The sequence below is a fragment of the Rhipicephalus microplus genome, chromosome 1 (assembly GCF_043290135.1).
Source record: "Rhipicephalus microplus isolate Deutch F79 chromosome 1, USDA_Rmic, whole genome shotgun sequence".
Classification (NCBI taxonomy): domain Eukaryota; kingdom Metazoa; phylum Arthropoda; class Arachnida; order Ixodida; family Ixodidae; genus Rhipicephalus; species Rhipicephalus microplus.
In genome coordinates, this window is record NC_134700.1 from 74,672,955 (window position 1) to 74,817,133 (window position 144,179).

Sequence of the window (144,179 nt, forward strand, 5' to 3'; positions counted from 1 at the left end):
GAAAACTAACCTTACAGAAAAGCTGCCTTGCAGATTATTGCAAACTGTCTATTGTTTTCTCCTGCAGAGAATTTTAGGAAGATCACGGCTTAAAACGCGAGCACCGAGACGCTCTGAACCAGCTCTCAGAAGCTCTCATCAAGCTTCCATGATGCTACCTTTAGTGTGTAAATAGTGAACATAAACGTTGCTCTTATCAGCCCCGGCTACTCTGATTGACTTCTACCTGAGACTTGGCTTGCTTCTTCGAACACACCACGAGCAAGCAAAAGGGCGCGGAGTTGTAAAGATGAAAATGTGCAACATCACATCGCTTTTATTAGTGACATATTCGTTTTCCGCCGCATTCGCCCGATCGTGTCCACATATAACTTTCCCGTTTTATAGCGACGACACACCGTTGATTGCGGTCACGTCATTGAATGTCATTTAAACAGCGGTTGCATTATTTATTTGCAAATTACTTCTTCATAAAGTATGGTGAAGTAATTTATTATTTGGCCACCTGAGGAGCTTTCTAACTTGACTTGTCTTTTTATCAAGACTTGAATATAATGTTAAATTTTATTTGGTTGACTCTGAGCATTACCTTCGCAACAGAAGTACATCTGTCAGCGACAATCATTCTTAACCTCTCCCAGTGCCAGTAGGTCCGTTCAAGTTACGTGATTAAAACCAGTTTGCTGGACTGTCATATATGACATGTCGCTCAAATTTCGGTCTCTGCATTATTGATGAATCCAGCCGTCTTTTGTGAAGTCTCCACTGGCAAGTTTTTTTCAATTTTGTTTTGTTCTTTTTAAAACTGGTGGCCTCAAACAAGCTTATTACGCCGCTTCTCACCACTAGATAGCCGTTGTTACGCGCGGCGCTTGGGCCGACGAGGGAGGGCCGCGTTCTTTGTTCATCAAACAAGTCACCGAAGGGCTGCCAGCCTGCTGTCCACCGTGTATCGTCTATCTTAGCCGGGAAGTGAGGTGGCATTCCGACAACATAATACGTTCGACGAGACGATCATAATGGTTTCTTGGTGTCACAGGTGCAGTGTGGTGGCCACGCCCCAATCAAAGATCTTGACTTGAGCTAGTGTGAGCGGCACCATCAGAAATGGTGTGTGTCTCTCGTGATTCAACAGCGCATTCTTGACCCATTCCCTGATTTAGTCAAAACGCACACTTTATAGTGAGCCACCCAGCTCATTCGCAAGAGATCTCTCGCCCTGTCTGTACAGAATGTAATAAATCCTCTGTTAAGTTTGCCATCTTACTCCTGAGTGCACATGTGTTTTCCTTTCTGTCTCTCTGCACGCCCTATCTTGCCCCTATTTCTCCACCCCCAATGCTGGGCAGCAAACCGGATGCCAAGATATGGTTAATCTCCCAGCCTTCCTTTCTCTCTCTTGCCATCTTACTGCCTTAGCGTCTTCATCCCGGATATCCAATGTCTGAAATGGCCGGTACAAATAGATAAGTTAAAGAATAAAACAGATGGTGAATATTTTCTGCAGCATGTTCAGACGCTGAATATAAGTGGTCATCCTCGAAAATTATCAACTTTAACACCGCGGACAGGTGCTGATGTACCCTGAGTAGGTTCGAGCATGTATTATGCCTCGACACTTTTAATCTTCATTAAACTTCTCCCTTTCGATTTCATCCTTCGGGGTTTCGTGTAGTTCTTCATCTAACGCCTAACCTCCATGTCCTTCCTCATTTATTCCTCCTCCTCCCTTCATCTAACGCGCTGCATTCATGCTGCACTGCTACCACTTCATTTTTTCTTTATGTACGCCCTGTTTCGGGCACAATTATAGGCTGCCATCTTGGACTGATAATGATGCCGTTTTCCATCCGTATGAATATTCGAATTGTGCTATGGCGAACTCGCACGCATCAAAACGCTGGGCCATTACATTCAACGTCGTATCACCATAACCATAGCTAATTACGACACAAAAAACAGATAAATTGCTTCTAAGCCTAAGATAGCAGTGTCTGTGCTTTACTGTAACTGTTACATTTATTTTTTGTCAATTTGTCCAATATGTCAGTTCATGCAGCGGCCGCCGAACTCGTTCCGCTGTTCATAGTGGTACTCTCGGTCTCTGAAGCTGGATGAAGATAACTAAGAAGCCTGGTTTTTACCGGCTACATAAAATGTGAAACGAAGCTATAAATCACGATGAAAAAGAAGACATCAGCAGTACTAGAGACTTTTAAATCATTAATCCCAGCAAACATCCGTCTAGTGCGAATGATATGGGTGCCAGGCCATCGTAGTATATTTATAAACGAGATGGCTGACAAACTTGCGCGAACATCTCTTGATCTTCCGATTGTGCCAATCATGCCTCCTACAGCTTATGTAACAGCAGCGAGGTTTAGAAAACTTTCCCTTCTTGAAGACTCATCAAAAACCATGATACCGAATCCAGATTTCTCGCACCTGCACTTCACATGGAATAATAAATGGTGTCCCACGCGTAAATTGGAAGTCTTGGTAACAAAATTACGTTGCCGTGTACCACCTCTTAATTTCTACTTAAACAGGTCTGGTCTGGTGCCATCCCCTCTGTGCTCAAGCTGTAACGAACCTGAACATATCGACCATTTTCTTATCACATGTCACCGATTCAAAAATCAAAGAAAAAACTGCTTCGAAATTTTATTCAGAAAATTAGGAATATCACTTAATACTCCCAATATTTTGTCTTTTGGGGCCATTTCATTGGGACATAGCGACAGGAACATCTGCGGGGCTCTCTGCGATTTCATATATAACACAAGAAGATTACCTTGCTGAGTCAGCCATCAGCTCTCGAATTTTACTAGTCACACTACCACTTACTATTTAGCTGATACACTGCAATGATTCAACTTTCAGGAGAATTTCATATAACGATTTCACCACAGATATTTAACAAATTCTATTATTTCTTCCCCCCCCCCTTTTTTTTTCTTTTTTTTTAACATTGCGCCAAATTAATTTCACAGTCAAAACACAGTATTCGTATTCCCCTAATCTAGAAAATGTACAGGTATTTACTTGCATTAACCACCGGCTTCTTGGCCAATCCCCCTTAGTGGGTGAGAGCCACAAAAGAAAGGAACAAGCAAGCAATGGCGCGCCGATTGCGCCGATGAAAAACGTCGGCGGCGGCGGCGGCGGCGCGCCCATCAGTTCGCGTCGGCGACGCGGCGAAAACTATTGGCGGCGGCGCGCCGACCAGTCGGCGCACACCTCTAAGTCTGTGTGGTGGTACGGTGGCCACTGATTCACTTACATTGTTTTGCTGCCCTTATTATTTCACTTACCTTGTTTGGCTGCCGCTTATTGTGTAGCTTTCTGGGTCTGACCATGCTAGTTGATTGTGCGCGTAGCAAGTGCCGTAGTTGCTGCAGATAGCTTCGCTGAACTGTCAAGTTGTGCGTGCCCGTTCAACTTGCGAACGCAACGCGCTGTCATCGCGGGATATGCACTTGCATGTCTCGGACCGGCGACTCGTACAGCACCAGGTAAGGTCGAATCGATTTCTCCTACCCTCACATGCCCCGCGGAAACGGACACTGTTCTGCTTTACGCGCTCAGCAAAGACACAACCACACGAGACGCTAGCTAGCAAGGGACTGTTTATTGATGGCTGCCGCGCCGCGCGCGCGCCCTCTCTCAAGGTGGCCAGGTGAGGTGGGATCATCCCGATTTATTAAGCGGTGGCCCGCCTGGTACATCCTCCTTTTTCTTTAGGTGATGTAGTCGGCAAAGCGCGTCGGTGCTCTACGTGGCCTAGTTGATCTTCTGAGACTCGAGTCGGCTGCTTCTTGTGCCTGGCAAGTGACCTTATGCTGGGACGGGACCACGTCGGGGTCCCTTGATGGTTGACTTGCAATGGGTGGTGCACGTGCAGCTGACTGGTTCAGTAGAGCATCCGATGCAGGCGCCTGTTGTGACGGATGTCGTTCCTTTCGTGATGCGGATGCTGTTGTCAAATCGGGCGCTGTATCTGATGTTGAATGTTGTCTATGCTGTATAGGCGACGGGATTATCGGTGCGACATCCTTGTCATCCAGTGGGTCTAAGTGTTCGGGCGTCCTTTTTAGATGCTGACGATTCCTTCGATAACGCCGGCCTTCATCTGTACAGACTATGTAAGATCTAGGGCCAGCAAGTTTCTCTACTCGGGCTTTCGGAAACCACCCCTTGTCGTTTCTTATTCTGACGACGTCCCCTTCGGAGAGAGGTGTGAGAGGTATGCCTTTGCCGTGATCCTGTGGATGTTTCCGCACTGACGATGTCGAAGCCGATGAGAAGTCTGGAAGTCGTCCCCGAAGCATCCGTCCCATAAGGAGCTGACTTGGTGTGCGTCCGTCTATCAGGGGCGAGATTCGATAATTGAGCAGTGCAACCCAGAACTCCTCGCCAGCGTACTCACTTTTCTTCAAGAGGCGCTTTACGACCTGTACCCCTTTCTCAGCTAGACCATTGGCCCTGGGGAAGTGTGGACTGGATATGGTATGAGTAAAATCGTATTTTACTGCAAACTGTCTAAACTCTCGCGATGTGAACTGTGGTCCTCCATCGGTACAGACTTCAATGGGTATACCGTGGCGAGCAAACATGGTCCCTAGTGTGTCCACTACGACCTGACTTGTTGACTGAGGCAACTGTTCCACTTCTGGGTAGTTGGAGTAGGCACAGTACGCAACCAGGTAACGCTTGCCCCCATGGTCAAATAGGTCGACACCAATTCGCTGCCACGGCCGCGTTGGGATTTCCCTCGATAACAGTGGCTCTGAAGGTTGCCGGTAGGCAAAGTGCTGACATGTGGCACACTTGCTAATGAGTGACTTGATGTCAGCATTCATCCCAGGCCAGTACATCAGAAGGCGTGCTCTGGCTTTGCACTTGCTCATTCCCAAATGGCCTTCATGAAGACGTTGCAGCATGGATCGCCTCAGACTCTTTGGGATTACCACCCTGCTGCCCCGCAAAAGCACTCCATCAACATATGACAGTTCTGACAAACATGGAGCTAGTTCGCCTGAGACTGGTCGTCCTTCCTGGAGTGCCTCCACCACTTGCTTGAGGTATGGGTCCGCCAGGATTGCAGAGGTCAGTTCAGTCTTCGTGTTCTCACTTACGATGCTGGCTAGCACGCGAGTCGCATGGATGCATACGTCTCGTTCGCTTTCTCCGTCACTCGGTTGGGTTCCTGGAATTCGGGACAGTGTGTCCGCCACTAGCAGATGCTTCCCAGGAACATATTGCAATTTGATATCAAAAGGCATTAGCCTCAAGAAATAGCGCTGCAATCGTGGCGGCATTTCACTCAGGTTCTTTTGTGCAATAGCAAGCAAAGGTCGGTGGTCTGTTTCGACTGTCACTGATAACCCCAGTACGAACTCCCGGAAACGCTCACAAGCAAACGTCACGGCCAGCGCTTCCTTTTCAATTTGGGCATATTTTGTTTCAGCCTTTGAGAGCACCCTTGAAGCATAACCCACTGGGCGCCAATCTTGGTCATGGAGTTGAAGAAGAGCAGCACCTACTGCAAAGCTTGATGCATCAGCTGAGAGTTTCGTTTGCTTCAATGGGTCAAAAACTGCGATCACTGGAGCCGATGTCAAAGCCTTAATAAGATCTTTCCATTCTTTGTCATGGTGAACTTCCCATATGAATTCAACATCATTCTTTATCAATGACCTAAGGGCGTCAGTTCTTTTTGAGAGATTAGGTATGAATTTGCCAAAGTAATTCATAATACCTAAAAACCTTTGAACTTCCTGTTTACTCGACGGCTTTTGCATGTTGGCAACGCATTCAATGAGACTAGCATCGGGTTTTATTCCTTCTTTGCTGATACAATCTCCCAGGAATTTAACTTCGGCCTTCGCGAACAGACACTTTTCTTTGTTCAGTGTCAGGCCAGCCTTTCTCGCTGCCATCAGTGCTGCACGCAGGCGTTGATCATGCTGCTCTTTTGATGCACCCCAAATTAAAATATCATCGACATATACGCGTGTGCCCGGCAGGTTTTCAAACACTTCCGTCATTGCCTTCTGAAATACTTCGGGGGCGGACGCGATACCAAATGGCAGGCGCAAAAATCGGTATCTTCCGAACGGCGTGCTAAAGGTGCAGATCTTTGAAGTGTCTTCGTCTAAGGGGATCTGGTGAAACCCGCTATTGGCATCAAGCTTGGTGAACATCACCGCTCCTGCCAGCTCTGCTTCTATTTCTTCACGTGAGGGTAGCTGATAATGCTCGCGTTTAAGGCTTCGATTAATGTACCGCGGGTCTAGGCATATTCGCATGCGGCCATTCTTCTTCATAATAAGAACAAGTGGGCTCACCCAGTCTGACGGCTCTTCCATTTTGCATATGATGCCCTGCGAGACCATCCGGGCCAACTCCTGCTTAAGTGGCGCTCGCAGTGCGTGTGGCACTTTCCTCGGCGGCATGATCGTGGGGCGCGCATCATCCTTCATTGCCAGCGAATATGGTCTACGGATGCAGCCCAGACCGTGGAATAACTCCGGGAACTCGGTGACCCAGTCGGTGCTAACGTCACTTCTTGAAGATACATCGTGAACGCGGGAAATCAGCCCGAAACGTTCTGCTGCATTCAATCCGAGTAGGACTTGCTTGCCTCTCTTGACCACAAAAAAACTGATATTCTCTTGCTTCTCTCCTAGACGTAGTGGCAGACTGATAACGCCCAAATGATGTATTTTGCTTCCTTCGTAGTTAGTAAGTACTGTGGTCGATGGCCGCACCATGGTCGGCAAACGCATCCTGCGAAAGTACGAGTACGGCAATATGTTCGCTTGCGCTCCTGTATCCACTTTCAGTTCTGTCGGGTGCCCGGCAAGGTCCCCTGCCACCGTCCAATCCTGATTTTTGGACACGTTTCTGATTTGTACCGTGAGAACTTGAATGTCTTCATCGGTAGCGTCCGAGGACTCCTCCAGTGCATCTTCTGTTGCAGCGACGCCTAACTCATGAACGCCGCGTCTACTCCTGCAGCAAGCTGCAAAATGGTTTCTTTTGTTGCACAGCGTGCACGTTTTTCCAAACGCTGGGCAGCGTCTTGGTCCGTGAATCTTGCCACAGTAGCCACAGCGTCGACGTTGTCCGCTCGTACGAGACTGTCCGGCAGCGTTTGCAATTTTTTCGACTCTCTGCACTTTCGCTTCGCTTTCAAGAGCCCGGTTCTGCGTTGCTGCCAGTTCCGCGGCTTTGCAGATTTCTACAGCTGATTCTAGGGTTAAGTCCTTCTCCTGAAGCAGGCGTGCACGTAGCTTCTTGTCGACGATACCGCACACTATCTGGTCCCTCACCATCGAGTCCCTAAGTTCGCCAAAATTACAAGTCTGTGCTTTCAACTGAATGTCGCGCAAAAACTGTTCGAAAGGTTCACCATCCTGTTGTTGCCGACTGCGCAGAACGTACCTCTCGAATGTCTCGTTGCACCGAGGCGTGCAGTAGTCTTCGAAGGCTTTGACGATCGAGTCATAGTCCTCTCGTTGTTCTGCTGATAGAGGTAGGGTGTTAAACACTTCAATTGCCTCTGGGCCCGCGACGTGTAGAAAGATGGCAGCCTTCTGTGCTGGCGTCCGTTTCTTGTTGGTCTCAGTAGCTTTGAAGTAGAGTTCGATTCGTTGGCGGAACTTTTTCCAGTTGTCGGCCGGAGTATTTGTCAGTACAAGTGGCTCGGGTGGTGGTAGGCAGTCCATCTTCAGCGCAGGGTTCGACTGTTACACTTCTGACACCATGTTCTGCTTTACGCGCTCAGCAAAGACACAACCACACGAGACGCTAGCTAGCAAGGGACTGTTTATTGATGGCTGCCGCGCCGCGCGCGCGCCCTCTCTCAAGGTGGCCAGGTGAGGTGGGATCATCCCGATTTATTAAGCGGTGGCCCGCCTGGTACAGACACCACATTGGAGCATTGCAGTTCGATGAGAGGCACCGTGACAAGTGGTGTCGCAGTCGTGGCGCGACGCGACAGTTCAGCGTAGTTTTCGAAAAAGAGCCTAAAAAAATAGCGCCGAGACCACTGCGCATGCATGCGAGGCCGAAACAGAGTTCGGGTTTTTCTTTGGCGACGCTATTTCTCGAATTTAACGGGAGCTCCAAGCCCCGAAAGTTTTGTGTCAAACCATGACCCCATTGAAGCGATGGTTCTCGGCCGTGACTAGTGTCAAAAGCGCCGCAGTCCATATTCGAAAAGACTCCCTAATAGGGAGTTTTCTAGTGAGGGCCCCAAATCTCTTTGTGTGTGCATAGGGTCAAGCAGGAGCGAAGAGTTTTCGAATAGGGTCTGCGGCGCTTCGACACTCCCCCGATTCTATGTCACTCTAGTCTTGGCCGAGAGCCGTCACTTCAGTGCGTACAGTCACGTTTGTCCGACCCAAAACTTTTGGGCCAGGCTTTGGGGCTCGCGCTAAATTCCAGAAATAGAGTGCGCTAAATTCCAGAAATAGAGTCCCCGACCCAAACGCGGTTTGGGTTTGGCGCATGCGCAGTGGCCTTGACGCTATTTCTCACGGCTTCTATTCGAAAACTCCCTGTTGTGAAAACCACGTGGAAGAAACCGAAGAAAAAAAAAATTCCGCAAGCCTGTCAATGTCACGATGATTAAACGACAAAATGTCGGCTCAGGTGGAATGAATTATTCGTGAAAAAAGGCAAATCCGTCTGACACCGCTGTCTGTTTCTCGTTATCTGTGTGTTTCCGCACCTTAGTTTATGATGGCGAACATATCATCTTTATACTGTTACGCCCTGATATGTGAAGTCTTGTTTACACTAGAGCGACACACCGACACAGACATAAGGTCGGCCAATGATGACGCCTCGAAGGACGGCATAGATGTCGTCGTAGGGTAACATGATGGCTGACCGGCAAAACGTGTCGGGAACTTCGTGGCTGAGCGAAAATTTGCCTATGCCGTTGCTTCAAACGATGAAGGAGGAGACTCCGCACGACACCCCCGAAGCATTGAATATCTTGTGCACCCCACAGATGCCTTTTCTGTTGCCCCTTCCCCTCCCCCAGTTTCTCGACGCGATGGGAAATGGCGGGAGTTGCGCCGCGTAACCCAGGAGGGACAATGGCAGAGGAGGAAAGGGGGCTCAAAATCATGGTGAATTCCACTCGTCGAGCGGGAGCAAGTTTTCTTGCTCTAAAGCTGACAATCCGCGTTTCCCTGGTAGATTCAGAGCAACTTCGCATTTTCCACTGAAAGATTCGGAGCAATCAACTCCACAATAGAACGTTCCATGTGCTCCGTCTTGCAGAGATGGATTTCACCGGAACTCCAAAAATCCGTTGCCGCCATTTCCGGTTACAGTCGGGCAGCTAGGTTGCCATCAGCGTTTTTTGAGTCGGTGCTTTTGTTGACATTCCTAAAATTGGAAAGTGGTATCCCTGCTTTCCGCGATACTGCGTGGTCGAAATCCGTGCGTTGCAGTGGCGACACAGTTGTTACAGTGGCTAGAATACTATTCTAGCCACTGTACAGTTGTCATTGAAATGTCGAGAGCAGAAAAGAGCATAGTTTCTAGTACCGGTTCAGTGATGTATGCGTAAAAAACTTTCGGGGAGACCTCACGTGGAGCATTCACCTGTTCTACTCGCAGATCTCGTTTGGCACACTCGGAGTGCTCGCTCCAACGTTTCGGCGGCCACTCCGGATCTACCAGTGGTATTCGCCATCAGTGATATTCCGTGCAGGGAATTTTTCTTTTTCGGACAAATCTCGCCTGTCATTTTGAGCCAAAGGGAATCTTTGTGATATTGCAGGTAATTTCAGGAATAGAGAAGCTCTCCTAATATGACTGATAATTAGCGATCATAGTGCGCCTTCACCTGCTGTATCAGTTTTGGCACATGCACAACGCAAGCGTAGCTTTTGAAATTTTTCTGAAATTTACGTGGAGCGACTTCATGTTCACTACTTGAAGCCCACAATGTGGAGGGTGCTAACAAACAGTACATGAATTAATAAAGCCATGCTTTTGTTGTGTGGCAGGGAGGAACTAGTCATGATTTAAAAAGTAGCCAGTACGTGAGACACGTGTAATTATAGTATGTGTGTGTGTAGATAGGGGCGGAAATCAGTACTGTTGCGTAGGGAAATATGCTGGGAATTTTGTCAACATTTGCAGAGAAAAATACCCACAATAGCGAATTAGTACATTCACAACATCACTGCTGAAAATGAGGAAACAGCCCCACACTCCAGGCCTCCTCGGACTGCCCCGCCACGAGCCCCTGATCACATTCAGCTTTTTCTGCTATGGCCGTCACACGTGTCCCGAACCATCTCCTCGACTATTTTCTCCCCAACCCCCCTTGAGGCGTTTCGCAAGGGCTGCAGGAAATACCTAGTGCCTTTTTCTCTCCGTCAACCACACATTCATTCAAAGCAGGTGGCCCCTTGTTCAGAATGTGTCGCCGCACAAGCATGGGCTCAAGGGGATGACATGGCGATAGAGCCAATGGGGATGAAAATTCATGGAGGGTGTGAAAATTGGATGCGGTGATAATGCTAACAGCGGTTCTAAATTGATGGGGAAAATTATCATTTTGCTTCCTGCAAAATTATTTCCTGCAGCTCCGTGGTTCAATAATCAACTGCGTCGACTTAATATTAAAAAAAGGGACTGTTAAGAGTAGCGGACAAAAATAGATTATCAGATTCATGGTGTCGTTATAAAACATGTGACAAGTTATACCAACGCCTTTTAAAAACTACTCGTCGTCGTTTCTTCAACTATGATTTGTCATCAATGCTAAAAAGTAACCCTAGGCGCTTTTGGCGCATGATAAATCCTAGTAACCAACCTGATGTGACTCTCGCTAATACCTATGGAACCCCTGTTCCAGAATCCGAATGTGCTCAGTTATTAAATGATTCATTCTTATCAGTCTTTACTCTTGAGGATACTACTTCATGCCCTAACATAGATGTAGTTGTCAGTATTAATATGTCTGAAATAATAATTGACGAAGCTGGTATCATATCTTTACTCGGAAAGTTGAAAACTTCGTCTGCATCCGATCATAATGGCTTTGGTAGTACACGTTGAGCGTTGAGTTCGCGACGTGTTTATTAGAAAGACGAACACAGGTCAAGCGCTCAGCGATCCGAATCGGAGCTATCACGAGCACGAACCACAGTTTTCTTCCTCGTCTTTTGCAGGCACTGCTAATTGCACCCTATCTATTCTACAAATCACTCCCCCGCGAAAAAGGAGCCATCCTGGCGACCTAAGGCACAGGTACGACACAGGTACGACTGGTGGGTCATAGTGCAGCTTCAGTCGGTCGACGTGAACAGTCTCACGGCCGCGACGGCGGCGGTCAGATGACTGTACGGGCTCGACAATATAGTTTACCAGGGATGCTTGACGCAGGATTTGGTAGGGGCCATCATACTTAGGCAGCAGCTTTGAAGAAAGGCCTGGAGCTGAGGAGGCAATGCGAAGCCACACCAATGTTCCAGACGAATATGACTGGGGATGCAGGTTGGCGTCATGGTGGTCCTTTTGGTGTGCTTGGTCTTGTGTAGTTAACGAACGTGCTAGCTGCCTGCATTCTTCCGCATAGGTGGCGACTTCTGAGAGAGTTGCAGACTCTGAAGTATCCGGGCGATACAACAGAATGGTATCCATAAATGAGGAGGGTTCACGGCCATATAGAAGAAAGAAGGGAGAAAATCCAGTCGTGGACTGAGTGGCGCTGTTGTACGCACAGGTCACAAATGGTAGTATGCGGTCCCAGTTGGTATGGTCATCAGATACATACATGAACAGCATGTCACCTAATGTGCGATTGAAGCGTTCAGTCATGCCATTGGTTAGGGGATGGTACGCACTGTTCGTTCGATGAACAACATTGCATTCACGCAGGAGGTCTTGTACGGCTTCTGAGAGGAACGTGCATCTGCGGTCGCTGAGTAACTCGCGGGGATTGCCGTGGCGAAGAACAAGTTTGTGAAGAATAAATAAGCCGACTTCACGTGATGTAGCCTCTGGCCGCGCGGCAGTCTCAGCATACCGTGTCAAATGATCAATAGCGAAAACCACCCAGCGATTCCCGTCAGGTGTGTATGGAAGTGGGCCGTATAAGTCAATTCCGATGCGATCTAAAGGTCGGGATGGGCAGGGCAATGGCTGGAGCGTTCCAGTGACGGCATGCGGTGAACTCTTCCGGCGTTGACATTTTGAGCAAGAACACACGTATTGGCGGACAAATCGGTACATTCCACGCCAGTAGTACCGCAACCGGAGGCGTGCACACGTTTTTATTACACCAGCGTGGCCGTATTGGGGGTCCGCATGGAACGAGGCGCAAATGTCAGCACGTGGATGGCGAGGAATCACCAACAACCACTTGCGACCTTCACTGAGTTAATTGCGGCGGTAAAGTAACCCATCGCGCATGGTGAAAAAGTGAGCTAAGCACCGCAGCGAGCGACTGGCGGTACTCGGTGACGGCTTCGATAGGAACTCCACTAGAGACACTATCCAAGGATCTTGACGCTGCTCGGACGGCATGTCAGCATGTGTGAGGGAGGCACATGCTGACATGCCGTAGGTAGAAACAGGCGCATTTGCACAGTCATGGGAAAGCCGAGATCGAGAGAGAGCGTCGGCATCTGAATGTCTGCGCCCTGACCTGTAGACGACGCGGATGTCGTAGTGTTGGAGTCGTAATGCCCAATGGGCTAGGCGACCAGATGAGTTTTTTAGAGACGACAACCAGCAGAGGGCGTGATGGTCAGTCACGACATCAAATGTCCGACCATATATGTAAGGTCTAAATTAGGAATTGCCCAAACGATGGCTAGACATTCTTTCTCCGTGACCGAATAATTTTCTTCAGCTCTGGTCAGAGTGCGACTCGCGTAAGAAATGACGTACTCATCGAAGCCAGACTTTCGCCGCGCAAGGATAGTCCCAAGGCCGACTCCACTAGCGTCCGTGTGGATTTCGGTAGGGGCGTCTGCGTCGAAGTGACAGAGAATCGGCGGCGATGTCAGAAGATGACGTAATTTCTCAAATGCGCCGTCACAGGTGGACGACCATGCCGAGATACCTTGGCTGTCAGCAAGTAGACGTGTTAAAGGGATCATTATAGATGCGAAATTACGGATAAATCATTGAAAATATGAGCATAGCCCTATAAAGCTCCGGAGTTCTTTGAGTGTCGACGGCTTAGGAAACTCAGTGACGGTGCAGAGCTTGTCTTGGTCTGGTAGAACACCGTCCTTGCTGACAACGTGCCCTAAGATTGCGAGCTTCCGTGCGGCGAAGTGACATTTCTTCAAATTTAGTTGTAGCCCAGCCTGTGTGAGGCATGCCAGGACACTTGCGAGGCGCTGGAGATGGGTATCGAAGTCTTTCGAAAAAACCACGACGTCGTCCAGATAGCAAAGGCACGTATGCCACTTGAGACCTCGAAGTATGTGGTCCATAAGACGCTCAAATGTGGCCGGGGCATTGCAAAGGCCGAACGGCATCACGTTGAACTCGTACAAGCCGCCAGGAGTTACGAACGCAGTTTTGGGGCGGTCGGCTTCATTCATAGGTACTTGCCAATACCCCGACCGAAGATCCAGTGAAGAGAAGAACTCCGCTTCTTGCAAACAGTCGAGCGCGTCATCAATTCTGGGGAGCGGATAGACATCTTTGCACGTGATCTTGTTAAGGCGCCTATAAACAACACAGAAGCGAATGCTACCGTCCTTCTTTTTCACGAGCACCACCGGGGATGCCCAGGGACTGTGGGACGGCTGTGTGACTCCCCGACTAAGCATGTCAGTCACCTGGTCTTCAATAACTCGACGTTCAGCTTGAGAGACGCGGTATGGACGTTGGCGCGAGGGTGCATGGCTGCCGGTGGTCTATATGATGAGCGATCGAAGTTGTTCTGCCCAAACTGGGTTGCTTGTAATCGAAAGACATCCGAAAGCGGCCGAGAAGTTTCAAGAGTTGCGTCCGCTGAACGCTGGGAAGGTCCAAAGCAATGGATGGAAGGAAGGCATCTGGGGTAGATGTGTTGGCCGTGGTATCGAGATTGATGCTCGCAACATGTAGGCTTGCTGTGCGACCAGGTAGTGAGTTAGGGCAGACTGAATCAATGTCCTCAAGTTGCCCTATACATTCTCCGCGGAACATAGTGGTTGGGATCGAAAGCATGTTGTGACTGACATAAATGGTTGCGGAGGAGTTTTCGATCGTGATAAGAGCAAATGGGAGAAGAAAGTGCTTACGGAAAGTCAATTTCGCTGACGGCGTAGACAAGGTGGTAGAGAAAGCATAGTCGCAGGAGATTGGCACAATAGCAGACGACATAGGTGGGATGTCCGTGTCCTCGGCGTTGACGACGCGAGAAAAAGATGACTTGGCAGGAGCGATGTCCGAGATTGCTGATAATTCAAGCTCGGCACGGGCACAATCGACAACGGCATGATGTATGGAAAGAAAGTCCCAGCCCAATATAACGTCATGCAAGCAGTGCGGAAAGATGATGAATTCAACCACATACAAAACTTCCTTAATGATTAGACGAGCTGTGCACATGACGGAAGGTTGTATGTGATGTGCGGTCGCCGTACGGAGAGAAACACCAAAAAGCGGAGTCGTAATCTTTTTCAACTTGCGGCACATTGCTTCGCTCAATACGGACACAGCAGCTCCAGTATCGACTAAGGTGGACACGGCAACACCTTCAATGAAGATTGGGATTTCGTTTGCAGGTTGGGAACGAGGCCTTGTAGATTTCGACAGTGGCGCAGTTCTTGCCTCGGGAATTGCGGTGGTCAGTTTTCTCTGTGGACGGGCACGATGCGTCGAAGCATTGGCGATAGCGAGTGCCGGTGCGGGGAGGGTGATCGAGACGAGTTGGAGGTGCAGCGGTTCGACAATGAGGTGTTTGAAGGAGCGTGGGACGACATTGGCTGTGGCGGCTCTGTATGGTCGTAGATGTTATTGGCTTCAACGGCAGTTGGATGAGGAATGCGGCGGCGGTAGAAACGCTCGACATGCCCGGGTAGACCACAGTAATAGCATATTGGTCGATTGTCCAGTGTGTGCCAAGGATTATTGGGAAGGGGGGCAGGACGTCGATAAAGTGGAACTTGCGGGCTTGTCGGCGCTTGTGGTGCGTAGAAGACATGTGGGCGTTGAGGAGGGCCTGTGCTGTATGGCACTGCGTGTGAAGGCCTTCTTGCGACGTCGGCACAGGTCAACAGCGCTTATACAGGCGGTGGCTGGCGCGTAGGCGGAAGAGCTTCGGATACTTGCTTCTCAATGGTTTGGCACAGTGACAAGGGGAGTCCATGACTATTACTAGGGAGAAAGGGAGCAATAGACAATTGGCGGGCAACCTCCTCGCGGATGAACTGTTGTATTTGGTGCGTCAATACTACCGGATCTGGAGAGATCGCGCCAACGGTCAGTGCTGACGTGCTGGTCGTGTCGAAACTGTGACGTCGCGTGGAAATGCGCTGCTTTCGCAACTTGTTGTATCTCTGGCAGTGCTGTATGATGTCTGTGACGGTTTGAGGAGTTTTTGCCACAAGCATGTGGAACACATCGTCCTCGATGCCCCTCATGATATGCTTGACTTTGTCGGCTTCAAACATGGCCGGATCGAAGCCCTGGCAGAGGCCTACGACGTCCTCAAAGTAGGACGTGAAACTTTTTCCTGCCAACTGGGCACGATCACGCAAATGCTGCTCCGTGCGGAGCTTGCGCACTGCCGGTCGGCCGAATACATCTGCGAAGGTCGTTTTGAAAGAGGCCCAGGTGGTAATCTCAACCTCGTGGTTGTTCAACCAAAGCTCCGCGACACCCCTCAGGTAGAAGTGGACGCGACCGAGTTTGTCGTTATCTTCCCATCGTTTGTTGACACTCACTTTTTCAAACAAAGCGAGCCAGTCCTTGATGTCCTGTTCATCAGTGCCATTGAATAGAACTGGGTCGCGCTCCCTCGGAATACCGGGGCAGCGGAGAGCGGGGTGTGTGGCAGCATTCGGCTGTGCTGCAACGTCATCAGGCATGATGGACGGCGGAGGTAGAGTCCGGCTACGGAGTTCCAGGGTGAAAAAGAGAACCAGCACTCTCCACCACTTGGTAGTACGTGTTGAGCGTTGAGTCCGTGACGCGTTTATTAGAAAGACGAACACAGGTCAAGCGCTCAAGGATCCGAATCGGAGCTATCACGAGCACGAACCACGGTCCTCTTCCTCATCTTTTGCAGGCACTGCTAATCGCACCCTATCCATTCTACAGCTTCAATAATAAAATACTGAAAAAAATATTTACGGTTTCCAAGCCCGGACTGCCCCCTGTGTGGTGGTTATGCGGACTTCGAGCATGTACTGTGGGGCTGCGCCTCTGCCGGTCCCCCTTTCACCCAAGAGGAAATGAAGCGACTCATTAAGGCCCAGGACCAGACCTCTCAAATCCTGGCCGTCCAGAGGGCCCGCGCGAGGGCCGTCAGGTTTAACCTGATGGTCCCCGAGTGGGCCTAGCCAGGTGACGCTGAGTTTACTCGCGTCTATTGTGGACCGAATAAAGTTGTTTCACTCACTCACTCACTCAGGTATCTATCGCTTTTTGGCGGCAATCTTTTCTCTATCGTTATCATCAGGCACCAATCCTCACGACTGGCGAATAGCAAAAGTAGTGCTGCTATTTAAATCTGGTGATCGATCATACCCGCTTAATTACAGACCCATATCTTTCTAGTACCATATGTAAACTTTTGGAACACATTATACACTCACAGGTAATCTCCTAATTAAGGAACACAATATCATATTTAAATACCAGAATGGTTTTCACTAGGGCTATTCATGCGGAACTCAACTCGCGGGATTTACTCATGACTTGCACTCATCATTGGACGCCGGCATTTAAACTGACGCTATATTCCTTGATTTTTCAAAATCATTTGATCGTGTCCCTCACCATCGGCTCTTACTAAAACTTTGGTAGCTTAATATTCACCCACCTGTTCTCGCCTGGCTGCTAGCCTTTCTTTCCAGTAGAAAACAATTCACGTCTGTCAATAACTTTAACTCTCCTTTTGTTGAATTCTCATCTGGAGTTCCCCAAGGAAGTGTGATTGGTCCTTTGCTTTTCCTTATTTATATTAATGACTTACCCTCCTCAGTCAATTCTAAAGTTAGGCTATTCGCTGACGATTGTGTCATTTACCGTACCATTTCATCTGAAACTGATCGACAATCTCTACAATCTGATCTTGTCTCTTTAACTTCGCGGTGCACAGCAAGGCAAATGACACTAAGTCCTTAAAAGATTAGGCTAATGTGTTTTACTAAAGAAGTGTCCCGTATTCCCATGTCTTACTTGCTAAATTACTTCAGTGGAGCTTACGACCTCTTATATATACCTTGGGGTTAACATTCAGTCTGACCTGTCATGGCATCACCACAGTAACGTCACCCTTGTTTCAGCAAATTGCTCACTTGGGTTCCTTAAACGTAACTTGCAACACACCTCCTCGCACTTGCGTAAACTGGCCTATATCACCCTAATCAGTCCTAAAATAGAATGTGCGTTGGTCATTTGGGATCCCGATCAAAACTACATTATTAACAACATCGAAACCCTGCAGAACCGTGCTATACATTTTATTTTTTCTGATTACTCGCGTCACACCAGCGTCACTTCATTGAAACTTCATGCCGAACTGGAACTCTTATCACGCCGCTGTAAAATTGCTCGCTTATCACTACTTCATAACCTCTACCATCACACATCACTTCACGAGGACTTTTTTAGGCCACCCCCTGCTATCTTTCCATGCCGCGATCATCCCTTTAATATCGAACGCTTCCCTTGTCGCACATTTCATTATGCTAGATACTTCATACCGTGCACAATAACCGAGTGGAATGACTTACCATCAAACATTGCAACCGTCACCGATATCATTGTACTTCAGAACTTACTAAACATGAGTGCAAACGTGTAAACCTTATGCGGTATTCTCGCCCTCTTTCTTCTGCATACCGTGTTTTCTGTATAAACTGCGTATGTTCATGGTTCGTGTTATTTTTTTTTTGTGCTGTGTTTGCCTAATTCAGTATTTTACACGTGCTATTGATGATGTTGTCATTCCTTTATGCTTTAATGGCGCGTGTACTTGTAGTAAGCTAGATAGCGTTTTATTGTACTCTTGTGACTCTATTTCCTTCCTTGTTTAGGTTAATTTTGAAATATTTTTATAGTTTCATTATTGTTTGACTCATACTATATGTTGTGAATATTTAAGACTATGCGGCAAGAATATTGACCTTATATTTACTCTAATCTATTTAGCAGCTGTATAGTGTTTAGTTTACGTGTTTTCTGACCCTATTAATCATTTCATGTACCTGTATGTGTTATAGCCCCCCCCCCCCCCTATGTAATACCTTCCTGTGAAAGGGCCCTTAGGGGTATTCTGAATAAATAAATGAATAAATTAACTGCAAAGCTTTTATCTTTCACACTCGATTTACTCTTTAAAACTAACTAAAATATTGCTTGTATAAACCTTTTCACAGCATGTATAAAAAGACACTGCCATGGTGGAGTACAAAGGCTAATGGCATAGCCTCCACAGTGCATTTGGGGGGCGGGGTCATGCCGATTTGCGCAGCCCGACAAGGACTATGGCGGCATAAAATGTTTTACACACAACTTTTAGTTGTGTGAAATGAAATACGGTTTTTTAAGTACAAGGGTGCTTTTGTATGGCAGCTGCTGCTCTGCATAGCAGACGACTCTGTCATCGTCTGCTTCTGTGTCATGGCTGTCCCCCACTTGCTGAGGCAGCTCCCTCTCTCAATTTCTCTCGTTTCCATGATGTACATTACAGTAAATTACTCATTAGAAGTTCACAAGTATCTTGCGTACTTTATAAAGTTAGTGATGCCACATACAGGCCAAATGAAGTGACAATGCTGATCACACAAACTTGCTGCAATCAATCATTTCATTGAGACAGAGCCGTCCATCTTATGTTGTCCTTGTGCTGTCTATGGTAAGAGTTCACTGCCTGCCATCACACCAGCCTGCTGAACAACAGTTGTGTTTCTTTTTGACATTGTAGCAAGGCCCCAACATAGTGAACCCAGATGCACAACAGTTTTTTCTATGGAAACAATGGCCTCTGTAAAAGCAAAACCCAGTATTCTATGATTTTTCGTCTGTGCTGGTGGTGTCTAATCCCAAATTGAAGCCACGAAGAGACTTCATTGTCGCCTGTTCCAGTTAAAACCCTTGGTAAAGAATTGGTGGCAGTGGGTAGCCCTGGTGGAGCCTTTTGGAAACCTCCGTGAATTCCATCATGACTTCAGCGAATGGTGTTGTAACTGAGTTCCTGCTTTACAGCAGCCTAATTATGGACAGCGCCGCTTGTGGGCCACCCAGGTCGCTCGGTCATTTGAAAATACTAGCAAGTGCAACATCATCATGTGCTTTCTCCATATCCAGGAAGTAGCAAAGCAATTCGTGGTTTTCCTTCCTAGTAATTTTGGCACTCTGTGTTAGTGTGAAGATATTGTCTTCCAACTGCACGCTCTGGCAGAAGCTTTTCTGTAGGTTTGTGTGATGTCCTCTGGACTTTGCCCAACCGTATAGTCAATCGTTCAACTTGTGTGAAGGTCCTGTAGTGTGCAGGTGACTATCTGTGGCGTTCAGTGGCATTGGTGACACAGGTTGCCCATTTCTTGGGGCTCAGCTCTACAGGGACAAATCGCTATTCTTTGGGTGTCTGCAACATCAATAATGGTAATGACGAAGTCAGCAAGCTGATCCTTGGAACTGTTCTTTGACAAAGTGCATCTAGCAGTCGTGAACGTGTCGCTGGGGATGATGACAGCTTAGTGTGTGCTGACCAGAAGCAGTTGTTTGCGTCTTTGCTCACTTTTTGTTGAACGAACATGTGTCATAATCCTTCAATGGTAGCCCATTAGAGCAGTATGACTCTACTGCAATATTCACAGTAGTTAACCTGGAAGGAAGTTATACACTTCTTGATTACTCGCACATGGGGGTGCTGACACGAAAATGGGGGCCTTTCCGTTTTTTGCAGCAATGTGTTGCTGTAGGCTTGTTAGTCTTTACGTAGCACATCGTTTGCTGCAGTGTACTACAAATGATTAATTGCAGGCTCCTCATTACTGAGCAGTCTCAGTTTCTGTTTGAGAGACCTAAAAAACAAAGGACTCATTGCAACTATCCATATCTAGTGTGTGCAACTTTCGACCACGTCACCACACAGAACGGTGACTCACTTCTTCACGTTCTGCATCAAGAAATCTTTTTAAAAAACAGGACAAAAGTGCTGCCAAACACAAAACTTTCAATGCATGTGCCACAAACTCGTGAACAGCTGCCAAGTTATACCCCTATCTCGTGGCAAATTTATTGTCATTTACAGTGAATGTCATTTGTTTGTAATGCCATTTGCTTGCTGTCATCGGGGAAAATAATGCCATTCGATAAAAATGGAATTTTCGGGCGAATGAGTTCCTGAAACACATTCACATTCGATTTTGCACTGAAAGCGTAGCCTCTCGACGCCACGAACGTTTAGGGACATGGCTATTCACTTATGTATGTGTAACTTTTGTAATTTTTGAATATTTTTTTTCTTACTAGATTACATTTTTACTGGTTTTATGATGTAATAGGACACGCGAAAGGGTGAAAAGTATTAAAAGAAAGTTGCCTTCACTACAGCGGCTAGACGCCAGCCATGTTTCATTCGTGCTCTGATGTCCTTGCCCATATTGCGGGTGTTTGATTGATATGTGGGGTCTAACCTCCCAAAACCACGATATGATTACGAGAGACGCCGTAGTGGAGGACGCTGGAAATTTTGAGCACCTGGGGTTCTTTAATGTGCACCAAAATCTGAGCACACGGGCCTACAGCATTTCCGCCTCCATTGGAAATGCAGCCGCCGCAGCCGGGATTCGATCCCGCGACCTGCAGGTCAGCAGCCGGGTACCTGAGCCACTAGACCACCGTGGCGAGGCAATATTGCGGGTGTTGATCATCTGATATGTGTGTTGGTGATCGCGGTGGTGATCAAGGTGGTGACTACACGAAATCGCTGTCTATATTTAGTTTTTTTTTCCGCCATGGATGCCTCATATACTGAAGTGGTGAGGGTGCCAATGTCAGTCAGGAGCAAACCCTCTTGATTGAAGAGAGTCTGTCATGTATTTGGAATGTGGTAATATCATGGTTGTCTGGACTGGAATGTAACTGGTGGTATGCAGAAACTGTCTAACTCTGAGAATTGCTGTGCTCCAGCGAAGCTGTTCGCAAGTTGCTCAGTTTGTGACAGGGAAAAACTGTTCACCACTAAAGCTTTGTTTGGCTTCTGCCCTTGCAAATAAAGTTATCTTTTTCCCTGGTAATGACAGTAGTCGTGACCCACTTCAAAAGTCCAACGCGCGCAATGACACCCCAAGTTTCTCATTTCTAAACTTCTGCCGAGACTTGCTCGTGAATGAGAAGTGGTAGTCATCTGCCCCGCCACGGTGGTCTAGTGGCTAAGGTACTCGGCTGCTGACCCGCAGGTCGTGGTATCAAATCCCGGCTGTGGCGGCTGCATTTCCGATGGAGGCGGAAATGTTGTAGGCCCGCGTACTCAGATTTGGATGCACGTTAAAGAACCCCAGGTGGTCGAAATTTCCGGAGCCCTCGACTACGGCGTCTCTCATAATCATATAGTGGTTTTGGGACGTTAAACACCACAAATCAATCAATCAAGTGGTAGTCATCTCAACTTGCTTGCTTCTATAAAGTAAAAACAGCATGATATTCAGCACGGGGAGAATGCAAAAAACCGACTAGCCCAAAGCTTCACTTTATTAAGTTATATTGCTTTCCACCAATCAAACAGACGCACAAACTTTGACCCTTGTAAGTAAAGCACTTTCCAGTTCTCGGATCTTTCGCAAATAAGTGCTTAAGCGGCAAACATAATTCTAGAGCTAGCATAGAAGTTTCTTGCATCATAAGAATATACTTGAACGGTGACCATTGAAAATTCATATATAGTGCTGTGATGCTATCTAATCCAAAACTGGTTGTTCGTCCAGGTGCATTGTACATCAGAACATGGGTGAATAAGCCATGAAATGAGACCACAGCAATTAAACAAATTAAACATCCTTGTATAAGAATGGCAGACTTAGAATAATAGAGGACCTATCATGGTGGTCTGGTAGCTTAAGGTACTTCACTGCTGTTTCGGAAGTCACGGGATCAAATCGGAGCCACCGCAACCTCATTTGCAATGGAGGTGATAGTGCTCGAAGCCTGGTTAAATAGAGTTAGGTGCACGTTAAATAACCCCAGTAGGTTGAAATTTTTGGAGTCCTTCACTATGGTGTCTCTTATGATTGTATCGTGGTTTTGGGATGTTAAACCCCAACAACCATTATTATTCGAATAATAGAGGAGCTGGGTACGTCAGTGGATATAATTAATGTAAAAAATTGCAGCATATCTACGGAGTGAATGATGGTGAGTGGGCAAAGCTCCGAAGGTACATCGGAAAACAGTGAATCCTGTGTGAATTTTACCCAGTCGATACGCCATAGCCATGAAGGGAGCTTGCTCTGTCTGTCTATCCATCCATCATGTTACACTCGAGCACGTGTCTCCAACGCATCGAGCGTCATCTTGTGAACACTCCGAAAACTAGAGGAGGTGGCTACGACAATGCGGCACTAGCCTATGCCTTGAGGAGCTTCACCTTTAAAATGGCATTGGTAAAGTTTTTGGGCCAGGATTGTATTTGATGATCCCGTGATGATCATGGATAATGCATGCAGAAAATTTTTCAATTTTTAACACTGTAATTTACTTTCCTATGCCTCCAGATTTGACAAACACTTTAGGTGGTGATCTTTGTCAGCTGTATTGTTATCTTCTGTTACTGGCTAAACATTCTTCAACTTTCATCACGACTTGCATACCTTTTCTAAGTGGCCACATTTTCTGTACCTATGTGCCTTGGCCTTGCACTAAGGGTTATTTTCAAAGCGTGGTGTAAAACCATAAAGATAACATTTTTGCTTTTTCTAAGGTCTGTGATACTAACTTTGCATTTTGTAGCACGTTCATGTGCTACAATGCCTCTTTTTCTAATTTTAAGTATCAGCTTCTTTAACATAATGAACTTGTGATTCATTTGGTGCTGTTTCACAATAGAGACCTAGAAATCTGCAGAGAATTTTCCAGGAAAGGGCATTCATGTAAATACTCACTGGCAGCTTTCTCTATGAGCTGGTCGCATATCATGTCATCCACCAAGTCATCAAAGTTGCATCTGTCTAAGAGACTTTTTTTTGTTCGTATCTAATCAGCTGTAGTCTGAACTGGGGCGTGCATATGCTGACGGAAACTGGTGGCGTGCTGCTGTGATATATACCCTGCCCGTAATGTTACCTTCAAGTATCGTAATGGTGCAGTTGAACTCATGTGGGCTACAAGCCGCCAATGTCCCTCTTACAGCACTCGAAGCCATAAGGCATGGGTCGTCTGTTGTCATCATACTCTGGAAGATGCTTTGTTCTTCCCAGCCCAAGCAGTTGAGCAGAATCTCATTTCAGCGAGTGTTAGCTAGGTCAAAGACTCCCTAGGCAATCTTGGAGTTCTTGAATGCCTGGTCCCATTGCTCCCATGGGATGTCTGGTTGTCCAGATAGGGACAGGGACGGAGGTGGCGGTTTTATCACCAAAAAATTCATTGTAGAGAAGAGTAGACAATAAATGTGCTGGCCTCGTGGTGACTTTCGTCTAACAGAATTGGAAAAGGTGCTTTGCTAAAGGGCCAAACGTGTCGCGGGATCGAATCCCAGCTGCGGTGGCTGCATTTCCGATGGAAGCAGAAATGTTGTAGGCCCGTGTGCTCAGATTTGGGTGCACGTTAAAGTACCCCAGGTGGTCGAAATTTCCGAAGCCCTGCACTACGGCATGTCTCATAATCATAGGGTGGTTTTGGGACATTAAACCCTATTAAACCCATTTGTGGCACCCCGTAGCAATATCTATCAATCAAAGGGCCAAACGTGGTCGTCGTCTTTAGATTAAAACTTTTATTTAGGTGATTAGGTTATAAGGATACAAAATAATGGATAAACAAGTTGATAGGGCATTCAATACCGTAAAAAAGCAGTGTGAATTCTCGATCACATAAAGACTGACTGAGGTGTGAAGTTCTGGTCCTTTTTCCGCCCCTGCACTAGGAGGAGGAGGAGGAGGAAGCCCCGCCGTGGTGGTCTAGTGGCTAAGGTACTTGGGTGCTGACCCGCAGGTCGCGGGATCGAATCCTGGCTGTGGCGGCTGCATTTCCGGTGGAGGTGGTAATGTTGCAGGCCCGTGTGCTCAGGTTTGGGTGCACGTTAAAGAACTCCAGGTGGTCGAAATTTCCGGAGCCCTCCATTACGGCGTCTCTCATAATCATATGGTGGTTTTGGGACGTTAAACCCCACATATCAGTCTGTCAATTAGGAGGAGGAGGAATCGTGGCTTCGCATGCAGTGTCAGCACGCAAGTAGCAAAGGGTCTGAAAGTTCCCAGAACCATTAGTGACAGAAGGCACGCCCGTTTTTCAAGAACGTCACCGCACACGGCACTAAACACTGATGTAACCGGGGTTCTGCCCATAGGACCGGAGCCAGCCAGAGTCTCAGGTAGATGTCATGGAGAGGAGCCGGGAGCTGTTAACAGTAACTTTTTAGTACAATATTTACAGGCAGCGTGCTACATGATGGTGGTAGCATCATGGAAGCACGATGGGAGCTTGGGAGAGCTTGTCGGGAGCGCCGAGGCGCTCGCATTTTAAGTCCTGTCCTTTCCAAGATTCCCTGCAGGAAAACAATAGAGGCCAGAACAGTCCAATGAAAATTGCCATATTCACGCCCAGTTCAGCCCATGGCAAGGGAGAAAACATTGCACACTGCGCACGACACAGCGCAGCAAGGACGTTGAGTCTTACGTGGAAGTCAATTTTGCAGTCTGCTGCAGTGATGGCTATGTAGCGCCAGACAGACCACAAATTGTAAAAACAGCGCCATCAAGGCGCCATGGAGAGTATAGGAAATGCATCCGCAGACGGTTGTCAGACGCTGGGCCCTTTGCCCGGAGCACCTTGATGACAAAGCAAGCTGCCTTGACGGCCAACAACTCTTCATAATCCGTCAGTCAGTTAGGCGTGTCCAAAGGGTTTTATGAGAGGCACCGACGACCTGGGATAACTAGAAGAATGATTTCTCTGTTGTCCCTGCTCTTGGTGCATCTCTGGGAGCGCTGACTCTGAAAAAAACAGGGTAGGCTCAGCCACAATGTCTCATGCGACAAAGCGGCATCAAGCCAGGCAGGCTGATCATAACAACGCACATTCACACGCACACACACACTTGCACGCACATACAAAGCCCTGCCACTGTTCAACAGGCAAGGCAGTCAGCGCTTTGAACACTGTGCACTCTGCATGCAGAACAACAAACGAAGGCACAGATGAAGGTCAAGTCGATAGCACATGGGCTGGTGAGTAGTCACCAAATAACTTGACATGCATAATAATTGACAGCATTAATGGAGGCATCACTGTTTATTCTATTTTCTTCCTCCCTGAGGTGTCTGCTCAGTGTGCACCATGTATTTCAATGTAGTTGGTAGTGATGCCTCATTTAACACTTCTCTCATTGTCCACTGAGCAGTGACATGTAGTAACAAAATGTATTCAGGGGCTATTTGGATGTTAGAGTTCAGCTTGTTAGCCATTTATTTTTTATGTTTTTTTCATGATTGTTTCATAAATAAAGGTTTTCATTAGGTTTCATGAAAATCAATCACGAAAAATTGAAAAAAAATCAACAGTTCCACAGGAACAGCAAAACAATGAATGCAATAGCAGAATAATGTACAAAGTTAGACAAGCAATTTTAGAAGTGATGTGCTTCAGTTTTGTGCTTCTGAACTGTGGGGTTCTGTCAATATGCTTTGTGTTCAGCCACATCATGTCTCTCACCTCGCTTCACATTGTTTAAACTTGTGGACACATATGCGTGCATGCTTTTTCTGCAGCATAACTAGCATTTTGGTGAAGCTTTTAGATTGGAGTTGTGATGATACGTGAGGTGCATTTAATGAAACAAGTGATCATTGCACTGATACGCTGGAGTAACATCAGCGCGAACTCATCGGCAAAAACTTTGCACCATCTTTTGGGCAATCTGTAAACAATTTTCTGGAGCAGTGACACGGCTCAGTGACGTCGGCATGAGCTTGACCAGATCGAAGGTCACATTTATGGAACCAGATGTTTGCTGGATTTTTTACCTGAAGTAGTAGAGCTATTTCTTAAAGTTCTAAAATTAAGTGTTTCCTCCCATCTAATGATTCATCTCATGCGACCAAAAACCAGCTGGCACTCCGTCTGTTAGGCTCATAGTTGTAAGTTTACATTGACTGTCTTCCAGCTTGATACCTTTCTTGTGTCATGTCTTTAATGGTGGTTGGTGGTGACAGGTGAAGGCAGGAGTAGTGCCATGGTTGTTGTTTGAGAGCAGATGGCAGCAACATCAACAAAGCATAAGTCATCTTTGCCATTTCTACTCATAGCTGAAATTTTGTAATTGCTGCTCTTTGCAAAAGCACAATGAGCTGCTAAACCCCAAGCATATAAGCACAGGTACTTGTATTTCCTGAAAATGCAAAATTGTTTGTCCATAATGGGCATGGTCTAGTTGTCTCCCTTGCTGTAAAATAGAATTCTTTTTAAAGAATAAACATATGTGATGTTACTGGTGGGCTGTTTGCAATAGAGAACTGCCAGGGACTTTCTGACTAAACCAGCAGAAGCAGCAGCAGTGGCTTGTGGAACAACACTTGTCAACAATAGCAGTCATTCGATTTCGATGACACCCCGCAGGGGCGCCTGCGCAAGTAGGCGTTTGGTGTGTAGCGACACCACGGACCCGAGCTAACGGGGGAGTTTCTACTCCCTCCCACGCCTAGCCGTGCGTGGCTTTGCCGTGTCCGGGGAAAAGGGGATCCTGGGGGTTGAGCCGACGCTGGGTGATTGGACCTTTAAGGCCCCCCGGCAGAGGCAACACACCCCTTTGGCCCCGGCTTCACGTAGACGGCACCCCTGGGCTGACCCACCCAGGGGAAATCGGCAGTCGCCTTTTCCTATCTCTCTCTGCCTACATCTTCGTCTTTATTTCTCACTATCTATCTGTCCTGTCTTCTACTCTCTTCTGTTCACTTCCATTTTTCCTGGCGGCAAGGGTTAACCTTGTGCATATAGCCTACCTTGGTCTAGGTGCATTGGGTTATGGCAGTGTTGTACGGCTGACGACTGCAAGCTTTCAGCACCTGCAGACTTGCAGCGTCCCCTTGTTGGGCTCCGTGGTGGGTGGCCGCCAACGCTGCTGAACAAAAATAAGACCGGCATGCATGGAGCATTCCCTCTTCTGTCTGATCGTACCGGCCTAAAGCGGGTACGCACCGACGACATAAATTTCTTCAACCAGCCAACAGAAACTTTTCCCCATTTCCACGTCATTCACTGTGAAAAAACTGAAAAGCAAGCCAGGACCCTCTCTCCTTTCCTAGTTTCTAGATGTCTTACCAAAACTCTTGGCACAGGATACAAGGTAACCAAAATGGCTAGTGGAGACCTTTTCCTCGAAATCCGTGACAAAGAACAATTTAAAAAGCTAGACCGTCTTTCAGATTTTGGTGGCATACCAATGACCATAACACCACATAGATCAATGAACACTACTCGGGGAGTGGTATCTAACATGGACTTACTTGACTTGACTGAGACTGAACTTTTGGAGGGGTGGAAGAGCCAAAATGTCACTAATGTACAGAGAATCATCATCAGAAGAGATAATAAGGAAACACCGACAAAACACTTAATACTCACATTTGCATCCAGTAAACTACCAGATTCCATTCAAACAGGGTACACAAAGACATCTATCAGGCCGTATATACCAAACCCTCGTCGTTGCTTCCAATGCCAGAGGTATGGCCATGGCTCTAAAACCTGTCGTGGTCGCCAGACTTGTGCACAATGTGGAGTACTAGGCCACGTGTCTGAGAACTGCAAACAACCGCCAGACTGTGCAAACTGCGAAGGAAACCATGCCGCATACTCACGCTCCTGCACATACTGGAAAAAAGAAAAAGAAATAATTACATTGAAGGTGAAGGAGAACATTACGTTTAAGGAAGCACGGCAAAGAGTTGCTCCATTCTATGGACCTACATACGCTGATGCGGCGCGTCAGGGGGCACCGCCGCACCAGCCCTCGCCACTCCTTCGGCCCGCGCATACCGAGCCGGCGGTTGTGGCACCTGCCCCCAAGGCGGCTGTAGCCCAGGCTACACCGCCTACTCCCAAACAGAGACCGGAGATTCCAGAGTCTTCGGGTCTCAAGGCCTCCCCTCACCAGGCGAGGCCCAAAATCCGAACTAACACCCCGCACGTGCGGGCATCCAGTGCCTCCGAGGAGGCAATGGATACGTCGGCACCCTTGGTGCCGAAAGAGCGGCGTGGCTCCTTGGAGCGCGCCAAGAAAACAAAAAAGCAAATAACAGGGCCTGGTGACGGCCCTGTTAAGTGAACTCAAACTCCCCGTCTTAACAGCCACTCGCTTTTGGTACACACAGCATTATTTTACATTCACCATGAACACTCAAATTATACAATGGAACGTCAGGGGCCATCTCGGAAACCTTGACGACATCCAAGAACTCTTACACGAACACTCACCAAAAGTGCTGTGTGTACAAGAAACACACCTTAATTCAAAACACACAAATTTTCTTCGTAGATACGTTATTTTTCGAAAGGACCGTGATGATGCCATGACATCATCCGGAGGTGTTGCCATCATAGTGAATCAAGGAATTGCATGCACACACTTACAACTCCAAACATCCCTTGAGGCAGTGGCTGTTCGAGCGGTTCTTTTTGATAAACTGATCACAATCTGCACTATATACATTCCTCCTAGCTATCAGCTGCAAAAACGTGATTTACACTCTTTAATTGATGAACTTCGGGAACCTTATGTTCTCCTTGGAGACTTTAATGCGCATAGCAGGCTATGGGGTGACTCTCGGTATGACGCGCGAGGTCGACTGATCGAACAGTTCCTTCTCTCGTCGAGCGCGTGTCTCCTAAATCGAAAAGAACCAACCTATTATAACCTCGCCAATAACACCTACTCCTCCATAGACCTAAGCATAGTATCTCCATCTCTTGTGTCTCTACTCCAGTGGAAAGTCGTCAGTAATCTGTACGGAAGTGACCACTTCCCCGTGGTTTTGAGCACAAATACAATAACTGAGTGTCCACCACGTGTTCCCAAGTGGCTCATAAACAGAGCCGACTGGGAACAGTTATACCATCGCTCGTCTAGGTTGGAATGACATATGTACTTTGAACATTGATGTTGCTGTCAACTTCTTCACAGCGTTTTTGATTGATGCTGCAACAAAATGCATCCCACAAACAAATGGACACCCTGGAAAACGGCGTGTGCCATGGCGGAACTCTGAATGCCGAAACGCGCGCAAACAGCAAAACAGAGCTTGGAGGCTGCCTCGGAACTCACCGACAGCCGAAAATCTTGACACCTTCAAGAAAATAAAGTCTCAAGCTAGGAGAACGCGTCGGCATGCCAGAAGAGAAAGCTGGCAGAAGTTTTTGTCAGGGATCAATTCATCCACACAAGAGGCCAAAGTCTGGAACATGGTCGGTAGGATAGCAGGGAAACAAGTACACACACTTACACTCGTAAACACTCAAGGTGATACCTTGGAAGATCAGGCAAACTTCCTCGGGGCACATTTTGAACGGGTATCTAGGTCGTCCCACTATACTGACACTTTCCAATAATACCGAACAAGAATAGAAAAGCAGAAACTCGAACCAAATCCACTAGATACGAGGCATATAACCAAGCTTTCAGTCTAGCGGAGCTCCGAACATCTCTAAACTCCTGCAGTACTTCGGCCCCAGGTTCTGACCGTGTGGTGTATGAAATGTTAAAAAACCTACCAGCCGAAACACGAAAAACCCTACTTTGTTTGTACAATGCTAACTGGTTTTCTGGCACTATCCCTACCTCCTGGAAAGAGGCTATTATTATTCCCATTTTGAAAGAGGGCAATGACCCTTCTTTAGCTTCAAGTTATAGGCCTATTGCACTTACAAGCTGCTTGTGCAAAGTATTCGAAAAAATGATAAACTGCCGACTTGTACATATCCTTGAAACAAACAATTTGCTCGACCCATTTCAGTGTGGGTTTCGAGAAAGTAGATCCACCACAGACCACCTTGTTCGTATCGAGGCACAGATCAGAGACGCCTTCGTCCATAAACAATATTTTCTCTCTGTGTTCCTCGATATCGAAAAGGCGTATGATACAACATGGCATTTCGGAATTCTAAGAGACCTGTCCCACCTTGGTGTGCGCGGAAGAATGTTTCATATAATCGAAAGTTACCTGTCAAACCGGACATTCCGTGTCCGTCTGGGCAGTGTGCTCTCCCAAACATTTGTCCAGGAAACAGGCGTGCCACAAGGTGGCGTGCTTAGTTGCACACTTTTTATTATCAAAATGAATTCTTTGCACTTGTCCATTCCCCACAATATGTTCTATTGTACATATGTCGACGACATTCGGCTTGGCTTCAAGTCATGCAACTTGGTCATGTGTGAGCGGCAGGTTCAGCTGGGTTTAAATAAGGTCTCCAAAGGGGCAGATGAAAACGGATTTCGACTTAACCCACAAAAAAGCACGTGTGTCTTGTTCTCTCACTCGGAACCTGAAATTCGACTGAACGGGCAACGTCTGTCCGTCAAAGCCGAGCATAAATTCTTAGGCTTAATCTTGGACAACAAGTTGACTTTCTTACCGTACATCAAGTATTTAAAAACAAAATGTTTAAAAGCCATGAATGTTATAAAAGTGTTGTCACGTACTACGTGGGGTAGTGATAGGCAATGCCTCATGAACCTCTATAGAAGCCTCATTCGCACCCGCTTAGATTATGGGGCCGTTGTCTATCAGTCTGCTACTCAAAGTGCCTTGAAGATGCTGGACCCCGTGCACCATTTGGGCATCCGCCTTTCTACGGGTGCTTTTCGCACCAGCCCCGTAGAAAGCCTTTATGTTGAGTCAAATGAGTGGTCGCTTCATCTGCAGAGAACTTACATGTCTTTTGTTTATTTCCTTAAAGTGAAAGCAGACAAAAAGCACCCTTCATACTCTACAATTAATGATTTGTCGAGCTCAACTCTGTTTCAAAACAGGCCTTCGATGAGGCAGCCCTTCTCAGTTCGCCTGAAGTGTCTAGCTGAAGAAACTGCAGTGTCACTTGAACACAGTTTAATGTCTCCTGTAGCATACCCACCACCGTGGCAGTGGCAGACTATAGACTGCGATGTGTCTTTCCTAGAAGTTACAAAACATGCACCTATTGCCCATATCCGAACATACTTTTTGGAACTTCAACACAAATACACACGTCCTGAGTACTTCACAGATGCCTCCAAGACTAACTCCTCTGTGTCCTACGCTGCTGTCGGCCCATCCTTTTCGGATGCTGGCCCTCTACATCCACGCACAAGTATCTTCACAGCGGAAGCTTACGCGATACTTGTGGCAGCTAAACACATCAAACAATCACAAATACAAAAAGCAGTAATTTATACAGACTCCCTCAGTGTGGTAACGGCTCTGCACAGTCTTAAAAAACAAAAAAAACCCGGTCCTTGTCTCACTTTACTCCATTTTGTGCACACTCTACACACTCAAACAACATGTTGTAGTGTGCTGGGTGCCAGGGCACCGTGAGATCCAAGGCAACGTGAGGGCGGATCAGCTCGCTGCATCCGTCCATGAGAGCACCGCCATTACATCCATATCAATCCCGGCCCTCGACCTTAAGCCGTCTCTCAAACGAAACCTCAGGGACTACTGGCAGAGCAATTGGGATACACACACACAAAACAAACTATACGTTATCAAGCCACACCTTGGCCATTGGCCACCAGTATCAAAATCACGTCTAACAGAGGTAACACTAACAAGACTCAGGATAGGACACACATACACGACACACACACATCTTTTGTCCGGTGGTGATCCACCATTGTGTGATAAATGTGGTGAGGCATTAACAGTTCTTCACGTTTTAATTCAATGTAGACAGTTAGACACTCTATGAAGACAACACTTTCCATTATCCTACCGACAACATACACCTCTACACCCTGCAATGTTCGTTGGCAGGGTGTATTACCGCTTTTTAGTAATAAATCATTGTTAGCGTTTTTAAAAGAAATTCATAATTTTCATATCATATACCCGGGCATTCCGTAGCACAACCTCTCCAGAGAGGTTTTTGCTGCGGTGGCTACACAGGAAAGCACTTGCCTCACGGCCCTTGGACGCAAGGGTACTAACGTGTGAGGTACTTGTGCTAATGCCATACATGTCCACCATCGTTTTTCATTATCACCAACTTTTGTCACCTATTCACACCACACACACCTTTCACGGCATGGTCATGATTTTATTACTTGTTTGTTTTTACCCGACTTACTGCGTGGAATTTCATGGCCCTTATACAGCCGCTAATCACAATCATTGTCCACATTCCTTATCCCATGAACTGGCGCTCTTTGGCCATCAAATGGCCCTTGCGCCAAAAAACACCATATATCATCGATTTCGATGACAGCATTTTAGCTGGATGCATATGACGACACAGAGTTATTTTAGGGCACTGCTGACATGACGTATAAAGCAATGCACAAATGTAATGCCCAATTATAATTTATACTACTTTCTGAAGGTTTACCATGTTCTAGCCCTCTACAGTAGAAAATGAAAAAATACCATGGCTGCTAGCACGACAGCTCAATATAAGGACTGCTTAAAGTACATTTCGGACCTATTATTCTGCACTGAGAAACACTCTGTGTTTGTTGTTTGCTTGAAGTATTGCAAATTGAGAGTGTAAAGAAAGTACCGGAACCAGAAGCATGGCAAGAAAGCTTGGATTAGTCTTCAGAGATGAGGCATGGCTTCTGCTTTCGGAAAGGGTACGATGGCCCGCCTTAGTGTGCAAGAGAAATGGTGACTTTGTGCTTGAATGTAGTTTCAAGTTTGATGTTTTTTGTGTCAATGCTAGTTGAAATGCTACTAGACATGGTAAATCTGAAGAATGACTGCGTTTATTGCACTTGAAAGTTGGGGCCTGAAAAGTCTTGATAGCATGCTTTGAAAACAGTTGTAATGGTGTTTAGTGTAAGATATATTAGTAGGAACAGTTTCAGTAAATGTAATTGAGGCATCCTGTAGATGATTTCAAGTAAATCTTGTGGGCCCTCAGATGAACAGTGAGAGGAAATGTCAACTTAAATGAATGCAAGTATTAATAGATCGTCTTTTCTTTTGACCGTAGGGTGCTGTGGAAAGCAAAGAAGACACTTATGTACCTGTCGACAGAAAAGTGTCATTACCTTCCAGTCAGGTCTCATTCATGTGCTGGGGGACCCATTAGCTCTGTATCCTTCTTGGTGAAACTGTTTGAAAATTGGAATTCATATATTTAGTGAATATCGTCACGGGGTCGTGACGTGGCCGAAGACAGAAGACTTCGTGTTGGGATTTAACTGTTTATTTGGGCGAACCTGTGCCCGGTAAACTGAAAGTCCAATTACAGCAGTAGTCTTGCACAGATAGCAGTCTCGGACTGATAGCGGTGAACGGAGCGTCGGCCTTCGATCAACAACTGACAAGCGGCGAAGCGCGTCGGCATTTATACTCTTGCCGTCGAATGTTCTAGCGTTATCGCTGGTGGTGGCGTAGGTTCCAGAACAATCTGTACCGTTCGCACAGTGGGCGTGATCTTATCGAAATGATCTACTATAGTCCGGAACCTTCTCGAAAACTGCAGGCGCGGTTTGCACTGAGAATCGTGTGGTGTTTTGGGACGATAACAAAAACTTGGGAAATGGAACGTGGCAATATTCACCTATTGAACTATCGCATAAGGTGTCATTTTTGTAGTTTATAGTATAATTAATATAACATTCAGGAAGCAAACTTGTAAAGTTCCCGAGAATGTAGTTCTATGTGATCCAACTGTTCTTTCATTAATAAACTTTTTACAGGTGACAACTTTCTATAATACAACCAGCTGGTAGATTTGTGTGTGAGCATCTCTGCCGCATATGCTTCTAGCCATCTCCCAGATCACCTGTCTCCTGTCTGCCCGCATGCTCATCTGTTTACTTGTTATTTTTGTGTGTTCATGTGCTTACACTTCTGCTGATTTGCACATCCATATGCTCACTCATCCACCCACTTGATGATGATGATGTGTAGGGCTTAATGGCGCAAGGGCCAATTGGTGGCCAAAAAGCGCCATTTCAGTGACTGAATATGTGGACAATGATATGGTGTGTGGCTGTATAGGGGCCTTAAAATTCCTTGCGCTAACGCGGGTAAAAACATAAGTAATAAAATCATGGCAACGGCGTGATATGGATAGTAAAAATGGGTGACAAAAGGTTTCGATAATAAAAGCATGTGTAAAATTTTTTTTTTGGCACTAGCACAAATGCCTCATCAGCTCCCTTGTGTCCAAGAGCCAAGGGGCAAGTGCTTCTCAATGTAGCCACTTCAGCAGCAACCTCTCTTGAGAGGTCACGCTAGGCAATGCTTGGGTATATTACATGGTAAAAACCGACATCCCTTAAAAAAGCTAGCAGTGATTTATGGGTGAAAAGTGGTTACCTACCGAAAAACATTGCGGGGTGTAATGGTATATGTTGTCGATAGGGCAATGGAAAGTGTTGTCTTCTTAGAGTGTCTAATTGTTTAAACTGGATTAAAACGTGAAGAACTGTTAATACTTCACCACATCTGTCACACATTGGTGGATCACCACCGGACAAAAGATATGAGTGTGTCGTGTATGTGTGTCCTATCCTGAGCCTTGTTAGTGTTACCTCTGTAAGACGTGATTTTGATACTGGTGGCCAATGGCCAAGGTGTGGCTTGATAACGTGTAGCTTTTTTTGTGTGTGTCTATCCCACTTGCTCTGCCAGTAGTCCCTGAGCTTCCGTTTGAGAGACGGCTTTAGATCAAGGGGCGGGATCGATATGGGTGTAGTGGCACTGATTTTGTGGACGGATGCAGCAAGCTGATCCGCCATCACGTTGCCTTGGATCTAACGGTGCCCTGGCACCCAGCACACTACAACATGTTGTTTGAGTGTGTAGAGTGTGCATAAAATAGAGTAAAGTGAGACGAGGACAGGGTTTTTTTGTTTTTTAAGATTGTGCAGAGCCGAAACCACACTGAGGGAGTCCGTATAAATTACTGCTTTTTGTATTTGTGATTGCTTGATGTGTTTAGCCGCCACAAGTATCGCGTAAGCTTCCGCTGTGAAGATACTTGTGCCTGGATGTAGAGGGCCAGCATCCGAAAAGGATGGGCCGACAGCAGCGTAGGACACAGAGGAGTTAGACTTGGAGGCATCTGTAAAAAACTCAGGACGTGTGTATTTGTGTTGAAGTTCCAGGAAGTAGTTTCAGATTTGGGCAATAGGTGCATATTTTGTAACTTCTAAGAAAGACACATCGCAGTCTATAATCTGCCACTGCCACGGTGGCGGGTATACTACAGGAGCCATTAAACTGTGTTCAAGTGACACTCCAGTTTCCTCAGCTAGACCCTTCAGGCGAACTGAGAAGGGCTGCCTCATCGAAGGCCTGTTTTGAAACAGAATAGAGCTCGACAAATCATTAATAGTGGAGTATGAGGGGTGCTTCTTGCCTGCTTTCACCTTAAGAAAATATACTAAGGATATGTAAGTTTTTTGTAGATGAAGTGACCATTCATTTGACTCAACGTAAAGGCTTTCTACAGGGCTGGTGCGAAAAGCACCCGCAGAAAGGCGGATGCCTAAATGGTGCACGATATCCAGCATCTTCAAAGCACTTAGAGTCACAGACTGATAAACAACGGCCCCATAATCTAAGCGGGTGCGAATGAGGCTTCTATACAGGTTCATGAGACATTGCCTGTCACTACCCCACGTAGTACGTGACAACACTTTTATAACATTCATGGCTTTTAAAAATTTTGTTTTTAAATACTTGATGTGTGGTACGAAGGTCAACTTGTTGTCCAAGATTAAGCCTAAGAATTTATGGTCTGCATTGACAGACAGACTTTGACCGTTCAGTTCAATGTCAGGTTCTGAGTGCACGCCTCTCTTTCGGGAGAACAAGACACCTGTGCTTTTTTCTGGGTTCAGCCGGAATCCGTTTTCCTCTGCCCATTTGGAGACCTTGTTTAAACCTAACTGAACCTGCCGCTCACACATTGCTAGGTTGCATGACTTAAAGCGAAGCTGGACGTCATCGACATATGTGGAATAGAACATGTTGCGGGGGATGGACAGGTGCAAGGAATTCATTTTGATAATAAAAAGTGTACAACTAAGTACACCACCTTGCGGTACTCCCGTTTCTTGCGCAAATGTTTGGGAGAGAATACTGCCCACACGAACACGGAATTTCTGATTGGACAAGTAACTCTCGATTATGGAAAGCATTCTACCGCGCACACCCAGGTGAGACAAGTCTCTTAATATGCCAAAATGCCATGTTGTGTCATAAGCCTTTTCGATATCGAGAAACACCGAGAAGAAGTACTGTTTGTGGACGAAAGCGTCTCGGATCTGTGCCTCGATACGCACCAGATGGTCGGTGGTGGATCTACCCTCTCGAAACCCACACTGGAACTGGTCAAGCAGATTGTGTGTTTCAAGGAAATGTAAAAGTCGGCGGTTTATCATTTTTTTCAAAAAGTTTACAAAGGCAGCTGGTTAGTGCATTGGGCCTATAACTTGAAACTGAGGAAGGGTCCTTGCCCTGTTTCAAAATAGGGATAACAATAGCCTCTTTCCAGGAAGCGAGGATGGTGCCAGAAAGCTAGATAGCATTGTATAGAGAGAGTAAAGTTTTTCGCGTTTTGAACGGCAGGTTTTTCAACATTTCATACGTGACACGGTCGTAGCCTGGGGCAGAATTACTGCAAGAGTTTAGTGATGTTTGTAGCTCAGCTAAGTTGAAAAGTTGGTTGTATGCCTCGTGATTTGTGCACTTGTATTCTAGTTTCTGCTTTTCTATCCTTGCTTTATATCTTTGGAAAGCTTCAGTATAGTGTTACGAGCTAGACACTTGCTCGTATTGTGCACCGAGGAAGTTTGCCTGATCTTCCAGGCTGTCACCCTGTGTGTTTACGAGTGGGAGTGAGTGTACTTGTCTTCCTGCTACCCTACGAACCATGTTCCAGACTTTGGCCTCTTGTGTACATGAATTTATCCCTGATAAAAACTTGTGCCAGCTATCTCTTGTGGCCTGCCGACGCATTCTCCTGCCTTGAGATTTTATTTCCTAAAGCTCTCAAGGTTTTTCGCTGTCGGCAAGTTCCGCAGCAACCTCCATGCCCTGTTCTGTTCCTTTCGCGCATTCTTACACTCAGTGTTCCACCACGGGACGTGTCGTTTGCCAGGCAGTCCAGATGTTTGTGGAATGCACTTGGCTGCTGCGTCAGTAAGAAAAGCCGTGAAGTACTGCACAGCTTCATCTATGCCTAATCCGCATATTTCAGTCCAACTTAAGTGAGTAATCTTTTGAAATTGTTCCCAGTCGGCTTTGTTTACCAGCCATTTGGGAACATGTGGAAGACATTCATATAATATTAATGTACTCAAAAGTAAAGGAAAATGGTCACTTCCGTATAGATTATTTATGAATTTCCACTGAAGTAATGATACAAGTGAAGGAGATGCGATGCTGAGGTCTATGGAAAAGTAAGTTTTGTTGGCAAGGTTATAGTATGTCGCCTCTTTCCTATTCAACAGAAAAGCACCTGATGAAATGAGAGATTGTTTAATGAGACGACCTCGTGCATCACAGCGAGAGTCACCCCACAGACCATTATGTGTGTTCAGGTTCCCAAGGACCAGATAAGGTTCAGGTAGTTCGTCTATTAAAGACTGGAATTGAAGTTTTTCAAGGCGGTGGGGCGGAGGTATGTACAAAAAGCAGACAGTGATGAGTTTGTTTAGAATAACTGCTCGGACAGCCACCGCCTCAAGGGAAGTTTGAAGGGGTAATTGTGTACACGCTATACCTTGACTAACTATAACCGCTACACCACCGGATGGTGGCATGGTATCATCTCTATCCTTTCGGAAGATTACGTAGTTACGTAAAAAGTTTGTGTTTGTTCGTTTTAAGTGTGTCTCTTGTACACACAGCACACTAGAATTGTGTTCAAGGAGGAGTTCTTGTAAGTCATCGAGGTTTCGAAGAAGGCCTCGGATGTTCCACTGTAATATTTCTGTCTGCATATTCAAACAAGAGAGATGCTGCTGTGTATACAAAGAGTATCCTGTGTTGGAGTGAGCTCGTTAATTCAGGTGGCAGGACGGTCGTCAGGCCCTGTTATTGGTTTTTTATTTTTCTTGACGCGCTCCAAGGAGCCGCGCCGCACTTTTGGTACCAAGGGTATTGTTGTATCCATTGCCTCCTCACAGGCACTGGGTGCCCGCACATGCGAGCTGGTGGTTCGGATTTTAGGCCTCGCCTGGTGAGGGGAGGCCTTGAGACCAGAGGACCCTGGAGTCTCCGGCCTCAATTCGCTAGGAGGCAGAGTAGACTGAACTACTGCCACCTTGGGGGCAGGCGCCACAGCCGAAGGCTCGCTCTGCGCTGGCCGAAGGAGTGGCGAGGGCTGGGGCGGCGATGCCCCCTGACGCGCCGCATCAGCATATGTAGCGCCGTAAAATGGCGACACTCTTCGTATTGCTTCTTTGTGAGTGATATTTTCTTTAATCTTCAATGAGATGATTTCTTTTTCTTTTTTCCAAAATGAACAAGACCGTGAGTATGCGGCATGATTTCCGCCACAGTTCACACAGTGTGATGGTTCTTCGCAATTATCAGAATTGTGGCCTGAAACTCCACATTGTGCACAAGTTTGGTGACCTCGACAGCTTTGTGAGCCGTGGCCATACCTCTGGCATTTAAAACATTGACGTGGGTTAGGTATGTATAGTCTGATCGACGTCTTCGTGTACCCTGTTTGAATACTTTCTGGCAGATTACTGGAAGCGAATGTGAGTATTAGGTGTTTTGTTGGTGTTACCTTGTTGTCTCTTCTAATGATGATCCTTTGTACATTGGTCACATTCTGACTCTTCCACCCCTCCAGAAGTTTCTCTTCGGTCAAGCCGAGCAAATCAGCATCAGATACTACTCCACGGGTTGTGTTCATAGATCTGTGTGGCGTTACAGTGATCGGAGTGTCACCAAAAGTTAAAAGATTCTGTAGCTTCTCAGACTGTTCTTTTTCTCGAAGTTCAAGGAGGAGGTCTCCGCTGGCCATTTTGGTAACTTTGTACCCGGCTCCAAAATTTTCTGTGAGACATCTGGCTACTACAAAGGGGGATACAGTTCTGGCTTGCTTGCTGCTTATCTCACTATGTATAACATGAAAATGGGGGAAGTTTTCATTTGATCGGTTGAAAAAGCCTAAGTCTTCGGTGCGTACGCGCTTTAAGGCGGCACGATCACTTAATAAGGGAAACGCTCTATGCATGCCAGTTTAATTTTCTTCAGAAGCGTTGGCGGCCACCCACCACGGAGCCCAACGAGGGGACGCTACAAGTTTGCGGATGCTAAAACCTGTAGACGCCAGCCGTACAACACTACTATAACCCAATGCGCCTAGACCAAGGTAGGCTATTTGCACAGGGTTAAACCTAGCCGCCAGGAAGTTTGGAAGTAGATGGAAGAGAGTAGAAGACAGGACAGATAAATAGTGAGAGATAAAGACGAAGATGTAGGGAGAGAGAGATAGGAAAAGGCGACTGCCGATTTCCCTTGTGTGGGTCAGCCCAGGGGTGCCGTCTACGTGAAGCCGGGGCCAAAGAGGTGTGTTGCCTCTGCTGGGGGGCCTTAACGGTCCAATCACCCAGCGTCGGCTCAACCCCCAGGATCCCCTTTTCCCCGGACATGGCAAAGCCACGCGCGGCTAGGCGTGGGAGGGAGTAGAAACTCCCTCGTTAGCTCGGGTCCGTGGTGGCGCTACACACCAAACCATCCACCCGCTTGTCAGCCATTCATCTGTCCATCCATTGACGCGCCTCTCTCTCCAAGCCACCTAAGTACTTGTCTGTGCTTCATCAGCCATAAACTTGTCCATTCGCTGACTCTTGTATTTCTTGACTTGATCATTAGCCTGTCCACCTGATAGCCAGAGTTCATCAGTCGTACCATTCATGAAACTCCCATTTTTAAATGTGGATATGCCAGTGGATGAACCTGTGGAGTAAAACGAGTCAGTGCACCACGCATGAGTGATGCGAACAAACACACTGAATCGCTGTAGTTTTCGCTGTCCTTGCGCGAGATGCCATGGCAAGAAATAGTTGGAAGTACCTTCAGGAAAGGTTGAAATGTCCTGTGGCTGCAGTGTCATTTGCATAAAGTTGAGCTCTGAAGACAAACAAACTGCACACTTTATCAAACAAATGGTCTTCTGCAGTGGAAAAAAAAATGCTATTCATTAGTAGTTCTTCCCACCTGCACATAATACAACAATTTGTTGACTCCAGTGATTGTGCTAATTTCAATACATAGAGCTTAGAGAAGATTTACTAACTTTCACTACCCTCAACAATTCGACTAATTATTCACAACAAGAAAATTACAAGCTGCTAAGAATACTGCTAATAAGACGGCTCCTGCTAACAAAATTTTGTTGGTCTGAATCCATTTAACCTTTTGTTTGGCTTCACCAGAGTTGGCTAGGATACACTGTGTATCCATCCATCTTGTTGCCAGCCCATCTTGTAGCACTTCTGCCTGTCAGCACATTTGTCCATTTGTATGTTGAGCCGTCGTTCGCTTGCTTCATCTGTAAGTTGTTCGTCCTGCTGAGGATACCTCATACATTCAAATCTCATTATAACAAAGTTGTATCTTAAAAGGAAATAAGTTTGTCATATACAAAAATTTATTATAAAGTTATTCCTAACACTGTATCTATTGTAAGACTATCTTTCATTTACTTCGTTATAGCTGATATTTTGTTGCATCTATGTTCGTTATATCGAGGTTCGAGTGTGATTCTAAAGTTAAGTCCAGTGCTTGTTGAAGTGATGTAGAAAGACAAGTGATGTTCCATATACAGTAATCATTTCGTGTCGTCTCACTTTCAGCGTGAATGCTTCTCCTTACCTCTGTTCACCCCTTGTGTTGGTAAATTCCATACTAATCACTCGTAACTTTATTGCACTTTCTTATTTTAGTTTTCAGTTCTGTCTGTTGTATGGTGAAGCCTGTTGCTGTGCCGACTTCATCATATGTCAATAAAGTTTTCTCTTCTTTCTCTGATAAGCCAGGATCTCTCAGAAATATGCATTAGGCAACTTTGCCATCATTATGTCTTCTTTCTCTAATTGGAACCAGCACACCATTTGCACCCGTTTCCTGTGATATTTGACTCATTTGTCTTTTGTGGCTTTTCAAGTTGAGCCTTTAAGGAGACTTTCCATCATTGAGAGTGCTGCCCTTCACTTCTTATAGTTCTTGTTTTTTTTTAGCCCAATTGTTTTGATCCAGTAGATAGTTTTGCATGCTTACCAAAGTCAGCAGTAGCTGGCCATCTATGTTAATTAGATTAATTGAAGGTGATTGTATTCTTAAGAATTGTTTGAGCGTAAAAGTTCATGAACTAGAACAGACATCGGCAACCTGCTGCCTGTGTGGCAACGTTTTGCGGCCCCCAGCACTCCGTGCCCCGTTTTACTTGCCAGTTCCTATCTGAAGGCTGCCTTGACTATCTGAAGGCTTGACTATCTTAAGGCTATCTCAAGACTGCCTTGACTGACTGTTGGTGAAATATTATATGAAGGAAAACTTGGTGCCGCTGCTTAACTCTTTCATCACCACGCCTATTCAAATCGATCACCAATGGTGTGGTGACTCTTTGGATAGTCTATTTTGGCATGTTAAATTTTTTTCTCGTGCACTCAATGCTTTGTATTAGTTAGTCCTGCCAATGAACCTTCACAATCCATTTGAGTTTGCCCGTTTTGGCAATATAGAGATTTTCTAGGGACTTCTGCACGAACCAATGCGCATGTTTTTTTTTCTGGCGGGGGGGGGGGGGGGGAATGCACTTGGCTGGCGAATTTGACAAAAGTGTGTGCTCCCTCGTGGTTATGCTACAATACCGTCAAAGTTGTGTATTCAAAAAAAGTTTTGCAAGTGAAACATCAAATTAATAGGTAAGCTTTGCAATCTGACAGTGTTGAGCAGTAATAAATGCCAGAAATTCATGCCAGCCATCAATACAGAGCTGTTACTGGGAGATGGGGAAATTTTATACCACAAAAAAATTTCTATGGTCCGCTTCATGTATATTGTCACGTTACAACGTAACAGTAAGCTGCAGATAATGGCACACAAGGACGTCAAACAGATTCGAACAACGGCAGTATGACTATTGTTTTTCTCTGCACGCGCATCTTTGTCCTCTTCTGAACAGTGGCACATACAAGCATGCCAGCATCTGTGGAAATAATACTTTCAGCCCCGCAGGGGCGCCTGCGCAAGTAGGCGTTTGGTGTGTAGCGACACCACGGACCCGAGCTAACGGGGGAGTTTCTACTCCCTCCCACGCCTAGCCGTGCGTGGCTTTGCCGTGTCCGGGGAAAAGGGGATCCTGGGGGTTGAGCCGACGCTGGGTGATTGGACCGTTAAGGCCCCCCGGCAGAGGCAACACACCCCTTTGGCCCCGGCTTCACGTAGACGGCACGCCTGGGCTGACCCACCCAGGGGAAATCGGCAGTCGCCTTTTCCTATCTCCCTCTCCCTACATCTTCGTCTTTATCTCTCACTATTCATCTGTCCTGTCTTCTACTCTCTTCCGTTTACTTCCAAACTTCCTGGCGGCTAGGGTTAACCTTGTGTAGTTACCCAACCTTGGGTAGTTATATCTGGTTATAGCGGCGATGTATGACTGGCGCCTTCAAGTGTTCTACCTTGTAGCGTCCCCTTGTTGGGCTCGGTGGTGGGTGGTCACCATCGCCGCCGAACATGAAATGCACCACATGGCAAAATCTTTCCCCCCTCTCAATGATCGGTTCCTGAAAAGGAACCGCACCGATGAAATCTCCAAATGAACCGGAAGTGATTGTGACCACTTCCCACGATTTCTAGTCATACACTCTCTGGCAGATAACGTCTCTGTTGCAGGACTGTCGGTTTTCCTGATAGCTAAAACCCTTGCTAACCTAATAGGCAAAAAGTATGACGCAAAGAAACTGTCATCCGGTGATCTTCTTGTTGAAGTAAGCCAGAAACAGCATGCAAACACTCTTCTTAAACAGAAGCAGTTCGCCCACCTGGACGTGTCTATCACCCCCCACCGCAGTCTTAACACTGTTCAAGGCGTCATTTCACAACGTGATCTGATGCGAGAAACTGAAGCTGACCTCCTTGAAGGCTTTCGAGAGCAAGGCATAGTCGCCATCCGGCGGATAACCATCAGGCGAAACAATGAAGAAGTGGTGACGCCTCATATAGTACTAACATTTAACCGCTCCATCCTGCCAGAATCCGTGAAAGCTGCATTCCTTCACTGCAAAGTCCGCCCCTACATACCCAATCCTAGAAGGTGCTACAAATGCCAGAAATATGGACATGGGTCGAACACCTGTCGCGGAAAACAAACATGTGCAAAATGTGGTGATCATGAGCACCCTACCGAGAGCTGTACTTCCACGCAAACAGAGTGCCCTAACTGTCACGGGCCGCACGCAGCATACTCGCGGACATGTGAAATTTTCAAGAAGGAAAAGGAAATCATCCAGATAAAAGTAACGGAAAACATCACATTCTCTGAAGCCCGAAAGAAGGTGTCGCTCTTCTCTGGAAGAACGTACGCTGACGCAGCGCGCTGGGGGGCCGGGCGGCGTCTAGTAACCGTGGGCACGCAGTACAGCTTTGCTGATGCGTGCACATCTCGGCCCCCCATCAAGCAGCTGCAGGCTGCACCAACGTTCGAAGTCTCGCAGGTCCGCCTCCATCAGACCTCGCAGACAAAAGAGACAATCCAAACCCCGCAGGTCAACCTCCGTGAGACCTCGGGGACGACGCAGACAACTGAGAGGGCACCTGTCCCTCTTGAGAAACCTCCGTCAGCCTCCGAGTGTTCACAGGGGGCAATGGATGTGACACCGGCGTCGTCAGCGTCTCCGATGCTCACGGAATCCACCCTATTGAAGCAGAGCCCAACAGAACGCCTCAGAGGGAAGAAACACCCTCCAGTCCAGGCACCTGACAAACGCGGCAAAGTCTGAATAACCCTCCTACCTTTCTTCTTTCTCAAAAATGGCTGCTGAGAGTATCATCTACTGGAACTGCCGAGGTCTACTGAAGAACCTGGATGACATTTATGAAATACTTGCGCAACACCAACCTAACATACTTTGCCTGCAGGAGACACACTTAAACTCAACACACACTAACTTTCTAAGAAGATATGCGGTATACCGAAAGGACAGGCATGGCACTGCCCATTCATCCGGCGGTGTCGCTATCGTGGTGCAGAAAGCACTACCGTCCCAAAACCTCACTCTGGTCACTGACTTAGAGGCAGTGGCAATACGAACCCTTATCTTTGGACGAATGACAACTGTGTGCTCATTATATATCCCTCCAGATTACCGCCTGTCTACTAAAGAGTTTGAAACTCTAGTCGACCAGCTCCCACATCCATTCCTCTTGGTTGGAGATTTTAATGCGCACAACCCCCTATGGGGATGCAGAAGAACAGATTCTCGAGGCTCCTTAATCGAAAACTTCCTCTTGTACTCCGGCTCCTGTATATTTAACAAAAAAGAACCAACGTACTTTAACGCAGCGTGCAACTCATACACAGCCATAGATCTTGCTATCGGCTCTCCTTCACTCATGGCAACCATAGATTGGTCTGTTATTCATAACCTCTATGGAAGTGATCATTTTTCTGTCTGCCTAAAACACACAGGAAGTACAAGTAAGACGACTACAAATGTACTCAGGTTTAGAGAACAGGATGCTGACTGGACAAAATTCCGAGAACTTACAGAACTGTCGCGTTCTTCTATTGAAAACCTAGACATTGATGACTGTGAAGCATTGGTCGTACTTCATATCATACAGGCCGCAGAGCGATCGATCCCACAGACATCTGACAAGACGCGAAACAAACGACGGCCCTGGTGGAATGCGGAGTGCAAAAAAGCTCGCGAGAACCAACACAAAGCTTGGTCGAAATTTCGCAGGTACCCGACAGCTGACAACCTGATGAACTTCAAGCGTGCAAAAGCAAATGGTAGGCGTATCCGACGAGAATCAAAGAGGCAGAGCTGGCAGTCCTTCCTCTCGTCAGTTAACTCCTATACTGATACGCATAGGGTGTACAACAGAGTAAGAGCACTTCAAGGGCACAACACTCATCCGGTCCCCCTCGTCAGTACTGCTGGTGATACGCTGGAACACCAGGCAGATGCCATAGGCCAACACTTTGAGTATATCTTCAGCTCAGCACATTATACATAGTCCTTTAAACGACACAAGCTTGCTGAGGAACGTAAGCCCATCCGTGATAGAAGGCCATCTGCTGGAGGCTACAATACTCTGTTTACCATCGACGAATTGAAGGCAGTGCTGGCAACATGTGGCAACTCAGCTGCAGGCCAAGACAAGATTACATATGGCATATGGCATATGATTACATATGGCATGCTGAAACACTTACACGAACACACGCTTGATGTCATTCTCTTACTGTTCAACAGTGTATGGTCCTCCGGGCGTCTACCCAAGGCCTGGAAAGAGGCAGTTATAATACCCATCCTCAAACAAGGAAAGGAAGCCACACTTGTTGCTAGTTATAGGCCTATCGCCCTGACTAGCTGCTTGTGCAAGGTTTTTGAAAAAATGGTAAACCGCCGCCTCATGTATTATCTTGAATATAATGGCCTCCTTGACCGCCGTCAAGCTGGATTCAGATCAGGCCGGTCGACAGCTGACCAACTCGTAGCATTCGAATCCTACGTCAGGGATGCCTTCATTCACAAACAACACTGCCTTTCTGTATTTTTTGACTTGGAGAAGGCTTATGACACGACATGGCGTTATGGCATTCTCCGTGACTTGCAATTCCTTGGAGTGTCAGGGAACATGCTGAATACAATTCAAAGCTACCTCTCTGAACGTACGTTCGTGGTTCGTGTTGGAAATGTTCTTTCAAGGCGGTTTACTCAGGAAAATGGTGTCCCCCAAGGTGGCGTACTTAGTTGCACACTATTCATCGTAAAAATGAACTCCGTAAACACTATACTGCCTAAAACAATTTCCTACTCTGTATATGTTGATGACAATCAGATCAGCTTCAAATCATGCAACCTAGCCATCTGCGAACGTCAGATTCAGTTGGCAGTAAATAAGCTCTCAAGCTGGGCAGACAAAAATGGTTTTAAGTTTAAGTGTGACAAGACTGTCTGCCTACTCTTTTCAAAACTACGTGGTATAAGGCCGCCCCCCAACATTTCAATGAATGGACACATCATCGCTACTAAGAAGGATCATAAATTTTTAGGTGTTGTGATGGATGAACAGCTCAGCTTTGTCCCACACATCAAGCAGCTGCGACTGAAATGCTTGAAAGCCTTGAACTTGCTCAAGATTCTCTCGCATCAGTCATGGGGTACAGATCGGGACTGTCTATTAAACCTTCTCAGTAGTGTAGTGCTCTCACGTATTGATTATGGCTCGGTTGTGTACGAATCAGCATCGAGATCCACACTTAAGATGCTCGACCCAGTGCATCACCATGGGCTTCGTCTGGCTAGTGGCGCCTTCCGAACCAGCCCAATAGCCAGCCTGTATGTTGAGACAGATCGGTGGTCATTAGAACGACGACGGCAGTTCACAAGCATCAAGTATGCAACCAAGGTGCTCTCTCATGTCGACCACCCATCTCGCGAGCTATTGCAGGATACATCAAACGCCCACCTGTTCTTGAGGCGACCATCAGCCACGCCAACGTATCCCATTAGAGTGGCCTCACACTTTGAAAATCTTAATATACCTGTCTCCAGTCTTCAACTAAGTTCCCACAAGGACACTGTGGCACCATGGGAAATGCGAGCTATCAATTGCGACTTGTCATTCCTAGAGGTAGGAAAGCATGGCCTCCCAATCGCAATCGATCAGCATTTCATGTACTTGCAGGCAAAATACAGGTGTGCTGAGTACTACACTGATGCTTCCAAGTCCTCGGCCGTCGCATGTGCTGCATACGGCCCAGCGTACTCTGAATCTGCAACAATGAATGAACATACCAGCATATTTACTGCTGAGTGCTATGGCATACTGCTAGCTGTAAGGCACATCTTAAAGAAGAAAGAACCAGCCTCCATCATATACACAGATTCCCTCAGTGCAGTGACTGCATTGTCTTCCGCAAAGACACATAAAAATCCAGTGACTAATACCCTTCTAAACTGCCTCATGTTAGCCTACAGATCCAACCTGAAAACCACGCTATGCTGGATTCCGGGACACTGCAACATAGCTGGCAATGAGGCAGCGGACCAACTTGCGAAGTCCGCTGCACTCCGCCCAACAGTAGACGTAGCCGTCATCCCATATGAGGACTTGAGGCCGCTAATCAGAAACCGAATGCGTAAGCAATGGCAAGATGAATGGAACGCAGCAAATGCAAACAAACTGCACTTAGTAAAGCCAAGAATAGGAAGATATGTGACTGAAAAACGTAACAGGCACCAAGAGGTTGCACTGTGCAGACTCAGGATCGGTCATACACATGCAACACACTCACACCTTTTAAAGAACTCTCCAGCACCACATTGTGCAAAATGTGGTGATGAGCTGTCTGTCGTTCACGTTCTAATCACCTGTCCATACCTCGAACCAGAAAGACTGTGTCACTTTCCAAAGCTCTACAAATGTCACATTCCGCCTCATCCACAATTTTTTCTTGGAGACGATTTCTTGTTTCCCCCAAAAGTAGTCTTAAAGTTTTTAGCTAGTGTAGGCTTCTTACATTCCATAACATATTCTCACTAATCTTAGCCTCCTCTCAATCCTGAGGGGACGGCTGAGAGTTTTTTTTATCAAATGTCATGCAGCACGCACTCCTTGTCTTGACAAGGACTGTTGACGACACGGCATGACCTTGTAAAACCCATAAGCATAGCCCGTTTTAAACCCATCACACATAGTCACTACACCTAAGTTTTAGTCTTATACACTACTCTTTTATTCTTGCCACCCTGAATAGAATTTTATAATCAAATCGACCAAAAACCGTGTGTTTGGCGCTCTTTGGCCTGAGTTGCCCTTGCGCCACTAAAATCTGCCATCATCATCATCAATAATACTTTCAGAACTTTAGTGGCATTACCCCCCTTTCCAAAGGACATCGTCCCGATGTCATAACATAATTGCCAGATGAAAACACGTACGATAAGCAGTACACAAGGGGGTGTTCACAATCACTGTAAGTCTACTCAAGGGAGTGTGACGAATAGTCAGCGTTGGTAAAATGGTTTCATCCTCCAAACATGGACGACGTGTGGCTGTTGTGAACGGCGGGATTGACGAGCCATGTCCTCGTCAAGAACCTCGTAGTTCACTTCGCTGAGACGACGGAGAACTCTATAGGGACCAAAATAGCGGCGTAACAACTTTTCCGACCGGCCCCGTTGTCGAATGGGAGTCCACAACAATACTTGTTCTCCGGGTTGGTAAGAGACATCGCGACGACGAGCGTTGTACCGCAGCGAGTCGATGCATTGTTGCTTATGAATTCGTTCGACTGCAAGCTTACGAGCCGCGTCTGTCAGTCTGATAAATTCGTTTGTCTTGACACTAATCTGGTGTCTGTCTGGTAGAAGCATGACATCCAGCATTGTAGGGACCTCCCTGCCGTGAAGCAACAGGAATGGTGTGAATCCAGTTGTTTCTTGCACAGCGGTGTTGTAAGCGAACGTGACGTAAGGGAGGATGTCATCCCAGTTTTTGTGGTCTTGGTCAACGTACATGGATAGCATGTCGGTGATCGTCTTGTTTAGTCGCTCTGTAAGGCCGTTGCTTTGTGGTTGGTAGGCAGTAGTTTTTCGATGTACTGTGCCGTTAAGCTGCATGACGTCTTGTATCATCCGGGTGGTAAAAGCTGTGCCACGATCAGTTATGATAACTGCTGGTGCTCCATGTCGGGGGATGATGTTTTTAATAAAAAAGTGGGCAGTCTCAATGGCGGTGTCACATTGTAATGCCTTCGTTTCGCAGTAGCACGTCATGTAATCAGTAGCGACTACAATCCAGCGGTTGCTGTCACGAGACTTGGGAAAAGGTCCAAGTAGATCCATGCCAATTTGTTGGAACGGTTGTGTCGGAGGAGCGACGGGCTTCAAAAAGCCGGCTGGGCACTGATGTGGTGCTTTACCGCGCTGGCACTCGTGACACGTCTTCAGGTAATGCTTTACGTCTCGACTGAGCTTAGGCCAGTTGTAGTGCTGGCAAATTCGGGCCAAGGTACGTGTGAATCCCTAGTGGCCTGAGGAAGGCTCATCGTGACAGGCAGACAAGACATCGGCTCGTAACGCTGGCGGGACAACGAGCAGGTACTCAGTCGCGTAAGGGTCGAAGTTTCTTTTATAGAGGATATTTCTGCGGACGCAGAACGATGATGACGAGCGGGCGAATGCTGGTGGTGGATGCGGCGTACGGCCTTCGAGATATTCGATGAATTGTCGAAGCTCGGAATCGTTCTTCTGCTGTTCAGCCAAGTCGGATACACTAACGGCGCAGAGAAAACGGCCGTCGAGATCGTGATCACCTGACGCTGTCTCAAGAGGAGCTCGGGAAAGGCAGTCCGCGTCAGTATGCTTCCGGCCAGACTTGTACACGACTGTCAAATCGAACTCTTGAAGGCGTAAGCTCCACCTGGCCAGACGTCCGGAAGGGTCTTTAAGGTTCGCCAACCAGCAGAGCGCATGATGATCGGTAACAACTCTGAACGGGCGACCATACAGGTACGGTCTGAATTTAGCTATTGCCCAGACAACAGCTAGGCACTCCTTTTCAGTTGTTGTGTAATTTGCCTCACAGATGATAAAATCCGACTTGCATAAGCAATAGGGCGTTCGACGCCGCCTTGCCACTGGACGAGGACTGCACCAAGGCCGATGTTACTGGCGTCTGTGTGTAGTTCAGTGTCGGCATATTCGTCGTAGTGTCCGAGTAAGGGCTCAGACTGGAGACGTTGCTGGAGCTCGGAGAAAGCACGGGTTTGCTCAAGGCCCCACACGAAGGGAACGTCGTCTTTTGTCAGACGAGTGAGGGGTTCAGCAATGTTTGCAAAATTTTGCACAAAGCGTCTGTACTATGCGCAGAGGCCTAAAAATCGACGCACATCACGTTTGTTGATAGGTGGTGGAAATCTGCGACAGCCAATGTTTTGTCTGGGTCCGGCCGAATACCATCAGGGCTAACAAGGTGACCGAGGAACTTTAATTCGTTGTAACCAAAATGACATTTCTCTGGTTTCAGTGATAGGCCTGCCGTGCGAATTGCAGCAAACACAGATCTAAGTCGCTGCAAAAGCTGCTCAAACGTTTGGGAGAAGACAACGACGACGTCTAAGTAAACAAGGCATGCTTCCCACTTGAGACCGGAGAGCACTGTATTCATCATCCTCTGGAATGTCGCAGGGGCAGAACACAGACCGAAGGGCAGCACCTTGAATTCGTACAGACCATCAGGCGTTATGAATGCTGTTTTCTCTCGGTCGCGTTCATCAACTTCGATCTGCCAGTAGCCACTGCGTAAATCCATGGAGGAGAAGTATCGGGCGCGTCGGAGGCGGTCTAGTGAGTCGTCGATGCGCGGAAGCGGATAAACATCTTTCTTTGTGACTTTGTTGAGTTTGCGGTAATCGACGCAAAATCGGAGAGTGCCGTCCTTCTTTTTTACTAGTACGACGGGGGACGACCATGTACTGTTCGAGGGTTGGATAACGCCATCTTCGAGCATCTGCTTCAATTGAGAACGTATAGCCTCTTGTTCCTTTTGTGATACTCGGTAGGCGTGCTGACGTATGGGTCGCTCAGCATGGTCAGTGACAATGCGGTGCTTTACGGTTGGCGTTTGTTTTATCTTGGATGTAGACGCGAAACAGTCGCTAAACATGCAGAGGATACAGCGGATTTGCTCTTTCTGCGCACATGACAGCTTCGGATTGACATCGACTGCATCGGCTACCGCGGTGTCACTTTCAACGGCTGCAGAAATTGGGGCTATCGTTGTACACGCTTCATCGTGAATGGATTCGAAATGAGCGTAGTTGTTCGCTTGGCCAAATGTTGGTATGCTCCACTAAAATTAGTGACCAACAACTCAGTCATCCCACGTTTAAATTGAATTATGCCGCGGGCAACGCAGATTTGCTGAGACAAGAGCACCGAGAGGTTGGCTTCAGCGATACCACTACTGTCATGGTCTAAGTCGCCCTGTACTTTAACGAACATACTGGTGCGTGGCGGAAGTGTGACGGTGTCGTCGACAATGCGAAGCGCAGTCTTCTGCGGATTGGTATCTCTAGGCTTCGGGCCATAGTCGTCAGCAAACGTTACGAGGCAGTCTCGAAGATTTATAGCAGCGCCGTGCTCACGAAGGAAATCCATGCCAAGGATAACTTTCCGGGAGCATTCGGGAAGCACAACGAAATAAGCAATGAACGTCGACTCACAGATTTGCAGCCTTGCGGTGCATCTCCCGATTGGTATCAAGAGATGGCCACCGGCTGTCCGAAGGTTTGGTCCATGCCCCCAAGGAGTCGTGACTTTCCTGAGTTCAGCCACAAGTTCAGCGCTGATAACTGAGTAGTCGGTGCCGGTGTCGACCAGAGCAGTCACTGGATGGTTGTCGACACGAATGGCAATGTCAGCAGAAACGGGTTTGTCAGTGATGTGAGGTGTCGGCTGAAAGAAATCGTCGAAGGTTGGTGGATGGGTCGGAGGAGGCTGTTTTGATGATAGCTTAACAGCGGTCCCACCCCCGGAGGCCGCTGATTCTAGTTTCCCCGGCGTGGACTTGGGGACCTAGCGGATCGTCCCACAACAACATCGGCGAAGGTGGAGTATTGATTCGTGGACGTAGAGCGTCGAGGAGACGGAGAGCGTGATTGGCGTCGCTGAAGATTCGGAGACGGTAGACTTGCCAAGTATTCTGCGATGGCGCGGGGTCGTTCGCCGTCCCTGGGCCGACGAGCGTCTGGCCGAAATCCAGGTAGGCCCATCTGTCTGTATGAGCACTCCCGGTACAAGTGACCTGGCTCACCACAGTGGTAGCATAGTGGCCGATTGTCGTAAGCGTGCCACACGCTATATTTCCGCAAATTAGGTCGCGGATTCTCATAGTGTGGTGGGCCCGAGAAGTACTGCGGCATCTGCAGGCAAGTCGGTCGTGGGTTTTCATAGCATGGCCCGCCCGAGAAGTGCTGTGGCGTCTGCAGGCTAGTCGGTCGGGGGAAATAGCTGGCTGCCGGTGCAGGAGTACGTACAGCTTCGGCATACGTTAGCAAAGGAGTTTCAGTTGGAGGTGGCGCTAATGGTTGTACCAGCTGCCGCACTTCTTCACGGACGACGTCTGTCAGAGCAGCCACTTGAGGCTGTGAAGGCACTGCGTGAAGCTTTTGCAGCTCGTCCCGTACAATGCTACGGACTAGCTCAGCAAGGTCTCTCACGCTCGTGACATTGGGTGCTACCAAGAGTGCTGACAGACATGCAAGGTCGGAGGAATTCTGCCACGGTAGCTGGTGGGTTTCGTGCAAGTCCTGCAAACAGCTGCTCCTTGACACCCCGCATCAGAATGCGCACCTTTTTGTCTTCCGTCATTGCAGAATCCGCTCGACGGAACAGACGAGACATCTCCTCAACGAACATGGCCACGCTTTCATTGGATCTTTGATTGCGAGAATTGAGGAGACGTTCGGCTTGTTCTTTCCGGTCGGCGCTATCATACGTGTTCCGCAGCTGAGTGCAAAACACCGGCCAGGTTGTCTGGGCGGCCTCGTGATTCTCGAACCAAATACGCGCCGAATCCTCCAGGTAGAAATAGACATGCCGCAGTTTCCGGTGCTCGTCCCACTCGTTGGCGACGGCGACTCGATCGTATTGGTCCAGCCAGTCTTCATCGTCTTCGTAGGGCTCCACATGGAAGAGCTTTGGCGTTCGAGAGGCTGGTAGCCATGGTGCTGGCGGAGTCGCGGTCTGTTCAGTCTGGCTTGCAGTTGTCACATATGCCATGATTCTGGAGCGTTCCGGAAGAGGGCTGAATTGGGGTGGTAGGCCTAGTTGACGCCGACTGCGTCGAAGGTTGGCTGTTTCTACTAAGGCGTCGATGTTGGGACCGAGATCTTCCTCGTGGTAACAGTGCATAGACTATTACCCAGCACCTCCACCAGTGTCACGTTACAACGTAACTGTAAGCTACAGATAATGGCACACAAGGACGTCAAACTGATTCGAACAACGGCAGTATGACTATTGTTTTTCTCTGCACGCGCATCTTTGTCCTCTTCTGCACAGCGGCACCTACAAGCATGCCAGCATCTGTGGAAATAATACTTTCAGAACATGTACTAGTAGCAATATAGTCTGGATGTGACCTCATCAACCAGTTTCAAGCAGGTTATCTTTCACTCATATCGTTATATTAGACACAGGGTCGCATCTAGTGTCACTAGACGTTCCTATGGTGTCGTCTTCAACCGTGCATAGGTGCGCACCTACGCTTAAAAAAACACGCGCCACTCGAAACTGTCTTGCAACCGCACCTGAATAGAGTGAGGACAAGCTTAGAGCCTAAGGATGACAGCTTTTCAGCTTCAACTTTTATGGCGACGATGTTTTGCATCATCCTGAGACATCTGTAGCTGTTTGTTTGTTTGTTTTGTTTACGGTTTCAAGTTATCTCCTCAGCCGCAAGTGCGTAGTTGGTGGCCTTTTTGCACATTCTTTTAGCTACTCTGGTTACGTGCGAGGTACACACGTTGCTAAGGCACGGTGTGATGGTGCCGGCTGCAGAGCTTCTCCTCACGACAGAAAGGCCACCGGAGCACATCTTGACATCTTGGCTCTCACTACAAAGCAGCGCAAAACGTTTTAGAACTGTGCGTGATAATGCTAATTTTTATAATCGGATGTGCAAATTGGTAAAGAAATATGCTTTCATGCATATATTGAAACGCCAACCTATGTGAGGTGGCTCATGGAAAAAGGTGCACACGCTACACAATATAGCAAAGTTCATTGGACACGTGATTTATAGAGGGATCATTCACATCATTCATGAGCATCTATCTATATATTGTAACATCTGCAGGCTCTTATCGTAAAAGAGATTGCTGAGAAAAGTGCACTTGCATTTCACAAAAAACCAAACAATGCCTCAGCACATGGTATGATCAGTGAAGCAGCATCTCTGTTCCAATTTTTTTGTCTACGTTAATAGAAACATCTTGTACAGCATTTGTTATTTTTCATACTGTTTCTGGGTCATTTATCTTCAAAATTTATATTCTGAATTTTTTGTTTTGAATAGTTTTGCATATATAGTGTTTTTATTGCACTCTTTACCAGCTAGCAATAAAAAATTGTGCACTTTTAACATTTTTATTCATTCCAGGATGTTTTCGCTGCTTTATAACATATTTTTTTTTGGAAAGAGCATTTAATTGTGCAAAATTTGGCATGTCGCAATGCATGCTGGAGTATTTTTCAAACTTGCAAAAACTATTTTCCTGAGACATATGAAAAATAATCATTTTTTTGCAGTACTGAAAGAGTTAAGTAAACTTTTCAGCAGGCAGTGCATTGTTAAGGGAATCATTTGTTACATGCGCTTGGGAGGCTTGTGTCAGCTGAGCAATGCGTGATCTTGAACTGTGGTTTGGCTGTACAGGTAAAGCTTTGTTGCGATGAAGTCGTTCTAAAGGGCCAGCAGTGCTACATTTTCCAATAAACTTTTCTCCACTACACTGCATTGATCTATTAAGATGTGATTGCCGTAAAATTTTAAAAGAAAAGGGGTAATAAGCAATAGTGCTAGAATGTCTGAAGCCACAAACTAAAAAACTCTATTTGTATGTCGTCCTTTCCATAGTACCTGAGAGTCTATGAAAATTGCAGTCTATGAGTTCGGGCACTATGCAGTCTTCGTTATGAATGAGGTAACTAGTTATATTTAATTAGACAAATTTATAGTGAAATAATATTTTTATCCTTTGTGACCCTAATGTGCTCTGCTACATACTAATATTGCCACAAAGACACAGGTACGCAGGCACAAAACAGGGCGTTTACTTTCCTAATCAAAGGCCAAAAGCGCGAACACCAGAGCACGCATCCATAGAACTACTTCGTTGTCTTCCTCAGAGACTGGCTACTTTAGTTGGCAGCCTACCTTGCATCGATTCCCCCCTTTCAAGAGCGACCGTCCCGGTCGATAGGCTAAGATGCTATAGATGACCATAAAAAAAAAATGGTCACGTCAACGAAAAAAAACAAAAAAACACAACCCCGCGTTGTTGTGGATAATAAGGAAAAAGTTCGAAGTGTTCATAACTCGCGGGCGTGGTACGGTTTCATCCGTACTACATGGACTACTTCTGAACGTGGACGTCTTCGATTTAAACTGGTATCAGAGCTTTGGGGAACTACTTCGTAATTCACATCACTGAGGCAGCGCACAACTCCGTAAGGGCCAAAGTAGCGTCACAATAGCTTCCCCAAAGCCCACGATGTCGAACTGGTGTCCACACCCATACATAGTCACCTGGTTGATAGTGGACGTTCCTTCAGCGTTGGTTGTAACGGCGAGCATCGATATCTTGCTGCGTGCGAATGCGGTTCCGTGCAAGCTGGTGGGCTCCCTCGGCTCTCTCAACGAAGTTGTCAACGCTGTCATTTCCGGTGGTGTCCTGGTCTACGGGGAGCATAGGGTCTAACGGTGGCGATGGCCATAAACAAGCTCGCATGGTGTTAGTTCTGTGGTTTCTTTCACAGCGGTATTATAAGCAAATGTGACATACGACAAAATTTCATCCCACGTTTTGTGCTCTACATCAACATACATAGATAGCATGTCGGCCAGTGTTTTGTTTAACTGCTCCGTCAAGTCGTTCGTTTGGGTATGATAAGCTGATGTTTTCTGGTCGTTGATGTGCGTCAGCTTGGTGACTTGTTGCAATAACTCTGCCGTAAATGCTGCTGCGCGATCGGTTATGAGCACAGCAGGTACACCATGACGCAAAATAATGTCGTGGACAAAGAATCTGGCAACTTCAACTGCAGTTACTTTAGGCACAGCTTTGGTTTCTGCATAGCGAATCAGATAGTCGGTTGCGACGATTATCCACTTATTTTCCGAGAATGACGTAGGGAATGGACTAAGAAGATCTATTCCAACTTGCTGAAATGGTGCTCGAGGTGGATCTAAAGGTTAGAGGAAGCCGGCAGGCTTTGCGGGTGGAACTTTACGCCTCTGACAGTCACGGCAGGTGCGGACATAGCGCTGAACAGACGAATACAGCTGTGGCCAGTAGTACTTTTGTCGGATGCGCGCTAATGTCTTAGCAAAGCCTAAGCGACCGGCAGAAGGATCATCGTGGCACACCTGCAAAACTTCCTCACGCAGCGCCATTGGAACGGCGAGGAGAAAAGTTTCCTGGCTGCTCTCAAGATTTCTCTTGTAGAGAACATTGTTCCGCAGGCAATACGATCTTAATCCACGTGAGAGCTGGCGTGGGACGATAACGTCTTCTCCTTGAAGATGCTGGATAACAGGAAGTAGCTCAGAGTCATTACGTTGAAGCTCAGTCATCTGCACCACATCGACGATGTCAAGAAACGGTAAATCTTGTTCAGTGTTAGATGACGTTGGGGAAATAGGAGCACGAGACAGGCAGTTAGCATCTGTATGCTTATGTCCTGATCGGTAGACCATTGTTATGTCGTACTCTTGAAAGCGGAGGCTCCAGCGGGCGAGGCGGCCTGATGGATCCCGTAGATTGGCAAGCCAACAGAGTGAATGGTGGTCACTAACCGCTGGAAATGGCCGGCCGTATAGGTAGAGTCGGAACTTGCTAATGGCCCAAACGACTGCTAGGCACTCTTTTTCGGTGGTAGAGTAGTTAGCCTCTGCTTATGTGAGACTGCGGCTCGCGTGAGTGATCACACGCTCTGCGCCATTCTGCCATTGAACTGGAATGGCTCCCATTACTACATTGCTGGCGTCTGTGTGAATCTCGGTGTCGGCAGTGTCGTCCGATTGTGCCAGCACTGCAGCTGTCTGAAGTCGATTGTGTAGCTCTACGAAGGCTTGTTGTTGTTCTTCCGTCCATACGAAAGGCACATCTGGCCCTGCCAGTCTTGTAAGAGGTTCCGCAATTTTTGAAAATCCTTCGACAAAACGGCGGTAGTACGCACAGAGTCCGAGAAATCGCTGAACAGCCTTCTTGTCTCCAGGACGAGGGAAATCGGCAACGGTAGCCAACTTCTCCGGATCTGGTCGAACACCCCCCGGGCTCACCACGTGGCCGAGAAGCTTTAGTTCCTGATAGCCAAAGTAGCATTTTTCGGGCTTAATAGTAAGGTTCGCTCTCCTTATTGCAGTGAGGACACTTTTTAGCCTTGAAAGATGCTCGTCAAACGTGCTTGAAAATACGACATCGTCCAAGTATACAAGACACGTCTGCCACTTTAGTCCAGCTAGTACAGCATCCATCATGCGTTGAAATGTGGCGGGAGCGGAACAGAGACCGAAAGGCAGCTCTTTAAATTCGTAGAGCTCGCCGGGAGTCACGAACGCGGTTTTCTCACGGTCGCCCTCGTCAACCTTAATTTGCCAGTATTTTGACTTGAGATCTGATGACGTAAAGAACTGGGCGTGGCGTAGATGGTCTAAGGCGTCATCAATCCGTGGCAGGGGGTAAATGTCGTGTTTTGTGATTTTGTTAAGCCATCGTTAGTCGACGCAGAAGCGTAGTGTGTTGTCTTTTTTCTTTACTAAGACAACAGGTGACGCCCACAGACTTGTCGAGGGCTGAATGACGTCATCATTCAGCATTTCTTGAACTGGACGCGTAATCACCTCTCTTTCCTTCGAAAACACACGGAATAAATGTTGGCGAAGAGGCCGCACCGACTCCTTGGTAACAATGCGGTGTTTTGTAACGGTGGTACGTTGAACTTTCGAGGCTGTGGAGTAGCAGTCCGAGAATTCCCTCACAAGGTTTAGCAGCTGCTCCTTTCGTGAATTAGGCAAGTCTGGATTAACGTGAATGCAGCTTCCCAGGTCAGCACAAGCTTTTGCATATCGTGAAGTCGTATCCAATGTGCCAATATCGAAAAAGCCGGCGATTTCACTGAGAAAAGCGACAGTAGTGCCTCTAGGGACGTGCTGAAACTCATTGCTGAAGTTGGTCAACAGAACTCGAGAGCGTTTATTCTCTAACTGAACAAGGCATCGGGCTATGCAGATGTTTCGTTTGAGCAGCAGCGGGATATTTGCCTCTGCAATAGCTTCATAGTCGTTGAATTCATCAAAAACGTCGCAGGTTACCAAGGTCAACACGCTACTCTGCGGCGGTAACGTGATGTCATCTTCAACAATTCTCAAAGCATTGACGTAACTGCTGTGAGGGTTGCGCGCTAAAGCGTATAACGTAGAAAACGTCACCCGCGACTCTTGCAAGTACATCACGGCTTCATTATCGTGCAGAAAGCCCAGTTCGAGAATTAGGTCCCTCGAGCAACTCGGCAGTATTACAAAATCTCCGAGATTCGTAAATCCATGAATACTGACTCGCGCTGTGCACCGTCCCACCGGAGTGAGAAGATGGCCTCCTTCCGTACGTATCTGCGACCCAGCCCACTGAATAGAAACCTTCTTCAGCCTGCAGGCAAGACCAATGCTGATAACGGAAGTGTCTGCTCCAGTGTCGATTAGCGCCATTACTTCTTCGTCGTCCACAGTAACCGCAATGTTTGATGTCACCACTCTTCGTACCACGTTTGACTGCTTCTGTACATCTTTTTGCTGCCGTCACTGTCGTCGTAGTTGAGGATCTTCCGTAGAGTCAGCGTCAGTGTCCTCACCTTCGGAGGTTGCTGAACTCAGTTTTCCCGACTTGCAGGACTGAGTAAACGGCGGGTCATGGAGCGCCCCGTGAATAGGCTGGGCTTGGTGACCTGTAGCAAGCAGGCGACGATGAGGGGGCCTCTTGCGACCGATGTTCGATATGACGATTCGAGATGAAACTCCCTATTTCCAGTGGTCGCTCGCCAGGTCGTGGACGAGTGGTATTAGACGAAAATCTATGGAGACCCACACGACGGTATGGACATGTTCGGTAGATGTGTCCGGCTTCCTTGCAGTGGAAACAAAGGGGACTGTGGTTGGGTGTACGGCAGATGTCACTCTTTCTCGGTCTCGGTCTTGCTTCGGCGATCAACGGCGGGCTGCGAGGACGAAAGCCTACCTCCATTTGCTCAGCATGTCGCTCATTGGGGTGAAACACGCTGGGTTAACTGCACAATAGAAAACGTCGCACTGCTTCCGCGTAGCTCATCTCGACGCAGTGCCTCTGTTGTGGCGCCTTGGACTGTTAATGAGCGTGAACGGCTTGCCCTAGCTCGGCGCGTACCATCTCCGCAGTGGAGAGCTGCTCTACAGGTGAAGTAGTCACCTGCATCTTTTGTAGCTCTTCGTTGATGAGAGCTCTGATGAGCTCTTGCAATGCGCTGATGTCATTGCCGAGAGTGACAGAAGTGACCTCACTTGGATGCACACCACGGATATACTGCCTGGCACGCTGTTGAAGGGCCCTTGCCCTCTCCATGCCAGTGACTTCCTCATGGAACTCCGCAAGTGTCGCAGGCGGGCTTCGAATCAGGCCGGCAAAAATCTCTTCTCCGCACGCCTGAAAAGCCGATTAATGTCCACTATGTAAGTCGTAACCATTTCGTTAGGGCCTTGAACCCTTGCCTCTATAGAACGGTCCGCTGTCTCTTTCCTGTCCTCTTGGGCCTTGAGGAACTGCCGGTGAAATTCATTCCATGACGTAAGCGTTGCTTCATGGTTCTCAAACCACGTTTTTGCGGAGTCCTCCAGGAAGCAGTACACATAGAGTAGCTTACGCTCTGGGGTCCAATCGTTGATGACGGCGACCCAGTCGAAATGCTCGAGCCAGTCGTCAGCATCTTGAAAAGCAGCTCCGTGAAATGTCTTCGGCGTCTTGGGCTGGTTGACAACCAGGTGCGCTGGTACTGGCGGGGTGACGTTAGGCAGTGTTTGATTCATAGTCCTCTGACGTTCAGGCAGCAAACCGAGCTGTGGCTCGAGTCCCTGGAGACGACGGCTGGAACGTACGCGCACAGGAGTAAGCTCAGCTGAGCTACCCGATGGACTTGCGTCAGGGGTGCTCTCAGGGGACCGTATCATATACTGTACCCCGCACCTCCACCAGAAAATGTCACAAAGACACAGGTACACAGGCACAAAACAGGGCGTTTACTTTCGTAACCAAAGGCCAAAAGCGCGAAAACCAGAGCACGCGCCCACAGAACTACTTCGTTGTCCTCCTCAGAGGCTGGCTACTATAGTTGCCTGCCTACCTTGTGTCGATATGACACCTGAAGTAATGTGAAGCCCATGGTTTACAGCTGGTGGCAGTAATACTTGTTGGAATAAAAAATATGTTGCTGTAGTATCTTATCGTACATCATGGAAGTACCTGCTGTCGCTAATTCCGTTGTAGCTCAATTCTTAGAGTATTGGACGTTTAAATTCCATTGATAGGAAAGAGACTGTTGCTTATATTGAAACGCTCTCAGAGAAGCTTTTGTTTTTCACATTTTCACTGAAATGTTTAATTTTTTCTTCTTCAATTTTATGTAGCGCACTGAATTTTCTTGTCCTGTTTGATTCACACTTTATACACCTTTTTAACGAGAACTCCTTAGGTGTCATCACAATCCCTTGTGGGCTGGTGTTACAAGCTGCCACTCTAGCGTCGCCAGCGTGAAGTCGGCGACGGGAATGACAGCAGGTTGGTTCGTTCCGTACGCAAGCAGAGACAGTGAAGAGATCAGAGACGTGAGAAAACAAAACAAACTTTACTCTAGTGATATTGCAGCACACGGGATCTAATACAACACTTTGATACAACTAACAAAATACATCAACACTTGATATAACTAAAAAATACATATAAAAACAATGAATCAGCTTACGTGAGAGATCTATTACAAACCACACAAACTAACACCAATAGACTACGGGCGAGAAAGTTCGAAGATATAAACAGGTGAAGGCATACGTGTGATGACCGGCCGCGTTGCGTCCCCGACAATCGGATGCGAGAAGTCGAAGAGGGTTCTGGCACGACTGCAATGTCGGCGGTGTTGCAACGCTGGTGGCTCCGGGAGGCTAGTGCTTGCAGGTGACTTCGAGCAGGTTGAGCTAACTCGAGGCGAAGTCCTGATGTCTACGTTGCAGACGTTGATATCGCGTCACAACTAGACGAACGGCTAAGTTTAGGTGGCCAGCCGATACAGAGCCACACTAAAAACTTCTAGAAGAGATGCTTGTTGATCTGTTTCTACACCATGTTGGTCAGCGACTAGTCTGCCTAGCAGGGCAAAATCCTGCGCTTAAATCCCCCTCGTGTCTCCTCGCTCTCTTCCTTGGGGACAAGAGACCTCTACATGGGTCCAATCATGCACGTTTAATTGATGGAAACTCCGCCCCAAAAATATTTTGACCCCACCCCTTTTTAATTGGGAGAGGGCCCTCAACTAGCGAGAGTGACCTGTTGGGTTGTTGTCATACGGCTTGGCCACCAGAGGGTTTCCCACGCTTTTCCCCGTGGGAACGGTCAAACCGTTCGGCTCTCAGCCGGTGCGTCTCGTAGTCTAATCCAACACCAGCACTTTTGTGGAGGGGGGAGAGTGGGATGAAAGGAGAGGCAAAGAAAAGAAAGAGGAGGACCGGAACATGTGCATCTTGCATGTGCCTCGGCGATTGTGACAGCACCGCTTTTGAGCTGCCTGCAGTTTTCGCACGCTGACAATCCATCAAAACTACTGCGAACTGTTCAAAAACATGGGAAATTAACTCTGTTCATCGAAACAGTCGCATCTTCCGAGTAGAATTTCCAAGTTTTGTTACCTTTTCCAATTTTCGCTCAGTGTCTCTTCAAGTATAAACCATAAAATTGTTGGCCACAATGTAGAAGAAAGACTAAAGAAGCATCGTGTTTTCAGCCACCGTTGTCCTCCAGTGTTTTAAGGACTACAGGGTTTTGCGTGGGCTGTGGCATATATGTGAAGGTCAACCTGCTTGCGGTCATCTCTGTTGCTCCAAATTTAATGACATACATTTCATTTTCAGAAATTGCCTTGTGGCACTGCGTCGGTGATACGGAGTGGACATGGACATCAGCAGGAGTCCTCTAGACTTTTTTGAAAAAGACAATGTACCTTGTGCCTTAATGTGCCCTGTTTCACTTATTGTAAATATTCGGCATGTGCCACAGCTGTGTGTCGTGTTGTCGGAGTTAGTAGCTGTCCTTGAAATCATTGAATGCCTTTATAATGGTGGTCAAGCTTTGTTAAAGGGCCACTCTCCAGGTTTGGACATCTGAAGCAATTGACTGCAGCACATAGATCACTCAACAAATGTTTTTGCAAACAACGAAACGCCCATGTGACACGAGAAGAGTTCGAACCTGAAATGGAAGCTTGAGCACTCTTCTTCTTTTGGGAGCCGTGTTTTGAGAGAGAGTGAAAATCAGTGCGCCTTTGTATGCCTATATGTATGCCTGTAAGCAGTATGCCTTTGTCCTGGGCACTTCTTGGAACAACCACAGGTGATGTGGAGTTTTGTGTTGAATGTCTTTGTGTTGTGCAGCTTAATGTGCTGTGTTTACCTCTCTTCCCTCTCCCCTCTCTACATTTCATCTCCCTCATTCCCCTCCTATGCGCAGGGTAACAAACCGGCTGCCTAGAGACTGGTTAACCTCCCTGCTGTTCTTTTCCTCGTATTTTCCTTACTTTTTTTTGTGTGCAGCGTACATATGCATCTTAGACCAGTCATGAAATATCACTAATGCACACAACTTTCATTCATCAAATGCAGAATAGACAATACCAGCCCTGCTACTCAGCCGAGAAAGAGAACAGAAATTAAAGAAAATATAGAGTGCAATAATCCTTAATGCAACATATTTGACCGCAGCTGTTCAGATGCTTTTGATTGTGAAATATGTGTGGCAAAGAGTTTAAGACATGCATGTGGTATATATTAGTTGTACAATGATTTCCTTCTCCCGTGGCCTGAATGGCACACTTGTGTTGACTGTGGCAGCGAGCTTTTGCATTTTTCACGCAAATGGCAGGGTCTATTCAGCAGTGGTGCTTAGCTGGGAACATTTCTTGTGAGTGTTTTCAGAATAAACTGATCATTTCAGTGGGTGCTTTGATTGCATAGACATTGAAGCCAGAGTGCACTAATGGTGCCTGTTTCATTGTGCTTGATATTTTGCCAATCATAGCCACTCTATTTAGCTGACACTTGTGGAATGCCAGCCTGCTTCTTTGGCAGCCTTGTAGCATTCTGGCGTCAGCACTGCCGAGAACATGCTTGAGCTAATCGTTTAACAGCAGAGGCAGTCGAAGCAATTCCAATAATTGTAAAGGAAAGAAATGAAAATTCCAGGTCTTGTTCTTTGTGTTAGGCACAATAATAATGAAAACTAATGCACAATGATGCCTAGAAAAATATAGGGGTCTTTTTTTACTAATAAACAAAACGAAACTAATAGTTGAAATGTACATCTAAAAACAGAAAAGTGGACAAAAAGATAACTTTCGGCTGTCAGGGACCGAACTTGCGGCCTTTTAATGACGCGTCCTATTCTCTTTCATCACACAGTTGTCGCTCTTGGCATAGAGAATGCTATAGCATGGCCGATGATGACAGTGTCATCAGTGGATGGGCGACAGTGCACTACTCTGCTTAGCTGAGGGAAACAAATGTGCATTCATGCGTTTTCTCTGTCGCTGCTCTCCTTCATCACAGTTATTCATTCTCAGTTGCGCTCTACATTTTTTCTCTTTCTCATTTATTCTTGCGCTGACATTTGGTACTCGATTAGGACCTCAACGGTGAAGCCACAAAATGGGCAAAGCAAATGAGCAGCACTGTAAAAAGGAAGTGGAGGCTGCCATGTCAACATGCCCATGTCCTTGCTCTCCTCCAATACTTAGAGAACACAAGAAGCTGGTGCATGCCAGGAAGAAGGGAGAGTGTTGGCTTCAGTAGCAGAACTTCCCTTTGTAGGGTGTCGAAATGGCAAGCGAGCGCCACGCTCTTGGAGTGAACGGACACAGCTGACACGGTCGTTACAAACCTAACAAAATACATTTATTTAACTAATTTATAACGATGATACTGTCTGCCAAATTAATGCATCAATTTTAATTAACATGCTAAGTCATTCTTACACAAAATTACCATACACTCAAACAGCATGACACAAGAGCACACAAAAAGCGGCAGCGCCAACGCTTCACTCACCACTTGGGCCTACCGCAGGTGGTCCGCGGTGCCGTTCACGGCAGACCCACCGCGAGAGACAAGCGTTCGCGGAAACCGCCACGTGCAGAAGAGACTCGCTCAACTCTCACCTGCCACCAAGGCTTGCTTCCGCCAGGGGTCACCGCCGGCGCTACCACTGGGATGATGATGACGATAGTGGTGCTCAACGCGAACACAACGCCATCTATCGCCGGTGGTTGTCTCCCGAAATGTGACTTGGGCGAGACACATGCGCCACGCAGAGCAAACAACTTTACAAGGGGTGTCAGCACCCCGACATCTCTTAGAGCTATGGTTGCAGGCCAGTTCAGTTTCTTTCAACACCTGCATTGAAGAACCAATTAAAAAAAAAAATGTGGAGGTTATATGCTCCTGGACAGCATCTTACTGTTTCCAGTGGTTAGGCGAAATTTGCAATGGTATCCGGTGAGGGGTTTAATGCGTTAAACACTAAAAGTTGAGCAAATCGGTGAGTGGTTCTGAGTGTGATGAAAGACAAAGACATGCAACAAGCACGTAGTAGCTGCTTGTTAAGTCACTTTTTTACTTGTTCTTTCTGTGTACTGCAATCGGAAGATGAGATTAGCTATATATTTTGAAAAACCTTGCATTTTGTTGTCTACAAAACTTGTCAGACAGCGTAACTTAAGGATGCAATATTGGTGTCAAACGAAACTCTCAGTCAATCAAGTCCTCCTTGCCGCTGAAGCAAGTTTCCTCACCAACCTTTTATTTATTATCTCTTTCGTGTAAACAAAAAGCTCATTGTGTTGAACAACTGTCTTCTCTCGAACTTGTCACAAGTGTTGACGGGGTATTTTGAAACATTTTGTCGTGATTTTGGAAGTCTCGGGTACTCTCTATATTGCATAAGAATGGCAAAAAATTCTTGCTTTCCCAATGCTTTGCATGCATGTCTGCAAGCTAATGCAAGGGAATGTTTTCGAGCAGTTGCAGAATTATGCAATCTTGATTGTGGGCTGGTGTAGTAATTTTGGAAAATATGTCGCTTCTTTTTTTTTTTTTTTGGCTCCTGAAACTGCCGTTTCTCTGGCCACAAGAAAATTTTCTAGAAGTGTTGAAGGAAAGGTCATTAAAGGAAAGTTTCCACCATTCGACTCGTAGCACAAAGCTACAAGAAGATCCATACGAATTTCTAATGTGAAACAAATTAAGTTGAAAAAATTCGTTGTGGACTGCGTCTTGATGTAGTTTACCCAGGTGCATGTTAAAAAGCCTCAAGTCCACAAAATTATTGTGAAGCCCCCCTCCCTCTTTTATGGCATGCCTTGTATTGACAGTTTGGTTTTAGCATGTGAAGAAACCCAAAGTTTAATTTATAGTGTCACTGCCATCCACTTTTTTGAGCCAATGTGGAGGGCAAAATGAAGTGCAGAGATGTTTAGTTTTTTCTTGGCAGGTTGTTTCATCGAAGAAAAATATTCTTTATGTGTGACATTGTTGCAGTAGTGTTAGTTGAAAGAGCTATGCTTCCTTGGTGGTGCTGTGCCTGTGAGAACATGCTGAGAATTTCGTTTATGGCGTCATGTTCACTTTTGTGTGACCTCTTGATGGGCATGGCTATCATGGTGGCATTACAGTTATCTGATGGTACCTTTTTTGTTTTTATCTGCTGCTATTTGCTTAATGTTTTATGTATTTGCAGTTTTCTTTCATATGCACACCCTGTTGTGCCTTGTGAGTTTCATTTGAATTTGTGGTTTTAAGCATATGAAATCAAGCTATTCTTTCTGCTGGTGTCTAGGGAAAGTTGTTGGGTTTGGCGATGTGGAAACTTTTGAGTTCTCCCGTCAGTGGGGAGAGTTCTTAGTTACTTAAAAGCCTTTGGTATCTCAGTGTTGCCATAAAACTTTTCAGAATATTAGTGACTTGCAAGAGCAGAGAGACTCAACTATGAGCAGATATTTTACCGAAGCGAATGTCTTGCACTTCCGTCCTTGAAGCTTTACCTATATTTAGCTTTATTATGTTGTAATTTTCAGTTGTGCCTTTTGCTGTACTGTGCATTTATGGCTCCGAATCAAATGTGCTGAATTTTCATGCTACAATGAAGAGTGCAAGTCATCTTTCATGCCTAAGTCGACTTGTTGGATGAGTGTGCGTCGTCAAGTCGCAGCTTGGCTACTTTTTATATATAACTGCATGAGTGCGATAGAGACGACCTACATTTTGGCACATTTAAAGGCGTACTGACACCTTTTTGTAAAAGCGAGTTTGCTCTGCCATACAAATCTCCTGTACACAGAGACGGCTTTGAGCAAGTGTGATGCTCAGCAAATGCTGATATTTTATTTTGATATGAAAGTCAGTTTGCTCCTAGTGCACCTAACAACATCGACGCTAACTTGATGTCAGGCTACAGTATTAATCCTGGTGACGTTGCGCAGCAGTATGGCTAGTTTTGATGACGTCGAACACCAAGAAAAAGAAAAGTAGCTTGGGCGTAGTCTTCTCGGCCATCCACTCGCGTTGTACGGTCACTGTCATGCAGCGTACATGTGAATCGAGCTAGCAAAGTCTGGAATAGTGCACACACATACAACTACCTCGTGGTGCTGCTCATACCATGTCTTGACGTCAGGGTTACAGTAGGAACTGAAAGTAGCTTTTAAGAGCATGCTGTAATTAATATTTCAAGGTGACCTGATGCTTATTGGTACATTACTTGTGCTCTCCGTGGCTTGGCCTGTCATCGCAAAAAAAAAAAACGAAAACTGAAAAATTTTGTGTCAGTACCCCTTTAAGAGTTCATGGCTACTACTTTAGAATCCCAATCGAGTCACTACTTATTTAGAGTGTAGTAGCACGTCACTTAGTCTTTTAAAGCTAAGGACTATAAGTAATCACAGTGGTAGGCAAACAGTGCCGCTGCATAATATTTAAAGTATAGGAGCATTAACAGTACCTCTCCCCGGTGTTGAATGCAGATGTGGCAATGGCACCTCGCATTCCAGCTGCCTGGACAGCTCTGAAAGGGAACTCTGCAAGCAACAGTTGCGAGAGGTGCAACACCAGGTGGATTGGACATCGATACAGGTGCAAGTACTGTTTGTACCGCACAGATAACAAGGGCCACCTGGAAAAACACACTCGGACTCATACTGGCGAGAAACCCTTTGTTTGTCGCATTTGCGAAATGGCATTTTCAGACCCGAGCGCCTGTCGTCGTCACATACGGTGGCACTACAGGAGAGGGCACACCGAAGAGGCAGGGTTCGCTGCGAATGTCTCGTACTTTTAGGGATGTGGTCCAGTATAAAAAGGCATTGTCCCTCACAACTTGTGCCTGATGGTTCCAGAATCTCAGCACCTATCCTTATCACACGTGTCAAGAGCAGCCTCATGTGGCACTCTATATTAAGGCCAAGAATATGTTTGAATTGTTAGTGAACTGGAGCTCATGTTGCAGATTTCATTGACATAGCCTATGAAACTAAATAATAACTTAGTTTGTGCAAATTCACTTGGTGCTGCAGGTCACTAAGACGCATGCTAACCTGTTTCTTGGTATATTGGGAGGAAACAGCACGAAAAATGAGAGACCAGACAAAGGACACACACAGAGCGCCGACTTGCAACAAAAATTTCATTCTTCAAACCACGCATATATACCCATGAAGTGGAATGAAACAGGAAGAAACAAAAGTTAGAGCCCAGGATAAATGAAAAATTAACCTCATAAAACTATTCTCATAGCGCGTAAATCGACCAGATAAGAAGACAACTTTCTTTTCCGAAAGGACAACTGAAGGCCTACCCAAGCATGCATCACCCAACCTAGCTATCTCCAGGGCCTCCATTGTTTCACAGGTAAGCTGGCCCTGATGACGCTTGGCAACCACACATGAATGAAAATCAGCGGTGCACCCACAATCTCTGCAATGGATGCCTAGGTGGTCAGACACCGTTGAGAAAACACTGTGAGCTTGTTCCTTTAGACGCTACATCAAACATCGACCAGTTTGACTTATGCATCATTTGCCACAGGACAATAAGGAATACACCACGCCTTCAATGCATGGAAAAAACTTATTCTGGTGCTTAGTTCGGCAAGTGGTGGTCTCCCTAGCTCCTGGGTTGATAGTTAGGCTGGGTGACGCATGCGTGAGTAGGCCTTTGGTTGCTCTCTCAGAAAAAGTTGTCATTTTATTTATTTGGTTGATCGCATGCGCCATGAGAATGCTTTTTAAGATGTTAATTTTTCATTTATCTTCGACTATAACTTTTGTTTTTTCCTTTTTCATTCCACAGCATAGGTATATATGAGTGGTTTGAATAATAAAATTTTTCTTAGAAGTCAGCGTTCGGTGTGTTCCTTTTTGTCTGGTCTCTCATTTTTGTGCTGTTTCCTTCCAATATCTCCTATCAACACGCCCAAGCAATCATCTTAGCTGCATGTGTTCCTTGATTCAACACTGCATCGTTTCACTATTAAATGACGAAAAAGTCCCCAGTGAGACTTTTGAACGACCATCAGCTCGCATTTTGTGTTCTCTAGTGGTGAACTGCAGCTGTGCATTTTAGGGAACTTTTCTCGGCCCCTGCTGGGAATATTTATTACAGTATGGGGGATGCATATGCTTACACGGCATACTGTGATGCAGAAATATGCTCTCCTTATTGGTTCATCATTTCTGTATTGCCAGCAAGTGAACCAGAATGCTGTACAGTAAGTTTACAAAAGCAAGTTTCCTTTGATTGTAGGGTCCACTCTTTCTTGTTTGTTCACAAAATACTTTATTTAAGGTATCATACACTACACTTCTAATGAGGTTTCGAAGCCCTGTTTAACAAAAAGGAGCATTTTTGCTTCATTTCATGTTGAAAGATATAGAGAGTTCGAAGAATACTTTGCCAGTTCGCTTAGAGATGCTTTTGTAGTATTGTATTTGTAGTGATGCTTTTGTAGTAACCTCGTTCAACTAAGTAATGCTGCCATCAGCTGCTACTGGCAAGAACAATTCAATGTACCCTTCTTGCAGAGGCACAAGGTCGTGCCATGAGATTATTCAGGCAGTCTGTACCCGTTTTTTGAACAAGGCTGAGTATCACTGCCTATAACCAAAGTTTTTCGATTATACGGCGCCCAGATTATACAATAGTTTTGCATTGTCCCCTGAAAGTTGTATAATTGGGGTTCCACTCTACATGTTTTATCTGAGGAATTGCTGTTCTGAGGAATGTTTATCTGAGGAATGTCGATTCATAAGTGTGCCTAAATGTCACAACAGCAGCTATGGTGTGGCCGAGGCAGTCAGACATCACTGTGTGCGAGTATGTAGATTTCATCAGAAGGGGGTATGGGTGACAGTAGGCGACAACATGGCGTACCGTTGCCTTTCAGTTGTTCTAATGGACTTACCATGGCACACTGTGGACAAAAAAGAAAAGCTATGGTATTCAGAGAAATGCATCATGACTATACCTTACACAGGTGCAAAAGCTGTGTGCAAATTGTGAAGGTGTTGAGCGTGGACCTTACTAGCAAAGTGGTGTCATTATTCATCTTTTATTGTTTTTAGGTTACAGTTCACAAGCTTGTCAGTAGTGAAAAAAAAGTTTCGAGTTGGGAGTTCATGCCCATTGACTCACTGAATCAAAAGCTGTGTGCTAATTGTGAAGTTGTTGAGCGTGGACGTCACTGAATTAATGGGCATTTCACATATTTTATTTCATTCTTTCTATGTGGATCCCTTTTATACTTCAGTGTTCAAGTGTGGGTCATATCAGAGTCATGTATGCAATTAGTTTAACATCTCTGGAGGCAAATTTGAGCTCATGCCTTAGCGTACAAAGCTTAACCTCTGCGTTGTTACATGAGTTAGTAATACGCTTTTTCCAAGATAAGTCATCAGGTATCGTAATGCCTAAATACTTAAAGTGCCTCACTTGTGTAAATGGCTTACCATCTAGCATATAATTATAAACTAACACATTTTCTTGTTTTCCTGTGGTTTATTTTCATTTTCTATCTTGTGCACCAATTAGCAATTGATTGTAGTGCTGCAACTAACTCTAACTGATCCCCATGACATGATATTTTAGATTATATTAGGCAATCATCCGCAAAGAGGGGAACAGTAATCTTGCTGCTAAAGTTATTTGTAATGTAATTTATATAACAAAAAGATAACACAGGTCCTGATACCGACTCCTGACGCATGCCAAATGTTACATTTAAAGTTTTTGATTTCTTCCCTTCGACCTCCAGGTATTGCGTTCTTATTAGTTAGATGTGATTGAATCCACTTTACTATATTTAAATTAACTCTGAGATCAAGTAGTTTACCAAGTAAGTATGAATGCAAAACGCAGTAGAAATCTTTCGATAAGTCTTAGCTATTTCTGTCGATATGACCTGTTTCATTAATTAGCTGAGAAAAATCATGCACTGTTTATGCTAGTTGGGTGGTTGTGGACAAGTGGCTCCTAAATCCATGCTGGTTAGGAATAAACCTTTGAGCTTTTGAGGTAACTAAACAAGGTTTTGATAATATATGCTCAAATATTTTACAGCATGCACATGTAATGGATATTGGTCCATAATTTTGTACTTTATGTTTATCACCTGTTTTGTATACTGATACAACTCTCGCCATTAGCCAGTCACATGGTAATCTGTGCTGTTCAAGAGAATCCTGGAAAATTATCAGTAAGTACTTGGCAATCCATTCTGAATATCTTCGCAGAAATTCATGAAGGATGCCTTCCGGGCCAAGTGATTTTTTGTTTTCTACTTTTTAACAAAGTGAAAGTATACCTTCCGATAAAGCAATGCCTTGCATGTCTGAATATGCACTGTCCATTTTGTCTTTTATTGCTGCAGGTAAAGGCATAGAAGGGTCGAAAAGAGAGTTGAAAAATTCATTGTATTGATCAGCAATTCGCGGAGCGTCTTCAATTATGCCTTGGTTACTCGAAATGTACGTCACATTCTCTTGAGACAGAGCAAAGTGATGCCAAAAATGCTGTGGTGATTCTTTCATAAACTTTGATAATGTGCGGGAATGGTAATGTTATTTAGCAATGAATAATTTTCTCGTGACAGTAATTGAGAGATTACGCATCTCAGTATGATCTTTGTTCTTTCTTTTCCTTCTGTGTTTTATTTTCCTCTTTAACTGTATGGTTTCTCGATTGACCCAAAAATTTCACCTTTTCACGTTTTCATCTTTATCAGGATGTACTTTTATTAGGGATACTTTTAAACTTATCCCACAACATATTGTCCTCACTCGCTCCATCAAATGACCCCAGTTGCATCTTCAGATAGTCTAGGATACTAACGTCGACTGCTGCTGCAAAATTTTTTACATCTATTGATTCTCTGGACATGGCCAGCAAAATATCTTTTATGCGCACTTGGACAAGCTTTTGGTCATATAGTGCATCATTAACAGAAACGACACAATCTGTAATTCTGCTATCTATAAATACAAGGTCAAGGATTGAATGAGCGGTAGCCTGAATTCTAGTTTCTTCGTTAACAACCTACGTTAGGTCCTTGCTGATACTGTGTCAAGTAAAAGGTCACAGTGGTTAAGGTCACAATTCTTCCACGTAATTATATATAAACGTTATTACCTTCCTTTTTTTCCCAGTGGTAAGCGGCTTGTATGCTTTGACATGAGTTCAAATAATTGTGCATAATGATGAAAAAGTTCTTGATTTTGATGATCATAATTTTGAAGCATAATGAACAGTGTATGTTGAGTATGTTGAGTGTAGGGTCTGCATTTTTGTTACTCTCTGCTCAATTTTGGTCACTGCTGTGAAGCACTTAAATACTTTTGTATGTTTTGTTTTTGCTTTTTGTTTGCATTACAATTTGTATGGTCTGTATATTGTAGTTTTTTTAAAGCTGCCAGGTGCATTGTCTGTCGTGATTTCACTGTGTAGTGCTTGTGTCTTTGAACAATGTGTAAAGTGTATTCCAGTACTCCACCCTGTGTCAGCCCTTTGGCTAGCAGTATAAATAAATAAATTAATTAATTCAAATCCAAGTCTGCTGCAAGAGATCTGATTATCAGCAGTTTTAGTGATCGCTGTTCTGCGCAACTGTTGTATAAACCGGTCATGCAGCTATTGCACACGGTCATTCTAAAAAGAGAATAAAATGTAGGAAGCTCAATGACTGGGGCATCAATTTAAAATTTTGGTAGCAAACGAGTGGGTTCTCAGAGAAGCGACAAGTGTGCAGCATAATTGTCTCTGGGAGACAAGCTGCACTTAGCTGTACTTTAGTGTTTCCTTCCATTCTTATTGTGCTTCTCTGAGATTAATGAACAATCTTTTTTCCTTTTTCTTTTGCCAGGCAGGCAGACAGATATGAAATCGTTACAGTACTTTAATATGCTTTCTTCTGTCTTCTTGTTTAGTGGTCTGTTTACTTTGTTGAAAGAGCACACAAAATTCATCCCTATTTATCCCTAACTCTTTTTTAGATCCATTATGCAGTTTCACTGCCCAAGAGCAATTTTTTCGTTTGTTTCTTTGTGCATGCTAACTGATCTCTGCCATTTTCTAGAAGATTTTGTTACTCTTCAGCACGTTTGACTGTTGTCACTTTGTCAGCCACTTAGTGACTTGAGCATTCCATGCTATCTCAATTTCACATGCTAGCTTCTTCAACAGCTTGTTCATCATCAAGGAACGTGCATTTCCTGCTCGAGGCCCTTGTAATCACATTTTGTTGGACAGCATAGAGCGTGCTTGGTGATACACTCCCTTCATCACTATGTGCCAAGGTGTTATATTGGCTGGAACTGGCTGCATGGTCATTTGTGAAAGTTGAAGCTTTAAACATGGAGAGTCACAAGGAACCAGCCCCTGCTGCTGCTGCTGCTGTAGAACTGTAGCAAGGCAAAAATATATACCGGATGTTCTCTGAAAATTTGATCCATGTTCACAAAATTGGTCTGAGCACATCTTTGAGGTACGTTGTTGCAAACTACTTAATGAAGATTCAGTAATAGTGGGTGCCAATGGCTTTTAATCTGCTCTGGTCTCTTTTCACACTAGACACCAAAAGGTGTTCACACTAAGGTAGGCTTCCACCTTTCAACATAAAGGTGTTCTTCACTTGCGCAGCCCTGTGACAGTCTTTGGGTTCTCGGGCGCAGAGCACTAGGTGCCTTTGAGAAAGCTGGAAAGGTTTAGCAGATGTAATATGTCTAATTTTGTTAATGTATTGGGTGAATGATACTTGTGTTTTTTCTGGCCTACTTACCACAAATTAGGGAAAATTTCTATTTGATTGGTGTACCTAGTGTACCTTTTCATGCTTGCAGAACTCCTCAGTGAATGTAACTTGTGATTCTGAAGTTCCACAGCTGGATAGCTTATCTGTAACACGCCAAACTCTACACTCGGATAAACTTTTCTTGACAGCAGTATGGAAGCTACAGAACCGAAGGGCGCGCCTGGTACCACGCGACAAAATAGTACTTAAAGTGGTACTGACACAAAAACTTTAGTCTCGCGCTTTTCTGCATAATTGTGTTGCTGAGGGCCTGTTAGTCAACATGGCACATATTTTGCTGTAGTACGTGGCTGATAATTAATTATAGCCCCAACATTATCGACCAGTTTCGGTTTGAGAGAGCTCCAAAAATGAGACGTGTCCGGATGCTACTATTGCCACCTAGTGTGCGCAACTCTCGACCACGTCAGCACACAGGGCTGTGACAGACATTCACACGGTCCACAACAAGCATTATTTTCGAATAGGAAAAGGGACTGCAGTGTCGCGAAACACAAAAGTTTTAAAGCGTGCTCCATGGCCACGCACTCGTGACCAGCTGCCGGGAAGTGTAGACTGTGGGAATAAACATGGCAAAAGAAAAACGGCGGCCATGACGTCATCATAACTTGTTTTATGGACTGCAGGGTGGTGACGTGAGGTAGTAGAGGGTCCCCAAAGGGTCCCCTTCGAGGGGGCTAGCGGGTATTGCATTCTTGTGAGTGCAAATAGATGGTGCAGGACAAAGAAGGGACACAAGCACTCAAATGAGCACTGGTGGTGTGTTGTGTTTCCCTCCTTTGTCCTGTGTCCTTTTTTTTTTTGCACTCACACTTTTATGCATAAAGTTCAGCAATATCCAAGGGCAAGTGTCATTACCACTGGGCTATCATCCCCACTTGCACAGCATGAATTCGTGGTAAGTATATACATAAATGCTTGGTGGAAGTGGCCTTGCGGGCCACTTGCCCTTCCGTTTTTGCAGCTAATAATGTGCAGGCTTCTGCAGTTGTCGTTCTCGCTCTGGCACTTGTTTAGAGACTTTGATGCTCCAGAGACGTTGAGAGCAAGCCATGAGACTGCAGCGTAGATGCGGTTGGTCATTTTTGCCGGGGCCAGCACGAGCTGGAAAGAAACTCTCATTACAAGCTTGCTAGAGGGTATAAAAAATACTTGGTAAAAACTTGTGGGGAAAATATAATGCATTACAGAAGGAATGATAACTTCGCTGTCCCATGTTTTTACAACGTAGAACTGGCTCGAATTTTGTTGCTAAAGGACCAGTTTGCCCTTGTAAGGCTAAACTTTTTCGTAAACTTTTCAATGATTCTACAATTCTGACTGTTTCTAGAGTGATTCTTTTAAGTGAAACAGAATGTTTTGCACAGCCTTCTCTGAAGGTTCGCAAAGCACGTTAACGACTGAAGCAACGGTCCTTGCAAAGCAGCTGCAGATTGATGCAGGTGATGCTACCAATTGCATGGATATTGAAAGGGTGGGTGTTATGTGAGTGGCTGAGAAGATTTCAAAGCACACAGGAGCAAGTGCAAAGTGTGCTTGGCAGTTGCTCTTGTGTGCTAGAGCTCTTTAGTGAAAGCTAGAGTTCTCTAGTGCTTGCATTAGTAAGCAGGTTGCTTTTTTTGAACATTCGGACACCAAAAATGGTATGTCTTATCTAGTCAAGGCCAACATTTTCCCTTGAGCATCCATATCTATAAAAATAGAACAGATAATTGCTGTTCAAAGAAAAATAAAACAAAAAATTGGTACTCTTTTATGAACAGTGCCAACGAATAAAAGTTTTCTAGCACTTCTTGAGTTTTGCCTTTGTACGTCAATGAAGTGCTTCAAGTGTGCTTTTATTTTCAACCAAATATTTTGTATAAACCCTGTGATTGGAAGCATAGTTGGATGGTTTATTATTTGTTTTGCTGGGTGAAATTCTCGATTCTCAATTGCTCAAAGTTCACTGTACAGCTTTCATGATGTTAAGCACAGCATAGAATAACCGCTCAAAATGAATAACGCAAGTACACTTGATCGTCACAGTCTTTCGCTGCCCTGCTCGATCCTACTTGCCTATGTCCTTTCCCTTTTTTACCTTTTTCAGGGCTGGCACGCATTAAGGAGCTCCACAGCTTTGGATGAAGAGCAAGTGCCACACTGGGAAACTTTCTCTCTTAATGCCAATGAAAATTGGATAGACGAATTTAAGTTTACCAGTGTGTGTTGCCTGTCTTGTTTCCCGCAATGTAGCAGGGCATCTGTGACAAAAACCTTGGGAGACATGTGAGGATCTTTTTTACGAAACGGGACAGAAACGAAATGGTAACTAGCTCAAATAAAGCTCTATTCGCACATACATACTCTGAACGCTTCTGTAAAAATATTACTAATAAGTTAATAACAATAATTAATAATTGATTATTACTGCTTAAAGAAAAAGCATGTATTTGCCAATACAGCCTTAGTTAGCTAGTTTAGATTTTGGGTTTGTCCCATTTAAAAATAAAAGCTCTCCATGTGTCAACATCTTCTACAGCCGCCCTTCACGGGAAGTGGCAACGTATTGTCTTATTGTTTGTGAATTTTTTTACTCCACAAATATCTTTCACCTTGTTTCCCTGATTGTGAGCAGCGTGGTAGTGAATTCACGTGCTTGCTTTTTGACAGTATTGTAATTTTATTATGGGGCTTTCAACTGTGACATATGCCAACAGGCATATATGTAATGCAAGAACGCATTTCGTAGCTGCATATCACAGGCTCGATTTTTTACCGAACGCATTTCGTAGCTGCATATCACAGGCTCGATTTTTTACCGGTATTAGAAGTATCTGTTACACCACATATGTAGACAGTTTGCCCTAGGAGAGCCAATCATTTGTAGAGTATTGGCCTCAATACTGTCCATGAATATTGCCCATTTTACTCACCTGAAATGAAAAGTGTAACTGATTTTGTTCGTGGGGAGGCAATAGAGGGCAGATTCCAAAAGCTGACGTATTGACCCACCGTAACACACCGCGAAAGCACGCATTGCGCGCCGGAAACATTTGGCAGGGTGATTCGACACTGTCGTCTAGAGGTGGCGGCGGTGCACGTCTGCTTGAGCGCTCGTTTGTAACAAAAATAGGTGCTCTGTTACGAATAATACACACCCTGATATGCTTTGTGAAGTTGTACACCGCAGGGGAATATGTTGTGCTTCAATGTAGTGTCTTTCGTGTTTGGGCTGCTCAGCGGCACACAACAGCATTGCGATGTCACACCACTAAAAAACTGTCCCCCATGCACGCATGTACCAAAGTATTGTACTGGATCACAGGAAGCATGAGGCAGACTGCCCCCACACACAATTGCACACAAAATAAGCACGAGAAAGCACACGAAAAAGCACACAAGAAAGCACACGGACCCTCATAAATCCTCACGCAACCACATTGAAACACTAAGTGCCATTCGCTTCAATGGGTGGAGCGTCGGTGCCCTCTACCCAGACGCGCTCTGCCATTGACTGCGACGTGACACAGCAGGCCACACCTTGTTTTTTTATCTAGCAGTCGTGCCTCTGACGTCCTTTATCTCATTTCGTATGTGCATACATTCATCCACTCGTACAAACCCCTGCTTGAACATACATGAAAGAAGGTCGAACCCCCACTGAAGCCACCTCCTTGCCCCAAAACATGTTCAGGTTATGCCGCTGATATTCAACATTAGCTTTGAAGAGTGGCTACTTGGATGGGGTGATATTGTGCGCTCTGTCGTATCCAACTTCTTTTCTGTAATGTCCTGCACACTAAGACAGTATATTTTTTTTCTAATGCGATACCAACCGGTCTTAGTAGCCACTTTTTTGCAGTATATTCGAAGTACACCAGGCTCTTTTAGTGCACTATTTCCTATTTTTTTCTTTTCTGAAATGTACTGCTCTCATAAAAGAATATTTTTTGAGAATGATGAGTTAGTTTCTGTCACGATAACCAGCGCTAAGAATCCCAACCAGAAAGTTTCTTGACTTCTGAATACTCCAAATTGTTAGTCAATAAATTTTGCGCAGTGTAATTGTCAGTTTGCCACAGTTCCATATCTGTGCGAGTTTTTTTAAGGGAGACTGCAGGAGTGTTACGCTTCTAAATACGGTGCAAGTACACAAAAATAGTGCATGCCTGTAGTAATAGCCATTGGGGAACTTAGCGAAAAAGTACAAGGTAAATAGATGTACAAGTAGACAACCTGAGGTATAGTGAAAAAAAAGAATGTACAAGAAATGGAGCGGACAAAATTAATTAAGGAATGGAAAAGGTACCGTGTGTTTTTTATCGCGCACGCCAGTTATTGCTCCCTACGGTTTGGTTTTTTGTACATAGCCTTCCCTCATAGTCCTAAAAATTGTTTTTCCCAATTTAGCACCCTTGTGTGTTATGCTGAACCCTTGTGCTGGTTTTGCTTCATAAGACAAAGTATGTAAGGAAAAAAAAGAGGATTGTTGCGTTTGGAGAACAACAATAAGAAGCTCGTAGACGCACGTCTCATGAGCGTTAAGTGACCTAGGAAGATGACACAAAAAGGCCTTTTTCTAGAGCAATTGAGCTTCACTTGTGCCTTTCATATTTTTTTCTCAATTTTGCTGATTAGCCCAGGCTGAACTGAAGCTTTGCTTAGTGTTTTTATTTTTTGCTGGTTCATCGGTGATCAGATGTCCCTGTCACTGTGCAGGTGCAGCAGTGGCAGCCACCTATTCTTGGAAGCGGTCCAGATCTTGTTTGTGTGGTGGAAAAGCAGAGGGAATCAACTTCACAAAAAAGGACGAGCTTTTGATGTGCCGCCACTGCCCATACCAAACATGGCACAAGTCTAATTTTGTGAGGCACTCGCGAATTCACACGGAGGAAAAGCCGTATGAGTGCCATCTTTGCCCGATGATGTTCTCGGATGGCAGCTCCTATAATCGGCACATTCGTAGCCATGTCGTGAAAAATCAAAGGAGTTGACCGTGGCGTCCTTGCAGACAACACCAACACTAAAGGATCCGCTTAATGCGCCCCAAACATTGAATGACTGGAGGCACCTTCTCATCGCAACTGTACCTCCTTCAAATAAAGTTCAGCTGTCAGTGCACTCGGCTATGGACTAAAGTGGATGCTAAGGCACACTAGTGCAGCCAGGCAGCTAGAAGGGCAGACGTCAAGCCTCTTCCTTCTTTCCAAAATGTTTCAATTCTGCTTGTGTAGAAAGCACCCTCAAACATACAAAGTAAGTAGAAATACCAGTGCCCCCCCGCCCCCTTTCCTTTGAAAAAAAAGTTTCTGGCTATGTCCTTAAAAAGGCTTGAGCATCCTATTTTCAGGGGCTTCACTGTACAGTCCGAAAAATGGTTCCTGAGAGCACATGCTGCTCATGTTTGCTTTTTTATGTAGAATTGCCCTTTTTTTATGTAGAATTGTGTGATGTACCGATGGAGCACTTCGATTACATCAGGCCGTGTGCACAAAGGGGGCTCTCCCACCCCCAAATCACCTGAGAGGTAGGACGGCACAAATATGTCCCATATCATTACTCACTCGGGCCTGTTCAGTAATTGTTTAAAGAGAAGGCTTATGTCCACCCTGACTCTTGAGGAATGGCAGCCAGATTTGCATACTTAATTCAAGAACTGCTTCCCATCTTCCAGAGAGTCAGTACTGTTATCGCCGCTTGGTGTAACATAGAGAAAACCACGTAAAAAAAAAGAATACCAAAAACAAAAAAGGCTGCAAGCACCAAGTAAAAAAAGATGCAATGGGAAAATTAGAAGAACAAAAATAGAGATACAGAAAAAGATAGAGAGGAAGAAACAAATAAAATAAGCGAAAAAAGGAAGAAAGAAATGCCGCCAGGCCTCATTGCAGGAGATTTCAATTCACACTACATAACATAGGGTTATAGATCCGATGCCTGTGACAAACCATTATTAGAATGGGCCAGTCTGGATGACGTTCAGTGTGTGAATTCCAGATCCCCCCACTTATGTATCTGGCTTATCATACTTTTTCAAACTCGGGTTGCATCATTTCATCGTGGTCCACCATCACATCGGCCACAAGTAGCGATCACCTTTCAATGTTGTGTGAAATAATATGCCTGCGTGCTACGACAAACACATATGTCCGAAATTATGTTGCCTCGCCGCGGTGGTCTAGTGGCTAAGGCACTCTGCTGCTGACCCGCAAGTCGTAGGATGAAATCCCGGCTGTGGCGGTAGGATTTCCGATGGAGGCGGAAACGTAAGCCCATGTGCTCAGATTTGGGTGCACGTTAAAGAACCCCAGGTGTTCGAAATTTCTGGAGCCCTCGATGACGGCGTTTCCCATAATGTGTGGTGGTTTTTGGACGTTTTGAAACCGCACATATCAATCAATCAATCCGGAATTATGTTAATTGCACCAAAGTTAGATACGTTATGATTTGGCTTAAATGAACAGGCAAGACAAAGCGAGCTAGTAAAGACCCTTAATTTATGGCAGCTATTAGGTGCCACTATGAATAAAGCCAAATTCAGTAAGCAGTCGTTCAGAAGTACTACTCATTCACCATGGCGGAACTCCGACTGTGATCCTGACTATAGGCAACGAAAAGGCAGCATAGAGGAAACTAATCTATAACCAGCGTCTACGTAATTGGAAATAGAATAAATGTGTCGCTGCTACATTCATAGAAACTGTTGACAGAGCAAAAGAAGAGTACAACTCCAGACATTACAGTTGTATGTCGGAGACAAAAAATAAGAAAGCCCTATTTAGTGTCTTAAAGTACAGAAATATTGTTTCATCACCAATAAATATAGACTCGATTTGTTTATCAACCGCAGAATTGTCGCACTGATTAGAAGCAATCGGAAAAGGCTTGGAAGATCGTTTTCCATCGGTGCTATTCCACCCTTTGCCGGTCACAGAAAAAGCTAATGAATACAAGGCAACAACAGTAGAACAGATATCAGAGGTTGTACAATCACTGCCAGCTTCATCGCCAAGTACTGATAATATAACCACAGCGATGATAAAAATTGTTTGATTTGCTCCCAGCGATCTCGTTAACTTTATGAATTTTTCTATAGAAAATGCCTGGGTGCATTCTGACTGGAAAGTTTCCAAAGTAACACCATTACTTAAAAAACAGGGATCTGGTTATGCTATAGACAAAATTGGGCCTATTTCCCTCACCTCGAATCTTGAGAAATGAATAGAGCAAAATAATGTATTGAGTGAATCACAGATTGGATTTAGACCTCGGTGCTCTATATGGTGTGTGCATGTTGACCTGGAAGCTAGAATTAAACTTGCTTCACACAGAAAGCAATACGCCACTCTGGTGACCTTAGATATTGCTAAGGCGTATGACAGTGTGGAGCACGGCATCTTGATTAGTAAACTTCAAAGTGTTAATGTTCCCGAGTATACCATTGCATAGATTCAAAATGTTTAAATGGGTGTACATTTTATTGTTTGAAGAATGGGCTATCATCACAACAATACAAACAGAAAAAGGGAGTTCCTCAGGGATCCGTTATTTGACCCGTTTCATTCAATATATTATGAAGCTCTATTCCTACTTACGACAAAGTGCAAGTGTATGTATACCAAGACGATATAGTGTTTTTTTTTTTCAGCTTCCAATGACATACACTCATACAAAATTTTACGATCATATTTAAATGCTATTGAAGTATAGCTTAGTGACCTGCGCATGTCCCTTAATGTCAAGAAAAGTGCTCTTCTTGCATATCCATTGAGTTCTCCTGTGCGAATCGCATTGGTGTACGGCCAGGACTTTATTCCACAGGTGGACTCATTAAAGTACTTGGCTATAATATACACTGCAAATCTTATTTGGAGCTCACATATTGAGTATATTGCATTTAAGGGATTACGTGCGATTGGGTTGCTCAAGTGCATCATGAATGATCGATTTGGAATGCGTAGCAGAGCTTTCTTGATGACATATTGCATGTATGTCCACCCAATATCGGAGTTTAGATGTGTGTTGTTCTGTGGGGGACCCACTTATAAATTACGTCCTCTTTCTATAGAGCGTAAGGCATTGCATCTATGTTTAGGCCTCCCTAAGTTTGTCGCTAATAATGTTCTTTATCATGAAGCATATCCACCCTATTTACAAACCAGGTTTCGCATACTGACTGTTTAAACATTCTCGAACATATAAGCCTTCCCACAGAGACGCTCCCAAAAATATGTGTTTATAAGCGAACCATCCATATTTTTTTTATTGTGAGTCATCTCAACTACATCGACCTCAAATCGTTTATGCGCAAAAACTCTTAGAGCCATTGGGGGTAAAAATCTGCGATGCGAGTTTCTCACAGGTACTGAATCCTACGGTAGTGATAAGAGTTTGATGATATATTTCCAAAAAAATGCTAAACTTTTGCCAATCAAATATTTCAGTAGGTTGCTCGAAGACCACCTTAATAGCCTACAGAGAAGTTCAGTTATAGCCACAGATGCATCCGTTAATGCTGAGAAAGCAGGAGTGGGCATTTACTCAAGAGCGTTAGATTGGTCTTATTCACTGCGACTGCCCGATTTTATGCTGATATACCAGGCATAATTAATGGCAGTGATTCTGGCCATACGCAAGCTCCCAACATATATTTCTTGGGTTGTTATACTGACCAATACTTTGTTTGTTTGCACTGCTCTGACAGTACCAAATACATCGCCTTGTTTATTAGAATTTTATTCATATATATACTCAATCACGTTCGCGTTGTTCGTTTGGTTTGGGTGCCAGGTCAGACTGGACTAGCACTAAATGAAGCAGCAGACACACTGGTAGCACAATCAATTCAGGGCCCCGTCCTGAATATTCTAAGACCCTGAGGCCTATATACAATCGCGCGATTTAGAAATTTCTGTATACGGCAGGGAAACATAGACTTTTCTGTTCTAAATGGCGCAGATTTTCTGCACCTTAAGATTCAGTCACACAGCTCATGGTGACGCTGCAACAAGGCAATTTGAAGTGACATTTACTAAATTGCAATGCAGGATTGTACCTTTAAACTTTTATTTATACAGACCTGGTTTTGTTTCTTCCCCCTATTACTATTGTACACAAACAGAAGCTATAGAGCACTTTTTCACAGAATGCCGCCGGTATCGAATTTAAGGCAAAAATTTCTTACACCAGCTTTCCGAAAGCACGGGCTTGAGCTGTCTGAAACGAAACTACTCCCTATAGGGCTTCGGCACTAGGTCATTGCAAAAGCAGTATATATATAAAAACAAAATACCTTTTTTTGAGCTACAAAAATTTGAAATTCATGCATAAATAACGGGTTCAATAATTTTCGAAAATGTAGGCAAAACAGAAATGGTCCTATAATTATTCATGTAATTTTCATCACTACCTTTGTGGATTACAGATACTTTGGCCACTTTTAGTTTGTCCGGGAACGTTCCAGTGCTCAGGATGAGGTTGCAGATATGGGCAAAGGGTGCGCTAATATGCTCCGATACTGCTTTTGGTGGTTCAGTTTATAAATTGTTAAAGCTAACCGCAGAATTGTTATTTACCTTCTTTATCAGTAAGGCAACTTCTGATTAATCCGTGGGAGTTGTAAAAATGAGTTCCGAGATGTGTGCTGTATTATGAAATATATGAGACTGAACGGAACCACTTGATGTATAGGGAGCCCCTGATTTCAAAAAAATGATCATTGAATATATTGGCAAGTGCCGAATTAAAATTTGCTCTCTATTGGAAGCTCAGAAATGGTCTTGGTATGCTTGTTTTGCAAAAGATCATTGACAGTGTTCCATATGATTTTTTTGATCATTGAGTATCTTGGTAAACTTATTTTCATAGTAGCGAATTTGTGCCTTTTTAATATCAGATGCTAGCTTATTTCTAACCTGTCTAAAATTCATCAAATACTCTGTGTTCTTAGTTGTTATGAATTCACTGAATAACTTGTCTCTTGCTTTCATTCTTTTTTGAAGCATAGTATCAATCCATGGTTTTCTTGCCTTCCTGTTTTTCATATATGTCGCAATCGGAAAGGCTAGGTGGTAAAGCTCTGTTAGCTTTGTCATGAATATGCCATAAGCACTCACAGGGTCAGTGTTATTGAAAACATAATCCCAGTTCGTCTCTGCACGAACATTCTGAAAAACCTTAATGCCCTCTTGGTTAATTTTTCGACAGCACTTAGGAGTAACTGACCTTGGTTCTTTTACTGCCCAGGTAAAGAATGCAAAAATCAGCAAATAATTGCTTATTCTAGGTGTCAAAACCCTAGCACAGATATCATGTTTACAGTTCGTGAAGCATAGATCTAATGCTGTTTCAGTCAAGTCAGTGAGTTACTTGAATGGTGTTTTCATAACCAAAAGAAAGCATTCTATCAAGAAAGGTTTGTTTGTTGCTGCTTGAGGAAAGCACATCTATGTTAAAATCTCCTGTAATAATTACGCATGCACCATTTTATTCACAGTACTCAAGCATTTCATCTATGAAATCTAGGAAATTTGATGTGATCTCGCTGCGAAAGAAAACCGTAGAGAAACTGCATATCGTTCAGGCGTGGCACCGCTAGTGCAAAGCTGTCATAATTTAATTTTCCCTTCCACCAGCATCATTCATGTAGCGAAATGACTCGTTGCGAGTCTTTGTAGATAAATGTCCGTTTATTGCCAATTCTAGCGGCGAACTCACCGACCGCGTGCCCCGATTCGCCTTCTGCCTCTTTGTCTTCCATAGAGTGCGGCATGCTCCAAGTAGCTCTGTTATTATTTTGCAACATCCTCCCAAGGGCCCAAGATGAACTACACGCGTCGATGAAACTTCCGCAGTAGCAATATAACCTGACAAAGATAGGTAGGCGGCTCGCTGGCATGTTTTCCGCTGGCCAGCTGCAAGGTGTTGGCGATGACAATTGCGTTGCAATACATGTTCTTTGGAAAGCCCCAAGGCGGAAATAAGTTGTTGTAGCGAAATTTTTTGATCCGTCGGTAAGCAATGGGATGGTGCAAAGCGCTTGAGCTTGTCGGGATTGCATCTTCGTGGTGTAATGCCTAACTGAGTTGTGGCAGTGGGACGATTTATACGATTTGCCGGTGATTCTAGTGTTGAGACAGGCGTTCCCCCAGCTGAACCATATATGTATCCTCTCCATGGGATGGCGTATGGTCAAAGTAAGGCAAGTAGTCCGGAGAGTTTCCCTGCGCCAAGTTGCCCTTATCGTAGACATTGTCCTCGAAGGAACTGAAGCGCTCCTTGCTTTCTTTCTGTGCTATGCGGTCGGAAGGTTTTTTTAGCGGGCTTTCGCAATTTATGAAGAGCACGTGATTTCTTGCACGCTGCTCTCCTTGCTTCCGGCACCGTTTGAGCTTTGTGGTCATTGATTTGCGGCTGTCGTACACCTTCACGTACTTGAGACCGGCCATTATAATTCACATATTGTTCCTGGCATAATTCAGAGCGGTGTTCTCGACGTGACGAATGTCGAAGACCCAACCATGGCCGGTCTGGAACAACTTGCGCAAGGCCCGCGCTACCACCATGGCACTGCTGATAATGAAAACTTGGGCATTCACTACGACTGTCGACTCGCTTGCCAGCTGGCATCTCAGATTGTTCCATGTTCCTGCCTCTGGCCACGGCGTCATCAAGTTGATGCCACTTAATTATTTCCCTTCTCGAATGCAGATTGGAAGTGGTGCTTTTCAAAGGTTCGAGAATGCATTCCATCAATTCCGATAGCATCGAAAGGTGACAGTAACGATACGTCGATGTTCGTAGCGGAACTGTGACTCACGGAAAACAGCGCGCTAGATGGGGAGCAGAAGTTGGACTTCATAGGGCCTTGCACCATCCATCCAAAAGTAGTTTTGATTGCAGTTATACCTCTGTTAATGCGATGGATTTTCCCAGTGGCAACTTGCCAATAAGCATCAGATCCAATGAGGACACTTATCTTTTCGGGTTGAATTGCCATGCAATTAGTTGACGGCTGTCAGCTGCGTTGTACCTCTGTTCGTCAAGCCAGCGCAAAATGTTGGGGTCGAGCGGTGCGCTTGTGACAGAGCAAATTTCAAAAGTTGTTAACGCTTCTAAGGTAATCGCTGAATTGTTGAACTGGCTTCGAAGCCGCACGTTGACACGCTCGGTGCAGTCGCCTTCGTGACTTGGATCTTCCAAAAGTGACAAGGGAGAGCTCTTCTTTTCCTACGACGGAGCACTGAAGCATCCTTGCCAGGTCTGCACGAATGTAGGTGCGCTGACTGCCGCTGTCCAGCAGTACCCGCACGAAGAGTCGGTGGTCTCCAGACTCTGCCCTAATTCCACCTGTCTGTAACAATACGTGAGTGGACTTAATGTGACTCTGGGTGATAGTGACCGTTTGCGTGGTTAATGAGGGTGATTGAGAAAAGGCTGTGGATCTTGCATTGGGGTGCGGATCTTTGACTGGGCGTGATAACTTGCAGAGGATGGTCAGGTGGCGTCGCTTGCAGGTACCACACCTAAAATTGAATGACTTCCTGCACATTTTAGCGATGTCGTTTCGTGTTCCGCAGCGGAAGCAACAATTGGTGTACTGTAGCTTGTCCTCTTCTTTTCAGCCCATAGGTTGGCATTGCAAGCAGTGATCATGTGATCCTTGCTGTGGCAGAGTGGGCACGCCGGTATAACAGACAAGGTAGACCCGGTAAGTGCTGACACTGGTGGTATATGCGTACCACGGCACACACTTCCTAAGATATCTGGGTCCTGGGTTCATCTTGCGACGCACGACGAGACTGTAGCCGGCCCTGCAGCCGGTAAAGGTCCCTGGTTCGGTCCCGGGTTTCGGCACCAACAATGTAGCAAAATTACTCTTCGCCCAGACGTGAAAGAGAGACGTCCGTTTATTGCCAATTCTAGCGGCGAACTCCCCAACTGCGTGCACGTGCCCCGACTCGCCCTCTGCCTCCTCGTCTTCCACAGAGTGCGGCACGCTCCCAGTTGCTCCGTTATTATTTTGGAACAATTCATTACAAAGAATGTCAGAGTCGACACTTACTGCACAGTGCTCACTTTAGGTGACCACCTTATATCTTTTAAAGTAAAATTGCCTATTTTTGATTTAAGTTACTTTATGCAAATGAGTTAACTGTTTCGTCAATAAAACTGTTTCCCGCTAACAAACAGACTTCTGTGCATGAAGAAGTTAAAAGGAGCCGCAACCAATTTTTATGGTGCCCGTTTTCTTGAGTGCTACGGGAAGCTTACCTGTCAGAACTTGTAATCACGGAATGGTAATCTGGGAAGCATTGTAGGCCATTTATAATTAGAATTTTTCTATTTGCAGCGATTATGCAGCCTTAATTAAGAAAGTATGTTGCAAACAGTGGATGTGATCGTGATAGCGATTATACGCCTGTGTAGCACCAGCACTTTACCAGCACTGCAGTGAGGAAAAGTGAAGCTGTTTGTGCAAACCCGTAATGTTGTGTTTGTCAAGCCATGCAGTGCAGCGACTACAGTTGTCTAGCGTGCTAATATATATTACAAGAGTTAGACCACTTTCCCGGGGCTTCTTGTGCAAATGCATTTAACCATGCTCAGGTAGTTTTTTTTTTTACTGTAGCCAAATCGTGCCAAGACAAGTGTTCAAAAACGAAACGGCACGTTTACACGTGACCATTTAGTTCACGTTCGTCCGTAGTTGGTCAGCTTTGATGTCATCGCTTGACAGCTCGAGCGAGTTAAGAGGAACGAATTTTGGCTCGCATGCGAGTGCAAAATTAGGACTCCTCTCAAGTAGCGCCATGCTTCGACGGGCGATAGCGGTAGCGACGAATTATAGTGAACTAGAACATTTTCTAGTGGTGCGACCGGCGGCGGCTGCGGGCCTGCGGCCGGCTCGGGTGAAGCAAGACGACACTGACTGCCGGCGAGGGCGCCACTGCGCCTTTTCCTAGCCTCCGGCTGCTCCGGCGCGCTCGTTGGCAGTTGGTGGCACATGGCGGGGAGGGTTGTGGTTTTGCTCGTTTTGTGCGCGCAGTGTTACTCGGATAACTTGACATTATCATAAAGAAATAAAGGTTAAGAGTGGACCACGGAGGAAGGAAAAAGGTAAGGAGAGGGCATGCCCAGCCGGCGCAGGTCGTAAAAAATGTGGCGGAAATGACATCATGGCGGCCATAGTCAGTAGGCACAATGGCGGCGTTGTTATGGTTACGTGTTGCGCAGTGAAGCTGGTCTAGCAGTGAGCGGCCGCGGCTGGCGGCGGAATGTGTGCCTCCCCAGGTCTCGTGCTGAGCCGTGGCGGACAATATCTGTGCTCTGCGCCGCGTTATTGGTTACGCAGTGTTCGTCTGGCTGTTACATTACTCTTAGCAACGTTTACAAATCTCTTTGTCCATCACGGGGTTCCAACAGTGCGTAGAACAAGTGCATATCCATGTGTCGTGCGGCGGATGACGCGGATGAAGCAGTTAGTGTTCAGCGAAATGGCGTTGGGCACCATGACGAAGCTGAATGACGACGAACGCCTTGCAGGTCAGTGACGGTTGAGCAGTGCTCCTGCTTGTGACAACGGACGACGCTGTTGAGCCCAGCAAGACGCCGTGAGGACCATGTGCACATACGTAGTTTCGTGTTGTGTGTGTGTACAGTAACAACTTGCATGTGCGTATTAAAACACATTTTCTGTTCCGCTTGGTACACTCTCCACCAGCATTGCATGTAATCTCAACGTAACAGCAACCACGTTCAACTGTCACTAGCACCGTGCTCAAAGTCACCACGGTCGCAGAATGCTGACGCAGGTGAGTTTCACGCGGAACACGGACACAGTGGCAGGACGCTGCGTCAGTCGCGTGGCGGAATGCAACCGTAGAAGGCGCACGACCGATTGTGTTGTCTGTACAGTTGCTGAATTAATGACGTGAAAGCACTCGCCGTTGTCAGTGCATCTAGCGCACGTTCTTTCGTAGTTGCTTCGTTGTCAGCGAGCTGTTACTCTTTGTTATTACTCGGACGAAGCGATTTCGCTGAAGGTGTCCCGCTGGCTCTGAGTGATGAGCCCAGTTCCATTAGTTTCGGATCGTCACGACACACGCGCTCCGCAGCCCACGTGCTTTCCGAGCCAGAGAGGGAGTCGCGCCTTTTGCTTCGCATTCATATGTAAACAAGAGAGGAGAATTTGCCTACTCAATATGGCCGACTTCCGGCTTCATCGTGGCTTCACAACGAGTGACGTCAGGGCCTCTCCTTACCTTTTCCTTCCTCCGTGGAGTGGACACTCCCGTAGACCCCAGCGGCCCAATCGACCCTAGCACACCTAGTGGTTGGTGAGAGCAAGTGGCGTGCGCTTCCTGTTTCGGTTTCACTGGCGCAAATTTTGAATTACTTTGCATAACCGACGTTTGGCTATGACGAAAGTTCATGATTTCAGACCACTATTCATCGCCCAAATAGATAGTTTTTGTAGGTCATTTTGATTTAGCGATTCCATGTTTTGTTTTGTTCAGTGGTTCGTGCGAATCGGTCGTGACGTAATCTTTATTTCGATTAAGTTATAATAAAAAGAGATGCAGGTAATGATAATTCACTACGGTTTTATTCATCGCGCTTGTGTTTTTCTTTTGGAACGAGTGATCAATGTATATATCAGTCAAAGAGACAGAGTATCCGTAATGTTTTATTCAAAGGCAAGGTAGAGTCTGAGAATATAAAAAGCACAATATGACAAAGGTAGACAACAAATGCATCTCGCCTTACAAATAAATTGTAACAAATACAGAGAGAACACAGACAACGCACACATCGCTAGAGTTGGCAGAAGCCGAGAAGCTGGTGAAGTATGACACACCGGGCCAGTGGGTAAGTAAGGATCTATGGCAAAAAACAGAGCACAATGCTGATGAAGAAGGAAGAAGTGACATATACACAGCAATGAAGTCGCGAATCACGCTTGGGGTTAACCGAAATAATGCATATAAAAAAAGAGCACACAGAAACCACACGACACAATATAGCAGAAAGGCAAAGGTGCAGTGTGCTGGCTGTGCTTAAGAACAGCTAGTCCAAAATGAAAAAAAGCAGACTTGATGCCTGCTTGTCCTCGGAAAGGTAGGGCTTTGCAGCTTGCTCACTACGTGAAAGACAAACTTTATGCTACAACACTGGCAGGTTTTGTGGCTTTTGTTATGCGTCGCCTTCATCAAAAACTTAAGATCCCAAGTGATTTGCGTCTGGGTGTTGCTGTGACGCTTGCGAGCTAAAATAGATTGTAGTCATCACTTATCCAGAATTGTGGGCCTTAATTGGTGCTACGAGAGCGGTATTACAGGGCTAATAAATAGCAGAAGGAAACCACTTTGGCTCATTTTTCACAAAGGCTCTACATCGTACGTTATCACTCAAAAGCTATATAAAAATAAAATGGCAGCGTCCGCAGCCCCATCAAACGCTACAAGTTTGAGTATTCTTTTGAAAATTTTGATGGGCGAGATGAGGAGGTTGATGAGAAGCTAAAATACGAAAAGCGTGATAACGTGAACCGTGCCCACTTCATACTGTGTTCATTACCCGCTCGAAGACATTTCAACAAGCGGTTTTGTTATCGATATATTACTTGAGCTGGAGAGATAAAGCATACACAGTGACCAAGCGAGCCACAGTAAAGTGTACAGTTCACCCGCATTTGCTACAAAAATACAGACAGGATACCCAACATTATTTTTAAGGTTATGCAAATCACTTCGAGCGAATACACAGTGTCCCTACTCCTCATAGCGGGTAACCTAAACAATGTATGCAACGAAGGAGTGGCTAGTCCAGTTGAGCTGAATATAAGCATATAAGACCATAATGAAGTCTGCTGTAACGAAGTAATAACATAACAAAGCTATTGCAGGATTCGGCTCAACTCGAATACTTTAGTGTAAACCCGCCGCTAATTGCTAACCTTTGAACTTGTCAAGCTGTATGCCTGAGATTGAAGACTGGAACCTAACCCTATCTAAGTTTCGGTTCACAAAACGCACATGCCAACATAAACGAACCCGGCAAAACATTTTCAGAAACTTCGCGCGACACCCAGCAGAGCAGAAATGAAAATCGCCAACACTTGACAGATGGTGATACAAAACATCGCACACTTTCAGGTGATGTGCAGTGGCCTCAATTATGGCAAGAAAGTGAGATTAAAGTTGTTGTACGTATGCAAAAGCTGCTTCTGATGGCACAGTGAGATTCCCAAAAAGTTTGCTGGGGACGTGGTATGCTTTGAGCATTGTGAAGTACTGGTGGGTACCCTTAAGCGTCTCACTGTCTTCTTTCAGTAACTGTGGGCAACTGCAACCGTCACATGCATTCCGAAGGAAGTGTTTGATGAGAAAACCAGCTACATAATATGCAGCGGAGTCATCGATAATATGGGAGTGAATGTTGGTCGCAAGTTCAGAGAGATCGTCTAGAGCGGGAAAGTCGTCAGGCTGTGGCTGTGCACACTCCTCATTATCCACAAGAGACGCACTGGTGAGGGAGAATGGCGAGAGCTGCTCCTGGAGGAGGTCACATTCATCATCCTCGACATTTCCGTATTCTGACAGCTTGAAGAGTTTTCTTATGCAGATGTGCTTCAGGCCACAAATAAATTGTGCTACATTGGGGTTGGTGTTGCAACCCTGTTTTTGCCTAATGTGGCCAAATATGTTCTCCAGACGATCCTGTTGAAGCCTGCGTGTTAACAGGTATTCAAAATTGTAATTTTTGGAGAGGTCGTCCCATAGTTGACAAATTGCCTGAATTGTAATTTGCCAACCTACGATGGTTTGTGGTTGACGTCTGCCAACAAACTGCCATGATGCAATCCAGGGAAGCTGGCCTCGGAGGGAGTCAATCAGCTCTGAATAATTTTTCATGATTTCATGCCGCAGCTTTTGCGAAGTTCTTTTTTTACTCGAGCTGTTCAAGGCATCGAAAATCCTGTCCATACGATCACAAAATTGAGCTGTAGTGATGGCCGAGGCAGGCAGCACCTTCGCATACACCAATGCCGTGATAGCAATCGAAACTGATGCACTGAGGACCTGAGTTGCTCTGCCAACCTTCATATTAGAAAAAGGTTTCTGATGAACGTGCCGTTCAGTCAACTTTGGAGCCAATCGCAACCGCAACTCATGTGAGGATTGGTAAAGGCTTACAATGGGCGACCAGTTAACGATGTCATCCCCAGTGTATAACTTGTGTGCTTGGACATTATTGCGCGTTGTTTTAATTAAATGCGGAACATCAAAAATGTAATATACCCGCTCACCATTAACTTCAAAAAAAGGCTTTGCTACAGTCACTCTTAGTTGGTTAGCGAGACTTACATTTGAACTGCCCTGGTCACAAATGACTGCTTTCACTGCAATATTAATGCTCCTAAGCTCCAAAATGAGTGACAGCAGCAAGTTATGCATAACAGATGATGGTGTTGATGTGTGCCCTATAGTAAAAGCTACCGGTTGAACCCACTTTCTCGAAACGCCAACAAGAAGAAAAACCAGTGCTCGATCAGCGATGGTTGAAGTGCGGTGAGTGCCATCATCTGTAAAACCCTGGACAACGTCTCTTGCAGCATCATAGTAAAAATTCTTTTTGAGTGCTATTTCGTCGAAAACTAAAGCGCGCACTCGGTCCCGTTCATTCCAAGCTTGAGTATTTGTTGCAATGGAAGAAAGGATTCCTGGAATTATGCCTGGAGTTATCTTTACATTAGCTAGCCACCTCCTTAATGAACGCCGGGAGGGCAAAGAAAAATATGGAGCCAGAAATCGGTATGCTCGCGGACCTCGGAAGTTTAAGTGAAGAGCAAATTTCTTGAACCACACGGGAAACCGCTTGCCCTTGCATTTGGGCCTCAAGCGAACATGTGCAGAAAGAAGTTTAAAAACCTCCTCGGTGACGTGCGGTCGGATAACTTCAAGGGCCTTTGAAGTCAATGACGGTGCTTGGTGAGGCTGTCTCCGCAGTCTTTTGATAGTTTTCCGCTGTGCTGCTACTTTGGCTTGCAGATGTTTAATGGTTTGCTTGTACTTCATTGATGGAGACATTGTCGCTGGCACACAGGAACGCACTGCAATAAACAAAAAATGGATGTAAAAGCGAAGAACAACTAATCCCATACGAGCACTTTCCTCGCTCTTTCAGACCCAAGGTGCACAACTTTCTGTGGTGCAAAGTTTTCGATTCCACTACCTAAAAACAAACCATTCACAATGTTGACAATGCACAAAAAAAATAAAAATCACAGAGCCCACCCTTACATTTTGTAAGTGCACACGTAGTGTCCTTTTGAGGATAGTTTCCTCAGAATGTCCTAAACATAAAATAGCACATTAAAAACAGCTGCAATAAAAGCATAGTCATCATTTTCTTTAGGGCACTCAGGCGTGGAGCTGTTGGCGGAGACGTCTTCTGGAGGGTTTTGTGAAGCTTGTTCAGTGCCTCGGACAGTGCTGTCGGAACAATCTTGCGAGCGGCCTGCGGAAGTCTCTATATCAATCCATTCTGGTGTTGAAGTGAACATACAACTTACCGGTCACACAAGTTCCTTTTGTGACAGCTGAATGACTGGTTAAGGTTTTCTCCGGCAAGACGAAGTCAGCGGAAATTCTTTCACCAGCTACAAGGGAGCTGCCAGCCTGCCACCTGCAGAGGTTTGGTCAACAGTCAATTTCGGTAAAAAAAAAAAAGAAATCGCGACACTGAACGCACCCTGTTCATCGGGGCACCTCAATGTGTGGGAGCCGCGTTTTGAAGCCTCTACCGCAGGTCCTGAAGAAATGAAATTACGACAATGTATCAGTAAGAGGCTTAAAATAACACAAACTGAAGCTCATCCGCACCTTGCAGTGCAGCTTCTGCAGCCATGCCACAGTCACTACTTGAAGCGACGCTCAGAGAACCTGCATATATGTGCAGTTGGTACAAGTTACAAAGCTTGTAGCATGGGGAAACTTAAACAGCTCTTTCAAACGCATAAATTGGTCGAACGTGGAAGAAAAGAGAAGGCACCAACTAGGAAACAAGTAATTTGTGATTTTTGGAGTTATCAACAGTGGCAGCTTTCACTGATGAAAGGTATACGTACATGTGCAGTCAGGCTTGAAGATAACGTGAAATAGCCCTTTAAAGTCTTTTAAAACAAGTTGCGCAGGTCAAGAGCATCAAAAAACGACAGAAATGTAAAGCTGCTGTTAGGAAGGTAATAGCCCACAATTCACAAAATTTAAGACTTTCCAAGTGTTACTTCTATAGTGAGGCTTCTCCATCGGCTACAAAGATCTTCACGGTTAACTGTCACCACTGATTCAATACAAGTGGCTGCTATTGCACATATTTGAGTTTCAGTCAATCACTTACATGGTGCAGCTGGTTGCACACTGGGAACAGCCATTCTTGTAAGCCTTGTGTGCCCAGGGTCCATGAAACTTTGTGCAGTAAAATGGTCGCTACAAACCCTGTACGTTGCGTACAATAGGCTGGCCGGCTTACTAAGGAGATCATCGCGTCCAGCATACTGCATCCATGCTTTCATGCTGCATTGGCAATGAACTATCAGCTGAAAGGGGAAGTGCTTGAATAGTGATTTTTTATTGTTACCCTCACTGAGCAAGTACGAACAGTAAGCCTAAAGACATGCAAACCATACAAAAGCTTTAACACACCTGCCGTCCCGTGGTATGCGGAAGAAACTCGTCCCAGGCTTCTTGTGGGTTCTGCCATTGTTGAAGCACCACGATACACAGCAGTAGCTGCCGTAGCTTGGACCGCCGGACGGCATGGCGTCAGCGCGGTCTGAAAATGTTAGTAAGTGGATGCTTCGCTGTAAAATTACGAAAAAGATATGTGCACGTCATAAGTGTACCAACAAACCCCTTTGAATGATTAGCTAATCGATGCACAATACAAAACCAATGATACATCTCTGACCCATAAAACTCTGACTTGCAAAGATATACGTCAAGACCACGTACAAAGATCTTCAGAAGTTTCCAGGCCGCTATCCCTTGTAATGCAATGGTATCGCGGCCTGGGAACTTTATAACACCTTCGTACGTACGCAGTATCAGCAGTACCTTGGGAAGAAAAATCGTAGTTGAAATTTATGCGGTAAAATTATATTGGAAAGGTAAAAAAATTTGTGAGCAGCTTGCACTAGTGGCACAAGGCTAGCGAAAAAACGAAGATGATGGCCACTTGGCTAGTCCAGATTTGCCTCCGGCACACCAAGAATTATTCGTGTTCCGAGCCTTCGGGAAACGCGTCGTGAAGCATGCGAGGCCCAGCGAATGCTTCTCAATATTTTGCACCGAGCCTATGACCTAGCTGCCCAGCTACGCTCAGCGCACAGACGCTCGCGTCCGTGGCAGACGCAGCACGCGTCGCCTCGGCTTGACGCCGTGCCGCCTTTGCTATACTGCATACGTTGCACAATGTTCCCGTCTAGCCGCCGCATAGAGCCACAAACTTTCTTTTTAGCGAACCTCCCAGTCCTTACAAGCTTCAGAAAAAGGTTACAACTGCGTGAATGAGACACCACGTAAGAAACAAACTCGCACACTCGAAGCGCAACGTGTGTGTGTGCATCTTTATATGTTTGTTGCATGGTGTCTTATTCGCGCAAGTGTAACCGTTTTCTGAAAAAATGACCCAACAAGACCAACAACATGTCATTCAACAAGCTTCGCTTGAAAACGTGCCTCACCTGTTATCTCACGCACGAAAACGCCGACGTTGACGAAAGCTTCTCGCTGTCAGTCATGCATGGGCTTGTCGCTGGGTAGATGGTGTTTATGACAGTACGGCTGAAGAAAAATAATCGCGTAAGGTGTGTTGAATAAATTGTTTTTATGTATAACGAACATACCAAATTTGGGCGTATAATTATTATTTTGTAAAAACAATTCTGTTGCATTGATTATAACTGTTTTTTTTGCGCTTGCGCCCTCTGACGTTTGGTGAGAGCACTAGTTCGTTACGTAGTCGTGACGCACTTCCTGAGGCCAGGTTTCGCGGAGTGTCCGCTCTTGTCTTCTTCTTTCTCTATGACACTATCTTGCGTATCTTGGCGTTAAGTAGTCATTGCAGTGAGCGGGATTTATATTGTACCAGCGACTGGGAATTTTGCGATGACATGGCGAAAAGAAGAACAGATTCCCACTGTTTTGCACCAGGCTGCCGCACCGGCTATTCGGGCGCGCCGAAAGCATCGCTGTTCGCCGCACCAAGAGACGACTCGCTTCGTAGTAAATGGGAGCGAAACCTAAGAAGAGCAGACAAGAGCCTGACGGAATCATAAGCTGTGTGTGAACATCATTTCGAAGCGCATTGAATATTGCGCGATTACGTTCATGTGGTCGGTGGCGTGGAAGTGCGCATTCCGAGAGGCAAGCCGTCTTTAGCTCCCGATGCCATTCCTAGCTGTTGCCTCAGTGCCCAGCCTACCTCTCCGTTAAAACCCCGCAACAGAGAACGGAAAGGAAGAGGCCTGCACGTTCAGTTCCACATCGAGGAAAGAAGCCACGCCAAGACGTCAAAAGTGCTGCATACACTAACAACGAACATGAGGTGCTTGAAGAACCTTAATCTGCAGAATTCTCGCCTTCAAGTTTCAGACCCTACGTTCACTGGCACCATCGCCGAGGTGGTGCCGCATTGAAGATGATAGTGTCGGCTTAGTTTTCGTGACGTCTTCGTTGAAGAAGCAAGGAAGGCTTGTTGTTTGTCATGAGCGAGCTGTCATTTTCAAGAAGTCCTCAGAAGACGAAGTTTGTGCTGCCATTTATTGTCAAGGCGTTCTGTGCTCAGAAAAAACAAGCGCCTCCGTTGGCGACGCTGCAGCTGTACTGGATGATGCCATGGCAATGTGTGTTTGCAAGTGAGCAATGTCGGACAACGAATTCAGGCAAATGTTGCCGGTTTTGACGGTGGAGCAGCTAGCAGCAACATACACCAACGGACTCTACGTCTTCAGTGCCAAGTGCTCCGGGAAGGTCTTGTCCGATGGTAAGTGCGTTCAAGTGCTTTGATCTACAAGCGCCGCATGTATTTATTGTTCGGGTATTTAAACAAATGTTTTTCTTTCGTGTGCAGGACTTACTTGCCCAGAGTGCAAGTCGCATCGATAGCTATTGTTGACCAGAAAGTCGTGCCAAAAAGCTCATGTGCCTAAGAAAGGAGCCCTTGCCCAGCGCCTGAAGCTTCAGAGGCAAAAAACCAGGCGTTTGAAGAATAGCGCCACTGCATTGAAAAATCAACTGAAAGCAATGTCAGCTAAAAACAAAGCCATCACTGAGGAGGAATTTACTTCTAGGATAGAAGCCCTTCCTCCAAAACAGCGTGAAGCAACACTTCACATGTTTAAATCGGCATCACAAAAAAGCACAAAAGGCATGAGATATTCCAATGAATGGGTTTTGGAATATCTTATAATGAAAATGAAGAGTGCCAAGCTTTATGAGAACCTGAGGAAAGAAAATATTCTGTCACTGCCAAGTAAAACAACATTGCGCAAATATTTGAAGTCGTACAGAGCAGGGTTTGGCTTCTGCCCAAAGATTTTCAATTTGGTGAGTGAAAAGGCAGCCACAATGGAGGAATATGCATGCCACGGTGAAATTGTGGTAGACGAAATGCACCTTTCTGAGCATCTTTCTGTAACAACAACCGGCCACATAGATGGTTTTGTGGATCTAGGTAGCTTTACGTCTTTTAAAGATAAGCACACACCGTGGGACCATGGAATGGTTTTAATTTTCGTACCGTTCATTGGGAAATGGACTCAAACTCGGGCAGCGTTTGCAACAAGAGGAAACGTCAATGGACGTACCCTGACCAAGATCATGCTCGCCTGAAGGTGGACTTCATCACATCAGACGGTGCAAGTTGGAACAGACGCATGTGGATGCTAATGGGTGTGAAGGCCTTTTTGAAAGAGATCAAGTGCAGTGCACCACATCCAGTAGACGAGCACCGTCAGCTCTACTTCATATCAGATTTCCCTCATTTCCTCAAGTGCCTTCGAAACCGGCTGGTATGCTTGGATTTTCAAACACCTAAGGGTCAAGTAAGTACCTTGATCAATCCAAATAACGTGCTATTTAACCTACCACAAATTTTCTTCCAGTCGCTCTAACTTTCAGTGGATTATCTCTGCTTTGGTTATATGCAGGTGACTATGCGAGCTATTCGCAAGGCTTTGGAACTGGATGGCAGCAAAGTTACCCTGCAGGCTATGCATGGTATCACATCCAGCCATACAAACCCTAACAACTTCGAAAAAAATGCGAGTTGGCTTGGCAGTCCAGCTGTTCAGTGAAAAAGTAACACATGGGCTTGAGCTGCACAAACCCAGGCTGGAACATCTGTGTGCTAGCATAGCAGCAACAATTCACTTTTTTGAGTAAGCATTGCAAAATTTTATATTTACCTAATTTTGTGCTACTGTAACTCTTTGCAGCTTTCTTAGCTGCGCATAAAGCTCACTGAAACATTCTTTTGCAGGACCATACATGGTGTTATAGAAGTCATGACATCGCGCTTTCCAGCTCAAGCACTCCGCCCCAACTCTCGATCAGCTGAGAAGCTAAACGCTTTTCTAACCTTTTTGTCAGAGTGGGAACGCCACACAAATGGGCAAAGGGGCTTACTCAGTCAGTCCACAGCAACTGGACTGCGAGTAACACTATCAAGTACCTTGTTGCTGTTGAAGTATTTGACTGAAAATGTAGGTTTCAAGTATTTGATGACGAGCAGGTTGAGCCAGGACCCTGTCGAACATCTCTTTGGCATAGTTAGACAGTCGTTGGGGTGCAATACCCACCCGACACCTCAGCAGTTCATTGCTACAGTGAACTGTCTCAGCTTCAGCAATCTTGCGCACTCTGTTTCAAGGGGGAACTGTGAGCCTGCTGTTCTCAGTTCGCTCTTGAATGCAGATGCTGGTGAGCAGAACACTTGCACTGGGAGGCAGAAGCTGATTGACAGGTTTCTCGATGATGGAAACCTAGATGCCGTAGATGCCTTACTCACTAAGGCTGCGCCAGATCATTCTCCTGTTGTTGTGGCATCAAGCGATCGCAGACTAATCTTTTACGTTGCCGGTTATGTCGCAAGAAAGTGCATTCTCAAAACTAGTTGTGAAGAGTGCATTAACCTTCTTTTGCTCACCAAGGAGGCAGCTGATGATTTGAATATGGCTGAGCTTGTCCGTTTGAAATACAATGGCGGGTTACTTTATCCTGCAGGCAAGCTGTGCAAATTTGTGGCCGACCTCGAGGAGTCATTCACAGCCTGCTTTAGCCTTTTAGAGCTGCACTCTGAAAGCGTGCTTGATGTGTTAGACATTGTCAAAAAAAGCAGTAAACTACGCTTGGATGCCCAGAACATGCTGAAGCCATAGCTGCTGACGTAACTGCATTTTACTTAACGACACGCCTGCATTTCTTTACGAAAAGTATTAATCGAGCTAACGACGAAAGGCGGCAGGCATTAAAGCATTTGAAGTTGAGCAGGTGCTAAATGAGTGTGTACATGAAAGCTGTTGATCATCACGGCCAAGAGGTTTCCTGTTACTATTTTTGTAGTGAAGTAAGTTGTCAATAAATTCTTGCAGTGTGGTTTCATATGAACATGGCTGTGGTGTCATTTCTCATAATTACGCCTAAACAAAACCGCCATAATCGTCAAAAACTTTCGTCGCCATAACCGTGTCGTTTAAACAATGATGGAAAAGGTTCGACTGAGTAAATGTATGGGGAAAACTTTGCGCCCATTAGGTCATTAGCGGCGGCAGGGGGGACTCGTGCGCACGCCTATGGTCATGCGAACAGTTAGCTTTGCAGGCCATCACAATGGTACGTCCTTGTTTGGTGGCATTTATAACAAAAAAAAAATTGCTCTCGAAGTCAAAGTTTCGCTGACAGCACGAAAATCGGAATGGGTATTCTTCGCGCTTTATTAGTGACGTGGCCATCGTACACGTCTTTTAAATGTTTAACAACGCCAGCCATCAAAACGTGTGGGCTTTCACCAGTGAGAAGGATGTATTCTTCGAATGGAGTCGATAAATGAGCTGAAAAACGTGAAATAAAAAGCAAAATTCTAAAAAAACGCCGCAAGATCTCGTTTTATGACAAGTTGCAGTGGCGCCACCTCGTGGCGTCAGTATGAAAACGGCTCGCTCACGCCTCGCCGCTAGAGGTGTGCGCCGACTGGTCGGCGCGCCGCCACCGAGAGTTTTCGCCACGTCGCCGACGTGAACTGATCGGCGCGCCGCCGCCGCCGACGTTTTTCACCGGCGCAATCGGCGCGCCCTTTGATGCTGATGCTGATGCTGATTTATGCGCCAGCACTGACTTTTCACAGATTTGTCATCTTTTTCATCTTGATTCATAGCTTCGTTTCACATTTTATGTAGCCAGTAAAAATCAGGCTTCTTAGTTATCTTCATCCAGCTTCAGAAACCGAGAGTACCACTATGAACAGCGGCACAAGTTCGGCTACCGCTGCATGAAATGACAGATTGAACAAATTGACAAAAATAAATGTAACAGTTACAATAAAGCATAGACACTGCCATCTTAAGCTTAAAAGCAATTTTTGCTGTTTTTTGTGTCGTAATTAGCTATGATTATGGTCATACGACGTTGAATGTAATGGCCCAGCGTTTTGATGCGTGCGAGTTAACCATAGCACTATTCGAATATCCATACGGATGCAAAACGGCATCATTATCACTCCAAGATGGCAGCCTGTAATTGTGCCCGAAACAGTTCGTATATACAGAAGAAATGAAGTGGTAGCAGTGCAGCGCGTTAGATGAAGAAATACATAAAGCCCCGAAGGATGAAATCGAAAGGGAGAAGTTTAATGAAGATTAAAAGCGTCGAGTCTAAATACATGCGCGAAGCTACTCAGGGTACATCAGCACCTGTCCGCGGTGTTAAAGTTGATAATTTTCGAGGATGACCACTTATATGCAGCGTCTGAACATGCAAAAAATATTCACCATCTGTTTTATTCTTTAACTTATCTATTTGTACCGGCCTTTTAAGACATTGGATATCCGGGATGAAGATGCCAAGGCAGTAAGATGGCAAGAGAGAGAAAGGAAGGCTGGGAGATTAACCATATCTTGGCATCCGGTTTGCTGCCCAGCACTGGGGGTGAAGAAATAGGGGCAAGAAAGGGCGTGTAGAGAGAAAGGAAAACGCATGTGCACTCAGGAGTAGGATGGCAAACTTAACAGAGGATTTATTACATTCTGTACAGACAGGGCGAGAGATCTCTTGCGAATGAGCTGGGTGGCTCACTATAAAGTGTGCGTTTTGACTAAATCAGGGAATGGGTCCAGAATGCGCTGTTGAATCACGAGAACTACACACCATTTCTGACGGTGCCGCTCACGCTCGCTCAAGTCAAGATCTTTGTTGGGGCGTGGCCACCACACTGCACCTGTGACACCAAGAAACCATTGTGATCGTCTCGTCGAACGTATTATGTTGTCGGAATGCCACCTCACTTCCCGGCTAAGATAGACGATACACGGCGGACAGCAGGCTGGCAGCCCTTCGGTGACTTGTTTGATGAACAAAGAACGTGGCCCTCCCCCGTCGGCCCAGGCACCGCGCGTAACAACGGCTATCCAGTGGTGAGAAGCGGCGTAATAAGCTTGTCTGAGGCCACCAGTTTTAAAAATAACAAAACAAACTTTAAAAAAACTTGCCAGTAGAGACTTTACAAAAGATGGCTGGATTCATCAAAAATGCAGAGACCGAAATTTGAGCGACATGTCATATATGACATAGTTCAGCAAACTGGTTTTCATTACGTATCTTGAACAGACCTACTGGCACTGGGAGAGGTTAAGAATGATTGTCGCTGACAGATGTACTTCTGTTGCGAAGATAATGCTCAAAATCAACCAAATAAAACTTGAAATCATATTCAAGTCTTGATAAAAAAGTAAGTCAAGTTAGAAAGCTCCTTAGGTGGCCAAATAATAAATTACTTCACCATACTTTATGAAGAAGTAATTTGCAAATAAATAATGCAACCGCTGTTTAATTGACATTCAATGACGTGACCGCAATCAACGGTGTGTCGTCACTATAAAAACTGGAACGTTATATGTGGACACGATCGAGCGAATGCGGCGGAGAACGAATAGGTCACGTAATAACATCACGGATGTGATGTTGCACATTTTCATCCTAACAACTCCGTGCCCCTTTGCTTGCTCGTGATGTATTCGAAGGAGCTAGCCAAGTGTCAGGTACAAGTCAAGCAGAGTAGCCGGTGCTGATAAGAGCAACGTTTATATACACTATTTACACACTAAAGGTAGCGTAATACTATATGTTGATGGTAGCATCATGGAAGCTTGATGAGAGCTTTCGAGAGCTGGTTCAGAGCGTCTCGGTGCTCCCGTTTTAAGCCGTGGTCTTCCTAAAATTCTCTGCAGGAGAAAACAATGAACAGTTCGCAATAATCTGCAAGGCAGCTTTTCTGTAAGGTTAGTTTTCCAACCAAAAACTCTCGTTCACAGACTGCTTTTCTCGCTCATTTTGTTTTTGCCATTCACCTTTTTGAGATCTTGTGCTCGCGGGCCTTCGCTGGAATTTGGAGAGGTGACATTTTGTTGTACTCGCGTGCATTCGCTGGAATTTGAAAAGGTAAAGGCACAATGAGGGAGAAAAGCAGTCTGTGAACGAGAGTTTTTGGTTGGAAAATAAACCTTATAGGAAAGCCGCCTTGCATATCACTGTAAACGGACAGACTGCATGTCCATTCAGTCCAGGGCAGTCCAAAGAAATTGCCGTCTTCATCTCCGTCCCCCCCATGGTGGGGGTAGTGGTTAGAAGAAGGCGCCTGATTTCTGCAGCCCAGCAGGGAGCACGGCGCAGTGAATAAGGATAAAAAAACGAGAGAGGGAGAAAAAGAGAGAAATTCGAACACTGCCTTCTTTTCAACCCAGGAAAGGGAGAGTGTGCACGTTCAGTTCGTCACATGGCGAGGGAGAAGCACAACGTAGATCACAGCAGAGTGCAATAACGTTGCATCGCACGTGCAGAATAGGGTCTGCAGCGCTAGGCAGGCTACGGAATCTGAGAATGGAAGACTTGAAAGCACCACAGAGTGTGGGAAACATACCTGATGACGGATCTCAAGCTTTCGGATAATTGTTCAGCGCGTCTCTTGGCACGTCAAACAAATCAAGCAGCCTCGATTTCAAACAGCTCTTTCTAAGCCGTCAGTCAGTCAGGCGTGTCCAAAGAGTTTTTGACGAGGGGAGCCAACAGCCCTAAAGAATTCGAAGTATGACTGTCGTTTTGTGTTGAAGAATTTGAAGTATGACCATCTTGGCGCACCTCGAGAGCGTTGACCTGGAACAAATTAGGGTAGGCTTAGCTGCAATCGTCCCCCGCGTCCAAGCGGCGCCGAGCCAAAGAGGCCGATCTTAACATCTTCTACAGACACACGCACACAAGCACGCACAGTTTCACTCCGAGAGGGAATTGGTAGTGGTCACAATGACGTACGTAACGTGCATCTGCTATAAAAAGGCGTGCAGTGTATGCCATAGCTTCTTTTCTTAGTCTTGGAATTCTAGTATATTTTCATTATACAGCTGAAGTATGAGGCAGTTGTAAGTCGCATATATTTGGGTTAAAGTACTACAAATATTTATTCGCCGCGCATGATTTCTGGAAATGAGACTCCTGACTGATGCGCCAAGAAAAAGGAAATTGCTCCAACATTTTTTTAAAACTAAGCTCGCACGTATGGAGTACTTGTTCTCTGTCAGTGCTTTTCCATGGTTAATGAATGTTAAGCCCCACTGCCGCTTCTATAGAATGGTGTACAATAAGCCGTATCAACGCTGCGACAGGACTTCCTACAGATTACCAAGCATTCGATCACCAGACATTTTCCCTCCGGAATATTTTGATTAAAAGAAGCGACATATTTTTGCTGAAAACCCGGTTTATGCACTGGGGCCCGGTGCACAGATGTTGCACACTACAACTCTTGACCATCGCGAACACGAAGATGACAAGTAAAAGCTTTTATGCTATTGTCTGTACGGCCGGTGTAACGAAACCCTCTAGTCATGAGGTTGGTGGGTTAAACCATGCGCTTTGCTCATTGCTATTTTTCATCATGGCGTTTGTCTATTCACTGAGTGGTGCTATGTGGAGCACGCGGCAGTAGTGCCGATGTGCTTTTTGGTGCTGTACAAAAAGAAAACTAGCTAGCTTGTATCTCTTCTTCAATGAGTCCTTCCATTAAACCTATTCTAAGGGGCTGCATAGAAGACTATACGCATGACGCAGTTGGAAAAATAAAGCACGTTGTAAGACACCACTTCTGCTAATTGAAGGACTTGTAGACCATCAGCATCTAGACTGTGGTGTTCTGCAGAAAGATGTTCAGCCCATGACGCGCCGCATTAGGTTCTAAATTTAACATTGATGTGTCCAGAGCGCATTTGCTAGCAGCCTGCCCTGTGTACCGATTGTAAGTTTTTTTTTCAAAAAAGCTTTTTTTGTTTTTAGTCAGCTAGACAATTTTAAATTGGCGTTCTACTGATTTCAGTCCTCGCACGTGTTTATATTAAGGTGGTTGGTTGTGGTGGTTCCTAGCATTAAGTGCAATCCTAGCATTAAGTACAAGCTGAGTGGACGCGAGAAACATCTAGACAGTATATACAGCTCTCCAAGTACTTATTCAAATTATTTCCGCGCAAGTATTAGCTTTGGTCATCGAGGAAATCAAGTACTTTTAGAGTGCACCACGTGGATCTCTTGTGACATTGTGAAGGAATAATGACGTGTAAAGCACCTGGTTAATTACATCCGTAGAATAATAAATTGATAGAGAACAACGAGCAAAGAATCCGCAAAAATAATAAAAGGTATGTTTCGCGGCGGATGAGTTGCAATTATAAACCAACGCATAATTACTGGTTAATTAAACATGGTCCCTCAAATACTATTAAGTTAGTTAATAACTGTGACTTTGCTATGCAAGATTTTTTTCATGGATTATTTGCTTTTGTCGTACAGGTTGGTATCACTTCCCGGTAAGTGGAGCGCTGCACGTGGTTTAAATGCATCTGGGTAGAGTTCGCATTTTTCGTTGACTAAAGCTCTAATAATGTGGCACTCGAAACGCCGAAAATCGAAATTACGAACTATTGGAATGCCGAAAGTTAGTACACCGAAAAATCAAAAAGCCGATTAAACAAGATACCGAAAGTGTAAAATGTCAATGGCACTGTTCTTTGTTCTCTTCTGCTCTTCCTGCTTCACGATATGTTTTTTGCGCCTCAGTCTTCTGCACCAAGCCAAAAAATCATAACACCTCACTACCGAAACGCCGAAATATCAAAATGTCTGCGCCACCTAGCTATACTGGAAGATGAGGTACCTACCTAAATTAGAGGTTACGCCAGCACACTCTTTCACCCTCATTTCCAGTTGTCCCTTTAAATTTATCTCAAGCCTTCATACAAATAGCGAACTATATATTTTCCACGTCCAATCGCACATCAGAGTGATTTCTTGCCTATCGCAAACAGCTTGTGTGCAATTCGTTGTCGAAAAATTGAAACGTCGTCATTGTCCGGGTTGCCCAGAGCAGCATCAAGCAATTTTGCAAAAAGAACGCAAACAGAGCATTTCGGCAAGATTTCTGGATGCTTGAATGACAGAAAAATACCAGCAATATTGTTCAGCTTTTAACACCTGGAACAAACGATTTTGCTTAACATGAAAACCAAATTCGCCATTCAAACGAGCAAGGTTATAGCAAATTTCACAAACAACACTCAGACTACACCCCGCGGAATACGGAAAGATCCCATGTACGGCATAGGTTGGCAAAATAAATGGAACTAACTCAATAACCATATATAAAAATATTTTGCTTTGGACTCACTCGGACTAAAAATGAGCGGTATTCGATGTGGTCCGGCTCATACAATAAACGTTGAAGGAGCGCCATTAAAAACACATGTGAAAGAATTGCAATTACCAAGAAACTTATATATATATATATATATATATATATATATATATATATATATATATATATATATATATATATATATATATATATATATATATATATATATATATATATATATATATATATATATATATATATATATATATATATATATATTATGAAGTCTTGGTAGTCTTGGCTGCGACAGCGTTTATTTGAGGAAAGACCTCGAAAAACGAACGGGCAGAGCCAGCACACAGACGATGACGATGATGATGACCCAGAGTGGCAATGAGGGCAAAGAGACAAGCGGATGATGGTGATTGTGATTATGAAGGGATGAGGACGATGCAAGTTACAAATGCCCACACTAATTCCCCCCACTTGGAAGCGGACACCCTGGCCGCCGTAAGTCAAAGTGACGGGGAACGTCGCGTGAAAGGTTTCATGTGACAAACGTGGACAATCTCTGTGCTGCGGTAGCGACGGTCTGTTGGGGCGACGAGTGGTGTCACACGATAATTAACCGGCGAAGTCTGTTCTAAAACAATGTATGGCCCGATGAAGCGTGGTTGGAATTTGTCACAGACACCAGGAGTGCGAATAGGTGTCAAAAGCAGCACCTCGTCACCAGGATGGAAAGACACAACGCGGTGGGATTCGTCATAGATGATCTTCCGCTCGTGCTGTCTTGCTTCAGTATTGATGCGAGCCTGATGGCGAGACTGGGCCAGGCGGGAAATGTATTCTTCGCTAGAAGACTGACATGAATTCCCATGGCTGCTAAAGAAGGAGACGCCGAGAAAGGTAGTCGGGGTGCGTCCGTACACGAGGTAAAACGGTGAGTAGCAAGTTGTTCGCTGAACGGCGGTGTTGTAAGCGAATGTCAGGAATGGTAAAAGAGTATCCCAGTTTTTGTGGTCGGGTTGGACGTAAACGGCTATCATGTCTGCAAGGGTTCGGTGAAATCTTTCTGTGAGACCATTTGTCTGAGGGTGGTAGCTTGAAGCTGTCTTGTGAGTAGTTCCAGAAGCGCGCAGTACTTCATTTACAACTTGTGACAGGAACACTTTGCCGCGGTCACTAAGCAGTACACGAGGAGTCCCATGACGCAGTATTATTGCGTGAAGAATAAAGTCTGCAACTTCCACAGCTGAGCCTGTAATAACAGAGGAAGTCGCAGCGTAGCGTGTCAGGTGGTCCACGGCAGTCACTATCCATCGTTTGCCAGCAGGTGTGACGGGGAGAGGCCCGTAAAGGTCAACACCTACAACCTCGAACGGCATTGAAGGGCACGGAAGTGGCTGTAGAGGTCCAGCAGGTGCCGACGTGGGGAGTTTACGACGCTGGCATGGGTAGCAGGAACCGACGTACCGAGCTACACTAGAAGAAAGGCCAGGCCAGTAATAACGACATCGAATGCGGTCAAGAGTTTTTTTAAAACCAAGATGACCAGCAGTCAAGTCGTCGTGGAAGGCTTCGAGCACCTGAAGTCGAAGAGAGCGTGGCAGTACAGGAACCCAGCGCTGACCGTCAGGGTGGTAGACGTGGCGGTAGAGAACCCCATTGTCCAGCTTAAAGTGCAGGAGTTGACGACGGAGTCGCGCGTTTGGTGGATGAGGAACTCCCGAAAGGTGGTCCATCATGCGTCTGCAGTATGAATCGGACCGCTGGCGGGAGATAAATGTTGGTTCGTCGTCCGAAAAGGGTTGCGTTATTGATGCGAGCGTATGAACTTTGGTAGATGTGGCGGTTGAGTTCTCACCAACGCTCATATGTGTAGTTGGAAGCGGGCAACGAGATAAAGCATCGGCGTCTTTATGTTTTCTGCCTGACTTGTAGGTTATGTCAAAGTCGTACTCCTGTAAGCGTAGTATCCACCGACCCAAGCGTCCGGACAAGTTCTTCAGTGTAGAAAGCCAGCATAAGGCATGGTGGTCCGTAACGATTGCGAAGTGACGGCCGTGGAGATAGGGACGGAACTTCTGGACCGACCAAACCACAGCCAAACACTCTTGCTCAGTTATAGTGTAGTTCTTTTCAGCAGCGGTGAGTACGCGACTGGGATATGCAACAACTTTCTCTAGGGAAGACTTGTCGCGTTGTAGAAGAACGGCTCCTATACCAAGGCCGCTAGCGTCGGTGTGGAGGATAGTTGGTGCGGCTTCGTCAAAGTGGCAGAGCAGAGGTTCAGACGTGATTGATTGATATGTGGGGTTTAACGTCCCAAAACCACCATATGATTATGAGAGACGCCGTAGTGGAGGGCTCCGGAAATTTCGACCACCTGGGGTTCTTTAACGTGCACCCAAATCTGAGCACACGGGCCTACAACATTTCCGCCTCCATCGGAAATGCAGCCGCCGCAGCCGGGATACGAACCCGCGACGAGGTTCAGACGTGAGTGCCCGCTTCAACAGGTCGAATGCCGTTTGACATTCTTGAGACCACAGAAAGGGGACGTTGGAAGCAAGTAGTTGGTGTAATGGAGCAGCAATAGAAGCGAAGTTCTGGATAAACCGGCGAAAATAGGAGGCGAGGCCAAGGAAACTGCGAAGCTCCTTTGGTTTTTCGGGGCGCGGAAAGTGAAGGACTGCAGAAATCTTGTCAGGGTCGGGCCGGATGCCATCTTTGCTAACGACGTGTCCTAAGACCTTAATAGATTTGCTAGCGAAAGAGCATTTCTTCGTGTTTATTTGAAGCCCGGCGCCCGCAAGGCACGTCAAAATTTGATCCAATCGTTCTAGGTGCTCAGGAAACGTTGACGAAAATATAATAATGTCGTCCAGGTAGCATAGGCAACTTTTCCATTTCAGGCCGCGCAGCACGGTATCTATCATGCCCTCAAAAGTCGCGGGTGCGTTGCAGAGCCCGAAAGGCATCACGTTGAATTCATATAGCCCGTCGGGGGGTTGCGAATGCCGTTTTCTCCTTATCGTCTTCATGCATGGGGATCTGCCAGTACCCAGAACGCAAGTCGATGCTTGAAAAGAATTCCGCGCCTTGAAGGGAATCAAGGGCGTCGTCAATGCGTGGCATAGGGTACACGTCCTTGCGTGTGATCTTATTGAGCGCCCGGTAGTCCACGCAAAACCGCACAGAGCCATTCTTTTTATGGACCAAAACAATAGGAGACGACCAAGGGCTAGGTGAGGGACGGATGACTTCCCGTTTAAGCATGTCCGCAACGTTTTCTTCTATAATTTTTCTTTCAGTTAGAGACACGCGGTAGGGTCGGCGGTGTACAATAGATGTCCCAACAGTTTGAATTCGATGTGCTGTAGTATTAGTGTGGCCCAGCTTAGACGAGCAAATATCGAAAGAATTTGCATGTTTCTGTAACAATGCGAGCAGCTGCTGCCTCTGTGAATATGTCAATTCGCTGCTGATAGTGGTGGTAAAGGCGGAGGAAGAAACATGCTCACCGAGGCAAGGTTCTTTGGATGCGATGGCCTGAAGTGGCGTGACGAGTACAGGCTCGAAGTCAGCAACACGGGCCACAGTAGTGCCCTGTGGCAGTAAGATCTTCTCTGGTGTAGAGTTGACAGCGGTGACAAGTGCCGAGCCATTCCAAAAACGAACGACACCGGACGGAAGAACTATACCTTTGCGAACGCAAAGTTGTGACGGTGAGACCAATACATCCCCGTGATAGATGTCGTTGGACGTAATGCTGACAATTTGCTCTTGTAGTGGCGGGAGTTCGATGTCTTTCGCAGCGACCAGACGAAGTGGCTTCTGGTTATCGTCGTCAAGCATGTAGTCGGTGTCAGCGAGGTGAACGACGCGTTGTCCACAACAAATCGCCGCGGAAGCAGATGATAGAAAATCCCACCCTAAAATTAGTTGGTGAGAGCAGCGGGACAGGACAGCAAACTGGACATGATGGCGGATGCCGTCGATGAAAACACGCACAGTACAAAGCGCGGAAGGTCGAATGACGTTCCCCTGGGCAGCAACTAACGTGGGGCCATCGTAAGGCGTCATTACTTTCCTTAAATGTTCACACAAATCAGCACGTATCACAGACAATGTCGCACCTGTGTCCACCAAAGCATCGACTCGCACTCCTTCCACTTCCACAGAAACCATGTTACACGGGCCTAATGGAGGAATTTTAGTTCTAATTCCAAATGCAGTTTTTCCTCCACAAACTGCATCACTTAGTTTTCCGAATGAACATAAGAGGTGAATGGGGCGGGCCGAAGTGGAGAAGTGGAATGGCGGAAGGGCGAAGGCGAGCGGCGTCTCGTGTTTCGGCTGTTTCGTGGTGCAGTCGATGCAGGAGGAGATGGAGGCCGGTGCGGGGGAGACGAATAACGCCGACCTTGATAAGACGCCCCGGTGTACAAATCCCGTTCACGCACATCGTTCCGACGCTCATCTTGCTGGCGCTTTCGGCAGAAACGAGATATGTGGCCGCGATAGCCACAGTAGTAGCATACAGCGCGGGACGAGCGCCACGGTGGGGAATAGAAGGCATTCGGGGCACCTGGAGATAGCGCGGTCAGGTGGGCCGAAGGGTCAGCGGGCACGGAATGGTAGTTCACCGGGGTAGCGGCAGCAACTGACGCGTAGGATGGACGTGGCAATGTCGCGTGGGCGTCGCTGGGAGGCACGGCAGCAACTTGAGGGTACGTGGCTATAGGGTGAGAAGCAGGTGGCTGTACGGGCGCGGAGCCAGTCAGGGATGTAAGTTCCTCCCTGATGATGTCACGTAAGGGCATTCCAGAAGGCTGTGTAGGTCGCGGTGTAGGATGTGTGAAGCCCATGGACCGCAATTCTTCGCGTATAATGTCCCGGATGAGGTCACGCAGATGGCCATCTGACGTGTAGTGGTGGTCGCCGATGTCTGGTTGAAGGCGAACGGAGTCCAGCGCATCAAGGCGCTGGCATGTCGCCACGACATCAGCGATGGTAGCTGGGTTTTGCACAGCGAGGGCATTAAAGGCAACAGGCCCAATGCCTTTCAATATGTGGCGCACTTTGTCCGATTCCGGCATGGATTTATTGACACGCCGGCAGAGTGCGAGGACATCCTCGATGTATGAAGTATATGATGCACCGGGATGTTGACGGCGAGTATCGAGTGTCCTCTTCGCGACGGCGGATCGAATGTCTGGTGTCCCAAAGACGTGCCGCAACTGCTGCTGGAAGGTAGCCCAGTCTGGTAAGTCAACGACGTGGTTAAAATACCATGTCTTCGCGACTCCGACCAGATAAAAAGGCACGTAACGCAGTTTTGCGGCCTCGCCCCACCTATTAGCGGCACTTACGCGGTCGTAGTCATCAAGCCAGTCTTCTACGTCTTCTCCCCGAAGACCAGCGAAGAGCGGGGGTTCCCGCTGATGTCCGTGTATGTAAGTAGGAGGGGCAGCTTGCGGAGGTGCGTGGTTGATGACATCAGTGCCGGCAGGCTCGGTCTGGGACATGCTGCCTGACTGTGGGCGCAAGCGGCGGCCTGAACGAAGCTCCAGGGGGTATAGCGGGCTGCGGGAGGTCAGAGGACCGAAAATCCACCTCCACCACGTATGAAGTCTTGGTAGTCTTGGCTGCGACAGCGTTTATTTGAGGAAAGACCTCGCAAAACGAACGGACAGAGCCAGCACACAGACGATGACGATGATGATGACCCAGAGTGGCAATGAGGGCAAAGAGACAAGCGGATGATGGTGATTGTGATTATGAAGGGATGAGGACGATGTAAGTTACAAATGCCCACAATATATATATATATATATATATATATATATTGATACACAACAGCCGCTAAACACGGCTGCATGAAAGAGGAGGACGAAGAGAGTTTTTGTTTGATGCTGGTCTGGCGCCATCTTGCTCGTCGAGTCCTTTGCGCTGTAAATAGATCATTAAACAAGTTACTCGTAACATTATTGGTGGAGGTGGACGACCCCCGTACCTCGATGGAGACGCGCAGCGGTCGCACCATCGGCGACCTTTCGACCACTTCGACTGCTGGTACTTCCTCTACGCCGCCCTCATCAGTCCAAGCCACCACCTACGTCACACTCCCGCACCTCCGGGATCTCGGCACTTTCTCCGGTGATGGCACGATCGATCTTGACACTTGGCTGAAGCGGTACGAGCGTGTCAGCGCTACTCACCGCTGGGATCCCACGCTCATTCTCGCCAACGTGCTTTTCTACCTCGACGGCACTCCCCGAACATGGTTTGAAAGCCACGAAGCCGACATAACGAGCTGGGATCTCTTCAAAGAAAAGATACGTGACCTGTTTGGCGATTTATCTGGTCGTCTGCTCGCCGCGAAAAAGACTCTTGCCGCACGGGCCCAGTCTTCTACCGAATCGTACGTCTCCTATATTCTTGGCGTCTTGGCCCTTTGTTCTAAGGCCGACCAGTGCATGTCGGAAGACGAAAAGGTTAACTACGTCTTGAAAGGCATTTCTGACGATGCTTTCAACCTGCTGGTTTTTAACAACGTCTCGAGCATCGAAACAATCCTTAAAGAATGCCGACGTCTCGAACAAGCGAAAGCCCGCCGCGTAGCCCAAAGCATCCTGCGCCTTCCGAACACAGCGGCCACTTCTTCGTGTGACGACGCCTTCCACCAGGCCCCTCGATGTGACAACCTTACGCGCATCATTCGTCGAGAGGTCGAGGCAGCACAACCGGTAGCCACGCCATTACCGACGCCTGCGCCTTCCCCGACCACGATCTCTTTAATACTAGCGGTCGTTCGACAAGAACTATCGAATGTCGGCCTACATCCTGTTCCTACCGTATACTCTGCTGAGCCTTCTTATCGTACCCCTTCTGCTCCTCGCATACAACGCAATCCGTCCGAATGGCGTACTCTTGATGACCGGCCCATATGTTTTAACTGTCGACGCGTTGGTCATATCGCTCGTCACTGCCGCAGCCGCTGGGCTCCACCGTCCCATTATGCACCCCAGTATCACGCCACCTCTGTTCGCCAGTCGTCCCCATCACTTTCTCCATCAACGCCGACCACATTTTCCGCTCCAGCAGCCCCTCTGAGCAGACCTCGCTACGACCGGTCACCGTCCCCTGCTCGTCGTCAGTCCCGGTCGCCCCCACAACGCCGTGCTGCCTCCCCGACCTATTCGCAGCACCTCCGACCGGAAAACTAGGCCGTGCAGCTTCTGGAGGTGAAGCTGCGTTGACGACCTTCGTAAGAAATCCTCGAATAACGTTAACAACGAACCGGAACCTTTTGGACGTTACTGTCGACAATGTTCATGTCAGTGCATTGATAGATACTGGCGCGCATGTGTCCATTATGAGTGCTAACCTTCGCCGCCGACTTAGAAAAGTTGTCACGCCCGCCCTCAACCGAGCCGTACGAGTCGCCGATGGAGGAACTGCTGCAATTCTTGGCATGTGCTCAGCGCGAGTGTCTATCGGTGAGAGAAGCACTGTCGTTCTTTTCGCCGTTATCGAACATTGCCCTCATGAATTCATTCTCGGTATGGATTTTCTAGCCACGCACTCTGCCCTCATAGACTGTTCAGCTGGCTCTCTGAATCTCGATTTACCCCTCTTTTCCGACCCGACCAGCTCACCGCAAACCAGGCTCTGTTGCATTGATTTCACGCGCCTCCCTCCTAACTCTGTCACACATGTCGACTTATCCTCCACGCCGCCAGTACCTGATGGTGATTACATGGTGGCCCCGATTCCTGCCGTGATGCTTACGCATGGGGTTGCTGTGCCGCATATGATTCTGACGATTACGAGAAACCACACCTTCCTTCCACTGGTCAACTTTTCACTCACCACCCAAGTTCTGCCACAAGGTATCTCCCTGGCCAAAATTACCGCTCTCCAAGATGACCATGTCGAGCCTCTCAGAGTTGACGATTGCTGCAGCTCAGTCAGTGGTTCCACTCCATCACGTTCTTCGGGCGCCGACATCGAGCGAATGGTGTCATCGGACCTCATGTCTGAGCAAGCTGCAGTGCTTTGCCACGTTCTTGAGCGCTATCGTTGCATTTTCGACTTTGCCAGCAACTCTTTAGGCCAAACGACCATTGTCACCAATCGCATAAATGCTGGCCATGCAACTCCCATTCACCGACGCCCCTACCGTGTGTCTGCGTCGGAGCGTGCAATATTACAACATGAAGTCGGCAAAATGCTTGCGAAAAACATTATCGAGCCTTCATGCAGCCCCTGGGCTTCTCCAGTCGTCCTTGTTAAAAAGAAAGATGGAACATGGCGCTTTTGTGTCGATTACCGTCACCTTAACAAAATTACCAAAAAAGACGTTTATCCTTTACCTCGCATCGACGACGCCCTCGACTGCCTGTACGGTGCCACTTATTTTTCAACTATTGACCTTCAGTCAGGGTACTGGCAGTTAGCCGTCGACGAGATGGACCGCGAGAAGACCGCATTCATCACTCCTGATGGTCTTTATCAGTTTAGGGTGATGCCCTTTGGTCTCTGCAATGCACCAGCCACATTTGAACGAATGATGGACTCATTTCTCTATGGGTTGAAATGGTCCACCTGCTTGTGTTACCTTGACGATGTTATTGTCTTTTCGCCCACATTCGACTCGCATCTTGATCGTTTGTCAGCCATTCTGGACGTTTTTCGTCGAGCCGGACTCCAGCTTAACGCCTCCAAGTGCCACTTCGCTCGTCGTCAAATTTCCGTGCTCGGTCCAATTACCTTGTCGATGCCCAAGGCGTGCGTCCAGACCCAGAGAAAATTCGCGCAATCACGAACTTTTCCGTTCCGAAAACCACAAAGGATGTCCGCAGTTTTGTGGGGTTGTGCTCATATTTCAGACGCTTTGTTAAGGACTTTGCGACCATTGCACGCCCCCTCATAGACCTCTTGAAGAAAGACGCCTCGTTTATCTGGGGCCATGACCAAGCGTCATCGTTTTCACAACTTACGACAATGCTTACCACGCCACCAATCTTGGCTCACTTTGATCCACTAGCCCCAACCGAGGTTCACACGGACGCCAGTGGACACGGCATAGGGGCTGTGCTATTGCAGCAACAACGGGGACATGACCGTGTTATAGCCTACGCAAGTCGACTGCTATCTCCAGCCGAGCGCAACTATTCCATCACGGAGCGCGAATGCCTCGCCCTTGTATGGGCAGTCGCCAAGTTTCGTCCATACCTGTACGGGCGCTCATTCCGTGTTGTCACGGATCATCACGCGCTCTGCTGGCTAGCATCCCTGAAGGACCCCACGGGACGTCTCGCTCGTTGGGCTCTACGCCTTCAAGCGTACACGTTCTCTGTAATGTACAAAACAGGGCAATTACATCAGGATGCGGACTGTTTATCCTGCTACCCTGTTGACGAAGCATTCGATACTGACGCTATCACGGACGTTTTTTCCGTGTCGCAGCTGTTGAACATTGGCGAAGAGCAACGTCGGGATGCTTCTTTACGAGCCATCATTGACAAACTGGAGTCAACGCCTCGCGACCCGTCCCTACGAATGTTTTTGGTGAAAGACGGAATCCTATTTCGCCGTAACCTTGATTCCTTCGGGTCAGACTTACTTCCTGTCATTCCAGCGCACCTGCGTTCCACTGTCCTGCATCAACTTCATGACGCTCCCATGACGGGCCATTTGGGCGTTTCTCGCACATATGATCGGGTACGACGTCGGTTTTTTTTGCCTGGACTTGCCCGCTCTGTTCGACGCTATGTCACCGCTTGCGAGCCCTGTCAGCGTCGCAAAACGCCGTCTGCCCTCCCAGCCGGCTACCTTAAGCCGATCGACGTTCCCAACGAGCCTTTCTTTCGAGTTGGTCTCGACCTGTTGGGCCCTTTTCCACTCTCCACAGCCGGAAATAAATGGATTGCTGTTGCCACGGACTACGCGACGCGGTACGCAATCACACGAGCACTCCCGACCAGCTGCGCTACCGACGTTGCGGACTTTTAGATGCGGAGCATCTTATACTCGCGCCTTGTAGTGCGCCGTCCGCACCGCTTCTGGAACATTCGACAGCTGACGCGCGCGCATGCGCCGTCGCGCCGTCGCCCACTCTTCCACCATCTGTGCATCCCTTCCTCCTCTACACACCGCGCGCGCTTCACTCCTCCACCTTCTGTGCACCCTTCCTCCTCTACACACCGCGTTCGACATCTACAATTCTCCTGATTCTCCAGTGGACGCGCATGTGGCGTCGCGCTTCGAGAACATTCAACAGCTGACAGTGCATGCGCCGTCGTGCGCCGTCGTATATATACTCAAGGTCGGCGCTCGCTCGCTCAGTTGACGCTCATCGGTTGGTTTGTACGGCGCGTCGACGTCCAAGGTCGCGGTGAAATGAATTCCAACGAATCCACAAACACAATGATCGACGTCCCTTCGACCAGCGCCGCCCTTTCGCATACGTGTGTACGTGTTCACTCATTTAACACCCCCTCCTACAACCACGTTAACCAATTTAGCCATCGACCCAAGTAAGTCGCAATTTAACACCCCATTTCACAACCACGTTAACCAATTTAGCCATCGACCCAAGTAAGTCGCACTTTAACACCCCGTTAACCAATTATATGGTCCGCATCCTCCTCAGTGTTCCCCCGAGGGAAGCTGCGGGCAATTTTTTTTCTGTACGACATAATATTAGTGCACGGTGCTCCCCGTCAACTTCTCACCGACCGTGGCCGCACGTTCTTATCAGCTGTCGTTCATGAATTCCTCAGGTCTTGCCATACTAAGCACAAATTTACTACTTCGTACCATCCCCAGTCAAATGGCCTCACGGAGCGCCTTAACAGGACCCTAACCGATATGCTTGCCAAATACGTTGCGCCAGACCACCATGATTGGGACATTCATTTGCCGTATGTGACGTTCGCCTACAATTCATCTCGTCACAACACTGCCGGCTAATCGCCCTTCTATCATGGCCGGGACCCAACTCTACCCTTACCCCCGAATCCAGAGATGTTACTTGACTCGTACTTGACTCGTTCTTGACTCAAGACAGTCTTGCCGGTTGCCATAAATCGTTCTCGAACTTGTGGATGACTTGAAGGCGACTTGGCTCGGTCGAAGTCAGGACAAGTTTTGTGATGTGTGGTGCGCGTTCAAAGTGCGCGCCTTCGAAAAGTGCGCGAAATTAAAGGATGACCGAGTGCACGTGCTGGGTCGCCTGAACAACGACGACGCCGAGGACCGGTACACGTGAGAGCGTGGAGCGCAAGCATCCAAGACCATAAAGAAAACAAGGGCCAATGGCTGATCACCACGGAGTTTTGAAAGGCCAATGAGAACGAGACAAGTGGGCCAGAGCTGAAGCAGGAGCCTGAGCAGACGAGAGCAAAGGGAATTCGAGGCAGGCAGTGCAAGCGGAAGGTCGTCACCGGACCGGGCGCTGAAGATGGGCCGTTGGGTTCCGGACCCGAGCCTACAGGACTTCCACCGGCCGGGGCCTCCTGCTGTCGGGTTCCCGCTCCAAAGGACCGTGGCCATCCGATCCTGAACTCCTTTCCAGAGCCTGCGGACTTCGGTTCCGGCAGGCGAGCTACAGCCGTCGGGCTCCGGGCCCGAGCTGTGCGCCCAGCTGCTTGACTAGGTCGACCCTAGTTCCCGGACGCGTCGCCACCAGCCTGCGTTCTCCCGTCTCCGACGTGTCCACGCTCCTCAAGCCGAAACCATCACGATTTGGTAGGGCTTTTCGACGTGTCGCCAGCAGCCAGCGTTCCCTCGTCCTCGTCCAGCCCACGCAGTGACGCAGGAGTCACGGCGTTCCGGTTTCTCATCACCGCCGAAAACCAACTTGTGGGTGAGACTGCACCGATACTCTTGCGCTACTCCCATCACTCAGCCCCTTTCGAACGTTAGGTTTAGTTACTGACTTTGAACGTTTTTGTTGGGTGTTTACAGATGTGTTTCGTCATGTCCAGTCAACTGTTTATTAAGTGTTTTGTTTTGTGAGGAATCTTTGCCTTTTTTTCTTTTCAATTAAACTTTTTGTGTGTTTCTTGGAAACCGAACGGCTTTGTCCTTATTAACAAAACTCTCTGAGGCTCAGCCCGGGAGAAAAACAAATCAGCAACAAGAACCCTGCATCACAAATTGGCGTCCGCGACAGAACCCGCATCACAAACTGGCGTCCGCAGCGACAGGACAAAGTCGTTTGTTTTTCCAGTAGATTTTTTGACGCGGTTAACACGATGACGAACACGTGGGAGTTAATTGAGTTGGCGGATAAAATGGGACTGACGGGAGCGGAGTTTAGAGTATGGTACGCGGAGCGGATGGAGAGGGAGCGTGAGGAACGGGCTGCGATATGTGACGCTAAAAAGCAGCAGATTGCATTGCAAACACACGCTAAGAGAGAGGAGTTCGAGCGAGAAACACGGGCTAGGAGAGAGAAGCTCGAGCGAGAGACACGCGCTAAGAAGGAGCAGCTTGAGCTAGAAATGCGTGAAAAGAAAAGGCTGCTCGAGATAGAGATGCGCGAAAAGAAGAGACTGTTGGAACTAGAATATGAGGATTTGCAGCAGTGGCTTGAGAGGGAAAACGCTGAATATACGTGGTCTGAGAGCCAGAGTAGTCAACCAGTGGATGAGGTGTGCTCTGAAAGCAGTTACATCGGGAGCGATTTGAATTTACGTGAGACTGACCCTGTACCTCGTCATGACCTTTCGCTAGAGAAAGAAACTCTGAAAGAGTATGACAGGGAGGTAAACAGTCAAAAGACTAGGAGACTCGATAAGCTTATTGAAGCGCAGGAATGCTTCGTGAGCATGGAACAAGAACGTTCCATTCAGAGTAAAGGGTATTTTGAAACCTGTGAGAGGTCAAGCGCACTTTATTCAGAGGTAGGATTGCCTCTGAATAGCTCCGCTGAAGGAGCAATAAAAGGTCTCCTAGGTAATGCCGGCGAATGCCATAATGAAAGCTCTGATGTAGCAGCTACCTATTGTTTTGGGCCACTGGAGATAGCAACAGACGCTACGGACATGGTTTTTCACCATGATTATAACTTGCCCATACAGAGAGATGGCTTGTGTTCTCGGGAAATTGTAGATGATGCTTTTAGAAGAATATTGGAGCAAAGTGCAAAAGCACTTGTTGAAGAACAGAGAGTAGAGTTGCAATGTAGGTCAGCTATATGTGACAATGAGGGTAATCACGATGACCCAGGCAGAAGGGTTGAAAGTATTGATGAACAAGCAATACAGAAAGCTGAAGGGATGGAAAGTGAACCAGAAGGCAGTAATGGTCCAGCAGGTTATTGTACGAGGAAGGACGCCGACTGGTGCTCTTTGGCATCTTCGGTTGAAGAGGTCGCTTCTGTTAAGATGTCTCAACGATTAGCGGCTTACGAGCTCAAGCAAGGCGTTCGTGGGAAGGATGAAATGATTCAGGCGTGGTTGTACTGGTGCGCCTGGAGGCAACGCCTCCGACTGGCATACAGACATTCCAGCGTGTATGCTTGTGATTTCGAGGTTGGGAACCTGGTGATACACAGCTTTAGGTTCATACGAGCTTACGGTCGAGAATTCTTCCACTGGCTTCCGATTCCTTACTCTTGTCAAATGGTTAGAGCAGTTAAACGTCTTGTATGGGACGCTATAACTTAAGCGTCAAATTCGATTTCCCGCTGGTTTCTTTTGGATCTTGCTTGCGGACCATGGAAGGGTGTTGCTTGTAAATATTTGAAGAAGTTACATGCAATGTAACATTAACATGATGTATAGTTTTTGAGATGATAGGGTATATATGATAAAAAAAAGGGGTGGTGTAATACTAATTTGGGGATTTTCACAATCCGCTAGATGTGTCCATACTTTTTCTCACTTCTTGCGTATTTTGAGGTTAGTGAATGTGGACCTTTGGGCAATGCAGTGAACTGTGTGGCGGACATATGTGGGTAAATTGTGGTGCAGTGCGAAACGTGCACTCAACGGCAGTTTTTTTTTTTTTCTTCTCGAAAAAAAAAAAAAAACTTTTCTTATTGTTGTTGGTTGAATGTTACGTTCTGTGGACTCGGTGTTTCGACGTGAGACATGTCAACGAAGAAGCAGTGTGGTGCCATCGGTGATGTGTTGAACTGCGTGGTGCAAATATGTGGTTTAATTGTGACGTAGTGCAGAACGCGCACTCATCGGCAGTTTTTTTTTTCTAAAAAAAAAAAAAACTTGAATGAAAGGGGGGCGTATGTGATGTGTGGTGCGCGTTCAAAGTGCGCGCCTTCGAAAAGTGCGCGAAATTAAAGGATGACCGAGTGCACGTGCTGGGTCGCCTGAACAACGACGACGCCGAGGACCGGTACACGTGAGAGCGTGGAGCGCAAGCATCCAAGACCATAAAGAAAACAAGGGCCAATGGCTGATCACCACGGAGTTTTGAAAGGCCAATGAGAACGAGACAAGTGGGCCAGAGCTGAAGCAGGAGCCTGAGCAGACGAGAGCAAAGGGAATTCGAGGCAGGCAGTGCAAGCGGAAGGTCGTCACCGGACCGGGCGCTGAAGATGGGCCGTTGGGTTCCGGACCCGAGCCTACAGGACTTCCACCGGCCGGGGCCTCCTGCTGTCGGGTTCCCGCTCCAAAGGACCGTGGCCATCCGATCCTGAACTCCTTTCCAGAGCCTGCGGACTTCGGTTCCGGCAGGCGAGCTACAGCCGTCGGGCTCCGGGCCCGAGCTGTGCGCCCAGCTGCTTGACTAGGTCGACCCTAGTTCCCGGACGCGTCGCCACCAGCCTGCGTTCTCCCGTCTCCGACGTGTCCACGCTCCTCAAGCCGAAACCATCACGATTTGGTAGGGCTTTTCGACGTGTCGCCAGCAGCCAGCGTTCCCTCGTCCTCGTCCAGCCCACGCAGTGACGCAGGAGTCACGGCGTTCCGGTTTCTCATCACCGCCGAAAACCAACTTGTGGGTGAGACTGCACCGATACTCTTGCGCTACTCCCATCACTCAGCCCCTTTCGAACGTTAGGTTTAGTTACTGACTTTGAACGTTTTTGTTGGGTGTTTACAGATGTGTTTCGTCATGTCCAGTCAACTGTTTATTAAGTGTTTTGTTTTGTGAGGAATCTTTGCCTTTTTTTCTTTTCAATTAAACTTTTTGTGTGTTTCTTGGAAACCGAACGGCTTTGTCCTTATTAACAAAACTCTCTGAGGCTCAGCCCGGGAGAAAAACAAATCAGCAACAAGAACCCTGCATCACAAGTTTCAAGTCAGCTGCGGGGCTTGCTTGAAAGCGACTTGACGCGTTATTCCAACATGGCCACCTCTCGAATGGACGTCGCGTGAAAGGTGGCCGCTTTCGAGTTATCTTGCCTCGCCATAAGCGTAACATTTTTTGAGGCGCACTGCCTGCCGAAGATTCTTGGAACCGCTTTACGTGACCAAGGAAATTTGATGGAGTTGTACGACGAGCAACAATTCCACGCTAGGTACAGATTCATGAAGAATGCCGTGGGGCAGCTGCTCGTTGTGTTGCCGCCCCGTGAAAGTGGGGACAACCGAAGACAGCCCGTGCATCCAGTGTTACAGCTACTGATGGCTCTCAGGTTTTACAGCGCTGGCACATTCCAACCAGTCACCAGAAATTTCGTCCGCATTCCGTAGTCGACAGTGTGCCGTGCAGTCGGAAAAGTTACGCTACTCATCGCAAAGCACCTGTACGCGATGCTGGTGCGCTTTCCGCAGCCGGCGGACTGTTATGAAGTGGCTGAGTTCCCTTGCGTTACAGGTTGTGTCGACTACACACACGTGCGTATTAATAGCCCCGGTGTCGACAACGCCGAAGTGTTCCGTAACCACAAAGGCTATTTCTGTTTTTCTATAACACGACGACACTTTCCGTCTTTTTCGGTAAAAAAAAAATTGACTCGGTGCTGTGTCCGTGTGCCTCGTCTATCCTTTCGTCCCGTCTAGGGCGCTGTTTCTCGCTCAGAAAGGCATCGCTTGTAGCACAACGCTACGTAAAATTACACACACACACAAAAAAAAAAAAGAGGTGCCCCTATCACGGGTTTTTTTTATCCGCGTCACCATCATGCAGCGATACATTGCTGCACCCCGCGAGACAGAATTCTGCTGAGGGCAATGTCCTGACCCCCGCTTTTTCTCTTGTTTACCAAGCTCAACAAAAGGATACGAATCACATTTGTTCTCAGAACTTGTTTTTTTTTTCATAATAACTGCGACCTAGCCCATTAAAGGCATGCACACAGGCGAACAGAGGCAAATACCGTGAAAATCGCGTCACCTCGTGAGCCAGGTCAGCACAAATACATGCCATGGCGTTCGATTGAGAAAAAAAAAAACGACGAAAGAACCCAACGCGATGCTTGTTTCTCCTCCAAACAAGCAACCGTGGAGAAACTCACCGCATTCGGGTGGCCACTAAAACCAGCAGGCAACGAACGCTTTACAGAAGCAACACTGCGCATCGCTGTGGTGGCAGGCACCACGTGTCGCTCGTTAGCCGTAAAATGGCAAGAATATGCTTGTGGGCCTTCGTTTTTATAGTTATTTTAAAACGTAGGGTCCTTTTTTGGTGTAATGCATGCCTTACGCGAACAACTTCATTATTACCCTCGTTAGCAGGCGAGCAGCGTGTTTCTGCTTTGAAGCTCGTTCTTGACTTGACCAAGCAAGACAGCCTGAGAATCTATGAAATGCGAAGGCTGACTTGGGCGTTTTGAAGTCCGCTGCATGCTTCGCGCCGACTTGCTCAAGTTAAGTTGAAGTCGCGAGCCAAGTAACATCTCTGCATTCGGGGGTTAGACACTTTACTACCTGCGGCCACTGACTATGCTGGGGAATCCATTGCCCGCGCCGACCACGCGCGCCAAGTCGCCCGTCACCGTCTACAGGCTTCACAGGCGCGCCAACAACAGCTCTACGATTCTCACCATAGGGACGTGCACTTTGCTCCGGGTTCTCTAGTGCTCCTCTGATCCCCTACTCGGCGTGAGGGACTGTCTGAAAAACTGTTGTCGCCCTACACTGGACCATTCCGTGTCGTTCGCCAAATTACAGTCGTCACGTACGAGATTGTTCCAACCGATCCAACAAAGTCATCGTCAGCTCCGAGCGACACCGTTCACGTGGCTCGGCTAAAGCCGTATTACCCCCCTTCGACATCATCTGCGTAAATTTAGCACCGGGACGGTGCTTCTACCGCCGGGAGTTATGATACACAACAGCCGCTAAACACGGCTGCATGAAAGAGGAGGACGAAGTGCGTTTTCTTTTGATGCTGGACTGGCGCCATCTTGCTCGTCGAGTCCTTTGCGCTGTAAATAGATCATTAAACAAGTTACTCGTAACAATATATATATATATATATATATATATATATATATATATATATATATATATATATATATATATCTTTCAACATGCAAAAACAAGTTATTTCCCGTGCCTCTACATATTAATATTTAATATTAAAGAGAAACCTAACATAACATGCAATTTCCGCGACAGGCACATGCGCGCTGATAGCACTATATACAATGAGTGCCACATGAATTGGCTGCTGTAAATACCTGTGCTATTTTGAAATTTGGTGATGCTATGCTGGTCAATACATTCGCCTACGCTTGTAATTTGGTCATTGTGCGGAATTGTGTGATATAAAATTTTTGCAGCATAAAATCTGAGAACCATGACTTGACAGGGTCGCGTTCTTTAAAAAGCCTGTTACCTGTCTCGAGTTTCAAATCAGGTAAGGTGCATTCATGGTTCATCATTCATCAAGTCTTCCTACAAAACACTGCAAGAAAAACTTGTCTTCATTGTATGCTCTGGTGTTAGTGCACATGTACGTGTTATCCTACATAAGCTGAGTCTTTCGACAATACCTCATCAGTTGCAATACAACGCCTGTGTTTGCGTCTTTTTAGGTGGGCATTATTGTGTTGTATTGTATGCTGCTTCCTCAAAAATAAAATAATGACTAGGTCGTTAGCTACCTGGTGCAGAAAAAAACAAAGATGCAACATTTTTTTCGTCAGTTCTCCTCTTTCTACCCCCCCCCCCCCTGCCCACACACGCGCACGAGAGCTATAAGCGTCCAAGAAGGAAGAGGGGCTGCTTACGGTTGCGCACCTGTCACTCCTTCTCTAAATGTCTCGGTGTGAGGGGGTTTGTCGGAGCAGCGATGATATAATGTACGACTGGAATCAAAGGTGAACATTCGATATAAGTCTGCCTGTTTTGGATAGAAACTGAAGGAATGAGAACTCGAACCAATATATATTTGAGGGAAAAAAACCCGATGTTTCGAAGCTGGTCCGGCGTCTTCCTCAGAGGTGAGAGATTGGCTTAAAAACGTCGCTTCTTTTAAATATGTTTTGGTTGGAGTTTTCTCGTTACTTCAATGTACGACTAGAAGTGGGGATGGTTTTAAAGAAAAGGGTTTCCCCACTGGCTTTCGCAATATTCCATTAGACAAAGTATCTTCTCTTTTCATCTTGCTGTGTAATCTCTTTGCCTTCTCATGACTCTCGGCTAAGCTTTGTTTTGTGCTCGGCAGCTCAGGGTGAGGTGACTTTCTACAAACCTTACCTTCTTTCCAAACCAGTTACTGCATGCAAGCTTCCCCTGAATGGATGAATGTGTGGTTGAAGAAAAGGAAAAAAAAGACACTATCTTTCCTTGCGAGACCACGGGTCAGTCGCTTGAAGGGAAAGGGGAGAGTGGAGAAAAGAGTTTAGAAGTAGGTAGGAGAGAAGGTTTGGAAGAACGGGACGGCCATGGCTGCTAGAGCAGAAAGAGAATAGGGGTTGTCGGCAGGGCAGTCCGAGTCGTACGACTTAGAAATGTGGAGCTGCAACCACATACGCACATACCTATGGTCATTCCCACGAGAAAAAAAATTTTCTGAATCACCTTTCTTGGGCAAGAATACAGAAAACTAGCTAAACGAGAAAACTAAAATATATAAAGAAATAACCGATAATCTAACCACCAATTGTCACCACAGCTGCGGAAGAAAAGAAGGAAAAACGTAATCCGTGACCTTGGCACCAGCGGGTAAACAGAGGCATTTATTCGCAGAACATTGTGTATAAGAAAAGACACGGGAAACACGACACCAATGGCGCCGCAACGACGCCACGTGTCGACCCAACTTGAGCTCTGGGAACAGCGAACGGAGTGCAATGGCAGAACACTGCCAGACCACTCGCAACATGTTAGCGCCATGCATACCAGTCCCGACGGCACGGTGTAGAGCTCGTTTCGTTGTTTTGTAGTCTTTCTGCATTCTTTGAAGTGCACAAAGAGCGCGAAAGGTTGGGTATGAGGAACTTGAACATAGAAAATGACTTTGCCATCAAGCCTTTTGCAGTGTGTACTGGACGAACGCAACGACGGGTGACGAACGACATGAATTCAGTTCTTATGCTCTTCAGAAATGACTATGAATGGAAACGCTTTTGAATGGGAATGAAAAAAAAATCTTCAAAAACATGGGTGTTGCTATCTTGGTACAACAGAACTGCAGGCCTGTTGGAAAAAGATGGCAGCAATATCTCATAAAGAGACTCGAGAAGTAAAAGCCTCTCTGATTGCCGAGAAGTAACAGAATTCTTCAACCATGTTACAGCTTGAATAAATTTATTTCCGCGTGTGATGAAGGATCACGTATGGCATGAACGGTGCGTTTCTGCCTCCTTCCTTCTTGAAATATGGCCGCGACAGTTTTCATGGTACCCTCAATTACGCAGCCACTGTTTAATTGGTAGCAAATGACATGACAAAAACCCATGATCTGTATCGTCGCTACATTTTAACAAAACTTGAAATCCTGCCAGATGGCGCATTACTATCGGGAAATTTCGAGCGCAAACTAATGCCTCCACACGACGTTCACAAGCACCCGTCCTGTCTCTCTCGTTCTTGTTAACGTCTTGTTTGGCGCTCACAACTTTCCCAATCGCCACAATTATTCAAGAAAAAACTGAAGTGGCATCTGAGGGCACAAGCAGTTCAACGCAATAGCAAAACAGAACGGGTGCTCGATTGCTTGCGAATCGTGCTGTTTTCTCGTCTTTGAAGCCACATTAATAATGAAACCGGAGCTTAGCATTCATTCTCCGTTGATTAGGTACATAATCATAGATCAAGCTCAGTGTGGATTCCAATGTCACGTAATAAAGGTGACATGAAGTGGCACTATGCGTCACAACATGCTGCAGAACCCAATTCCATGCCTTCGTACCGTCATGATCGTTTAATACGAACGTTTGTAGATTGGACTACAGAAACAACATTAAAGACCGAGAATTATTTAATTCTTCCGTTCGTTAGTAACGCCCTTCGTTACGCATTCTTCTGTTCTTTGGGAGCAGGTCACGTGAGTTTTGTAGCATGAATTAACATGAATTGCTGTTTCTATTTTACCACAGTCACCGAACGATGTACTCTATAAACACATCACCTGCATTAAACTTCGTGCCAGCACAATGTATACAATCCTCAATTGCGTCGAAAAAAAATACGGGTTTCACGCAAAGAACTTCCTAATGCTTCGTTAGATATTCAACCGTTAAATTTAAAAATAGCACCACAGTGAACGGGATTAACTCCATGACCAAATTTCACTGCAAAAAGCGCACGAATAACTGCACCTTGCCGGTATGCAATATACATTGCATGAAGTTTTCGATGTGTGGTGACATCATTAGTTCAGGTTACATTGTTTTTGTAGAATTAGCTTTTTAGTCACGTTTACTATGCTTTTTAATGTTAATATTTCCCCACATCAGTCATTTAGTGATGGCCATTTCATTTCCACATCTTTAATGAGAGTTATGAATAGTTGCATTTTTTAAGATATAAGACTGGTTTTTATCAAAGGACCAACCCTAGAACGAGTTTTGGAGAGGGGGGAGATATGAACAGTATTATAATTTGAAAAATAAAATTTTCGGCTTTACAGCCGGAACGTCAATACGACAACAAGGCACGCCATCGTGGGAGGTTTTAAATATTCGAACCCATAGGTCGCCCAAATAAATGGAGCCCACATAGACTCACTCAGTAAATGTTCTTTTATCTTTGGACTCGTTATAGGGCCCAGCCTATTGCCGGAATTTCGTTCACATATAGGTGACCAAAAACATTTTTCTCTGCAAAAAATTTTCACAATAGACTACTTTCAATAAAGTAAATCAGCCCAAAATTTTTCGAATACACCTGAGATAGTCGCCAAAACGTCTTGGACGTTTGGCGTAGAATGACCGATCAAACTTTGCGTCAATACCTATCACTTTTCGTCTCCACTGTCTCTTTCCAAGTTCGTGTTCTTCCTTTCTTGACATTCAACTTCACAGTAATTTAACAAATCCGCATCATATAGAAGAAAATATCTTGTGGTATACGCATCTCAAATCAAACTTGGGCGTGCGCTTACGCCCATCTCACTGTTTTGTATCGAACATTTCAGAGTTCTCATTTCACTTACGGTATTGCCACGTGGTTGCGACGTCAAAGAAGATGGTACGTGGGTTGCTCAAGACGACACTTTTTATTGAGTGAACATGTCTATAGGAAAGTGCAAAGTACTAGAACTTCGTGCTTTACAGAGATAGTGGTAATCAGAGCATTGGTCGTTTGTAATATGATCTGCGCGAAGGTACGTCGCCATTTATACACGTGGCATCGAACATCATCCATATCGTAGGTGTCTCAAGCTTATCAGAAGATTCTAAAATAATCTAGAGTTTCCGCAGACAGCCAAGCGTCCTTTGCGCAAGACAATTGATTAATATGTGGTGTTTAACGTTTCAAAACCACCACATGATTATGAGAGATGCCGTATAGTGAAGGACTCCAGGAATTTTGGCAACCTGGGGTTCTTAAACATGCACCCAAATTGCAGCACATGGACCTACAGCATTTTCGCCTCTATCGAAAATAAAGCAGCCGTAGGTGGGACTTGATCCCGCGACCTGCGGGTCAGCAGCCGAGTACTTTAGCTACTGAACCACTATGACAGTGCCTTTGCGCAAGACACTGACATAGAAATACAAGCGAGCGTGGCAGTATAATAATGTTGCGATAAAATTTCAGCAGATGCAACAAGTTTCACTGTGGATGCCATTTTCATACAGAACCGTCAGCGGATAGCCACGCGTTGCAAGGTGGATCGACGTCTTTGGGTATTTTCAGTAGGCTAAATTTCTACTAAAACATACGGCGTGATGACAGCACTCACGTTGACTGTGAACTTTAACGAAACGAAGCGCACGCTTCGGTTGGATGATATGCATATCATTAAGAAGCTGTTGTGTATTTCTCAAAGGTCGAGATCCTCAATGGTCAAGCAACCCTTCCCTATCACGTGCTGGGTGAAAGGAATATATTCATGTAATGTTTACAGCCATCCTATAGAACGCAACAACTAACGGTGTGGGCCGACATCACTCCTGTAAGTCTATTTAGTGATGTATCCGTTAGAGTAAAAAGTAACTAAATACCTCACTGGTTACTCTAATAAGAAAAAGGGGAACGTTTCACGGCTCCACGTTATATAAATACATAAAAAAGGAAACGCATTACCGTTACCGTAACCGAAAAAAACATAACGAATGTTACCTCTGCCGTAGCTCCGAAGTCATCAGTTTTAATGAATGTGTCTTTGCTGAAAAAACCCACAAGAAGAATTTTAAAACTCAAATTTATGTTTCACACATACTAACCCACGCAAGGATTATACTCAAAATGTTCAATTAACGAGAATTATTTGTACAAATGTGCTGAATCTTAGCAATGTTATATAAAAGCTTAATGATGCCTGCACATGTGATGGCTTCTGACTCTGCAGTGACACAGGATGAAACCATTTTTTTTTCATTGGAGGATTACACTCAAAGTGAGGTTCAATAATCCGCGGTATTCAAAAAGAAACTATCACTGAACTCTCAAGAAATTTACAAATATCGGCCTTTTCTTGATCCTTCAGCACCTGCAATAAAGCAAGTCGAAATCGGCACTGTTGGTTTTAGCCACCGGAATGGCCCGCCACGCACCAGTAGGCAATCACGGAGGCCTACGGAGGCCTACATTGGTGCCTTTTTATTAGAGAGTTGGGGGGGGGGGGGATCTGGAAATGTCGTGGGGAAAAGGGGGGACACTTGCAAGTTTGTGACACCAGATGTGCCTAGCGGAAATGTAAGTCTAGAAAAATCACGTCTTGAAACACACATCTTGCAATAGCAGCCTTTTTTTAATATGTTGCAGGTTTTATTTTTGTTTACATAAGAATTTAAATCATGCCTAGAAATCAAATATACAAACGAACATAGGTTCCCAGCACTCGTAATTGCATTCTTCTATTGAGTCTTTTCCGGAACAAGTCGAGAGTGGCAGTTGCTATTTGGATTGTCTCACACATCTGATGGGTATCGAGCACGTGTACACGCTATAAAAAAGCATTAGAAAGTTGAATGTTTTAGACATACTTATCAAGCATTCTTATTTGTGACGTTTTTAAGAGAAATTTTAATGGGGCCCACTTGGAAGGGGTGTCTCCCTGCCCTAACCAAACACCAAGGGGTCGGGGAGTCAACGTTCTCTGCAGGCGTGGTCAACGGACGCCCAGCTCGTGACCAGTGTGGGCTGTGTATCTGAGCAAATATGGCATTTGCTCTCATCTGCACATATGACCATCGGCAGGTTTTTGTCTTGGGGCGATGCAAACCCTTCTTTCAACTTGCATCACGACTGAGGGAGCGGGTCGTGTTGGTGTCGCTAGAGCGGGTAGCAAGTGCTGGTGGAGCTTGAAGGGTTCAAGTGTCCATGTTGCACCACCCGCCTCGCCCACGCCCATGTCTACACTTCATTCATTGAACAACGTGCTGAGAACTAGTTGAATGAATGCGCAGATTTGTTTCCTTCCGCATCCTATACCACTGCATTAGAGATTCTCACATTGTGAAAAGAAGGTTTTTTGATTCGTTTGAAGGAAAGTTACATTCAAAGCATGACAGATACTCAGAAAAGCGGTTTCATGCAATCGCAACAAGAAAACTCGAAGCAGAGGTGCTTCTTTTTTTGTGCAGCGTACAGGGTAAATGTAAGATCGGATTCGGAAAAAGCGAAATGAGTCACTGCTTGCTCATTGTTCAACGAAAGAAGGTTTCATAAAGTATAACGTAGCCAACAACAGCAACGAACTGCCACATATTAAATAAAAAAAAAGCAAAGTGCTGCACATTTACGGTAGAACGTGGGCATAGATTGAAATACGCGTTATTTTTTATGAAGGCAAAATAAAAACTACCTTACGAAACGCTTTGAATTCATCGGGATGTCGACAGATCTGTGTAGTGTCATTTATGCTATTTGGATGAAAATCCCTGAATTTTAACGAATTCAGTAACCTGGGGCAGAAGAGCCTTTTGAATTTTCAGTTTCGGTTTCTGCGCCACCGACGACGCCGCCGCCGACGAAAATTGGCCGCACGCCGCCGCTGATGAAAAAACCGGCGTGCGCCGACAACGCCGCCGCCGCCGACTCTTGACGACCCCCACGCCGCCGCCGGTCGAAATCGCCTCGGCGCACACCTCTACTCGCCGCTCGCGCCACTAGAAGTCTTCTAGTTCACTATACGACGAATCTGACGGAGCGCCACCATCGTCACCACCAGCAGCACGCATGAAATCATGAAATGGTAGCGATTCTCCGCACAGCAGTAGGTGGACGGCATTTCGCGTGCAGCAGCGATCGCATTCACAGGCTCGCGTGCCTCTTCCAACGCGCCCGACGCGACGGGAAGGGAGTTACTAGTATAGGTGTTCTGTGCTAAAACACCACGCGGCCGCGAGCATGCGCAACTGGACCCGTTTACATGCAGAGGCCACGAAAGCAGGGCCACTTTCCATGCTCTACATCTTGAAATTCACATAGGAACAATCGAAATTGAACAGTAAGATTTTTATATGAAATTTAAGCCCTTATTGCGGTGCACTTTAAATAATCACAGCCAAGTTATTAGGACTTAATATTTGTGGTTCATAGCTCTTGTGCTAGGGGCGCGACATGCCGGTTTTGGTTAAAACCCCTACAACATCACAAAGTGGCAACACTTTCCTCCTCCGCTCTCGTTTCGCTTTGGTCTCCTCTCCTTCGCGCTCTCTTTTCCACGGAGGAAAGAAAGGTAGGAGAGGCCCGGACGTCACTCGTTCTGAAGCCACGATGAAGCCGGAAGTCGGCCACATTGACTGGGCGAATTCTCCTCTCTTGTTTACACATGAATGCGAAGCAGAAGGCGCGGCCCCTCTATGTCTCAAAAAGCACGTGGCCTGCGCGCCACGTGTGCCGGTGCTATCCAAAAGCAACGGAACGGATTTCAACACGCTGTCCTGCCGCGATACGGTTGACGAAATCTCTGCGTATGGGTTTTGTACTCTTGCACTGCCGGCGTTTACGATGAACACGGCAAGTCGCACGTTAGGCTTTTTTTATTTGAAGCGTTCTTTGTGAAAATAAAGATGATATTGCGGACATTGCCGCGCGACGAACCAGGCACCGAAATTTGTACAGCTTCTTTCAGATCACTTTTTCCGCTTTTGCGCTTCTTTTTAGGCTTTATGAAATTTTCGGTCAGGCTGTGGGCTAGACACAACGATAAAAAGCGAGCATCTTAAGCAAAGCAGAACAGGGACTTTAATGCGCAGAAGCATGTGGTAACTGTACAGGAACATGAAACGCAAGATTAGATTACAGTCTTAATAAGGGCCTGTGGACCGCAAATGCATTGTCCGTTGTCATAAGAAGCAACGCCACATAACTGTCACTAACCTGTAAGGCATTCATTGAACGAATTCTTGAGCACAGTCGTTATCGTCTATGATGGCTTTTCAGCATAATTTTGACGGATGCTGTAAATTCGGAGTACGTATACACGTGCTCGTTCCGTGGTTTCTAGTTAAGACACCTGGTAACAACCACCACCGGAGAAAAATCGCGTATCTAACAATGCGGCACAAAGAATGGATGCTGTCGAACACCTGCAGTACGCCACGATTAGGTGCGAGGCCCATGAAAACGCGCACACCGCCGCTGGACCGCCTGAACGGTGCCGCACCGCACTACATCAATAATAACAAAAACGCCACCATTGTGCCGAGTGAATATGGCCGCTGTGACGTAATTTCCGCCACATTTTTTTACGCCCTGCGCCGGCTGGGCATGTCCTCTCCTACCTTTCCTTCCTCCGTGCTCTTTTCGAACGTGGCGCCATCTGCACTGCTCTTGCGTAGCAGACGCGCTTGCTCTGCACACAGCGCGCTGAGAGCGTTTTCGCCAGCCGTCTAGCTCACCGTAAAGTTATCTTACGAGTGTAGCGCTGGCCCCCGACAGATCACACGCACGCGCAACGCGTACGTGTGATCCCGCCTTGATCGAGTCACTCGGCGTCGCAGTGACCAGATGTTAACTTTGTGCGCATCAATCCTAAGCATGTATGTTTTTAAACGTAAACATGTGATCGCTAGCGATAACCCCCTGAACCATCGTTGAGAGCATCTTAGAATAAGTTTTACACTGTAAATAGTATCTCTCAAACGTTCATTTGCGGCTGCTATTGCTTACCTTTCTGGTAGTAGGCGCGACAGCGCCCGATGGGACCGTGCGACTGTCTTTCCTTACTCAGTGCATGGGTCGTGCAAGCTTCGCCGTATACAGGGTACATAATATGTGCAGAGAGCATTCACAATGACTGTCGTGCAGTGAAAGCAACAACACGCGCCGACGCTGGGCGGCGATGTCGCCGACGGCCAATTTTAGCATTTGGTGAGGCACCTAAGGTTTTAATAATGTCACAAGGCGCACAGTTGATACACTCGAACAGCTGTGGTTGTTTCGTGAAGTGGTTAGACGCAACAATCATACTTCAGAAGTGCACCTTGTGGACGTGATGATAGGTGGGGTTTAACGTCCCAAGGCCACCATATGATTATGAGAGACGCCGTAGTGGAGGCCTACGGAAATTTCGACCACCTGGGGTTCTTTAACGTGCACCCACATCTGAGCACACAGGCCTACAACATTTCCGCCTCCATCACAAATGTAGCTGCTGCAGCCGGAATTCGATCCCGTGACCTGCGGGTCAGCGGCCGAGTACCTTAGCCACTAGACCACCACGGCGGTGCCGCGTATTTTGAAATGCTGGCCCCGCACCACCCGCGAAAGAGAAAAGAAAGAGAGCGAGAGGAAGCCGGCCACTCCGTTAGGGTGGCTAGAATGGAGAGGTGTGGTGAGCGCGGCGCTTTTTGCTTGCCGGAGAAGGCCCTTCGGCGCGCCGATGCCGCTAGGGGTGCTGATGGCAGTGGCGTGGGTAGTGAGCGGCACACTTCGCAGAGCTTTCCTCGGGTTGCGCTGCTTTCTTCTTCTTTTTTTCAGAGGCGGTAGCTGTTTTACAAGTACTTCGTCAATCAGTGATTGCACTGGGTTACTCTGAAATGCTGTAAGGTGCCAACGACAAAAAAAAAAAGAGTAGATCTAGCGTCGCTGCATTATGCTTCAGTTCAACCTCTTGAAGAGTCCCAAGGGTGACAACGTGTATCTCTTAGTGCAGGAGTCGCTCTGTCTGTAGAAAAAACGCTGCATGAGATAGAATAAAATGAGGAAGACTACGAAAGACTTCCATCTGATGCCCTAGCAGTGTCAGTCGCCCATGAATCATACACCGCTGAGCGGCGGATGGTCACCCCGTATATTATGTGGCGAGATACGCTGTGAGAAATCTGGTACTTCGTAATAATCGTGATGAGTGCAAGAACCCCTGCCTTGTTTCGCAGTGTAGGTGGTTACGCGTTATAAGTGACACCGTTGCTGGTATGGCACGTTACTTCGGCAATTAGTATTTGACGCACTCGTTATACATGTAAAAATGCAGCTGCTGCTTAAATTGTGCGAGTTGCAGTTGTCAGCAAGTCGTTCCTACAACAGGGTAGCGCCATTTTTCAGTTATGTTTCCAAAATAAAATTTGCTTCTGCTTATAGTACAGGTCGCGGAGCATTAAGTTTGCAGTACCTGGAAAAGCAAGGCTCACGTTTCCATAAACAGTTGAAATTCTAGCGGGCCCTGTGTAGGTTAAAGGGACAAAAATGATTTACACTGCAAATACCCGTGATTATGTTCCGCAAACAGATGCAAGCTGTCAGAATTACTGTATATTTTTCAAAAACTCAGTGATCATATGTTTGCAGAGAGGGTTGACAGTGAAATAATATTTCGGCTTTCTGTGACAGTGAGAAATGGATCGAACATGCGCCACGTTGTTATAAGCCATCACATGCAACTCTCTGGTGCACATTAGGCCACTGTGTTCTACGTCCGGTATCTTGTGCAAAATTTGTCAGTTTAATTCACCTAAATTCGCTACTGTTGTTTTGGTCAGAGACTTCATTTCTTTTCTTCGAGGAGCATGGGACTAAAAGCTCGAGGGATTGACAAAGTACCGATCCAGTCACAAGTTGGCAAAACAGCAATGCATGACAGACATTCATACATGTAGAAAAAAAAACTTTACAAGTACAGAATGACATCAAGTACGAATACAAAAGTTATGAAGCAAAACTCCACAAATAGAGAATGAGGGAATACATATGTATCATGACTTGGCATGAACATGAAAAGCAAAAATCAATAGGTTGAGCGACCAAAGTTCCAGGAGATCTACTATTCGGGAAAGTGAATTAGCTAGGTGAAGCATCTAATGTGATGATTTTGATTATATATAGTTACACAAATCTACAGCGCCATAGTTGGGAATTATACGTAAGAAATTAATTACACATAATATAATGAAGTGTCAGAAATCATCAGGATCAAAACTATACACTCATACACAGAGACATCACTGTAAAAGATACAATACAGTAATAAGAAACATTAAAAATGCGCAAGACAGCCAATAGTAGCAACGCTTCTTGTTATAATTAAATAGATTTATAGGAAGTTCTCAATGGCAGAAGAAAGGACAAAGTGTCAATGTCTTCGTGGTTTAAGGTAATTAAGAGGTAAGGTAGCCTGTAGGACAATGTTCATCTTAAATGCTTCTAGAAATAGGCAAACTCCACATTTAATTCTTCGTGCCTAGCGAGACAAATACTTGGGTTTACGTTTACCTTGGCAAATAAATTATGGTAATGCAACCATGTTTAACGAATGATTTATGACATGTCAATTATAAATACGAGGTTTAATAAAATGATAATCTGGCTCCCGCAGTGCGGGCGCCAGAATATCATATGGTGGTTTTGGGACGTTAAACTAAACATATCAAGGCCTTTTCAAGAGTGGTTTTCAGAGATGAGATTTTAAAGAGCTTAGGTGTCTTGTACTACCCTACGCTTGCTCGATCAAAATGATTTTACCAAAAAGGGGTCACCACCACCCAGCGTGGGAGCAAGTCTCGTGGAGAGCAGCGCGTGCTGTCTCGTTTGTCTCTCCGCAAAGTTACGCTGGATGGGTGGATGGATGAGGTTGTACCCTTAAAATCGGGCGTTGGATAACGCCACCTAGCCGTAATACTTAGGGAACTAACCATTAGATTTATCTTTTTTTCCTTTAAATAGTGAGGTTGAGCATTCGTACTTTGCGGTGAAGGGTTTATTTTCACTCGTGCCTTGACTTTAGCCACCAATCAGATAACCTCCTTCTAGTTAAGTCTACCCGCTTAAAGTCTATCTTGCCCTTGTCCCTAAACCCCAGTGCTTTGAAAAACTCTGCGCCATCATCCTGAACTATAGGGTGAAGCCCTTTACAGAACATTGTCAAGTGTTCCGCACTTTCTTCTTCCTCTCCACACGCACTGCATACTGTCTACCCCTTCGTATTTGGCCCGATATGTCTTGGTTCGCAACACTCCCGTCCTGGCCTCAAACAGTAGAGAACTACCTCGAGTAATATCATAGATCCTTTCCTTGGCAATTTCCTGCTTAAAAGTTCGATAGATCTCTAGTGCGGACTTCTTAATCATGTCAATTCTCCACATGTCGGTCTCCGTTTCCTTCACTTTCTTCTTAACCAATAGTTCTTTTTGTTTTGGCCTCCTGCTGTTTTCTAAGTATTTACCAGTCTATTTCCTGGTTCGCTTCCTCCATTTTGTATCGACATTCTTTATGTACAAGTAGCTGAAAACCTTCCTAGCCCAACGCTCCTCCCCCATTTCTCTCAATCGCTTCTCAAATTTTATCTTGCAGCTAGCTTCTCTGCCCTCAAATGATGTCCATCTCATATCACCTTGTCCTCCCTGATTTGGTGTATTTGCGTGAGCTTCTAAAGCAAGCCTACCTATTCCACGTTGCTTAATTTCTAATGTTGCTTGAACTTCTGATCTCATGCACAAGACCGCATTGCCAATGCCGAACGTCAGCACAGGAGCCATGATGCCTTTCCATATTCCTCTCACAACATCATACCTGTTGTAATTCCACAGTGCCCTATTTTTCATCACTGCTACATCCATGTTACCTTTAGTTGTCACGTATATTTCGTGTTCCCTTAGGTACTCGTCCCCATTGCTTATCCATACGCCCAGATATTTGTATTTATCTGTTATCTCTAGCGTGACCTCCTGTATTCTAAGCTCACTACCTTCATTATCATTGAAAATCATGACTGCTGATTTTTCGTTACTGAATCTAAAATCTAACCTATCTCCCTCATTACCGTAGATGTGCATCAATCTCTGCAAACCTTCCTTGTTGTCGGCCATTAGCACTATATCATCTGCGTACATTAATGCTGGTAGTGCCTGATCAATGAGTTTTCCTTATTTGACTAAAGAAAGGCTGAAACCCAGTCCACTTCACTCTAATTTGGCCTCTAATCCTTGTAGGTACATCATGAATAATAAGGGTGACAGGGGCACCCCTGCCTAAGCCCCCGTTTTACCTATGCAGCCTTGGATACCTGTTTTTCCCACTTTATAACTACCGTGTTACCTTTATAGATATCCTTTAAAAGATTAGTGACTACATGTTCTACGCCTAGTGTGTCCAGTATTTCCCACAATTCCTCTTGAACCACGCTATCGCACGCTCCCTTGATATCCAAATATGCTAGCCACAGGGGCCTTAGTTCCTTTTCTGCTATTTCGATGCACTGCGTCAGTGAGAACAGATTGTCTTTCAACCTACTGTGTTTCCGATACCCATTCTGCAGTTCCCCCAGCACCCCCTCATCCCCTATTCATGCCTGCAGTCTTTCCTTTATAATCTGCATCGCCAGCCTGTAGACCACTGATGTCACTGTTATAAGATGGTAGTTGTTTATGTCAGCTTTGTCCCCCTTTCCTTTATAGATCATGCTCATCCTGCTAAGTTTCCATCCATCGGAAACTTCACCATCGATTATTATTTTGCTCACTGCCTCTCTAAAAGCCTGCTTAGACTTCGGACCTAATGTCTTTATCAGCCTAATTGGAATGCCATCTGGGCCTGTTGATGTACTACTAGGAACCCTTTTTTCAGCCCTTTCCCACTCTCGTTGTTAAAATGGAGCCATTGCACCACTTGATTCATGCTTGTCTATTCTGGTGCATGAGGCACTTTTTTGTTGAAATTCTACTGTCACCCTTGTTCTTATATATTCAATAGCTTCGTCCCCTTCGAGCCTAGCTTCTTGGGCTGTAGTTATAAAACTCTTCTCTAGGCTCGTCTCATTTCATAGGGAGTTTAGATGGTTCCAAAATTTCTCAGCTGCCTTTCTATCTCTTTATGTACTTCTGCCAGCCACTGAGCTCCCTTTCTTCTAATCTTTTCATTGATCAGAAGGGATGCATCCCTTCTACAGCTTAGAAAGGTTGCCCGTTTTCTTTCAACATCATCTGTCGGTTCACCCCACTGCTTAGCATGTCTGTGTTCCCTAGAGGCTTCCTGACGTTTTGCTATGGCTCTCTTAACTTCCTCATCCCACCAACTTTTGGGTTTGTGTCTTCTTTTTTGGGGTGAATTGTCACGCGTCTTAGCAAGCTCTAGCTCAAAGAGTCTAATTAGATTCGTGTATGTCCACACTGTCTTATTATCCTCCGTGATTACTTTCTCAATTTGTTTAGTGGCTATTTCAATTTGCCTTTCTGGATAAAAATTGTCCTGTAGTTGCTCATCTTGTCTCCTTCCCACTTTCACTCCTCTTCCAAAACTTAGCTTGATACGTTTGTGATCGCTACCCAGACTTCTGGAGCCACCTTTATCTATGTGCATTCCCCTGAGCTTATCATACATCCTATGTGACATCAGTGCATAATCTATTGTCTACTGAAGCCTTCCTACCTCCCATGTTATTTGCCCTTCACACTTCTCGGTACTGTTGCAAATGATCAAATCAAGCCTTTCACACATATCCATGATCATTTTGCCTGTTGGGTCGGTATACCCATCTATATCTTCTATGTGCGCATTTATGTCTCCTAGTATAATTATCTCGCACTCTATTCCTAACTCCTGAATGTCCTTTGATATACACTCTACCATTGCCTAGTTTTTTTCTCTGGCCTTTGCTCCCGTCCACAAGTACACGAAACCAAGGAGTGTCATTTGACCTGTCACTTTCCCTTTTAGCCATAAATGTTCCTTGCACTCCTGCTTGACCCTTTGCCAGTCTGTACTTTTATGAATGAATGCCGCAATACCACCCCCCTTTCTGCTGCCTTCAGTTCTATTACAATATTCCCCCGCGTAGTCCGGATTGTTCGGAGGTTGTTCCATGTCCCTGAGATGTGTTTCTACAAAACCGTAGACCATCGGCCTCTCTTCCCTTAGCTGGTCTTCCATCTCTTCCCACTTCAGCCTGTTCCTACCATCCTGCATGTTAATATGCAGGATGGTAGGAGCAGGCTGAAGTGGTGTGTCACTGAATTGAGATTTTCGTTGCTTATAGCCTGTAGAGCATATTGACGAAAAGCGCTCATTGTTTCAACCAATTCCGCTCCTTTCAGCGTAGGTAATGTTGTTTACACTACTGTTTGAGAAAAGTAAATGTCACCTATGTTTTGCTTGGTTAGATTGTCTGTTGGTTCAGTTGGTTTGAGCAAAGAAATGAGCCTCTCAAAATACTATCAACCTTTTGTCGTACTTATAGCTTGGAAGCATGTCAACTTTTTTTTCTAAGAATGCTTGGAGTGATGCTTCAAAGCCTTCTTCGCTGATCTCGTTGGGACTTTTTTTATATTTATTGATTTTCCTATTTTCAGGCTCTTTCACGGTAAATTATGTTGGTGCATCAATATAGAACGTCTGCAATGTCGTCAAAAATGGTTGGTCGAAACCCAGTACAAGGAAGGCAGCCAATCACGCAGGCGTCACGGAGAGAGTACCCACGATTCGCCATAAGTGTTCGCGCGAATGATTCGTGTAAATAAAAAAGTTTTAGGCCCATGTACCTGTGACGTGAGCTTAATTGATGCTCCTATAGTTCATAGTATCTATGAACTATAGTAGCTAGCTGCTATTGGCGTGACCTGAAATTTTTTTAGTGAGGGGCGGCGGGGTGCAATCATACTTTATGTATGTTCGTGCATGGGTTTGTAGGCTTGCATGCATAAGTATACAATACAGTACACGCGCAAATTTTAAAAAATGAAGAAAAGATTACCCCCCCCCCCCTCACGGGCTACACCCTAGGGGCCGTCAGCTGGCCACGTGCTAATTTTCACCGGGCCGGACGTGGGCCTACGGATGCTGAAACACGGCCAGGTCGGTCAGTCGACCCTATGTCGGTGACTACACATCTGCCAACGTGAGGTCAGTGTCAGTCCCCATACGCGGCCAGACCTCGGAAGCCGACCTATGTCGAGCGTCGGCAAGGTTGGCAATCGACTTTGGGCCAGCGTTGCACCGAGCACTTTTGTACCATGCGGTAGTTTCTACATCGCCCGACAAGATTATGAGTAGGCTACATAAGCATGACATAAGACGACATTTGCATGGGTCAGAAACAAAACGATCTCTGGGGCACGATACCACCAAAAAGGTTTCTGGAACTTTTGACACAAAAGCAGCGATAGAAATAACTAACCTGGAAGAGCGAACAAGGTGAGTGCTTCATCCCAGCAGTGGTATCGAGCCCAAGAATGGTGGTGTCCAAGAATGGTCGATTAGCCATGGCGCTTGCGTCCAGTTTTCGGATACATTTAAGCAATGCCAGCTGTGAGGCCCATCGCTGGCACAGAATGCCAAAGACGCGCTGACAAGCAGGGCAACCTATAAGAGCGAACAGGATGAGTGCTCATCCCAGCAGCGGGATGAGCACTCATCCCGCTGTTCTTGAACCCCCAAGAACAATTATGACAGTAAAATTTAAACACCCAAAAAAGCACTGCAGGCACCATACCGAATGAGGATGGACCAATTAGCTTAGTGGATCCACTGTGACAAGAGTGGGAAATTGCAGAAAAGGGGGTTCTTAATAGCACATTAGCAGGTTCTGACAGCATCCCAATTGCGCTAATAAATGAACTAGAACTAAACTCCCGGCAAACATTATTAGAGGGGCAGCGAGCAAAGAAATAATGGATGGCGAAGCCCCCAATGGGTGGAAACTAAGCAGGATAGGCGTTATCTATAAAGAAAAGGGGAACAAAGCTGATATAAACAACTACCGTCCTATAACAGTGGCATCAATAGTTTACAGGCAGGTGATGCAGATAGCAAAGGAAAGACTGCAGACATGGGTGGATAATGAGGGAGTGCTGGGATAACTACGAAGTGGATTCCGTAAACAAAGGAGGTTGGAGGACAATCTGTTTTCATTGATGCAGTGCTTTGAAATAGCGAAAAAAAGAACACAGGCCCCTGTGGCTGGCATCTCTAGATATAAAGGGAGCTTACGATAGTATTATTCAAGAAGGTTTGTGGGGAATACTTGACACACTAGATGTGGAAGATGGAATAACTAATCCTCTAAACCGTATCTGTAAATGTGACAAGGTAGTTATAAAATGGGAAGAACAGGTATCCGAACCTACGAAAATTCAACGCAGGCTTCGACAGGGATGTCCCTTGTCACCTTTGTTATTTATGCTATATATGCAGGGACTACAAGCCAAATTAGAGGGGAGTCGACTCGGATTCAGCCTCTCTTTTGCCGAGCAGGCAAAACACATTGAACAGTCGTTACCGGCATTGGTGTATGCAGATGATATAGTATTAATAGCCGAAAACAAGGAAGATCTGCAGGGATTGATAGACATCTGTGGTAATAATGGAGATGGGTTAAATTTGAAGTTCAGAAGAGAAAATGCGCAATCGTGATTTTAATGATAATGAAATCAGTGAGCATAAAATACAGACATTAGCGCTAGAAATAGTGGATAAATACAAATATTTGGTCCTACGGATAAATAACAAGGCTGAATATCTAAGGGAGCACGAAATATACGTAATCACGAAGGGTAACAGGAATGCAGCTGTAATAAAAAATAGGGCACTGTGGAACTACGATAGGTATGACGTTGTGAGAGAGATATGAAAAGGTGTCATGGTCCTGGGTTTAACGGTCGGCAATGCAATCTTGTGCATGCAATCAGAGGTTCAAGCAAGATTGGAAATAAACAACGTGGCATAGGCGGACTTGCTTTGGGAGCACACGGGAATACCCCAAATTAGGGGTACAGGGTGACATGGGATGGACATCGTTCGAGTGCAGGGAAGCTAGCAGCAAGAAAGAATTTGAGGAGCTATTGAGAAAAATAGGAGAGGAGCGTTGAGCCAGGTAAGTTTTCAGCTACTTGTGCATAAAGAATGTTGACACTAAATGGAGGAAGCGAACTCGAAAATTGTCAAGCAAGTATTTGGACAACAGCAGAATACCAAGCCAACAAGAAACATCTCAACAAGGAAACAGAGAGGGAGATGTGGTAGATTAGAATGCTTACGAAATCATCGCTGGAGACCCACTGAACTTTCAAGCAGGAACTTGCAAAAAAATATCTATGATAATTCTCGGGATAATTCTCTGCTGTTCGAGGCCAGAACGGGATGTATTGTGGAGGAAGATCTACATAAAGAAATACGAAGGCACAGACAAGTTATGTCGTGCGTGTGGAGAGGAGGAAGAAACGGCTGAACATTTGATGATGTTCTGTAATGGTCTTCACCCTATAGTCGAATTTAATGGCACCAGATTTTTTAAAGCATTGGGGTTTAGGGACAGTGAAGGCAAAATAGAGTTTAAACGGGTAAAAATAACCAGGAGTAGGCTAACTGATTGGTGGCTACAATCAAGGGGCGAGTGGAATTCAATCCTTCAACACATAGTGATAGCACTTAACCAATTTATGTCAGAGCGAAAGCTCAATATACGAGAACATCTAAAAGAACAATGCTCAAGAATACATGCTTCACAGTAGGACATTCTCAAAATTATCCCAATATGATGCCAGGCACACTACCTACAATTCCTCACCGGTGCTTCAAGAGACGCAATAAAATGCTGCTTGTTCGTTTCTGTTTGATTCATGAAAAAAGAACCGCTGGGGAATGGCGCGAGTAGTTCAATATTTTAATTTTTGCGTGGTTAAACTCAAGAGTCCATATGGTTAAAGTTAGGGTGAAGCGGGAGACACATGTGCGATTTACCGTACAGCTGTTCGTGCCGACAGCCGCATCCGACAGGCGCCCATCAGCTTGCAGCAACGATTCGCGCGCCGCACGTGCATCCAACTTGCTGAATGTAACTGTGCGGCAACCACGCTGGTCTGGCGACCACAGCCAATGGCAGCGCGGGAGCGTGACAAGGGGTGCCACTGGTCTCTCTGATAGCACCAATCGCCCTTGTATTTTTGGATGTCGTCATTGCCTTCGGCATGAAAACATTGGATAAACCGTTTCTCACATGAAATACGTCAAGTCTGAAAAAATTGATGCTTGAAGTGTGTTATTTATGCCAGGCAATGCCCGTTTTCAAACCAACGACGAGATTTCAAGCCGTGATGGAAGCCCATTTCGCAGGTAAACAAACTGTGGCACCGATCTCGGCGAACCGGCCCGCTTCGTTCCCACCTTTGCTATTGACATCGAGTCTGTACATTAAATCAGTTACACGTGTGAAAGCGTCATATAAGTGTACGAGTTTTTATCGTGTTTGTAAAAAGAAGCGCTCGACAATGAGATCACGTTGGAAAGAAAGTGGTGCTACCGAGAACGTCAGCCTTGCTGGGCCTACACACGGAGTCGATAATGAGTATAGGCTGTGTCGATGTTTGTCACTTGCGAATGCGCACCTTTGTTGGGGATCTTATTAGACAACAAGGTATGGCTGCATGAGCTGTTTATTTTGCACCTAATAAAGAGGATATGGTGTCTTCCGAGCGTGCAAGTTGAGGGGCCGTTACACTGTATATGGTCCTTCCGTAGGAACCATACAGTTACACAAGTTAAACTGAACGGGTCGTACCATCCATCTCGCGGGGCCCAGTTGAACCGAAACACGTCTGCCATCTCGGAGCCAATGGCATAAAATTAATGAACTATCGTCGTTGCTGCTGTGTGGCTCCCGCTGCTTTGGTTCTGCTGCTACTAGTGCCGGTGGCCGCGCAGTGAAGCGGGGTAATGTTGTGCACGGTGAGTGGCGTTACAGTGTACTACACCCTACTGTACTACACGCTCTGAACAACGGTGGAAGCGTCAAAGCACTGAAGAGGAAACTTGGGATAGGCAAAAATTGAATGCATGCACTAAGGGAAAAAGAAGGCAAAATAACTACCAATATGGATAGGATAGCTAAAATAGCGGAAGGGTTTTTACAAAGATCTGTACAGTAGCCGGGACAACCATGACCTTAATACTTTAAGAACTAGCAGTAACCCAGATGACACCCCACCAGTAATGATAGAAGAAGTCAGAGAAGCTTTGGAGAGCATGCAAAGAGGCAAAGCTGGTGGTGGGGATGAAGTAACATCTGATCTGCTGAAATATGGAGAAGAGATTGTGTTAGAAAAACTAGCCACCCTGTTT

At 46.1% G+C, this 144,179-nt stretch overlaps 1 protein-coding gene across 3 annotated transcripts; it reads left to right on the top strand.

The window, feature by feature from the left end:
* The first annotated feature begins 3,070 nt into the window (after positions 1-3,070).
* On the top strand, positions 3,071-79,311 carry LOC142776408 (uncharacterized). Of its 3 annotated transcripts, XM_075880046.1 has the most exons (4): positions 3,071-3,515; positions 67,874-67,982; positions 76,298-76,515; positions 78,910-79,311. In XM_075880046.1, exons 1-3 carry the CDS (start codon positions 3,484-3,486, stop codon positions 76,478-76,480), a joined length of 324 nt encoding a protein of 107 aa, XP_075736161.1. In that variant the 5' UTR covers positions 3,071-3,483; the 3' UTR covers positions 76,481-76,515; positions 78,910-79,311. The 3 variants fall into 3 exon arrangements, 2 of the variants coding, with proteins under 2 accessions (XP_075736161.1, XP_075736200.1); XR_012887547.1 differs by lacking the exons at positions 76,298-76,515; positions 78,910-79,311 and adding an exon at positions 9,643-9,805 and having other exon boundaries at positions 67,874-68,510; XM_075880085.1 differs by lacking the exon at positions 76,298-76,515 and having other exon boundaries at positions 3,076-3,515.
* The last annotated feature ends 64,868 nt before the right edge of the window (positions 79,312-144,179 follow it).

What these genes read in the sequence shown, in the direction of transcription:
- LOC142776408 (XM_075880046.1), top strand. Translation starts at nt 3,484, where the DNA reads ATGTCTCGGACCGGCGACTCGTACAGCACCAG. An exon ending in GGCGACTCGTACAGCACCAG is followed by an intron (nt 3,516 to 67,873) that starts GTAAGGTCGAAT and finishes TGTTGAATGCAG; the next exon opens with ATGTGGCAATGGCACCTCGC. An exon ending in TGGATTGGACATCGATACAG is followed by an intron (nt 67,983 to 76,297) that starts GTGCAAGTACTG and finishes TACCTTTTTCAG; the next exon opens with GGCTGGCACGCATTAAGGAG.